The sequence below is a fragment of the Terrapene carolina genome, unplaced genomic scaffold (genome assembly GCF_002925995.2).
Source record: "Terrapene carolina triunguis isolate 2854851 unplaced genomic scaffold, T_m_triunguis-2.0 Scaffold131, whole genome shotgun sequence".
Lineage (NCBI taxonomy): Eukaryota > Metazoa > Chordata > Testudines > Emydidae > Terrapene > Terrapene triunguis.
The window spans coordinates 29,653,906-29,798,084 of record NW_020664482.1 but is presented as its reverse complement, the minus strand read 5'-3'; the positions used below and the strand labels follow the sequence as shown (position 1 = coordinate 29,798,084).

Genomic DNA, 144,179 nt, shown 5'->3' with positions numbered 1-144,179 from the left:
TGCTGGGGAACTGAAAGCCTGGAAAGTAGCAGCTTCCAGACTTGCAACTGTTTGACAGTCCAGACTCCCAGAGCTTCCAGGGTCTGTACCCCATTCCTAATCATGGGAAATTTGGGGGATCATTCTGAACCAGAATGAAACCAAATTTTGAAATATTAAAATGCTCTGGGAAATATAATGACTTTTCTCTTTCCTGCTTTAATTGTGACTTAACACTGTGCTGCATGCAGGCAGCCCAGATCAAGTATGCCCTTGTATGTAATGGATTTCCATTTAAATTTCCATGCATACAGAGCTCCATCCTCTTTTTAAGTAGGCACAAACCATTATATCCTCTAATGCACACCGCTTTATGCAAAGAAATTATAGCCAAGAGAGTAATTAAGTATGTATATCCATTTTACCTGCTGACATCCTATGTTAAAAAGTCATTCAAAAACTGGATATACCTTCAAGCTGATATTAACAGCAGACTTAGAATTTTGCCTTTCTGAACATATCGCATTTAATGTACAGTTTGTACTTCTTTGGTGATAGTTGTCCCTGTGGAAGGATTCACCCACAGGGACAACAGCAATCTTCTGCCTTCTGTTGGTGACACCACTGTGCAGAGCAACTTGAAAAGTCTAGCCTGGGTCCCAGAGCAGCTTTGCTGACAGACTGCTTGTAGGATGTACTGCATTTTTGATTTCCTCATGTTACCTGCCATCCTCCTTCCTGAACAGCAACACACCTATTTTTGGCATTATGCTAGTCACTTTGTCTTAATCTTCCATGTACAGATCGATGATTTCTCTCTCTTCACCCTTCATTCCCATTGTTGTCATGAGACTGCAGTATTTCCACATGCAGTCCCCAAGCACTCACAATTATCTGCCATTTGGCAGTGGAATTATAGGAAAGCTAAGTATAAAAGCCTGTCTTATTCCACATATTCAGCTGTCTTATTGAACTATCGTATTCCACATATAAATCTTCATCTCGATGCCAATCTCCTGGGTAAATAAGAGACACTGAGTAAGAGTCAAGGCCTGTTGTCTGAGTGTTTAAAAATAAATACAAAGGGTATGGAGGCAGAGTTGAGACTGACTGTGGAACCTTCCCTTTGAATTCTTAGACTTTCAAACAATATATTTTTAAGCATCCTTTTGACTTACAGCCAGATTCTGCTATGCTTACAAGGAGTAGTACTTCGTTCCACAAATAGCCCCATTGGGCCAGATCCTCACTGGTGTAAATTGATGTAGCTACCTTGCCTTTAAGACAGCTTGTTGCTATGCACCAGCTGAGGATCTGGCCCACTTATTGAAATGGGAGTATTCATGAAATAAATAAGGTAAGAGTGTTAAATATTTTCCCTTAGAATTTTCTGTTTTGTAAATGTTTATAATCTTCAGGTAAGGTTTTCATGCTCAAACAATTCTGTGTTTGTAACCTAAAATGAGTCTCAATGAAGATTTTTTGTTCCCTGGGAATATCTTAAAACAGGCCTGCTGTTCTGAGACTTAAAAGTGAATGTACGTATTTAAATAGTTTAAAGTGCATAACTTTATTTTATTTGTAAGATGGTCTGAAAAGCCGATTAAGAAAACTCTATAAAGCCTTCAGCTCAGGTCTTGGTAAATACAGTGAGCAGGGTGTGGAGGAGCACTGTGGCATGTGTTCAATTCACATTTAAGGTAGCATTTTCTTCCCTGTTTATTATCATTGAGACAAATAAAACATCTTCAGCCCTCTCTTCTCCTCACAATGCCATGATACAGGAGGGGATGCTCATACCCTTGTATCTTCAGATAGAGGGCAGTGGCAGGAAGGGGACAAAGGATTTCCCTCCTAATACTGCCACCCAGAGGAATCCGAGTTGGGGAAAGTCTTGTACATATAATATTACGCCATCATGAGAGAGCTGCCATCCCACAACACTGCACCCTCTGCCCTCCCTCGTTGATATAACACTTGAAGGGGTGTTGGAGAGTCATGGCCAAGAGAAGGGGACTGAGATAGTGCTACTTTGTCACAGGAATTCATACTAGCAGCAGAAAGAGCAGGGACTATACAAGTACTGTGATTGTCATCCTAGCCCAGGGGTAGGCAACCTCTGGCACGTGGCTCGCCAGGGAGAGACCCTGGCGGGCTGGGCCAGTTTGTTTACCTGCCACGTCCTCAGGTTCGGCCGATCGCGGCTCCCACTGGCCGAGGTTCATCGCTCAAGGCCAATGGAGGCTGTGGGAAGCTGCAGCCAGCACATCCCGCAGCCCGCGCTGCTTCCCGCAGCCCCCATTGGCCTGGGGCGGCAAACCACGGCCAGTGGGAGTCGCGATGAGCCAAACCTGCGGACGTGGCAGGTAAACAAATTGGCCTGGCCCGGCCTGCCAGAGTGCTTACCCTGGCGAGCCGCATGCCAGAGGTTGCCGACCCCTGTCCTAGCCAACTGGTGTAGGTATTAATTCCCCTGTTAACATGTCACCTGAAAAGCAGTTTAATTCAGAAAAGTGTAATAAAAAAAACCCCTCAAGACCAATTTAGATTCAAGTTAAGCAGACATGACCTTTGACAAGTCAGTTTTCAGCTATTGCAAGTCATTATAGGTAAATAAACACAGAAGGGAAAAGTCTTGCCTTCTCTGAAGTTCTCATTTGAGCATCTTGATACTGTGTCCTAACAAGTAATTAAGGTTTATAGATTTTTATTTTTAACTAACTAAATCCATCTCCCATTAGTCTTTTTTAGTAAATGACAGAAAACTTTATAGAATTAATATATAAGGATAATATTTTCTTTTTAGCAAGAGCCACATATTTTCTCGTTAGTTTTCTCAGCTGTGAATAAAGTTCCCTGCTATTAAATCCAAAATACATGTGAGATGCCATGTCTTCGATATTCCAATTACAAGACTTAACTGGCCTCCTAGAGCACACAGATGTTGATAATCAGCAATATGCAACACCATTACTGAGCACCATTTGAGTATTATTTACACTCATTTAAAACACTTCTCTGGACTTATTTTAAGGAGAGGTCAAATGTTTGATAAGATACAACCCTCAGTTTCTCATGCTGTTCAAATGCTGCAATTTTTTCCTCTTTCCCCTTATACTATCAAGCAGAGTGCTTGCTTGTTGTGGAGTTTTCTATGTCAAAATGCTTAAACATAAATCTCCCATATTGTAATCCTTCCCCCAAAAAGAAACAGAACTAACCCTCACCCAACGAATACTTTCAGGAAGAAAGCCTTAGTAAAAAGGCAGCATGCCCTCAAAGTCAACAAATTTGTGCTCTGTCAGATCATCTGAAGACGCAAACTCAAGCTAAGACCACTAATAAGACTCCTTATTTACAACCTCCATAAGAAAAGGAAGTGATGTCACCTCCATTGTTTCTTCTGATTGTCTCCTACATCTGTCCAGCATCACTATTGTCTTATATAAGTTGTCTTTTGTAAATAAGCCCTCATTTAAATCCTGATCTCACCCAGAATCGTCAACAAATGAGCAACCATACCATCAGAGAATCATGAAATGGAGGCATAGAGCTGTGTGTCATCAGCCTACTGATGTTACTGTACCCAGAGCCAACTGGGTTATTTGATTCAATTTCACTCCAAGCCACCTCCCAAACACTTTCTCCATCCCTGTTCAGGAATCCTTCTTTGACAGAGGTATGGCCCATCCTGGAGTGGAGTATGAAAGAACAAGTTCCACTGACATTTCAAGGAAAGGGGTTTTACTCCGGATATTTCTTGATTCTAAAGAAAAGTGGCAGCCTTTGACCTATTCTGGATCTCAGGAAGTTGAACTCCTTCATCTGAAGATTTAAATTCTGTATGTTTACCATGACCTTCATTATGCCTTCTCAAGCCCTTTAAGACTAGTTTGGGGCTGTTTTCAACCCCATTTGTTCTCACATCCGTATTAATCCCTCTGATTGAAAATACCTGAGATTTGCCATCAGTTGGCACACTATCTATATAAGTTCTTTCCTTTCAGACTTTCTGCAGTACCTTTAAGTCTTCATAAAGTGTCTGTCAGCTGTGCTAGCCCAACTGTGCAGAGAGGACATCGATGTCTATTCTTACTTAGGTGTGTGGTAGCTCAGAGCTTCATCCCAAAGAGTTCCAGCAGAAGCCATGCAAACACCCTGCAGTCTGTTTCCATAGTTGGGCTTCTCAGCAACTGAAAGAAATCTCTCACTATTCCCACCGAGGACATGACGTCATTCAGGCAGTCCTGGATTCGGTGCTGGGGAAAGTGTTTCTGCCAAAAGCAGACCTTATGACCTGCACAACTGTAGAGCCCTTACTGGAGGATTCACGTGAGTCCATGATATTCTTCTGTCTGGTGGATCTAGGTGGCCTCCATTAAGTGTGACTCCATTCGTGTGGCTGAGAATGAGACCTCTCCAGTGCTGGTTGGCAAGATACTATGTCCCCAACATAGATTACAGCATCTATGTTGTTGATGCTGCCCAGAGAAGAGCTTTACACTCTCTAAAGGGGCAATGGGTCTGATTTTTCATCCTTCAGCTTCTTGGGTAGCGATAGTTTCAGATACCGCCAATCACAGTTCGGATGTTCACTGTCAAGGCCACTGAAATATCTGAGAAGTGAGACTACATATCAGTGTATTAGAGCTCAGGGTAATCCATTGGGGGTCTGCTGTCCTTTCTTACATTCCTTCACCATTACCTTCATCTCCAGCCCAGCAATGGTATGATATTTCAAAAAATTTTCAACACACAATCAATGCAGAGACAAAATTTGAAATTATCAGTTCACATTAATGCAATCTAGAAATCAGATTCATCTTCCTTAGACCAATTTGTTTATAAATGGAGTTTTTCTTTTAACTGAGCATAGTACTATCTTACAGTTCTGGACTCTTGGTCTATAAAGAATGCTGGTGGTTTTCGACATCAAATGACAAATTCTACTTTCAGATTCAGGTGGCTTACATCTACAGTTACTTCAGTGGGAGCTAAACCCATGACAAAGGGCAGAATTTAATCATACATTCAAAGAATGTGTCTATTATAGGTTGGGTAGCCCCTGTGACTGAAGTAGATCCAGCTTATTTGTGCCAGAACAGGTATTCTTAACTGGGCCTGTTAAGGGGTGGGGTTGCACCTGGGGCTAACAGGGTCAGGAAGAGACCCAGTGAGTCAAAACTGGCTGAGAGAAAGGGAAGCGAGAGAGCTAAGATGCTGCAGGAAGCAGGACTGCCAGAGTCCCCTGGGATGGCAGGTAGTAAGAGCCTAAAATGTAAAGAGTAAGCTGAGGAACTTTGTAGAAGTTTAGACAACAAACTTGCCTAAAAGAGACTGTGGGTGTAGCAGTGAGCCCTTAGCAAGCTGGGGAGAAGCCCTGCCCTGTGGCAGTGTCTTAATAGAAAACTGAAAGAAACTCTTTGGATAAAGAATAACAGGGAAAAGCTCTGTCATAGCAGCTAATTAACAATTTCTAAAGATTTTTCAAGTGTATGTGCAGGTCAAAACTTCAGACTATAATTCAATGGAGGAAGAAGAATTTAAATAAAGTTATGAAAGAGAATTTGAGAGTCAGTATAAAAAATTCTGGGACAGTAATTGGAAAATGGAATCCTTACCAGCATTGACTGCAAAGGGAGTAAAATTTGGCATGCGTTAAATGAAATGTTACTATACAGGTAATTTATCACTCAACGTAAGTCTGTCTCAGTCCATTTAATTTTGCTTCATTAGTTCCTCCCCTTTCTCCTTTCATTCATCCTCATCTCACAGTCATATGCACAGTTATTTGCTTCTTCTGTCCTCCTCCTCCTCCTATAGAGATGAGTATCTTTTGGTGTTTAAAGAAAATAAGTCTGACATATCCCTTTTGCCTAAACCATGTGTGGCGTAGAGATTATCTAGAAGGACTTTGTAAATATATAAAAATCAACTATCTTGATTGTGGTATTACTTTATGGCAAATGGCAATAGAGGCATCATGTGAAGACTGATCAGTACTGTTCTATAGCTGTTACGGGTGCTTTGTCAAGTTTATTTTATTTCCTTTTGGTCATCGTGTCTCAGACTGTAGTTTTGTGTGCAGTCTAACTAACCTGTGGTTTTGCTGTCAGCCATGTTTTTTGCTTTCAATTCTTAATTACTAGCCCTTATGCTTACCCTTCCCCTCTATTCTTGTGGTTACATCTCAAAAATGTTTAGGTATGAAACCTCCTGGATACTAATGAGCCACAATGGCAGGAAGAGATTTAGGACTTTTAGTATATGTGAATAGTGCTAAAAAGCAGAACAACCTATGCATAGGAAAGTTTGATACACATCTGTATTATTCTACAGCTGAAACAACTAGAGCTGTCTCATTTTTTGTAGACCTGGCTTGATGTGAGTAATTGGACATGACTGAGATCTCCTTTTTTGGAAGATGAGATTAGGGAGGTAAATGAATCAGTATAGTAAAAATAATGTAATGTGTAGATCTATGTGAAGCAAGAGGTTTTCTGTGTAATTTTGGGTGTGTGGTATACACTGTACTGAGCCCCACATACTTATGCCTGATCAACTCAAGTGTAGTTTGACTGTATGCCAATAAATGAACCGGAGTGATGAGACTGGAGTCAACTGAGTTCTTGGGGAACTGAGTGGAAGACTTCTCGGGGGAATTCAAACAAAAGAAATTTTATGTACATGTACAAATAACTTCCAGCTCATTCCCAGACAAAAATTAGCTTTAATATGGAGTTAAGTTTGAGAGTACACATCAGTACATTAGAATATATTAGAGAAGTTATCCTCAAAACAAGCATTATGAATCCAAAAAATTTAGTCAATTTTAAACTTAAAAGAAATCCTGTGGAAATAACTCACTGTAACAACTCTTAAACTGTTATTTATATTAAAAGTTGTAGTTTGTATATATCACCAAGATTTATGGCCTGTCCAAGAAGAACAAGCAAAACCCTAAGTCTGCTTTAACAAATGTTTTCTAATTGGAAGAAAATTTAATGTAAAGGAAAGACATTTATAACAAATTGTTGACAGAATATTAAGATGATTAACAAATATTATATAATGTTTCTAGCATCATGCTATAATAATTGGAGTTGTGCATAGCATATGTTATTAGAATATGGGAAAATATAAATATTTCCATGTCCTTTCACTTCTACTCCTTACATTTTGCCAGGATCATAAAAATACTTCTGAATCAAAGATTGAATCCAAAATGTTGGAGTTATATTTACAGCCTTTCTCTTAAAAGTATTTGTGTGGGAAAATGCGACAGAGTCTGTTTGGGTAGCCAGTTGTACCTGTTCTATCCTATGGGCTGAGCTCTGGCTGGATGACATCTTCCATGATGCATCTGCAACCATGTGACTCTCATGATGCAATGCAGTCTCCCTGATGACTGAGTGGCATGGTGCATCATGGGAGATGTCATCCAGCCAGAGATCCTGGTCCATTGGTCACAGTAGAGCATCAGGAATCTGAACTGCGGCTCCTGTGAAGCAGTGTGCCACAATAGGAAGATGCAGTTCAAAGTTGGACTGATTAAAAAAAAATTGAGTTAGATCAAAAATCAAAGTGTTTTGATTTGGGTTGAACCAACGTGAAACTAAACATTTTGTAGAAAATCAATATTTTTGGGCAACATTTTCTTGTGGAAAATTTTGATTTTGTAGAAATGAAGTTTTCTAACAAAATATTACTATGGAAAATTCCCAATCAGTTTTAATTTACACTCTACCCCTAATACAAATTGTAAATTTTTCTGGTACATTTAGCGTTCCCACAGTCTTCTGCAGATATTGGGATACCATTGCTCTGCCCTACTCTGCCTTCAGGTTAGGGTTGCCAGCTGTCCAGGCTTTCCCAGGATCATCCCTTTCTGAGGTCATGTGCTTGGTGCTGTAAGGGTGCACAGTGCATGCTGCCAGCTATCCAGGTTTATGGACTCAGCACCTTCCTCGATGTCCTGAGGTGGCAGTCATGCTTCAGAGATGGCAGTCATGCTTCAGGTTCATTTAGGAGAGAGATTTTGGTGTCCTTTTCCCAAAAACCTCTCTACATACCCCCTAAAATCAATAGCATTTGATAAGACCTCAGTGATGCATTCATTCTATTTTCTTTGACTGTTACTAGGGGCAGTGATGCTTGAGAGTCATCCTCAAGTGGCAGTCGAGGAGTGCCATGTTAGGTATCCTGACACAAGGCATAACCACTTTTCTGATGCAGTCCTCACACACTAGAAAACAGGGAATGCTGACCTGGCTATAACAGTCTGACAAAATTTCCCTACAGACCTCAAAGAAACTATTCCCTTCTTGCAACCCTGTGGTGGCATGGCCCAGCATCTGAATTTCAGTGGCAAATAGATTTAATTAGTGTTACTTTCTGCAGAATTTAATTTGGATAAATCCAATTATATCCTGGTAATAAGACTACTAAATGTTAATGTCTTTAATGAGTGGTAAAATACACTCAAAAACAAACTGAACAACTCTCTCTGCCCCAAAGGTCTTTAGAGATTAATACAGTTAATTGGTTATTGCAAGAAATCAGACCAGATGCGCAAAAAACTATTGATTTTAATAGATTTTTCCTAAGCAGGCCCCAAGCAGGGTTTGGTAGCGTAGGTAAGGAGGAGGAGTGTCCTCCTTCAGCGTACAATGTCTTTCCTACAGCTGGCTGATGAGTGCAGAGCAGCAGAGTTAGTTACTCCTGGAGGAATTCTGCGGGACTGCACACCCACAGAAAACACACCTCACCGCAGAATTCCTGTGCTTCCCTGCTGAAAATGTCAGGGAAGCCACGCCGGTGGGGGGAGGTTTGAGGAGGACTATGACCATGAGCACAGTTTTGGGGGGGATTGTCAGAGACTGGGCATGGGGGGGCACATGGAGTTATGTGCCACTGCCTCCCCTCATTTCTGCAAGTGCAGAGCTGCCTAGCTTAAGGAGGCTGCATCTCTGATCTGCTGACTCTGCAGCTGAACACCGCCTCCTGGGTCCTAATGCCAGTTGACCTCCTCTTCTGTGTGCTTCCTGTTTTCTGTGCAACAGTGAGTTCCAGTGGTGGGGCTCGGTAATGAGGGGCTGGGGGAAATGAGGGAAGGGGGGGTGAAGCAGTTGGGGGAAGAAAGGGGTTGGAATAGGGCAGGAGGGAAATGTAGGAATGAGAGGAGGGGGATGGGGGATAGAGCAGTGAGGGAGGGGGATGAGATGGGGAAGAAAAGGGAATAGAGGAATCACGGGGGGAAGTAGGAGCCGGGGAAGCGGGAGCCTGACATGCGGCATCCCCTGGGCAGCAGCTGGGGCTCCCTTGTTAAGCAGGCCCATCAAACCCTCACCCTGACAAACCCTACAACACCCCCCTCACACAAGCCTCCCACACCAGACCCCCAAGCCCACTTAACCCCAACCAGCTGCACCTGGACCCCCACTCCATCAAGCCCCACTCCCCCAGCACCTGGACACCCCCCACTGAGCCCTCCACAACCAGACCCATCCCATCTCCCCACACCCAGCCCCCCCATTGAGCCCCAACCACCTTCACCTGGATACCCTTCCAAGTCCCATTGTCCCTGCATCCCCCAGCAAGTCCTTGTGCATCCAGATGTCCCACTGAGCCACCCACACCCAAATTGCTCCACGCAGAAGCTTCTCACCCCACACCTGGATCCCCCCACGCTAAGCTGCTCCACACTTGGCTCCTGCTGGACTGAGGCTGCCCACCCACACCTGGTGTGCCTGGTGCAGAGGGGCCGGGGCCAGGGTGTTTCTGGGGCAGACCCGGTGCTTGCACTGTGTCAGGGTTAGGTGCAGCCTCACTGCCAAGTCCCTGTACCGAGGGAGTTGGGGGCTTCAGGGTGATCTTCCACCTCAGTGCAACCAGTGGCCTGTGCTCCCCGCTGCCATGCTGGAGCCACATTTATTTATTGACAAATATAATTTGCAGAATTTAAAAATATTACGTGCATAATTTTTATTTTTTTGGTGCAGAATTCCCTCAGTAGTTAGTGCTGCCTGATAAAGATAAAGATAAATATTGATTAGAAATTGAGGAGCATGTGAAGTAACCACACAGAATCAAGAAATGGGTGCCTATAGGTTCAAACTTTGGCCAAGATCTGATGTTTGCTTTGGTTTCAGGAGTCCCTTTTCTCATTGCCAAATATGCTGGCTTGTGGTTAATAGTGAGGATTTTGTAGAGGGCACATTTCCTCCATCCCAGAAGAGGTTGTTTGTGAATTCCTTTGGATAAGGATACCAGGAATAAAAACAAATGAAGAAATGACAGTAGGAATCTTGCTAAGATTACCTGAGCTAGAGGAGAACACAGACATACTGTCTAGATCAACTCTCAAGTTACTGAGAGTTAGAAAGGCCAAGCCAGGAAAACTGCACGTACTCTGAATCTCAGAGTAGGGGACGATCATTTGAATCTCAAAATAGGGGAATAAATGAAGCCTCAGTTCCAACCGTTCTATATGATTTTTAGTTCTAGGATACATTAAAAATCAGAAGGGGAATGTTTTGTGGATGTATGTTTGGTGTGGCCCAAGATGTCAGAAATCTCATAAGGACAGCTGATCTCTTCACATTCCTCAGTAAAATGGCAGAAATTTTGTGAGTTCAAGTAATTATGTAGGACTTCAAGTATTTGAAAATGAAATTTTGTGACATTTCAGCACTAATCCAAACCCTGAACCCTAGACTATAAAATGTCCCGAGCTGTATACACTCTTTTCTGTCCATATCTACTTCACAACTTTGGAATGCAACACTCAGAGAACTTTATATATCCAGATCCCCTATGGGTAACAAATAGCGCTAAATGTGCATCAGCAAAGGTTCCTCATTTATGTAGAAGACAACTTTGTTCCAGAGTTTTTATAGGGAGGTAGGTAAGTGGCAATTTGGTGCAGAATTGATGTCTTGTTAAGTATACTGTTATTTATTCAGCCTATAAACCAAAGATTGACATTGTTAGAATGTTAATATAAGAAAAAATATTAGTGCTTAAAGGTCTCAGACGGTGTTTCTCCCACCCAGTTGGGGAGTTGTTATGCATTAGACTGAGGTGTAGGTATGGGATTTCAGAATTTCCTCCCTGTAAAGAGGAAAGTTGTCAGATCTTTCCTTCCTGTACCCCTTCCACAAATAATCCAAACAATTAAATTGCTGTTATTAGCTAGTGGTGAAATACTAATTCTAATGCAATTGTCCATACTGTAAAAAAGATTGGAGTAATTTGTTTTTGTTTTGTTCCATGGTCCCATTTATAGGCCAAATTGATTTTAAAAAATGGACAGTCACAACCTGAAAGCCTGATATAGCTGTTAGTAATTGAGCTTTTCAAAATGTGGTGGTTTTGCTTTTTATTTTCTTTGGTTTCAGTCTGAGACACCTCATATTAGGGTTTGTTTTCGTTTTTGTTAATTTTGTTTGGAGTTCATTTGATACTGAAACTAAATAATCAAAAGTGTCATGTTTTCCTAAATTCATGTGAAGCCTGGGCACAATGGCATAATTTGCATGTTTTCAATGTAAACCCACTTACAGAGTCAGTCTAGGTTTAGCTCACAGATTGAAGAACGCAGCCTGTGCTACATAAAGTTACAATACCTACTGTTTACATCTTGGCCTGGATTAAGCAATTAAGGAACTAATGGTTGAAAATATTAGACTACTTCTGCCAGTTACCTTATAAAGAGATGGGTAGCAATCCCTACCACTGCATAATCATTGTTCAGATTAATAGTTCCATTGAAACCACAGGACTACTTACACAAGTAAAAATTGCTGGTTTGGGCACTGTGGTAGTTGTGCTAAATGTCCAAAATCTGCCCTTGTGTGTGTCATGTTGTCTCCAAGTCTGTAGGGAAATTAGTACACTTGTGGCAGAACGTTGGCCTCAGCATCACATTAAGTCATGGTGCTATCACATCTAGTCATCCTCTAGATATTTTAGAGTCTGAATAATTGCACAGAAATGAAGTAAACTCACTTATGGTTTATTACTTAATTATAGCATAAAAATTGTGTGGACATATATTGTCTAGTTGTGGTGGACTCTTATTTGTAGGAAAAATGCATAATCTACATAATGGAATAGATGCCAGTCAGATGTTTTGTTTTAAAAAGCAGCTGTTATATGGAAGTGAGCTAATGGTTTTTATGAAATCTGGCAAATTAAAAAAAATATGATCTGTATAACAAGTGGGCAAAGTACAGCACTATACGACAAATTTCATCCCACAGGGAATTTTGTAGCTTGAATTTATAAATTGCTAAATAAAGTAATGGAAGTATTGACAAAAACTTAACTATAACCTTGAGAAAATAACAAATGTTAATACTGTAGACAGCAGGTATTTTTACAGATCTTCTAATTGTACTTTCTAATTAGCTCTTAAGACTCCCATCATGGACCTGACATCCTGGTAGCACATAGCAAGGCATTTTTTAAAAAAAATATCTTTCAGAAGGAGGCTTTTATCCTCTATTTTTGTCAAGCTGCATTTGGTACTTATTTCACATTGATGATATTGCATCTGATGCATCATATTCTATCTCTTCAGTCATATTCAAGTGCAGGGCTTGATGCAGCTGAAGTAATGTCCCCAAACCTGCACCTGGGGAATAGGAGTTTGAAAGAATTGAAATTGAAAGAATACAAGATTTTATTGTTGGCTGATTTTTTACTCTTAATTTATTCAGTAGTTTTCCGTGGAAACATTTTCGATAGCAACCCTGTAGGTTAGAATGACTTAGTTAGTAGTACTCTCAATGCCAAAAAATTGTGGTTTGTAGGCATTCATTGAAAGGGCTCAATTCTACAAGGAACTGAAAACCTGGCAGGATCATAGAAGTGTCTTCTTTCAAATGAGGAATGTAAACAGCCTATTAGTGCATTGATACATGAATAGGAAATAACAAGATTCCTGATCAACCTTCTCTCTTTCCATAAAATGATTCTCAAGCCCAAAGCTGGATGTGAGCAACTGCTGAGCATACAGTGGCTTCTCCAAATGCTTACATGTTCACATCAATATCATTTTGGTAAGTACTTTGGGATGTTCAGGACATAGAATTGGGTGCAATGAAAGAGAGGTGGGCTTGCCCACAAGTCATTTTGAGGGGAAAGTACTACATCAAAACAAGTGAACTATAAAGATATTTCAAGGACATATTCCCCAGGAAGCATAAAAGGTTCCGAATAAATCATGTGTGGATATAAACCTTTCAACATAGTGACTATTATCTAATCAAGTCCCCAACACCATTCTTGAAATAACTGTTGCACAAGTTTTCTTTCATCTCTAGGTACAATATGTTTATGACAAGCTGCCAGTGTATTAGAACTTGCATATCTGCTTCTTGAGGGATGAGCAAACCTGACAATCCTGGGAGAATTTTAAGTACTTTAGGATGGCAAGGTACTGGAGAAAAACAAAATTGGCTGTGAACAAAACACAACAAATACAATGAAGCTAGCAGATAAAGTATATGTAAAGTGCGGTTCTCAAAGGCTGAGCTTGATGTACAGAATTAAAAAAAAAAAGTAGCTATTCTTTTACAAAGAGTCAGGTAGGGCTCTTTGGGGTCTCAAATGCTGAAAGAAATATAAGATGCTGCTATAACTATAACTATCAATATTTGAATATAAAATTCAGTAACCTGCATATATGTCAGATTATTAGAATTACTATGACTTTTATTTCCTGGTTTGGAAGTAAAGTAGCTGTACTAGCAAAAAACCATGAGCTTGTGCTGTTTTTAGTGTGGAATATCATTTGTTTTAAAGGAAAAGGAATGTTTCTGAGTTGTCTCATATCGCTGTTGCTTTCGGCTTTCCTTCATGATTATCGTTCTTTGTTGGTGTAGTAAATAATCAAATAAGATTGTTTTTAATTTAACAGATGAAATGTATTTTGAAAGCCCCCCACAATTTCTTTTTGAGTCAATCTCTCTAGCTTCTTCTTTGTTCCTTCTCTTCACTTTTCTGGGTCAGTTCCTGACCCAACCTCTCCAATCTTTCCCTATTCTAACAAAACATTGTTAATGATGTATATACAGTGTAGCCTTAGGGAGAGGGAAGCCATGATTATTTACTTTTATTTTTTTTATATGTGTTTGGTTACACAACTGCTGCAGTGCACCCTCTTTCACAAAAGGAACTGGTTAATAAACATGATTGGACTGAGTTTTGCTTTATCTGGGGAAATTTTTTTCCAAGTCTGGATGTGAGTAGTACTACTTTTTATCAGCAATGCCTCAGGCAGTACATACCATTTCCAGTTACAATCAAGAGTTGTTCAGCAGCTAGATAAAAGTATTTTTTCTCATCTAGAAGATTTGATATAATCTATTTTGATATCTACTGGTGGAATTCTATTTTAAATGTCCAGAGCTTCTACTATTGCTGCTGGGACTGATTGTTGGCATCTCATCTTGCAAATTTTTACAGGAAAGGAATGCCAAACAGCAGCTGTAGGTATATTAAAAATTAGAAGTGGGAGGATGGGAGAGTCGGAGAGTCAGGGCATCTGGGTTTCGGAAGTTGGGACATGGCATTGGTTGAGTTAGAGGAACAAACCTTTGATGATTGCGGAGCCGATGATAGCTGGGGTAGTGTAGCCAGAGGTAGGGCAAATGGGGCTTTCATGTTTTGGAGAAAATTAGGGGAGAGGTCAAAGGAGGGACAGGTGGAGCTATCTCTTCATTGAGCAGTCTGATAAGGGACTCCCGGAGGAAGGAAGGAGTGGGCAGGAGAAATGATTACAAGTTTAATATACTCTTTAATATTTAAACTGTTGTGAAAGTTTATGTACAGAGAAAAGCCATGCTGTAGCTTTCATTCTGTTTGTTGTTTCTTCTGGGATCTAGGGAATTCTAGGTTCCCAGTGTCTCAGGATCTGGGATCTAGTCTCAGAAAAAGAGAATCTCACGTGAAGGGCTGCAACTGGGGAAAGAGCTTCTTTTCTCTCTCTCTCTCATTTATTTATTTAGTTTTTTTATTTTATTTATTATTTATAATACACTTTTCTTCCCACCTTAACAGTTCCCTTTTCACCTAGAAACATCAGCTGATTTTGCATGAATAAGCACTCTAGAAACAGAAGATATTGTACCATTTTCATTCAGTTTCTTAAAATGGTCCTTTTTTGAAAGATGTCTGTTTACATTATACTTTAATGAATGCAGTGGCTTCTTTTTCACTATCTGTAAAATGCTGTACATTTTAATTTCTTAAGTTATATTGAATATGATTGAAATATTGATTCTTTTGCTGTTGAATTAAAAGAGAAATCTTGTGTTTTCAAACAGATTTCCTTCAGAAATCAAGGGCTTGCAGTGATGCTTTAGCTTGCATGCCAGTTATGCTTGACCCAGGTGTGTGTTTTCAATATCTTCTGAAAATACAAATGTGGACTGTGCCATAGAAACCTGGTAGTGCATGGCAGGGCTCTTATATATTAGCTATGATTTTTAAACAGATCTAGGTAAAACATAGGTCACGTACTCCAAGCATAGAATTGTCTAAATTTCAAGCCTTGAAGGTAAGAACATAAGAATGGCCATACTGGGTCAGATCAATTATCCACCTAGCCCAATATCCTGTCTTCCAACAGTGGCCACTGCCAGATGATTCAGATGGAGTGAACAGAACAGGGCAGTTTATCAAGTGATCCATCCCATCGTCCAGTCCCAGCTTCTAGATTTCTTAATGTAAGTAAAGCCAATAATGCTGTCCTTGAATAATATTTGTTTGCATTATTAGTGTTGTATTAAGGCTAAATAAATATTTATATTCAGAGATAACCCTTCATGAAAAATAGTATAACTATTGTCATCACTGAAAAACTTTGATGTCCATTTGGCCTCTGCTTTTTATGTTAAAATACTTTCTGAACTTCATCAGCATTAGTGTTCAGTACTTGAATAGGCACTTATGTTGTTGTTAATGAATGCTGTGAAGATACCCTAAGTGTGCGTATGAGCAAATCCTGCTTCTGCGCACGTAGAGGTTACCTGATGTACCAGAGCCAATATGGTAGTTTCTGTAGGGGTGAGATGGCAGTATTGGGGAAGCCTATGCACAGCTATTCTGTAAGGGCTATCTTTGCTAATTTGCTGTTAAATTTCAAAGCTTATTGTCATCTTTTGTACTTGTAAAAGTCAAATTTAAAAAGCAGACTAAATGTAAGAAGTAAGACAGCTCAAGGAAAGACAAAGTTTTCTTTGCCTTGTTTTCAGAACTAGCCAAGTTACCCAGAACAACTTTCCCAACTTTCCTCCAGGCATGGTGGTCATTAGAGGGAAGAGCAAAGCATCCAAGTTGTCTGTTATGTTTTAGAGTAAACTGACCAGTAGATGTGAGCCTCTCTGGATGTCCTAAACAGTGAAACATAAGTAGTGATTGTGTTTTCTGTACAAATGGTGTTGTGGGATCTGGAAGAAATGGAGATAGAGGGCAAACAAATTAACATGGCAGTATGGGAGAAGTTCAGATAACAAGAAGAATAACTGAAACAAATATTCCATGAATCGGGCTCTGGGTTAATGGAAACTATTGGAGGATTGAAGACAAAAAGTTTCCATAATATAGACCTGATTAACTACTGAAAATTCCTCTCTTGTCTACACTTGTCTGTATATAATATGCTGAATGAATCATAAAATTTTTGGAAGTATTTGATTTAAATGAACAAATGAAATTTGTTCAACTATCAACCAACAGTTTGTGTACTTGGTATTCAGGATTGTTATACATTAGGTAGTTATCATCTTGTTCATTCTGACGATTTTTATTATGATTAGCCAAACTCCCCCCCCCTTTTTTTGGGAAGAGTTCTTTTTATCCTTTCAATTCACAATTTTATAGACTAGTAAAAGGAAAAACTCAAACACTAATTTGAGCTTGCTGAATGTATCATGAAATTTATATAGAATCATCCATGTTTACTGTCACATTAAGACAATCATGGGAAAATTAGGAGGCTAGTACGAACTTCAGCAGAGCCTGGCATTGTGTCCAAAGTTGTTTGTAAAAATTCAACAACATACCTATGCCAAATATAGAGAAATGGAGGAGATGGCTTTGACAAGAAGGCAGTAGACTGAGTATTATAAAATGGGGAAGATAGCTTGTCCATTTTATTCACACTTTAAAATAACTTATTACAATACTATATTTTCATGGTAAAATGAGATTTCATAAAAATCTTGTCACATAGCACCATCTTCTGAGCAAACTTCATATTGCAAAATGTATGATTAAGCTAAAGATCATATAGTTAATATATTCTTACAGACTTTTAAACTGCAAAGTTTGGATCGAATCCAAACATGACAAAGTTTCAAGATTTTAGTTTGGGCCTGTCCCTAATTTTTGTGACATATTGAGCTTAAATATCTGTTATTCAGAAAACCTCTAGAACTTTTATGTGAAAAGTAAGGTTTATTCTCCATTCATTTGCTTTGTGATCAATGCAGTACACCTCTACCCCAATATAACGCGACCCAATATAACATGAATTCGGATATAACGCGGTAAAGCAGCGCTCCGGGGGCGTGGGCTGCGCACTCCAGCAGATCAAAGCAAGTTCGATATAACGCGGTTTCACCTATAACACAGTAAGATTTTTTGATTCCTGAGGACAACGTTATATCAGGGTAGAGGTGTATATGAGCACATTCTGAGAGCAGTGCAGAATTGAATCTTGTCTCTTGTACCCTTCCTCCTTTTTTCCTTCATGGTAAGCAAACATTTTATTTTTTAAAAAGCATCCCCATTACAATTGTATAGAATGTTAGACTCATTGGCAGCCACTGGGACATTTTATGAAATTCTGTCCCTTTCTATTTTAACTCCCTGAGAAACATTCACATTAATATTAGGGACTAGAAATGGACTGAACTGCTGCAGAAAGTCTTATAGTCTGTTACCTGGCATTTCTTTAAAGTCCAAGCACAGGAAAGGGACCATGGTCAGTGAAAAAGCTTCTCAATTTGGTCAAACCCTCATTGGCTATCTGAAAATGGATACAAATCTTCTCAGGGAACTAACAACAGAGAGAGTGTAGAAGGAAAATAAATGGGATCTATTCTGAGCATATTTAGTAATCAGGCTGCAGGCTCAAAACAAGTAATCTGCTTATCCAATCCCATAGTCTTAAGTATGGGTTCATAGTGGGGTGAGAATATGACCACTGAGGGAGAAATATCCCACTATTATCTTGGAGAATGAGTCTCTGAGGCCAGGTCTACACTACCGCGGTAGTTCGACGGCTGGCAATCGAACTTCCAGGTTCGATTTATCGCGTCTGGTCTGGACGCGATAAGTCGAACCAGGAAGTGCTTGCCGTCGACTGCGGTACTCCACCTCAGCGAGAGGAGTACCGCGGAGTCGACGGGGGAGCCTGCCTGCCGCGTGTGGACCGCGTCTGAACCGCGGTAAATTCGAACTAAGGTATGTCGACTTCAGCTACGTTATTCACGTAGCTGAAGTTGCGTACCTTAGATCGAATTGGGGTGTTAGTGTAGACCAGGCCTCAGACACTTACAATTTCTCTTGATACCAACAGTATTTTAGAACAGAAAATAATATGACCAGAACAAAATGATTCTACCCATTCAGGTGTAACTAAACACCTACAAGCATGACAGTGGCAGCTAGCATTTTTAGATGCTGACAGCTAGCTACATGTGAGAACACAAAAGCAAAGCATTTTTTAACTCCTGTTAAAATCATTGCATGAGCTGAGTTCAAAGATAAACTAATGCTTTTAGGTCAACAAACAGGCCCTTACTTATTTGCTATTACTGGACAAATAGCAGAAAAATAGTTGTTGAATCAATTATTTGAATTGTGAAATGGTTAAATAATTTCTTCTACAAATACTGTTCACCCAAGAAGATTTGGCTGAACACCACAAAATTATTTGTTAAATAAAATACTTAATGAAAAGCAGGAAAGTTCACTGAAGTATAGTATTCAGCCAGGTCTGTTTATACTATTTAACTTTCATCCATGTATTGTCAGTTCCTGAGATTGGGAAACCTCCCACAAAACGTTTTACAGTTCTAACCTTTTATTTAATCCAATCTTCTAATTAATAGGTAATATTTGAATGCAAGTAATCTTTGCTCCTCTGGTATTGTTCAAGTAATCAAGCGCTGGAATTCCCCTTTATTTAAGTTAGTCTGGACAAAACTTGAGATGATACAGTTAAGTCTAGTCCATCTAGAATCTTATACCAAGCTCATCACTGTGCTGTGTATGCAGTATAGGAACTACTGATGTAGTAATGACCTAGGTCACACAAATGGTTAATTCAGTATCTAATTTCTGTAATTCTAAAATATTTGGTACTGTTTAACTGAGCCTTTGATTTAGAGGAGGTTCTTAAGCTACTGCTCCCTCTCTAGCCACATCACTGTTTTATTTTCACTCTTTAAAGTATAATTTAAAATCACTTCTCTTTTTGGATTATGAATGACTCTGTTAAACATTTTGTGGTGCTGCATATTAAGGACATTACATAAAATATCATGTGTTGTGTATTATATCTCATAGGAAGTAGAATTCCTAGACTGAGGGATGGGATATTCAAATACCAAACTTTGCATGCACTTGCAGTGTGAAAATCTGTGTAGCATCAAAAATTAGTGATCACATATGCACATTAGCCTCCATCTCTCCTGGACTTAGTTCCCTATCAGTAAAATATGGATATTCTTTCCCTTCTTCAGAGGGATGCTATTTTTTGTTTGGCACACAGTTATGGTGATGAAGGCCTAGAAAGGCCCATGAGAAATGTATAATTCTGTATTTAGTGCAGGGCTTGGATGATGAGCTATAAATAAAGTATGAGGCCCACGATTTGAAAGATGGGGATAAAAAACAATATTGAACCGATGCCTCACGTAGCATTGTCCATCATGAAACCTAGAGAGCCAGAGGTTATGTGGAAACAAAGTAGTTTGTGATCACATAATAAAAGTCTGCACCATAATGCAGTGAGAAGGGGGGAAGAATTTAGATTACATGAGCCCTTTATTGATTTCTTCTCCCCACCCAGTTCTAACCTATTAATAAATAACATTCACGCTACCTCTTTGCAGAAGCATCTTTGCCTATTTTGACAGGGCTGAAGTTAATGAGCATCTGGAACATTCTTCCTTTCTTAATGTTACACTGGACAAAGCCTCAGTGACTATAAATGTAGTTGCAGCCCCTCTAGCTGCTAACACTCTATGGCTTTAAGTCATGGTGAGTCTCAAGACACACTCCTATTAGGGCCCTAGACACCCTCTCTCTGCTACCCATTCTTCCCAACTTTCAGCAACTAATCATAAGGAGAAAAGAGAAGCGGCAGATAAACCATCTGTGCTCAGCCAATTCATCACATTCTGTAGGGAACTATCTGTTCTATTTAGGTTCCGTTGCCAAGCCCATAATGGATATCTAAACAACATAGAAACAATCTTATACAACATGGTAGGGAAGTGAACCAATTGAACCAATAGTTCTCTTACATCTCTAATTACTCTGATTCTGTGACCAGTGCTACTGCTGGTCTGCCAATGGAAGGCCTGACATAGAGGAGATACTCTCTTTTTGAGAAATGGTATATTACACATACTGTACACTAAATTTTATATAACATCCTTAATATGCATGATCACAAAATGCTTTTCAAAGAGGGTCACTCAAAATCCAAAGAGAAAAGGGAATTTTCAAGACAAGTCTTAGAGAGGAAAGAAACTCAGTGATTTGGACAAAGGAGAGGCAGCACAAGTAGCAGTCACTCCAGTGGCGAGATTCAGGATGAAGGGGGATAATGCAGTACTGGGTCAGAGAGGTAAGAGAAAATCACTTTCTCTAGAACCTTACTCCAGAAATAGAGTTTGCAGATGGAGTGGCAGGTATGAGGATTGTATGTGCTGCTGCCATATAGTAGTTTATAAATGATGAAAGCCATTCATCACTTCTGCCATCATTGTAGATTACATCCACTCGTGGTTTTTTTTAATGGGAAATCTGAAGTGATGAAACCTCATTGTAGGGGATACCTATGTTCTCCTCTCACTTTAGGATAGTTTATAGTCTTTTTCACGCTCCCCACTTTACATTTTTTTCATTTCCATCTTCCTTTTTCTGGATTTGGGGTCTCAGTACAACCTCTTTCCAATAGTCTCTCGAGCTTATGCTTTCCTTGATTATGGTCCTTCGTTTTCCAGCATTTATCAAATATTGTTAGTTACAAATATTGTAGAAGAACAGAAGACAAATATCTTCAGTCTGAGAGAAAATGGTGATTAGTGTTCAATCAGTTCTGTCTCTGTTATATATTTTTATAATTTTAATTATATTGTTTTAATATTGTAATCCAGGCTTGACCTCACTGCCCTTTTTGATTGTCAAGACTTCTAGATCTAGATTTACAGTAGACTCTTTCAGCCTATCACCCTAAAAATAAATTATCCTAAAAAATAAATCAGAATACAAGTGTAACCATGATTTCATTCTTAAACATTCATTTCAGTAGTCTCAATCCTTCTTGCTTTTAAAGAGGTTAACATTTTCTTTATCTTGAAGAGGCATTTTTAAAAATCCATTTTTATTGTTTACTGTCTGAGCATGCTAGAGATTTGAAGGAGTAGGCCCGGGGAAATCAGATTCTGTTTGATTACAGTACACGTCCATGCCAGTAATATGTGACTTGGGAAGAGGGCAAATTCATGTTTCCATTTTAAAATTTACCGGCAAGTGGTATTCATTTAGTTCCTCTGTAGTGCCTTCATGTTATCAAGAAACAGAGCATGTTATATGTAGAGGCACTTACGGCAACTCTCATAGTTAAGGTTGTGTTAAGATTTTCAGTTAGAACAGGAATTCTGCCACTTTGTTTTGGAAGAGGAACACAACATGTGCACTTGGAGTAGTATTAGACTGTTTTGAGGATTTTCAAGAATTAATAATGGGTCCTATTAATAAACTTGTCCTGGTGAGTCTCACCTTGTTTAGTATCCCTTTCGCAAAAAGACATTTTTCAAACTCAAATTTTAAAGATCTATTTTAAACAAGTTATTTCCCCTTACTTATCATATCAGGTTTCTTTCTAAATTGTGCTCTTTTTGTAAATGAATACAGACCAAATTTCCCCATCTCCTCCCACCCATCCTCACCCTTATGCTCTTTTCACTACAACCAGGCTCATCCTTAGTCCCCATGTTATGTTGTCCCAGTTCAAACTGAACTGGCAAGCAGGGCTTTCCTATGGATGGGCATGGGGAGAGCAGGTCTTGGAGACTGAATACCATCTGGAATGATATGTTACAGGACTTGAATAACCTTTGTGAAACTAAAATAATGCCCTAGTAGGACTATAGCAGTTGGCAACTAATGCAGCTGTAGAATTAGAAAAATCATAAAATCCATTATGGGGATTTTGGTCAATAGATACTGTTAGAATAAAATGGAACTTGCCAGAATCCACTAGCTGCATTTAGTATTGAGAATAAGAAATTAGAGTTTTTTCCTTTGGGAAAAATATACCTTTCCCTCTCTGTGTCTGCATTGAGAGTTTCTTTAGGAATACGCAGATATGCTAATTTTTCTGCACTGTAGGACACACCATTCTCTCTCTGTTCTTCTCCATCCTATCAAGTCCTTCCTTCACTTGAGAAAGATCTACAATTGGCACACTGCAGGTTATACTGCGTGTGTCAGATGTCCCCTCTTTCAACAGCATCTGGTCTAGTTCTCCTTCAAGAAGGCCATCTCATCAAACTCTTTCCCAGCTTCAAGTATATGTTTCGCGAGATCCATTTCAATAACTTTGGCTTACTGTAGTAGGTTGCCTTGGGGCTGTGAAATTGAAAGGCTTGATGTGAGTTGAACGCTACATTTTTCCTCACTCTTATTTATGCTGATTCAAAAACAAAGTCAACCACATGATACCATGTCTTTCGACAATGGTAAAGCACCACAAAAAGAGAGTTATTTTCTTCTAATGTTAAACTAGGAATTTCCTTAGAATAAGGAAAAATTGTTGTATCCCTAAAGCTTTGCTTCATGGAGAGCATCTGTCTAGTACCTTTTTCAACCCCCTCTTAACTGGCTTACTACAGTTAGTTTAATTAAAGCTATGTCCGTATCACAATACCATCACACTTTTTGTTTCTTCCTTTCTAAATATACGGTGTATTAATAGCTGGATCAATGGTATCTTGAAATGAAGAAGAATGAAAAAGAGTGCACTTCTCAATGGTTATGTAATTTCCTAACAAAACTGGGGGTTGGAGGAGGAGGGGAAAGAATATACAGAAAGACTGGGAAATTTCCCTTAGTAAATTCTTACTATTTTATTCCTGTACTCTTTAAATTCTCTCAATGGCTTCCCCCGTCTTCTACATTAAGCGTTCTTATTTCCCTTTTCTAAGGTCTTTATAATTATCTTCATCTTCACCTCTGCCTTCATTTCCAGAAAAAACATGGGTTTTGGTATTGACCCTATATTCCTGTATTCTTCCCCACTTCTCTCTAAGGACTTTTTTAGATCCTCCAATTTGCTGCTTTGTGCCTTCTTTCACCCCATTCTATATTCTTGGAACATCTTCCCCTTCCTTTTAGGAACCTTCCTCTCCCTCTGAGACCCATTTATTTTGCTAAAAGTAGTGACTTCATCAATGTCTCCTACCCTCCCTTCTTGCACCTGAGCCCTTGTTGTGTGTCCCACATTTGACTTACTTTTAAAGTGTGGAGAGAGTTTGTCCTTGGTTGTGTTTTTTTTTATAAAGCTACATAAATATACATGTAAAATAAATACTCCATGAATAGTAATAAAACATAAAATGTGGAAAAATACAGATTTCTCTTTTGTTGCTTGGATACTAGCCAGATGATTAAGTAATGAATAACTCCAAAGTGATTTGGATTTAGAAACCCAAAGACTTGAAGTCTATTCAAAACTGGTAATTAGTAAGTGAGATTCCATGTGCTTCATGGAGTGCACTATACAGTGGCCCCTCTAAGTAAACTTGTCAAATAGCAACCCTCGGCACTTTGCAAGTGAACCATCCGGGCTTTCTGTAGAAGGATTGGGAGCACTTGTAAGTCTTCCTGCATCCATAGAAAGGGGGTTCTCATGTGACTGCATTAGCATTGTAATAACCTTCTTAGAGGTCGCACAGAATAAAGGGGTAAGGATGCTAAAGGATTTGGACACAGGGGAGGGGGAAAGTAGATCTTGGGTTACTACCTGAACCTAATGCAGTACAGTTATGTCAAGAGAGTGAGATTATCTCAAGAGAAGAGCAGGATGAGCAGCACAGATCCCTGATGGAGAGCAGGGTCTAGTGTGCTGAGGGCTAGGTAAGATTTTCTAGCCTCTTAAAAATGTCATTTTTCAGCTACTTGAAGGAACACATGACCTATATTGATGCAGCATCACCAGGAAAGGAGAGAGACTTGCTACTATGACCAACACTGGGTCTTTTATATAAAAGTACTTTAGGAAGAAAATGTCTTTGTCACTAGTACTGTTGGAAATACATACAAGTTGGGAATCACACAACTGTTGAAATACTGTTTAAAATTGCATAGAGACTTTCTTAGCAGAGAAAGTAAAATTTATTTTAATTCAGCATGCCATACTATAAACATAATTTGTGTGAATTGATTTGTAAGTTTAAAAACATTTTATTTTTTTTATAAATAATTCCATGGTTGCTAAGTCTTAGAACTTTTCTACACAATATATATAGTATAAAGCCTGTTAAAATAGCATATTGCAGAGATCTGAAAATGCAACATTCCATCCCCAAAGTTGTCTACATATTCATAAAGCACATTTGTTACTATTTTACCCTGAATTTTTCTCATAAATGAAATGATGAGTTTTAAAGGCTAACATAGACACTACCCAAATATCATGTTTTACAGTATAGAACATTTTACATATATGATAACCTTCCCTACTGTATAATTCCAGCACACAAAATTATCAGAAATGTGGGGGGGGTAGGGAATCCTTCATATAAACTGGCACATGAAAGAGATGTTATGCATGCTGAATATTATGTGCTGTTTTTCAAGTGATCCTTTGATTCAGTGAAGTTTATCTTCATTCTTAGCATTCTAGATGGTTTCAGATAAAATGTAAACATGCTTATTTTAATGGTACATAATGTTACACAGTACCCATGTTCCTTGATTACAATATTTTATTCTGTACATATGAGGAAGCTGGCACTCTTCAGCTGAGGTCATAGATTGTCATATCAATATGATATACATTTTTCCATTATGTAAGCTATATTTGATGAATGTAATTACACTAACATTTTACCAGTGATAAGTCTAATGCATGCTGATTATTCCAAGAAAAGCCAAATTTCTTTAAAATATATTGACAGATGGTTAGTGGGCTGAGTGTGTGATCAGGATACTACTAGTCAGTGCATATCAATACATTATCAAATTACCAATTTTTAGATACTGCAAGTTACATTAGCTATCTTTTTTTATAAAAGAGATTTCATTTCAGTGGCAGAAACTTAATAAAAGAATGATTTCTTCAGACTCGTTGGGCAGATATTTTTAAATGTTAGAGAATTTAATCGGCTATATTGCTAAAAATGATTATTCTGTCATAGTGTTTAATAATGAAAAGTTAGACAGTATCACACTTATAATTAGTAACTAGGTTTTGTAATTTTGCATAGAATCAGTTCCACAATTTTCTGATATAATTTAATTCTATATACTTTTAAAAAATCCACTAAATATTCTCATTTGTGAAATTAGATGTCATTAAACGTAAACTTACTTTAAAGGAACTTTTATTGTGATTTTTTGTTGCCAATGTTAGTTCTCAAATTTCCTTTTGCATGGTTATCTATTGTTGAAGATTTATTTTATCCAGTGTCTGCTTTTCACTTACTTAAATACAAATTTCTTGTTTTCTAAACATATTAACATTGCTGCTGATATGGACAAGAAAATGTATATTAAGTCTTATTCAGTGACACACATCTATCACTTTAGCTGCTGTTATATATTATTAACAACAAGAAGTAAAGTTTTATAATAGACTTGAACCATTTAAACATATTATTGTATTACTGTGTATCAAGTGTAACAAATATTGATACTTCATATGATTCATGTTTTGCAAAAACCTGTCTGTGCAATGGCGATAAACTTCAGTTTTGTGCTCAAACCACATAATGGCTCAAATCTGAGTCTTCCTCCAGTAGAGAGCTGCGAGAATGTACCGTATATACTCGTTCATTAGCCCGTTCATTTATAAGCTGACCCCCGCCCCCCCCAAGATGGTTAGGTAAAAATAGCAAAAACTGTATGACCCTTTCATAAGCCGACCCTGTATTTCAGGGGTTGGCAAACTTTGGCTCCTGGCCCATTAGGGTAAGCCACTAGAGGGCCTAGATGTTTTGTTTACCTGGAGCGTCTGCAGGAACGGAGCCCCTCAGCTCCCAGTGTCCGCGGTTTGCCGTTCCCAGCCAATGGGAGCTGCGGGAAGTGGCTGGGAACGACAAACCACGGACACTGGGAGCTGAGGGGCTCCGTGCCTGCAGACGCTCCAAGAGGTCCATTGGTAGAAATGCATGAAGAGATCAAATTACACAGTAATGGACTGACACCAGTGCTATAGTACTATCATTCATTGTATTTTTCTGATTGGCTTGTAAGGCATAGCCTTTTGTGAAATGCATGGGTGAAATGTCATGCAGACCTGCAGCACTGCTCTTTTAGTATTCTTTTCAAGCCAATCTAGTCCACTAAACAAACTCTTTGCAACTTTAAAAGGCTGCAGTATTGACATCAATAAATGGATTGGCAAACTTTGGCTCCCGGCCTTTCAGGGTAAGCCACTGGCGGGATGTTTTGTTTACTTAGAGCGTCTGCAGGCATGGAGCCCCTCAGCTCCCTGTGGCCTGCAGACGCCCCAGGTAAACAAAACGACAATGTATTAGATATTCAATTCAGTGATTCCATAGAGTTTAAAATCATCAAATTTTGTGGTTTATAAGCCAACCCCCGCTCTTTGATGCGTCACTTTTTTACCAAAAATATTCGGATTATGAATGAGTATATACGGTATGTAGTTTGTATTATGTTCTGGAACTTGTTTCTTCTTCTCCTGTCACGTGGTTTTTATGGAACTGTACTCGGGGTTTATTTCACACCAGGGACATCCATCATGGCAATTTCACCACAACAACACAAGCTCCAGCTCTTCCAATATTGACAGGCACTTCCTAAAAGGAGGAAACACATTTCTTTGCTTAGTTAACTTCATGTAATCTGTCACTCAAAGGAAAGCAATTGTTTTTTCTAGTATATGTAAAATAATTAAATATGTTTAAACAGAACTATGCAAAAGAATGATTTTTTTTTTAAATGCAATATTTGCTGTTAGCAGAATTTTAATGAAAGCTGTCATAATTTCATGGCCATACAGGACTTTTTAGTTAGTGGAGAGCAAACTCAGTTTCTTGTGCACCAAAACATGGGACATGCTAGCTACAGGACAATCTCCGACAACTATAAATAATAGCAGGTGGTCTAGAACACTGGTTCTCAATCAGCTGTATGTGTACCCTTGGGGGTACATAGAGGTTTTCCAGGGGATACATCAACTCATCTAGATATTTGCCTAGTTTTACAACAGGCTACATAAATTCAGTACAAACTCAAACTTCATACAGATAATGACTTGTTTATACTGCTCTATATATTAAACACTGAAATGTAAGTATAATGTTTATATTCCAATTGATTTATTTCATAACTACATGGTAAAAATAAGATAGTAAGCAATTTTTCAATAATAGCATGCTGTGACACTTTTTTGTATTTTTATGTCTGATTTTTGTAAGCAAGTAGTTTAAGTGAGGTGAAACTAGGGGGTACACAAGACAAATCAGACTCCTGAAAGGGGTACAGTAGTCTGGAAAGTTTGAGAGCCATTGGTCTATAAGTCATAAAGTTGAGTAGATCTTAAAATACCTGCCAGTAGAGGGCAGTGGTGACAAACATTAGTCAAGGCAATACTAAATGTATGCAAATATCAGTATTTTGATCAACATGTAAAATTCCACCGAACGAGATGAATCTATGTGAAACTTAATTTTTAGGAAGAAAGAGAGAACTGAAAGAATAAGTAGGTTTATTATAAAGTGAAAGTATTTGCTTTCACCTTTCACTTCTACTTTCACTGTTGTTGATACATTATATTAGGAGCAAATAGTCTTCATTGATTAAAGCTGCCTTTGTATTCACATGTTATCAAATTTTTACCTTTTTCTTGTATGTTCCAAAATCTTGTAGATTATTACAGCACGTTAGAATTGTATAAATTTGCATAGCTACAGTACACAATATTTAGTTGTGCAATACAGCTAAATTGTAACTGCAATCAAACACTATACTATATACTTAAGGTGTTCTGCTTATCAGACTCTGAAAATGGCTGTGCATCCACTGGCTTGGGAAGGGGGGATTGTATTTAACATTTGATCAAATACATCTCAGTAATAGTCTTATGTTCAACAGAGCATAGCCTGTCCTTGGCCCCATTATAAGTGTGATCAGAACCCACTGTTGAGGAAATTTTAGAAAAGTATTGAAGCTTAAAAAAAGTGTGAACTTGTTTATACATTACAGAACATTTAAACAATCTCACTTGTCTTTAAAAATCAGCTTTATCTGATCTGGCTTTAGATAGATTAGATAAAATCAGCTTTATCTAATTTATCACAAATGCTAATAAACATTAATCATAATTGTATGCTCATTGCACAGCATCACTACAGAGCAACATCAAAGTTGTTTGAGTGTTTTGTTTGTGGACTACCAAACATTAACATGCTTGGATTTCTTTTAAGGTTAACATTATCTCTGAATTTCCTAGGTTCAGAATGCTTGCTTTTGAGATTATCATATCCCTATAGTGTGTTACTATAAATTATTAACGTATGCTCTCAGTGTTAATTCCATCTTAATATAGTTTTTGTTTGGGAATTAACTTAATGTCAGATATGAGGCACTACCAATATTTTATACATACGCAAAGTATTATCCTGATTTTCTATGTCCCAATGTACAGCATATGTAAATTATTATTTAGGTTTTTAATGTACTCACCTCTGTTGTCTCTGTAATAATTAGTGTCGTGTCAAGTTTTTAATATATTTATATGACATTACCTCTGTCCATTCATTATTTTGTGCATCATATGACTCCACAGTGTCCAGGTAACTGTGTCCATCATAGCCTCCTATTGCATATAATCTGTCCCCAAGAGGACAGACGCCAACAGCATCACGTGGTACACTTAAAGGTGCCACTGTTGTCCAGGTGTCAGTTTTAGGATCATATCTAGGATATTTTATGACAGTGATTAGAAAAAGAATTGGTCACAGGTAAGATAATGATTATTGCATTTTTAAATTATAAACAACTCGGATTAGATGAACTATAGTACGGAAGAAAATGAACCAATTCATGGACAATTACAGTTACCAGCAGAGAGAGACAAAAGTAAAATGGTTTAATATTTATTTAGCCACTAGAGGACTCTTCAAGCACACACACAAAAAATCTTTTCTCATTTTACAGGATATAGTCACAGCCTGTCTATTCTCCTATCGGCTTAGATACAATTATTTCATGCTGTATAATGTGAAGTGTGTAGCAATAATATTGTGACAGTAGCTTAATCAGATAAGTTGCTGCAGATTTCAATGTATTCTTCTTCCCCTTTGCTCATAAAGCATGCAGCCACTATTTCAAGCCAGAGTTAACATTTAAAGTAAACTTCATTGCAAACCTGAAACATTTCTCATGTAGGTAATATTTATTTTGATTAAAATATGTATCTTTATGAAAGTTGGCAACTCAAAATACATACAGTAAATTTAACATGAGTTTTCAGTTTGCTACTGCCTATACAATCACTTCAGGATACACTGGTATAAATCTCAATTCCCCTGGAGTTAAGTTATTCCAGATTTACACCACTATCACTGAAAGCAGAATTTAACCATTCTGTCTATCCCCACTGGTGTTTTTCATGTTCACCAGTGTTCCCCTGGCCTTTCTCAAAGCATCACACTGCAGGTGACTCCCAACAGTTCTCTTTGTACATACTGCCAATACTAAATTAAATGTCCAGAAAAGTCACTGTTTAAGCAGGGTATGAGCATACTCTTATCCTAATTCATATTGCGAACTGAGAAGGGGGGGGGAGGTTAGCACATAACATAACAATATTATTGTTCTTAAAAAGATGTGTCCAGTGTCTGCATTTTTCTGAGACTCTGTACATCTGCTGGTAGCACCTCATATGGAAATATGCTTAAATAAGGTTCATTTAAAAATCTTTGCATAAAAGGGTTAATCTGAAAGCTTTTCTTCAATAAATACATACAAACCCAGCAATTATTTTGTAATATCTTGTTGCTATTCATATTTAGCTCATGGCTTTGAGGGTTTAAGTGGGACTTAAATGATGCATAGGCCTCGTGTTGGGTATCTGAATAGGGATGAAGCTCATCTTTGAAGAACAGTAATTTAGGGAGGGAATATGCCAAATGTGATCAAGCTTAATGTGCTTCTGAAACAGCTTTGTAAAGGGATGAATGAGTCCTCCATTAGTCATGATAGTTTATACATGCAACCTAGGGGTTTGGTGAAAACATAATTCGTTCAATTGCCCTTCTAGAAGTAACACATCGGTAGGACTGATAAAACCTTGCAGGATTCTGCTCCTGCTGGGTACAGAAACCCAAACTTTTAGGTTCTGTTAATCTGTGTTCTATATGAACCTCAGCCTCCAAAAAAAATCTATTTAAATTCATCTATAGTGTTTGGTTCTGCTTACTAAATAAATGTAAGATCAAAATAACTCTGACCATTTCATTATACAGCTAAATATGTAAGCTATAGTCTGTAGCCATAGATTTTATAAAGCAACACCTACACCTAATAATGTGAATGCAGGGTAGAGCATTTTCCCTGGGTATGAATTTCCTTACTTCTGCCAGCTAAATCAGAACCTTAACATTTTTATAATTTTACTTTTGTAATATATTTTGCAAATGTAGTGTTCCAAGCTAACGGATTTCCTTTGTTGTACTGTAAGTAAGTTTGTTTCCAGAGATATAAAAAAATAAAATAAAAATCCTTACCTTTCCACACAATCAGAAAGTCTAGAACAGTGGTTGGAAGCTGGTGCGTCATGACCTCCCACTGCATATAAAAATCCATTGTATGTTGCAACACCAACACCGCCTCGCCTCTTAGACATTGCAGCACACATATTCCATTTGTTAGTATGAGGATCAAAGCATTCCATGGATTTTAAGCAGGAGCTGCCGTCTCGTCCACCAACAGCATATAATCTATAATAATCCACATGAGGATAAACCAGTGTTGAAAACATATGTTCTGTCTTCACTCATTCATTTGATCTTATTTGTTTAGCCTCACTTAAAATGCTTTAAAATAATCTCACAGACTGAAATTTGGAACTAACTATGCACCAGAGTTCTTTTTCCATACTGTTTTTTGGAGAATATGATTCTAATCTCAAAGGAAAAGAATGCTACCATATTTTTGCATGTCTCACTATTAAGTATTTTAAGTAGTATAGAAAAGAAAAATAAGATTACTGAGCCTTTTCACATATGAGCTATTCATTAAACATAATCTGAAGAGACAAAACAGGAAACAGGTAGTCTTAAAAATAATACTGTTTTCCTACAGATGCTACAAATGTTTATATTTGGATGGTTGACTTGTTAAAAAAGGCATTGTTAAACAATGTTGTTATTCCATTAATAATTTAAAACTTTAATAAACTGAATCTTATATCAGTTACATTATTAGACACATCATTTCCTGTGTCTGAAAGACCTCAAGGTAGATTTCAGCAGGGACCTGTTATATCCATCCTTTCTATTAAACTTGTGTGAAGCTATTGGAGGACATAGTGACGTAGTTTGCACTGTCTTGCCGTTAATATTGAGATGACATTTTCCTTTCAACAGTATGGTGTCTTTTGTTTTTTCTGGTGCCTGGCTAACATTAGGACCTGGATTAAAATGATCTGACTGAAGTTCAATCCAGGTAAAACACCAATGATGCTGACTGGTTGGGAGCAGAGAGAATATGGTGAGGATGGTGCTTGCTCCATGACTCCAGATATTTTTCAGCCTTTTTTCAATAACTTTTATAAACCTTGGGGCCCTTCTGGATTTCCTACTGTTTCTTGGGGGTTGCTCCCAGGCAGCTGCAGTGGCTTGATGGTGATTAGTGTGAGAATTTATTTCAGATATGAACCTTATCTGTTATTCATGCCGCTTTCGGTTCCAGATTAGACTTATACAGTTGCTACTTACAGATTGCTCAGACATTATATCTGGTGCAGAAGGGAGCAGTGTATTTAATGGTACCTAATGGGGAAAATTGAATGTGTGCTTGAAAGACTGAATAAGTGTCCTATTCACTTTTAGATGTAGTTCTTCAAGGTCACGTTGATCTTTCAAACCTGGCATGATGTTTATCCTACACACCAGAGAAATCATCATCTATCTCCATGAAAACCATCTTTACAGATGAAATCAGATGATATATTCTCACTAGAGCTGGTCAGGAAATGTTTGTTTAAACCAGACTTCTTACTCTCAGCACCTAAATTTTAACATTTGTATGCTCGTGGCAGTTTATTTGACTCTGGCACACTTTTCACTGGTTGGACCCTTCAAAGCTTGAGTTTTTGAATTCAGGCAATGGGTAAAGCTCACCTCCTTACACAGTTGTTTTGGCTGAGGAGGTATATACCCGAATGATATTTTTTCTTAATGTAAGAATATATGCAGGCACAATATGATGGGCATGTTTTAAAAATTAAATATAAGATGTACCTCTCCCTTTTTCTGAGGGGGAAAGACCAAATACCATTATAAACTTGTATTGTTCCTAGGTGTTTCCTTGGGCAAAACACATTGTGTGTACTGAAACTCCATTAAAATGTTTTCTGGTGTGGTTAATAATTGATGGTCAAATATTCTAATTTCAGTACCACTGCTTTAAAACAATAGATCCTGGGGAAACAAAGGAGATTAGTCTTTAAAAGTCTACATGGAAGCCTTTCACAAAGTTGGAGGGCATTAGTAGGAGCTAAATGAAACACAGTTGATCTCATCATATCCCCTGTTGTGCAGTAGATTACCTCACAAAACTAACAGACATAAATTAGGTCAGGTTGGAGCCAGGCAGCCTGTTGCAGGATTGCTTTAGGCCTGAGACATCATGGGGCTGGATTTCCTCTTTAGCAAAGGGGATTTCCTGCATATCAATGTAGAAGACACTAAGAGGAGTTTCTTGTAAAATTTATACTGAGGATGTCTGCAAGGTATTTCCTCTGTGATAAAATGGGCTTGAATAGCTAGTTCTGCTTCTCTAAATGTTCTGAGTAAACATATATATTAAACTCTTAAGGTCATTTGCCAGCTTCATTCTGCCATTGCATATTTTGGGTTATAATTTTGCTTGAATTTGAAAGCTATATAAATGGATTTGGCAACATGGGATGCAGAGGGGTGTGAACTAGGGGACCTTTTCATGCTCATCCATGCCCCACAAAACATCATACCTAGAGGCTTCCATAGAACGAAACCCCTCTCTCCAAAAGCAGCTGGTTTTCCAATTTGCTTCCTGACTGGTGTGTGGGGAATGGAGGATAAAATTGATCCTATTGTATACCGATTTAGGAATTGCTCCACCAATGCTGAAATGCTGCAGCCCCTTATTAAATTGGAAAATAGAAGAAAATAAAGTGTGGCTCACTACACAATACTGGGAGGAGGGGCAATTTTTAGCCCAAGATGCATGGATAGAATGTCTACTTTTGTGCAAAGTTCCTGGGGATCTGTAGTGTCTCTGAAACATACACAGAACATCCATTTTAAATTATCATCTGAAAGACCCAGGAACAATAAACCGCATGGAACTCAATTTGTCTAGATTAGATGGAAGAAAGGCTATATAAACACTGACAAGATTAAAAACGATGGCTCTGGGGAGATAAATTATTTCAAACCTGATGATTAAAACTTTTCCTTCCTTCTCTCTGTATTGAGTATTTTTTCCCTTTGTTTCTTGTTCTATTCTTATTTTGGACTTGCTAGTGAAGGGGGTGATGGGGGTTAGGTTTACAATGGTTATTTACTTTGTGGGCAAGTATTGCTTTCAGCTTGTGCCTCCTTCTAGACATTGTACCAGCACTCTATTGCTGATTTTAGAAGGTAGAAGTAAAATGAAAACATTTCTTAAAAAGCTAATAGAGCAAAAGACCAAAATCTAAAATTCTGAAATGACTGTGGTATCATTTCAAATTAGTGTAACTATGAATAGCTAAAATACTATAAAGATACAATTTATGAAGGGAAAATTTGAAAGGATATTTACCACAATAATTTTTTGAGGTTGTGTGGTCTGGGATGATATGTCTTTCTGCTATTATACAATCTTAAGTTCTCTTCAGAGAAGAAGTTATTAAATATTGGAAGTAAATTGTCACACCACATAGCTGAGCAAAAGTAAGTAAACAACCCTCCAACCCACCCCCAGTCCTTCAGCTTGTCTGTTTACATACTTGCTATTTAATGCTGCAACCCCCACTGTGCTTCTAGGAGTTGACATGCTAGCAACGTAATTCCATTGCCGTGCCTGGGGGTCCCATCTTTCTACTGTATTAAGATAACTCCATCCATCATGACCGCCAACAGCATACATTGGTCCTTCAAGCATTGCTACGCCTTTGAAAAATAGAATTAGAGACAAAATTAGATAAGTCTGACATCAGAACATTTCAGTAACTAATATTCATTGCCTGCTATAGTTATGGCTTTTCATTTCTCTAAAAATGTCTTTACAGAAAAATCACCTCATATAAAATCTACATGACACTGAGCAGAATGAAAGTCACATACACTTTATGCAAATATAGTTTTTCTGCTGGGAAAACACTGATTTTCACTCAAAGATAAACAGGGAAGCAGTTTTAACATGGACACTTCCCGCTTCAGGGTTTGGCCATTTCCATTTGTACTGAACCCTTCAGGTTAGTAGTAGCAGTAGTAGTATTTATTAATATGTTTAGAAGTTGCACATAAGCTTTGCATTTGATGCTGTGCATTTAGGTACAGGAACAAGTTCATTCAGCTTCTATGAAGCCTTTGAGTTTTCTCATTTCCTTTTCCTTCATATTGTTTAGAATGCTTTATAGTATGTTTAGTTTTTGTTTGTTTCATTTGAATCTGGATGCCTAAAGTTAGGCTTTTAAATCCATGTTTACAGACCTAAATATAAATGGCCTGATTTTCAAAGACACAAAATCTAACTGAAGCTAATAGGAGCTATAGGTTCAAGACAGCTTTGAAAATCAGGCTGATTTAGGAACCTAACTTTAAGCATTTGGTTTTTAACATTATAGTCTATGTATTGGGTGAATCCTGCCCAATTGAAGTCAATAGTAAAACTCCCATTGATTTAATTGTGGCTAGGATTTCACCTGTTTTATGTAATATATATATATAGCTCCTGCTTGTCTTATCAAAGCAAATAGTTGCGAAGTTGACAGACTTGAAAGAGCACTTTAAGCTGTGATGTCAGTACAGAGTACTTGGTGGAAAGGTAATACATGCCATGAAACCTGCTTGAATGGTTATGAATCTAACGTCATCAGTCATTTGACTTTTTAAATTATTATTCTTATTGTGTTTACTGTAATGATTATCTTCGTGAACAGCTCAAAGATTTTCATGAAATACATGTTTCTAGAATTGTGTCCCTCTCAATTCACATGCTACAATTTTCTACAAAGAAGGATTTTCTACCTTTTAAAATCCTGCTTATATTGCCCACCCAGCCTTAAAATTGTCCCTGTTTTTGTTATTCTGTAATGGGAATACACAATTGTATGATTACTGTTGATTTCACATAGTTATTAAAGATCTATAGAGGGATATAGTCCGAAGGCATATTAAGTTGTATAAGCTTTCTCTCAATGGGAGAAGGTAAAGTAGAAGAATATTTTTCTCAATAGAATTGAAAGGACAAATTCATTGGGTGCTGTAAAGTGTGTTGATTATAGGATGTAAGTGTTTGTAAATATATTAGTCTTTGCACACTTATATTTAATTAAATATATTTGCCAGTGTTATAGGTCCTTATTTTCAGACGTGCTGAGCACTCCCAATGCTAATTGAAGTCAATGGCATCTGCAAAGTCCATCGTGTATTGCAAATAGGTCCCTTAGATTGTCAATGGGATTTTAGATTTTCATACTAATTTGTTACTTTTACCTTTGTATATATTTTTGTAAATGTTCAGAGCAAAATTAGCATTGAAAGGCCAGTGCAAGTTTGTTAGGATAATAACAAGGAAGGATTTTATAGCAGTGGGAAAGTAGCTGGATTTGAAAAATATCCTGTATAAACCATTGCTTTGTATTGGTAAATATTTTAAAAAATTATGGCAACAGTTAGCATTTACATTTATCATCCTTAAAACCAGTAGTATTAATCTGTAAATGTGGTGCAATGTATATTGTACAGTAACTCTAACTCTTACCTAAGCCGTGTCTGTGAGTTGACATAGGAGGCATTATAGTCCAAACTTTGGTAGCTGGATTGAAACATTCAACTGTATTGGAGGTTTTCAGGCCATCTCTTCCTCCCACAATATAGAGCTTGTTGTCAATTACTGCTACTCCAAACTGCAATCGTCTACCATTCATGGTACCAATTTGTATCCAACTGTTTGTCCTAAGGTCATATTTCTCAATTGTAGTGGTACCTGTTAAAAGCATAATTATCAAAACTTTAAATAACAGATGGTCCTTAGTGTTTAACATTCAGTAGTTTCTATTCCAACACCCTCTCCACCCCCAACCCATCCCCCCCTCACAAATACCATTTCGAAATTTGAAGGCTTTGACAATGCTGTGCATTGACTCTAATTGAGATCTAGTTCTTAGGTTGAAAATTGTGGATTTACTGAGACAGCCGCATTAAATGCATTGGTATAGCTTTGTCAGGCATATAAAAGTAAATCAAGCACTAGAGACTTCAGGATTAGATGTAAACAAATGTTTTGGCTATCGTTAATTTTGCAAAGTTGTTAAATTGATGAGTTATTCAGGTATTATGAGGTTCTCTTCTTTTCATTTCCTTATGAGTATGATCTTTCAGGGCACTGTGGTGCCTAGCAATATTTGTACTTAAATTGTCACAACCATAAGAAAAATTGCAGATGCCATGTTTAAATATCTGCCCTTTAATATATTTACGAATGTATATGAATCCTGCATGTGCATCCAGAACATTTATGATGTACGTTTTACTTTATTAAAAACACACAAGGTAAAATTATGTGCTTGCACACTGCTAGTTACCACGAATTCCAACCACGTCATGGCCTTGAAATAATCCCAAATCTGCAATAATACATGATCTGTGTTTTCACTTTTTCTTTTTACATTGCTGTGTTTTTTGTAATGCTTTTAGTGAAAGATTCCTTTCTACCTCTATTATTAGGACCCTGACTCCATGCCAGTCAAAATTTACACTTTTCAAAGCAATGGCTCCTGACTGTCATTCAGTAGCTGCTGTTGCTTCCGTAAGTGCTGATTTAACACATCAGGGAGGCCACTGCCCAATAACTAAGGTAGGCAGGAGGCAATTGTTAATCATACCTATGAGTCCGAAGATCCCTTCTAGCATGATTGGGTGGATTCATTCACGTGGTCCTGAAGACAACCATATGGAAAAAGCAAATTGATTTTCTGCCTGTCCCCTAATGTGAATAAAATCTACTAATTTTGATAGAAGTGAAGGCAAGTACCACAGAGCTGTAATTAGCAATTAAAGTATGGTTTATGGCACCAACACAGCAGCAGGAAGAAACTGGAAAGAAGGTTTAGAATTTGCTGCATAGTACTCTCACAAATCCAGTCGGGAGTGACTCCACCACTGTGCTTGTTAAGTGTATTGAAATAACCAGAACAATATCTAATGTTCTCTTTTTATCTCCTTCTGGTGGCTGTTGCATGCTTTTCAAAATCCAGTGACTCTTGAAATTAATCTGACTAATCCCTACTGCTCTGACTAACACCATGGAAAGCATTGCTGCCTACCAGACCCTATCTGGAAATACTGATCCAAATACATTGGAGGAATAGTGGGGCAATGGAACTAACAAGATCAAGAAGTTTAAAATAACATTTTTAAATGGTTTGTCTTTTTATATTTTGGCTTCCCCCCTTCTTTCCCTTCTGATCTTTTCCACTTTCCTAGTTTTAAACATTCTTCATCTTCCCTAATCTCTCCTTTTATTCTGAATTTGTATATCCCTTTCACTACCTCTTTCACTGCTCTCTTCATTTTGTTTGCCTATTTACCACTCATTTCTTTGACCCCTACCTGTTTGTTCTGCTCTCCTAATGGGTGAGCTTTCCCAAAGTCCTCCAGTCTGATTATTTCAAAAGATTTAAAGAAACATTCAACCCACTAATTTTAAAAGTAGGTGAAATTACATTAACTATGTAAAGTGTATCTGTGCATACCAGCTGTAATTTTCAGAGGAGCCTACAGGAGTTAAGCACCCAACACCCATTCAAATTCAATGGGATTTGGGAACCTAGGTGCCTCTGAAAATTTCAGCAAATAAGCCTACTTTTGATCTTTCTTTAAGCTGTTTCATGATATCCTCTGATAAATATGAATAGTACTAGGTATGCCTGGTACCACAGATTTTTTTTATTTTTTTGGCGGGGGTGGGGGGTTGGGTTTTTTTGTTCTCCTAACAGAAGTGCATTATTGGTAGAGGTGACAATTTACTCCCATTCCCCATGTTGTTGTACTAGTGTACAGTAGTTAGGTGTTGATTTTATCTTACAAATCCAATGCAGGCTCAAGATGTGAGTCAGAGCTGTCATGGGAAAGTGGGGAAGTGAGGAAATACTGACTTCCTAACCATCAAAAGGGGAAAGTTCAAACAAATGGATTCTTTCCAAGATAATGAGTAAAAAGAGTCACTGATGGGAAGTACACATGTTCATTAAAAATGTCCTTTCTTTTTATAGTACTTGCTTGGAAAACAAATTGGAATTTTTTTTCTTTTGATGGGAGGGAAAAAAACTAGTTTATCTTTAAGCTTCCAGTTCTTGGTAGCAGATGATTTACACAGTTCATTAATGCTTAATATTGTTCACCAAAACACAGATATCAATTCAGACATTACAATATAATTTTGTTTGATGAAACTGACTTCAGGAAAGAGCCTCAGTTTCTTTCCTTTATCTAGTGATAGTTGCCATCATGTGTGTTTCACATTTAAAAGACTGTAGAGTTGCAATTATTTCAGACTCTTCAGGAAACACAAATCAATCATGCTAACCATTTTTCTTGCTCTTCATAACACTAGCTGTTATGGATATTTGATGTTTAGGAGGTGAGCTGTAATTGTAAAGGAACTCACTCAGTATATGTAATACTTTTTAAAACCTAAAAGTGGAATGGGCAACTGTCTTGAAATGCTATTAATAGTCATTACATGCAGCAAAATGTAATAAAGGAGCGAATCACTAGTCTTGAAACTAATTATAACATCCTATCGTGCTGCTTATTTTCTGAAGAGTGGGAGCTCTGTGACATAGCCCTATGACATTTTGGAATAATTGTATTTCCAGGCTCATGCACTGTAGATGTGAGGGTAAGGTTTTTGCAGAACATTAATTAGCATGTTCCCTAATGTATGAAGTATTCCATTTTTAAAGTGACATACATAAAAGTATTACAGTCCGCATAAACCTGAACTTCCGGCCTCTTTTTAGTAGTTTGAAAAGGCTTAGTCACAGAATGCTGTTGAATGACATTTCTATGTATAATTCATAGTAAATCATTAAAGAATAGGATGCAAACTGTGAAAAGAAACTGCTAAGTGATATTTCCTTGATTTTTTTTGGTTGTGTACATGCCATAGTGACTGAACATGACTTCAGGTGTGGGAACCCTGTATGCTTTGGGTTCTTGTCCGGCTGGTTGGAAGAAAAGGGTTCATTGCACCTTAAAGGGATCTAATGAAAGGTTCTCTTACTTTAAAGATGGGATTTGCTTTGTTTAGAAGCACTAATAAATGATACTTTTTAAATGGTCCAATAATATTGAGGATTTTTTTTTAATTTTCTATATTTTTCCCTCTCATCTTTCAGGATTTGGTTGAGACTGGAGCTCGAAGTTCCAGAACAATATACAAAAGATTGTTTCACAGTATTTCCAAACTGGCCACATGTAGGAAATAGTGTAATTTTCTTCTCATTGTTTTTTCAGAAAAATTGTGCTATAAACCTCTAAATTTTTGAGTGCTCATCTGAATTGAACCTGAAGTCTAAACTTTGAGATGTTAATCTATTACTTACAACTGTGGGTCTTCCTGCTAGAAGGCAGAGCACAGAGTGAGCGGATCTTTTATTCTTTCATCCCTAAATTTCTGTGTTTAGAAACTTTCTAATAACCCTATTACTGCTTTGTCACTTATTATCTGGGTGTTCCTAAAATAACTGAAAAAACTTCCAAACTTGCCTTTAGTAGCATCCATGCCTCCCACAGCATAAAGTGCACCCACTGTAGACTTCCTAGGTTTAGTTCGAGGGCTCTGCATCATGGACCTTCTTTCCGGTAGGAGATGATACTTCATAGCTTCCATAAGAAGTTTCTGACACTCAAGGTCATGCGTGAACATTGGGCTATTTTCAAGATCTGCCAGTAACTGAGAAATAAAACAGATTGATCTATACTCATTTAAATAATAAAAGATGGGATACAACTTAATATCTGAAACAAAATCACAGATCTAATTATCTTGGGTCCATCTTTCATTTGAGCTTTGTCATAGTCCAAATAAATTATCTGATGCAAAATAATGTAAATATAAGAATATATAATGTAAAAAATATAATGTATATACATAATATAAATATAAGAAAATAAAATCTTTAAAAGGTTTTTATTTACTCATATGAACACCACAATCTTGCTCCCATTGAAGTCAATGGCAAAACTCCTTTTGACATGACTAGAAGCAAAAGCTCATCCATTATAATAAAGGAGGCAACTTTACTAATAGAGAAACTAATTAAAAGTCTGTATGTCTTTTTAAAATGAAATATATGCAATATCGATATCCAGCCTGCAACTGTAGAACCTTATGCTCTTTGGGAACCTACATGCAGTGTTGGAATCTAGGTTTGATCAGCGCTTCATATTCTGACCTGCAGATCAGACTGACAAGGGTCCCCCTCATACCCTTTACAAAACTAGGAAGGAAAGAGGAACGGCCCCTGATTCTGACCAACTAGCATGGTTGAAATGAAGAGAGTAAAAATATTAGAGAATCAGAAAGCCATAAAATAATTATGAAGTGATATCCTGGCAATGCATATCATGTAATGCATTGCAACACATTTCATTGCATTTGATGTTGGGATGTATTGACAGTCTCATACCACAAACATCACAAAGCTGTAATAAGATGTCAGCTCACTACAGAATTGTACAGCTGTCTCTGTGACTCCCTTTGATAAAGTGTCCATTTCAATGTTAAAGGTTGAGTAATGATGCACGTAATGAAATGTATACGGCTGGTTTCTATATTGTGTGCTATGGTGCTAAAATTCAAGGACAATAAAAGTTTTGGGTGTTTTAAAAATTATTCAGTCTTCAAACTGGTTTGCGATTTTAAGATAGTGAGTTTGTAGGATATCCAAGTTTCTGTTACTAGATGAGAAAATACAACAAAGCACTCACTACATTTCAGGTAGATATGCAGTAGATTGGTATTTTAAAAATGGGCAGATTTTCAGCACGAATAACTACATTGGCCTTATGATATCCTTTTTATGTTTATTGGACCTTTGCAAATCAATAATATTTACTTGGCCGTTTACCAAAATATCAAATCTTTTTAGTATAGAAATATGCTATTTCCCAAAACTGTAAATAGTGTGTGTGTGTGTGTGACAGTGACAGAATATTCCCCTGTATTAACACTGACACACTATTGTAATCTTTGTACAAAGTATGTATTTTCAGGCATCATTTAAAAACTCATAATTTGCTGGTCAGTATAATCCTGATAAAATATTTGTGGCAACATTTTATGTAAAGTTATAAGATTTACCTGTATATTGTTATTAACACATGTTTCAAACACCACAGCCCAGCCCAAACAGAAATCAGCAAATAGGAATGTCCTAGACAAAGGAACGTGTGCTTGCCTTAATTTGCACTTAAGCAATAAACAGAGTCATCAAGCTGGGAGGGAAACAAAGAAGGCTCAATCAGATGAGAAAAAGCCAGCAGGGAACATCCTTCCACATAGACTCTTTGTCTCTTAGTGCCCAGCTGGAAATATTTTTCAAGAGGGGGACTGAATCTATAAAAAGGAGGGACAAACTTTTACTCCCCTGTCTATCACATTCACTGCACCTGAAGAGACTGCTGGACTCTGGGTGAGCGGTTCTGACCTCAGATTTTGGTCAATAATTTGCTGGAGCATGTGGTAAGAAACTTTGCTTGAATCTGATATAGTTGGGCATTAATAAATATCTCTCTTTTCTTGTAACCACTTCTGATTTTTATGCATCATTACTTATACTCAAATCAATTTCTTCATAGTTAATAAACTTTTTACTGCTTTATCTAATTGTGACGTTCCCTGGTGTTATCAGGACTGGTGATCTGCTAGATCACTCCAATCCTCGACTCTGGGAGCCAGACTTACCCTGCTCCGCTATGAGAACCCCCACTCCCAGGCTGTTCACGCACAGCCTCTGGCATGTAAGCTGCTCCCAGCTACGTGAGTGAGCACTTTTGGCCAGCGGTTGCTTGGATTGTGCAACTGAATGACACTAGCCAATATCTCCGTTCCCAGACACAACCCTAGGAACCTCCATCTTGCAGTGTCCAGTTATGCCCGCTGGATGCCGCAAGCTTATACAAGTTAGTCAATTTAACAAAGAAATTGATATGTACCAGGCTTGTTATCCCAAGGAGCGTCTCTGACACTCTTCAAACCAAATGCACTGCTTCAGGTAGAATAAACAAACACATTTATTAACCACAAAAGATAGATTTTAAGTGATTATAAGTCAAAGCTGATCTTAACACTTTCAGTGCCCTTGCAAACTTAAATGCTTCTCACCTAGGCTGGCTGGTTGCCCTACAGCCAGGCTCTCCCCTTTGATCAGCACTTCAGTCGCTTGGTGGTGGTGTCTGTAGATGGAGGTGGAAGAGAGACTGCAGGGCAAATGTCTCTCCCTTTTATCATGTTCTTTCTTCCCTCTTGGCTTTGCTGCCCCACCCCCCCCTTCAGAGTCAGGTGAGCATTACCTCATCGTAATCCCAAACTGACCAAGGGAAGGGGGGTGACTCACTCGAGAGTCCAACAGATCCTTTGTTGCTGCCTAGGCCAGTGTCCTTTGTTCCTGGGCTGGGCTGGTTTTGTCCCATACATGCCCTGATGAGGTGTGAACTGCCCCTCTGCTCCTGGAGAGTTTTGCCTGGGCTTGTTTTAAGCTATAAGGACACATTTTCAGCCTCATAACTATATACGTGAAATTACAACCTATAAGATTACTGAAACAACAATGCTCAGTGCATCATGAGCCTTCTGAAAACACCCGACATGACAAACTTTGCATTGGCTACCACACAATCATATTATAAGGATGAACATGGGGGTTCAGGGGGTTCCCCTAAGGTACAGAGCATCACAATAATCTGATGTGTTCAAATTGAAGAGTCTGAATAACTATTTGAGATAATAAACTGGGATTTTATTCCCTTAAAGGAATAACAGATTTAAAATATGTGTATTGTTCCGGAGAGGGCTGAGCAGGACATACATGTCTGTGGGAAAATCTGAGACTGGGGTGTGTGTTGGGGTCACTCTGCAGAATAACCAAAGGTGGTGAATGCCACAGTGTAAGGTGGCTGGCATACAGACCTTCAGGGTTTGGCTTGAATACTGAAAAGGCTGTTTCTGAGTGGCCCAGGTGGGAGCTATTTCAGCAAAGCATTGCAAGGCACCCAAGATTGTAAGGTGGGGTGACACAGCCCCCTACTGGTCTGGATTGTACCCTGGTACGTCACATCGAGGAAAGGTTTTGCGAGGGTAGTGATTTAAAGCTATTACCTGTTACTGTACAGTCATATACCTGTGGTGGGAGTAGTGGCAGTCTAATGTAAGAGAGGAGCATTCCTAAGTCTCGTTGCCTGCTTTGCAAATCATGTCTCACCCACATCATTAAAGCCTGGAATATGGCTTCTTCATCTGGTACATTGATGTCATCGCTAGACAGGAGTTTTGCTATTTCACTAGCAGGAAGCAAAAGAAATTCCTGATTCTGTATCACTTCTGTGAAATGTTCCTAGAAAGGAATAGATTTCAATGAACTCATGTTATTGACACCTTGATACAATATTTGAGCAGAGAATGCATTTTTGCATGGGTTGTATGCCTGCTCCCTAATAGAATCTAGACAATGTTCTACAGATTACTGAATCTAACATGGTTTCTTAAGTACAGCCAAAATTAATTTCTTTAAGAAGTTGTTTTTCATGCCTAAAAAGAAATAGATAACTTGAAATGTAGAATGCAATTGAGAACTACATAGAAAAGATCTAGAGGATTTGTACTAAGATTGTATGCTAACCTTTCACTTGTGAATTCCAGACAGTGACTTATGACTTAAGTGAGATATCAAAGTGAGTTTTGTGACTTTAGCCTTCTTTAAAGATAGTGTATGAACAGGATAGATCTAGAGGCTAGGGACTGTTTCAGAGCAAAGCACAATGAGCCCCCAATCCAAACTGGGCCTCCGGACACTGTTGTAATACATAAATAATAGGACACCAGTACTAACAAGATAGGTTAGAATTCCCCTGGATCTTACATCTTTGTTCTCTGAGACACTGGCATTTGGGTCTGAGCCATGTCTTCCATTCCAATTATCGCTGCCTCAGCTCCCTCTAGAATCTTCTGTCACTCAGTCCATTTATGGTTAGCAAAGGAGCTCCCCCACAAGAACTGTGGGCTGGATTTTTTTTTCCATGGCTACTCCAGTTCTTTTGAGGAAATTAACTATTTTTCGGCAGCTCCATCTCTCTCAAGCCATTGGTCACTCCCTCATCAGAGGCATGGAGGGCTGACATGCATGAGAGGTTTCAAACATCATCATAGTTGCCTTGGCATTTCAATACTAGGTAGAAGAAAAACTATGTTTTTTCCTGCCTTAGCACACTGGCACCTAGCAGGCTCAGTTGTTGTCCTGTGATACATCAGCAGTGGCAAGGAAAGGCAACCTGGTGAGTTGGCAATTTTAGGGGTGCTCCCTCAGGAGTGTATTTAAGGTTCTAGAGGGGGAAGAGGCAGACGTGGAAAGGAACCCAGGGGAGGAGCTCATACCCAACTGTCAGTGTCAACAATCTAATACCTTGGAGATCTCTGACCAGTCTGGCACTAGAAAGCTGAGGCCCCAGGACAAGAATCTTGGGTGGTGACATTTTCAAAGAAGCAGAATTACAGGGTAGTGATTTTTTTTATCGTTGTGCTATGTTGTGAACAAACTTTCCAAACACTTTGGCTTAGTTGTCACACTCTGCTCAAAGAGAGGCCCAGGGACAGAAGTGCAGTAGTGGTGAAGTTCATTAACAACGATTTAGAGAAGATTGTACGCCATATGCCTAAAGAGCACCCAGCTCCAGAGAGATATAAATTCTTCACTTTTGTGAGCATTAAACACTCAGATTGAATGATTCATTCTTAATTTATAGAGGGATTATTAAAGATTATTTTACTATTAATATGATCTTTCATCCAAGATTAGAAGTAAAACAATACTCTAGGTCTCTCATAACCCCTGCAAGTTACACCCATTTTACAGAGATCAATGACCTGAGTTTCAGCTGCATGAGAAGCATGGTTACGAAGTACTTCTGAAAATGAGTCTGTAAGTGATTTGTCCAAAGTTTACAGTGAGTCAGTGACAAAATCAGGAATAGAATCCAGGATTTTTGACTCCCTCTTATGCTCTGAATCAAAATGGAGTGATTTAAATCCAGATTATTTAAATCAGAGGTTCTCAAAGCCGGTCTGCCGCTTGTTCAGGGAAAGCCCCTGGCGGGCTGGGCCAGTTTGTTTACCTGCCGCATCTGCAGGTTTGGCCGATCGCGGCTCCCACTGGCCGCGGTTCGCTGCTCCAGGCCAATGGGGGCTGTGGGAAGCAGCACGTGTCGAGGGATGTGCTGGCCGCCCTTCCCGCAGCCCCCATTGGCCTGGAGCGTCAAACTGCGGCCAGTGGGAGCTGTGATCAGCCAAACCTGTGGATGCGGCAGGTAAACAAACCGGCCTGGCCCGCCAGGGGCTTTCCCTGAACAAGCGGTGGACTGGCTTTGAGAACCACTGATTTAAATGACTTATCTTTAAAAATCGTGTATGTGCTTTTCTATCTTGATTTAACTTGAGACTTTATCTCTCTGTAATCCATTAATCTGTATCTATTGTCAAGCACATGCAAAAGAAGAAGGAAATTACCCTACACCCAGTTTAGGAGGCTTGATGCTGCCCCAGTTTCAGAAGAGGAAGCAGTACTGGCTACCTCCCCCCCCCAGCCCCATTCCAGCATAGTGTCTACACAAAGACTATATGTTGTTCTAAAACAATTTAAGATTGAAAATCAGAGCTAAATTATACTGTTAAGCCTGGAATAGAATGCATACAATCAGTTTGAGTGTCCAATTTATTGCTGGTTAGAAACTGATGAATGCAAATTTCTTAAACACACCAAGTTCTTACCTCAGCATTCTTTTGCAGAAAACTGTGCCAAGTCTTGACCACATATTTGTACTACTAATGGCAGACAAGATAGCAAGAGAAAATAAAATTTATCTTTAACAATACCTTTTGTTAGACAGCTCATTTTGAGCTAACAGTAAACAGATTAAAAACCTATTCCCTGCTCAACCTATTTTGAGCATTGGTCTGCTAAACCCAGGTTATGAGTTCAATCCTTGAGGGGGCCATTTAGGGATCTGGGGCAAAAATCTGTCTGGGGATTGGTCCTGCTTTGGGCAGGGGGTTGGACTAGATGACCTCCTGAGGTCCCTTCCAACCCTGATATTCTATGAACAATGGAAATTCATTCAGTTCTGGTTACACATTTCTCCTACTAAAATCTAAAATACTTGGGGACCCAGGCCTGCAGTTCTTTCTCAGGTACAGTTCTCCATGGACTGCAGGATTTTGCCATGAATCTTGGTGTCCTAAAATCTTTCATTCAAAGCAATATTTTTATTTTCACAAAAAACACTACTTCGGGAAGTCTAATTACAAGTCAACAGTAAGGAAAATAAATTAAAGATATTCTTTGTTGTACACATGTAGCCAGGTATGTTTGCATTCAATGGATAAATTAATATCTATAATTACATAAAGTAATATATCATATTTGAAAATATAATGCAACCTGGAACAAGGAGATGAAGACATTTTCAAAGCTGAAAATATCATGCATTTTGTTTGTGGGAAGTAATATGTTATAGATTTTATTATAGTAATGTTAGAGACTTTATTACTATTAAACTTGAAAAGAGTTATTGTATTTAAAATAGATATAAAAATAGCAGTATTGGGGGTTTAAAGGAGGTGTTCACTTTGGTCCTTAATACACATCCTGCTCTAATGTTGTGATATCCAGGGAATAGGAACAGGAAGACAAATCCACTTTAAGTTACAAAAATAGTGCAAGCTGTTTATCAGAACAGGCTTCATCTGCTGGGAGAGATACCAGGCAGGAAATTGTTAATACTTTGCATCAATAACTAAAGTAATTGAACAGAAGTTCTCAGGTTTGCTTTTTTGTAGCTGATTTTTTAATCTGTTTACTGTTAGCTCATATTGCAAGCAATTTCTCTATTTGCAATAAGCCTTTATTAATTGCTCCCTTAATTTGGATATTTTTACGTTTCAACTGGCGATGGGCCAAAATCAGAACCTTTTATTCAGTCCTTTCCCCTGAAGTTCAGGGCGTGTGCAGTGTTACCCCCAAAATTTTTGTAAGACAGGTTCAATCTACTTTAAAACAAATTTTCTTTTAAATTTATTCCTAAACTAGTTCCAGAAGGTGCAGGTTTCCTTTCTTGCCTCTAAGCACTTAGGGACTGGGTGATATAGGGCTTGCAGCGTTTTTCTCTGCCCCACTTCGCCAGCACCATGCATTCATTTTGTAAACAAGAACAGGAGCCAGTTCTGGAGGCTGAGATTTGCTCCAGCTGGGTAGCAGGAAAAAGGGGGAGCGAGAGTAACATCTGTGCAGTGTGGTCAAATCTCCTGACTTTACCCTGAGTCTTGATATATTTTATATTCTTCTGAAAGCCTCAGCTCCCGGATACATGTGAGTATTTAAGAGGTTAAGGAGAACAATTTTTCTCAATCCTCCTTGTAACAAGCTTTTATGTACTTGGAAACTGTTATCATGTCCCTCCCTCAGTCTTCTCTGCTCCAGACTAAACAAACCTATTTTTTTCAATCTTCCCCCATAGGTCATGTTTTCTAGACCTTTAATCATTTTTGTTGCTCTTCTCTGGACTTTCTCCAATTTGTCCACATCTTTCCTGTAGTGGTGCCCAGAACTGGACACAATACTCCCTCTGAGGCCTAATGAGTGCAGAGTAGAGTGGAAGAATTATTTCTTGTGTCTTGCTTACAACACTCATGGTAATGCATCCCAGAATGATGTTTGCTTTTTGAGACAGTGTTACACTGACTCATAGCTTGTGATCCACTATGACCCCCAGATCCCTTTCTGCAGTACTTCTTCCTAGGCAGTCATTTCCCAGTTTGTATGTGTGCAACTGATTGTTCCTTCCTAAGTGGAGTATTTTGCATTTGTCCTTATTGAATTTCATCCTATTTACTTCAGACCATTTCTCCACTTTGTCCAGATCATTTTGAATTTTAATCCTATCCTTCACAGCACATTCACCCCCTCCCACCTTGGTATCATCCACAAACTCTATAAGTGTATATATGTGTTCTAGTAATATTATAGAAAGGGACACAAACAGTGCCATCAATCTGTTCATGCCAATCATGCACCTTAATGGGTGGAAAACTGGATGGGGCCAGCAGTGATTGGGAGATTCCAGTAGAAATGAGAAGGAGAACACACACTTGGGGAAGGAGTAGGGGATGCAGAGGTGGCCTCTCCCACTGCTTAGTCTCCAGCCACTCATTGGTCAGCTGGGAGAGGGAGGGTAGTGATTGGTCCCTAATGAATCCCTTTCATTAACTTAAACCCTAGCCAAGGCCATGTGGAGCCTCATTTTGACCCATTTCAGCAGACCCACTCTTCCCACATTGAACTGGTAGCTTCAGAGCTGTGTTATTGCAGATGGAGTGGGGTTGACCTGTTTTGGGGTCAGGAAGGATTTTTTTCTTACCATAGGGGCCAAATTGGCTAAGGTCTTGTGGGTATTTTGCCTTCCTCAGAGCATCCTGGAGGAGTTAAATAAGAATAGGATGTAGTGCTTGGTGCGGATGTAAGTTTGTCACAACTTGTAGCTAGTTTCCAATGTTAAAAGGAAAAAAGCAACAGTTCCCAGAAGTGTAAAAAATAAAAAAATAAAAAATAAAACCCTGACATTTTGCTGATGGGCCTTGTGCTTCTGGAATGGGCAGACCTTATGGTCTTTGGGGGCCAAGGTTCCCCCTTTAGTACCCTCTGTTCCCCTTGCAGAGAAACGGATGAAGTGGTAGGATTTCAAAGACTGATCTGACTCCTAGGGTTAGGCTGAGGAGAGTCTATGGGTTATATGGTAGGAGCCATGTAACCCTGCACTGGAACCACTTAAAATGCCTGGTATGTGAGAATATAGTTGGCAAGGAGGGTAATACCGCTTTAAATTTAATAAAGTTGTAACCCATGACTTAAAATTCATCCCAGATGTTTGTCCTCATTTGCCACCATGTCCAAATTAATTTACTTCCGCATGTAAAAGCATTCTATCTCTGAAATGGCTTTAGAATTGTGAAGCCTTTATGCTGCTACAAAATTTGTTGATATCTTGTGCTCATAGTTTGAGAATAAAATTGCTATTTGTTTCCTCTGAGTGTTTCCTCTTACGTTAATTTTGCTATAATAATTGCCACTTTTTTGTATTTTTTTTTCTAAATCTCATTCACTTGTTCTTTTTCACCTTTCTTATTGTTCTTATTGCTTGCCTAGACCTTGAAAGCAGTGTTGGACTTTTCTTTGCACTGCCGTTAGTCAGTAAAGATGAACTGTTGTCCTTCCTTGACATCCGCTAGACCAGAATACTGTTGACTTTTCAAAGGACACTGTATGCAAGCTGTATTGTATCTTCTTCAAATATAAAAAGTTCATACTTTTTCTTTTTAATAACAGCAAGTTATTAAATAACAAGTCAAAAATATAAACAGCAAAATCAAACGTTTCTTTCTAATGTTTATATCAGCTCCCAATTTTATCCCAGTAATTACACCTATTACATTTTCCTTTTGAGGATGGATTGTGGCACATATTTCTTGTTAGGCATTGTGCAGGATACTCCTGCACTGAGTTCCTGGATGCATGGTACCTTAGTAAGCCTCAGTGTCTCTGGATCTCAAGGGTGCAAATGGAGAGCACAGCTTCTACATCAGTCTGTGAAATTGCTGCACCCATATACCTCTGCACTCAGCTAGTTCTGCTGCAATAACCCCTGGCCATCTTTCCATCACCCCATTGATTTTGCAGATCCAATATAGTATTCATGCCTGCTCTTCATACTGTCATTTCAAAATGGTTGTATTATTAATCTTACCATAGTGTACAGATGCGCCACCTTCAAGAGTTCCATGCAACCCTGCGCATCTCCAAAGGATCGAATCCCTAAGCAGTTTGAAGGATGGAGCTGTTTCATGAGAAAGTTGCAACACACTTCAATGACTTGAGACAGCTGGAGGAGACAAGCTGCAGCCAGCAAGCTTTCTATAGTGTCTTCCTTTAACTCTAAAACACCTGTGTGGTTTAGATCAAGAAAATTTTGCATTAATTGGTTTGCCATTCACTTCCCTTGTACCTATGGCTACAACTACACTATGAGCAGTGGGCGTGATTCCCAGCTCCCATACGCATACTCGTGCTAGCTCTTATCTGAGCTAGCATTAGGGTGACCAGACAGCAAGTGTGAAAAATCAGGACGGGGGTGGGGGGCAATAGGAGCCTATATAAGAAAAAGCCCCAAATATCGGGACTGTCCCTATAAAATCGGGACATCTGGTCACCCTAGGTAGCATAGTAAAAATAGCATTGCCATGGTAGCACAGGCAGCAGCATGGGCTTGCCATCCAATGTATATACCCACAGGGTTCAGAAGGTTTTGTATTTGGGCCAGCTAGCCTGTACCGCCACAGCCACTGCCTGTGCTACCATGGCTACGCTACTATTTTTGGTGTGTTAGCTCAGATGAGAGCTAGCACAAGTATGTGTACACAAGCTGGGACTATGTGTACACAAGCCATAGCTTGTAGTGTAGATGTACCCCATGGGTCTATTTGCATTTTTTTCCCCATGAGTCTTTCCTCATTGGGAAAATCTGGGGGAAATTATGGTTGAATCACCACCCCTCCATAGCCACTGTTTTACTCTAGATTGCAACTGAGCCTGCTGTCGTCCTACAACCCTTCTGTGTGCATTTGTCAGCAACTGGCTCTTATCTAAGGGCTGGTCTACACTAGGGGAGGGGATCGATCCAAGATACGCAACTTCAGCTACGCGAATAGCGTAGCTGAAGTCGAAGTATCTTGGATCGAATTACCTGGGGTCCACACGGCGCGGGATCGACGGCCGCAGCTCCCCCGTCAACTGCGCTACTGCCGCTCGCTCTGGTGGAGTTCCGGAGTCGACGGTGAGTGCGTTCGGGGATCGATATATCGCGTCTTAACGAGACGTGATATATCGATCCCAGATAAATCGATTGCTACCCGCCGATACGGCGGGTAGTGAAGACGTACCCTAATTGTCACCAACCTACTTCCGATATACTACCCCATGCTAATTCTGAGTCAAGATACAGACATATGTTTGTTAATCATTCTGAGGTTGGGTCAGTACTGCTAACCAGGATATAAAGGGATATAAAGTGTATCTCTGTAAAGAGGAATCAAGGGATTGGGATGGAGGAGGACCTGCAGGGAAAATCTAGAAACAGCCAGAATGGGGAGAAATCTTAGCCTGAGATTCACAGCATCTTGTTTGAGTTACCCACTAACCCAAACCCCAGAAAACTGGTAATTTTGTAGTTGGTAGGGGGTTGGTAGACTCTGTTTAATGCAACATAGTATTGCAGGGGTCAACTAATATTAACAACATGGAAAGTTTATTTCATGCTTATATACTATGCATTTATTTTCAAATAAAATACTATGCCTGTAGATTAATTTAAATTCTGATGTTAGTTATGAATTTAAAGCTTTTCCTATATCTGACTTTTAAAAGACTTTTACATTTAATTTATATTAATCACATTTTTCTTTTAATTTTACCAAGTAAAATGTGTTAAACTTTTATAAAATAATTTCATTCATCCATTTCCTTGAATTACGCTTATGAATTTTGTTCAATTATATCATTGTTGTGAGATTTATTAGAATATTGGTGTAAAATCTGTAGTTTCTCTTTTGACAATCATCTCTTTACATAACACCAGATATTTCTACAGGTTCTAAGAAAATCAAAATGAAAACAGTCTTCTATATTTTTAGCACTTTAATGTAAATATCAAAACACAGTAAATAAAATGGGCACTTGGAAAACATTTTAAATGTCCCTTCTTACACAGTAACCTTTTTAAAATTTAATTTTACTTATATTGGCCATGAAATAATTTTTTACTCTCTTTGAAATGATTCATAGAAAGGTTGGACCCACTCAACAGGTATGAGCCACAGTTCTTCATGTCCCATTCTGGAGGCTCATGCTTGTAGAAAGTTGTCTCATCCAAAGCAAACCAATGAGAGAGTAAAAAGAACAGGAGTACTTGTGGCACCTTAGAGACTAACAAATTTATTAGAGCATAAGCTTTTGTGGGCTACAGCCCACTTCTTCGGATGCATATAGAGTGAAACATATATTGAGGAGATATATATACACACATACAGAGAGCATGAACAGGTGGGAGTTGTCTTACCAACTCTGAGAGGCCAATTAAGTAAGAGAAAAAAAACTTTTGAAGTGATAATCAAGGTAGCCCAGTACAGACAGTTTGATAAGAAGTGTGAGAATACTTACAAGGGGAGATAGATTCAATGTTTGTAATGGCTCAGCCATTCCCAGTCCTTATTCAATCCTGAGTTGATTGTGTCTAGTTTGCATATCAATTCCAGCTCAGCAGTCTCTCGTTGGAGTCTGTTTTTGAAGTTTTTCTGTTGTAAGATAGCCACCCGCAAGTCTGTCATTGAATGGCCAGACAGGTTAAAGTGTTCTCCCACTGGTTTTTGAGTATTATGCTCTAATAAATGTGTTAATCTCTAAGGTGCCACAAGTACTCCTGTTCTTTTTGCGGATACAGACTAACACGGCTGCTACTCTGAAACCAATGAGAGAGTGTATGTATAAGAAAGGGAGAATGGAATGAATGGTGGATCAGTGGGAGATAGTTTATCTCTGTACCATAGACTGTGCAAGGATGTTGTTCTGGTCATTTGTGTGCTGCTACATTCTGGAAGACTGTTTTTCCCCCTTCTCAAGATTCAGGCATGGGAGAAGGAACTCCTTGAGCATCTATGGCAGAGTGACCTTTCTTCTGAGTTGAATAACCTCCCAAAGAGCTAGTGTCTGCAGCCTTTCAATGCTTGCATAACTTTGAATGCTGTGTATATTTTTAATTGGATTGCACACTAGAGTAACAGAAATCTGTTTTACAACATTTTTTCTCCACAGATTACAGAACAGCAAGAAAAAGACAATTCACACTTCTCTGGTTTGGTCTTTTTGGCTATTAAGGTCTCAGAATCAAATTAGTAATTAATGTAAACATTGGGGTGCAATTGTACTGAAAAGAGGGGGGAGAGTAGACTAGAAAACCTGAAAATACTCTGCTACTAACATAAAATATCTTAGACCAATTTTTTTCAAGTAAACATCAGTAGTTAATTTTTCAAATTTGTGGCTACTTCATGACATTAAGGAGTATATCTTATTCCCCTTGCTATATTAGTCCAGTTCCAAGAATGGGCCAGTGCTTCTCTCCCTGAAGGAGATGAGTTGCTGAAGTTGAACCTGGCCATTTGTTGGGCCATCCAAAGCACAAAGATTCTTAGCATGCTCCTTCCATATAACTTCATGAGCAAAGCAACAGGTAGAATCTGACCTTTATTAATTTAAATTACTATTGCTCTTCTTTGTGTCTGAATTAAAAATAGCAGATGTTCTAATCAAGTTCAGAGTAACAGAATCTTTTTATATTTGTATATCTGTTGGAATACGCTACTTGCAGTGTTGATATAGCCATGTTGGTCCCAGGATGTTAGAGAGACACAGTGAGTGAGATAATTTTATTGGACCAGCTTCAGTTGGTGAAAGAGACAAGTTTTCAAGTTACACAGAGCTCTTCCTCAGCTTCAGAAACTTCTCTCTTTCATCAACAGACATTGGTCCAATAAAAGGATAAGCTATTCATGCAAGATACGGAGTGTGAGGGAGTTGTCTATTTTTATATATATCACATGCACTTCAGTTTACTTATTTGATATTATTCTGCCTGACTGCAAAAAGGTGAACCAAAGGAGGCTTTTTGGAGATGGGGGAGGAGAGAAACAGGAAACAAAACAATGGCAAAGAGAAGGTACAGTCTGAGAAAATACCACGGGGTCCCTTAAGGAAACAATGGGGGTAGTTAGTAATAGGGGAATACCCCCTCACCCTCTGCTTCACTCCAGTGAGGTTTATTCTCCACAGAGCCAAACCTAGGATCTAAGTAGATTCTGAAACCTTAAAGATGTTGGCACAGGTAAGAAGAGGGATTGAGTCAGTTGTCAGAAGCGTCCCGAGATGGAGATGCCAATGCAGACTCATGGAAAGAGGGAAAGAATGCAGCAAGACAGTCTGCTTCTCCCAGCTGAGATGGAAGTAACTGGACTGAATTGAATTTACCATGCAGAGGTCCAGTCCCAGAGGGGTTGAACCATCTCTTCAGAGAGATGAATGAAGTCAAAACTTTCACCTTAGGGGTTCACTCAGAGGACACAAAATCACAGCTTACCCTGTAACTATGACATATTCTTATTTTTCCTCACAATAAGAGCTAGCTAGGGTTGTTGTGGGTTATCTTCATTTTGTCATCATATTTGGTAAATAGCATACTTCACAAATATATTTTCCAGTATTGAGTATATATCTAAGACCTAACATAAAATGGATGAGGTGAAAAATGTTTGCATACTGGACAGTGTTCACCTTTCTTTACAGGATTGGAGAATTAGATTAGGAATTACCTGTATAGGCATAGTGCACCAAAGCTTTCAGTGCATCTGGGTCCACTCCTTCCATTTTGATCTCCTCTTCTTTCGCTTCACGCACATCATTAGTAAACATTGCAGCAAAATAATCAGACACGGCACTAAGAACCAATCTTGAAATAGAAATATTTTAGGGGGATTTAAATTAGTTCATAATCTCAGTGGGAAGCAAAAACTCAGCCAGTTATTATACAATTCATTTGTCTGTGTAGGAGAAACATATCTTCTCCCTAAGACTTTATCCTTACAGTGGTTAGCAGAGAAGTTAAAAGGGTAACTAAGTAATCTAATTTTCTTTCAGAGGGTATGTTTGTTCTGTTTGCTTCACTCATCTCTCTAAAGTTTGACTGTAGCAAAATAGAGAAACTGGTTCATATTTGAATTTTTCTATTTACAATAATGAATTTAAAGCTGTGATCATATCATTTAACTGTCTTCAGCTGATGTGTTAATTATTGTAACCATTCGTTCATAACTAATCAGGAACAAGGTGAGAACTCACATTATCTGAGCTCTTGGAACTGTCAGGCTATAAAGGCTTGTAAAAATAAGGAAAATTCCACCTGTGAGCTGGAATCTTGTGATTTCCAGCAATGAGAAGAACATCACACAGCTGCTTCTGCTGGAGATAGTTCTCCATCTTGCGGAATGTCTGCTCTGCATGATTTGTGGATTGGAAGTATTCGTCTGAGCCATTGGTGTTCATTCCAGTGGGTGAACAGCTAGTTATTGATAATCTGTTAAAGAAAGAGAAAATGCGGTTACTGTAGCACTATCAAACCTGAGAATGCTTTTTCACTTCAGCTTTAACTGAGCTGTGGAAATTGCAGTATAACAGGAAGTCTTTAAATATATTGATCTGATGAGAGTGGACTTAATGTGTCATTTTCCATTTATTTCTTTTAATTATACTTCAGACCTTTTGTAAACTATTTAAAAACTTATTGTAACTATAAGAAACATTTTCTAAGAGAGAAAAACAAAATAAAAAGAAAGGGTTCATATCTGGCAAATGTAAATAATTTTAAGGATATATTACACTATTTTAGTGAGTTCTATGAGGTCAGGTAGAGGATTCTAGATTTGAGTGTAGAAGATTATGAATCAGGGGTGGGTGGGGCTGGTTTTTTCCTCCAGATACTACTTCCTTCTCATTTACTAAGCTGATTCTATTAAATCATACAGCAAATATAATTTGGGTATTTCCAATTATTTTAAATTATTTTTACTCAGCAGATGTGTGCTTTAGGCAACTGTCATAAGTACGTCTACCAATTTATTAATATTAATGCAATACTGATAGTTAAAAAACTTGATTTTAGAATTATTTCCTGTGGGCCTGATCCTGCAAAGACAACTAAGTCCAGCAATTTCTACCAAGAGCAGTTCCATGGGCATCAATTAGAGATCTATTCATGCTAGTAAAGGTTTACATGGGTAGATAGAAGTGTCAGGGTCTAAAAGGTTCATGGCAAATCCCAGACTTCAATACAAAAATAACAGATTACATTATACTCCTAAAAACACATCAAAAAGACACTGGTTTTTGACCATCAAACATTTTATTGATAAATCATATTAATTCATCAGCAAGCATGTAAGTGTCAATAAATGTAATGTGAAAAGTCTCAATGAATTCATGATTGGACCGCTCTTCTTCTTGCTGAATACCATATTACCCTGTGCATGATTTTTTTTTTTTTTAACAAGTAGGTACCTAATCTGCTGGTCATTCCTATTCAGACTTTAACAGTCTGATATGCATATTATTTTCCCCAGCTCTTTTAATCATCTCTCCAAATGATGTTTTTTTTTTTTTTTTGTAAACTATTAATGGATGTTTACGCTTTCCTAACTCTTCTTGAGTTAAGATGAATCATTGCTTTGACCATTTATCGTGTTGATGAAATCTAGTTTGCTATATTTTTTCCTGCTACTTGGTATATTTAAACTGGCAAATTATCTTTACAGTTATATTTGGATTTACAGTGGGCCTGAAGCTGTCAAGAAGCATCAGCAAACCTGAGTTCTTTTGGGTTCATGCACTGTGCATGTGAAAACTCAAGTGAAAGAAACAAGCAATTTTCATGATGTTAAGGTCTTTCAGCAACATGTTCTGGTTTTGTAGAATCAAAGCTTCCATTTTAAAGAAATTTCTCACTTTTACTGTTTTCAAAGGTAGTCTTCATAATATAACACTTTGGTTCTGTAGGGTTGCTGCCATTGTGTGTCCAATTTGTCCACATCTTTCCTGAAGTGTGGCACCCAGAATTGGACACAGTACTCCAGCTGAGGCCTCACCAGTGCCACGTAGAGCAGGACAATTACCTCCCTTGTCTTACATACAACACCCTTGCTAATTCACCCCAGAATATTAGCCTTATTTGCAACTGCAACACATTGTTGATTCATAATCTGTTTGTGATACTCTATAACACCCAGATCTTTCCGCCAGTCATTCCCCATTTTGTACTTGTGCATTTGATTTTGTTATTCCTAAGTATAGCACTTGTCTTTATTAAATACATTTAATCTTCTTGATTACAGACCAATCCTCCAATTTCTCAAGGCCACTTTGCTTTCTAATCCTGTCCTTCAGAGTGCTTACAACCCTTCCAGCTTGGTGTCATCTGCAAATTTTATTAAGTATATTCTCCACTGCGTTATCCAAATCATTAATGAAAATATTGAATAGTACCAGACCCAGGACAGAGGTCTGAGGGACCCTACACAATCTGTTTGAGAGCAAACCATTGATAAACTGTACTAAAAGAGTAGTTAATTTTCATACATTTTACTTCCACCTTATAGTAATGTCTAGGATATATACCCTACATGGTGCTCTCTACACCCAAGCAGTGCATCCCATGTCTACAGTGTAGAGTCCCACTCCCTCCCTATTGCCAGAGTTTCTCCCTACCTCCGTGAAAGACTCCAGCAATAGAGAGATGCTCTGGCAACTCCCCGGTTCTGTAATCTTTCCCCGTTGCCTCCCCCTTGCCAGAGCCTTTTGCCACGGTGTGTAGCTACATGCTGCACTGTGGACGCAGTTTGCCTTTCACTACAGCATGTAGCTACATGTACCCTACACACCACCTCCAGTGTAAGTAAGGCCTGGGCTCTTCTTCTCTCATCTGGCAGAAATAATCAAAAATTTGTTCTGCTTGGCTATGATTAGGGGGAAATATTTCTGACTTGATTTGCCATTATAGGCACAAGTGTTCCAAGTGAAAAGCCCCAAAGTATTATGTGCCCAAAGGAGGGGGATAGCAAGGAGGCACCCTCAAATGTTGAGTTTTCACCCTCAAATGCTTAGCCTCTGAGCACCTGCCTGACACTAGTTTTGAAATAAAATTGAAAATAAATATTTCCTCTTTTTCTCCCAGATGTCCAGAAGTCATGATAAAAATGCATAGAAGTTATATTTGATCATTTTTTAAAATGTATTAATTATAGTTTCCCTGTCCTTCAGAGATCTGTACAGACTTGGACACAGTACAATAAAATCACACATCAGAGAGGGACAGAGCCAGATTAACCTTTTGTGGGCCTGGCGCCCAACATATTTGTGGGCCCCCCTGGGGGCAATGGAGCATGGTGCAGGGGGGCCAGTCCCTGGAGTGAGCAGCTGGCCAGGGGCATAGCATAGTGCCCAGTGTGAGGGCACTATTTACAAACCGGTAGTAGCCAGACGCACAGTGGCCTGCCCAGCCCTGTGCTGCCAGCATGCCCCTTCCCCTCGGGGGTGGACTCATGCCATGCTACAGAGCCCCCCTCACCCAACACTGGAACAGCCCTCCGATACCCTATGGCCAGAGCTCCCCTGGACCCACTATGCCCAGCGCTCCTCCCCTCCCCCCCTAGACCCTGCCACAAATACACAACGTCCTGCACAACACCACCCCTGCCCAGCGCCCCCTGCCGACAGCTCCACCACAACTGCACAGCACCCCACACAGAACCCCCACTCCCTAGTACCCCAGCATACACAGATCCCCCCTCACAGCCCAGCACCCCCACCCCAGGCCCTCCAGACACACCCTCCCCCATGCCCTGCCTCCCGGCAGCATTCACTGGTCCTGCTGGGAGGCGACTGTCTGCTGGGCTGAGCCGCCCGCCAGTGCAGGTCCTGAGGCAGGGAATCGCTCTGGCCCCTCGGGAGTAGTGCGATCAGCCAGGCCAGGGCCTGCCCCAGCCAGCCTCTCTCAGGACCCACTTGCCTGGAGGGGCCCAGTCAAGACCCCCACACTGTTCCCCCCAAGTGGCTGAGACTGGCCAGGATTCTGCACCAGTCCCAGACGGCTCAGCTCCAGGGAGACAGGTGGGGCCCCACAGGTGGTGGGAAGCAGAGACTGCCCAGAGACGGAGGTTCACTGGGGTCCGGCCAGGGAGCAGAGAGAAGCTGGTGGGTGGGGCCGGGGTGAAGAAGAGCCCTCGGCAGGCAGGGCAAGAGGAGCAAGAGATGGGCAGGGTTGGGGGAGCCAGCAGGCTGGTGGGGTCTTAGGGCACAGTGCAAGCAGAGCAGGCTGGGGCCCCTTCTGAGTATGGGCCCGGCTCCATGGCACCACTGGGGGAATCTGACATGGACAATAGGGTAATGCTAGTGCCTCACTGACGAGCAGAGAAGAAATCCAATGGAGAGGCTGCAGACAGAGTTGGCTGGCTGTTACACAAATTAAGTCTACGTTGAAGTGGCTCCAGTCTTATTCCCTCTTCCCGCCCCCCCCCCCCACCTCCAATACTAAACCATACTCCTTTATGCCATTACACTTTTACGTTATTCTGACCACTATTACTAAAGAACACTTCTGCTATTACTAAATAGCACTTCTGCTTTAACTAGAAGTAGTGATTCAAATGCCTTAATTGGTATTTAAGTTGTGTGATAAGTTCTTTTTTTAAACCCTTGTGTCTTTAATGTTTTAGCACCTGAGAATGCACATACAGTGATATTTCTCCACCGAATAAATTTCTACTAAAGCATTCCATTAACTTTTATGCTGACATAATAGTAATACTGCTGAAGGAATTTAGAAGTGTTTTCCATTTAGCCACTTGTTTTATCCTTTTACCTAAACAATAATCTGGCTATTCTGTCAAATAGCTATGTGAGCACAAAGATTTGTAAAGCATTACCGTGTTATCTTTCCTGCCATCTCTGAAGCTACAGTGAGCTCTCAGGAATTCATAATGTGTATTGTTTCTGGCTAAAGGAAAAATTAGCTAGTAGTGTTATATGTATGTACATATTATATAATATAAATGCAATCAGTAGGCCTAGTACATTTTAGATTAGGATGATATGGATCACAAATATCGTGAGTCTGTAGTCTAATTAGTTTAGTTAGAAAATGCATCCTAGCTTTAGAAGTAGCACACCATAAATAAGTTGGAAAGTTTTGTAAATGTTTTGAAGTAGCATAATTCTGGAGGATGAAAATCTTCATTTACAGAAACCCATTGTGTTGATGATCTTGAAATACACACACAAAAGTGCAAAATATAAATAAGGGGGAAGGTTACTGGGGCTTGAGAGGGTGGTTGCTGTTAGGTGTGTTCTCTTAGGAAAATGCAGAGGAGCTTTTTTATTCTTTCTTTATTCTTTTTAAAGTTGGTATGGAAAGTATTCCTTTCTTTTTGGTGTCTCATGCGCTCAAGCCAGCTCTACACTACAAAGTTTTGTCGGGATAGTGATATTGGTCAGAATGTGTGTGAAAAAGCTACACTCTTTGCCGATATAGCTATACTGGCAAAACACCCATAAGAGTGCTGCTGTCAACATAGTTAATATGGGTCAGGGAGGTGGTGTTATGATGCTGATAGAAAAACTCCTTCCATTATCATAAGCTGCATCTGCATTATGGGCACCGCTGGTATAGTTAGTGCTATAGCTATACCAGCAAAGCATTTGTAGTGTAGACATGCCCTCATTGTATGCCATTCTATATACATTTCTGGATTTATGTCATTTCATGATTTGTTGGGATTTTCTTTGAGAAAATCAGAGTAAATTTTGGCAAATAATCTATTTTTACAGACATTATAGTTACATTAGATGACAGTGATTGAAGACAAGTGAAACTTCTAGGTATGGTTATAACTATTTTATTTGACACACAAAGACAGAAATGGTGAAAAGTAGACAGGAGGAAAACAACATCAAAATTATTTGAATTTGCCCCACCCTTGATTATCTGGTATAGTTTCATAATCATATAGTAGAAAGCTAAACTGTTGCATAATTTCACATATGGTTGATTTTGGAATTGGATGCTATAAAATGTTTTTGTTTCATGCAGTAATCCATGTCTGCCTAGCAGCTTGTGCGACAATTTGCTTTTGTAAATTGGTATGCCACCTACTTCATGTGCCTCTCCCTCATTTTGCATTCTCATTCACCTGTGTAGTTAGAATACAATAAAAATTGTCTACTTATGTTTCCAAGAAAATCTTTAGCAAACATATTCTTGTGCATGAATGTCCACTTATCATTTCACTTGGTGGTTTTATGAGTATATATACATGTAGGTGTTTCCAGCAGACAGTGTAGACTGCAGAGCTACGTAAGTGCTTTAAAAACCCACATTGAAAAATCCAGTTTCTGAAGAGTTTAGTGGCTAAACTGCCTAATCTCTGCAAGACTAGAGTGTCTCTGGATCTGCATTTAAACCACACCTTGGAAAAAACACACTGTGACTGAGGAAAAAACTCAGAGCAATGTTTCCAAAGAAAGATTTCACGTCACTGTGAATTGCATACAATTTTCAACTTAATTAGGCCCCATCCCACAAAAGCTCCTCTACAAAAATTATATTTTCACACAGTAGAAGCTGTACATTTTTGAGACTCCATAATATGTGCAAAAAATGGCCACACTGCAACTTGGTTGGGGTTTTTTTCTTAGTTGTTTTTTTTGTTTTCTTTTGGTGTTTTGTTCATTACGGAATAATTTGGACCTCTTGGAATCTTGCTTAGACCATTAAGACCAACAATTTCAAAAGCGGCCAATAATTGTCTCTACTTTGTGGTGCAGAGTGGCCTGTGTGGAGTGGCCTGTGGATATAAATGCAACCATTACGCCTTGTGCTGTGATCCCTTTCAGTTCCCTCAAACTACTGTAACAAGATTCAGGTAATCAACAGTGAGATGCAAGACTGCCAAGTAACTGTCTCAAACATGCTTATAGCAAAACAATATTATAATTAGAGCTAGTCAAAAAAATTTCAGAATGCTGAGGAATAATGTAGGCAAATGCAAACAAAACATTTTTTCACAACTCTTTTCACATTTTAGACCAGCAGTACTAATGCTAAATTGTATTCTTACTAAGTGTTAGAGAATTCAATGAGTTCCAGTCTTGTGTCCTCTAACATTCTACTCATTACATAACAATCACACTGATGTTTTTTTTCTCTGACTTTTCAGAATAAGGTATAAATTATATACTGCTTTTGTGATTTGTTAAACCCGCTCCAAAGTGAGTCGCTCTCCTCCTAAGGTAACAAATCACAATGGAGGAGGGGAAAATGAGGGAGTTACACAAGTATCCTGCTTCAGTAATCAAAATACAGGTAATTCAAAATGGAGGAGTGAATCGCAGAATGTTTGAGGAAAATACAAAGTGTTGAATGTGAGTTATTTGGGCAGGGACCATGTCATCTTTGTGTTTGTACAGCACCCAGTAGGCTATGGGCCAGACTCTGCCACCTTTATTCATGTTAAGTAGTACACCTCTACCTCGATATAACGCTGTCCTCGGGAGCCAAAAAATCTTACCGCGTTATAGGTGAAACTGCGTTATATTGAACTTGCTTTGATCCACCGGAGTGCGCAGCCCCGCCCCCCCGAGCACTGCTTTACCGCGTTATATCCGAATTCGTGTTATATCAGGTCGTGTTATATCGAGGTAGCGGTGTATTTTATTCCTTGAGGAATTCCATTGAAATGAGTAAGGTACAACACACCATGAAGAAGGGTGGGAGAATCTGGCCATATGGGTGCCTCTGGAAACAAAAAATGTTACGTGTGCAGATTCAGGAAAATAGAATTCTCCTCCTCAGTTCAATAACAATGAATGATTACCTTATCAAATGTGCTGTCACAGACTTGACCCCATAGATCCACTGATATATTCTGATACACTGAGATAAAATATTTAATATCTCTATCTCATTTCTCATAAAATGTTTGTAATAAACAAAAGGAGAAATAAAACAGTCCAGCAGAATAACGCGAGAGTGACATTCAATGTCATGCTTAACAGAGATTAAGAAATGACTCACAAGAAAATATTCTGTCCTTTCCCATTCCTTTGTCCTTTAAACCAACCTATAGTACTAATCAGCGACATATTCAGCTTTCATCTGTCTTTTTTACTCTGTTCCTAATTATGCTTTAGACTTGCTTTTCAATCATGTTTTCAGTACAGCACATTAAACAAATGTTGTTGCGCTTTTGGATTTATTATTCAGCAGTGATGTGGCATACACATGTTGTATTGCTAATGGCACATAGAACTGGGTGCCCCTCTTCCATTGCTTGTGCCTCAAGCTTCACATTCAACTTCACCTCCAAATTCTAACTTTAAACATCATTTTAGCGTACACTCATCATTTATTCTCTTCTATGTATTTGGAATTGCTTCCATGCAGGGCTTCTAGAAGAAATTGCTCTTACAAAATTTAAATGACATTATCACCAAAGAAAATCATTACAAGAATGATTCATTAAAAAGCTAGTGTGTAATATTTTCTCCAAAAGCATGCTGTGCATTTAGTTAACAAACAGCTGAGGAAATAATTGCTTTATGGGGGAGGGGGAACATCTATAAGTTAGAAACCATCGTTTTGTTGTCAAATACTTTTTTAGTACAATGATCTCTTTTTACAATAATGATATGGATTTTCACTGATTGGCAATCAGCTCAGTGTCACTTGCATGTGTGTAATATTATAGGAAATTAAAGGAGGTAGTCTGTGTGTATTAGTATTGTAGATGGTTTATTACCATCAGTATCAGCTGTTCTCCTTTCTAGCCCTGGAGGAATATCTCACCCTGTTTTTTTTCCCCACTTCTCCCAATATAGAAAAAGTACCATATGTAGTACATGGCTTTATAATTTGTAATTTAATGTTGTCTTTATTTACAATGGTAATCTGTTTAAATAAAAAAAAATCAAATAGGTAAACATTTCTGTTAGCAAATCAACAGCTAATATGTGTTGTTTAATGCAGTGAGCAAGTTAAATTGCTTTACCAGTGCATCTAGAAATGTGCTAGGCAAACTGGAGTATGTGACACATTGAAATATGACCTGTAAAATACTTACAGATTGGATACAAGCATTAAATATTCCTTTTTACAACTAACATTGCTATATAAAAATTTAGGTAGCAGTGGATTTAGATTATGCTTGATGTGTCTTTCTACTGCAGATGATTTCAGTTTCTCTACATTTGTGTATCTAATTATCTCCCTGCAATGCTAACCACTGGAAACAATGTCACAGGAATGGTAACAAAACCCTGACCAAGGTCAGATGACTGGGTTTAGGAAATAAAGATCAATGCTCTAGCTGCCATCTTGTGTTTCAAATGTATTGTAATTCCCATTATAATTCTTGTTGAACCCTATGAGTTCAGTTTGGCAACTCCATCATGGACAGAGCTGTACAGATTTCATTTAGCTCTTGCAGTGTTGTAATTATTTTAAGTTATGTCTAGGACAGTTTTATTCAGAAAACCATACTGGAGAAGCAGATTTTATCAATTAATAATTATATCATTTCATTAATTATTTGTATTACCATAACTCCTAGGAGCCCTAATTATGGACCAAGTGTAAGGGGCTGCATGGAAGAAAGCACAAAGATGCTTGTTTAAAAATTTTAAAAAGTGGATGGTGGAGGTTGGCATCATGGAATGATTGGGGGCAGGAGTCGATGTTTGGATAATGAATGAGAGATGATAGTTAAGATGGGGATAGTCCATGAAGGGCCTTAAAAGTGAAGACAAGCAGCTTATGTCTGATGTGATAGAGAAAGGGAAGACAGCTGAGGGATACAAAGAGTAGAGTGACATGGTCAAAGTGATGGCCTGGGAGAGTAATCTTAGTAGCAGCATTCTGAATGGATATTAGTGGGGCAAGATTACATTTGTCAAGAGAAGAGAAAAGGAGGTTGCAGTAATTGGGCTGATGAGCATCTGGATGAGATTTTTAGCTATGTGTATGTATAGAATCATAGGAACATAGGACTGGAAGGGACCTCGAGAGGTCATCTAGTCCAGTCCCCTGCACTCATGGCAGTACTAAGTATTATCTAGACCATCCCTGAGAGGTGTTTGTCTAACCTGCTCTTAAAAATCTCCAGTGATGGAGATTCCACAGCCTCCCTAGGCAATTTATTCCAATGCTTAACCACCCTGACAGTTAGGAAGTTTTTCCTAATGTCCAACCTAAACCTCCCTTGCTGCAAATTAAGCCCATAGCTTTTGTCCTATCCTCAGAGGTTAAGAAGAACAATTTTTCTCCCTCCTCCTTGTAACAACCTTTTATGTATTTGGAAACTGTTACCATGTCCCCTCTCAGGCCTGGTCTACACTACGAGTTTAGGTCGACTTTAGCCGCGTTAAATCGAATTAAGCCTGGATACGTTCACACGACGAAGCTCTTTCTTTCGACTTAAAGGGCCCTTTAAACCGGTTTCTTTACTCCACCTCCGATGAGGGGATTAGCAATAATATCAGCCTTAGGGCGTCAGAATTGGGGTAGTGTGGATGGAATTCGACGTTATTGGCCTCCGGGAGCTATCCCACAGTGCTTCATTGTGACCGCTCTGGACAGCACTCTCAACTCAGATGCACTGGCCAGGTAGACAGGAAAAGCCCCGCAAACGTTTGAATTTCATTTCCTGTTTGCTCAGCGTGGAGAGCACAGGTGACCACACAGAGCTCATCAGCACAGGTAACCGTGTTGGAGTCCCAGGATCGCAAAAGAGCTCCAGCATGGACAGAACGGGAGGTACGGGATCTGCTCGCCATATGGGGAGATGAATCAGTGCTGGCCGAACTCCGAAGCAGTAAACGAAATGGCAAAATATTAGAGAAGGTCTCCAAGGCCATGAAGGAAAGAGGCCATAACAGGGACGCACAGCAGTGCCGCGTGAAAATTAAGGAGCTAAGGCAAGCCTACCACAAAGCCAGAGAAGCAAACGGAAGGTCCGGGGCTGAGCCGCAAACATGCCGCTTCTACGCGGAGCTGCATGCCATTCTAGGGGGTGCAGCCACTACTACCTCAACCGTGTGCTATGACTCCCTCACTGGAGAAACACACAGGGAAGAGGGTTCGGAAGAGGAGGATGGAGGAAATGTAGATAGCTCACAGCCACAAGGAGGCGGAGAAACCGGTTTCCCCAACAGCCAGGATATGTTTGTCACCCTGGACCTGGAACCAGTAACCCCCGAACTCACCGAAGACCCTGAGGGCACACAGGGGACCTCTGGTGAGTGTACCTTTGTAAATATTACACATGGTTTAAAAGCAAGCGTGTTTAATGATTAATGATTAATTTGCCCTGGCAATCGCGGCCAGTACAGCTACTGGAAAAGTCTGTTAACGTGTATGGGGATGGAGCGGAAATCCTCCAGGGACATCTCCAGAAAGCTCTCCTTCATGTACTCCCAAAGCCTTTGCAAAAGGTTTCTGGGGAGGGCTGCCTTATCCCGTCCGCCATGGTAGGACACTTTACCACGCCAGGCCAGTATCACGTAGTCTGGAATCATTGCACAACAAAGCATGGCAGCGTATGGTCCCGGTGTTTGCTGGCATGCAGACAACATCCATTCCTGATCGCTCTTTGTTATCCTCAGGAGAGTGATATCATTCACGTTCACCTGGTTGAAATGGGGCAGTTTTATTAAGGGGACATTCAGAGGTGCCCGTTCCTGCTCTGCTGAACAGAAATATTCCCCGCTGTTAGCCACGCGGTGGTGGGAGGGGTGAAGTGATCATCCCAGAGAATTGGGTGTGTGGGGGAGGGGAATTAGTTGGGTTTGTGCTGCATGTTAACCCGGAAACCGCAGCCCTTCCTTTTACATTGCAAACCCATTTTAAATGGCCAGCCCAACGGGTGCTTGGTATGGGAAATGAGAGCATTACTGTTTGAAACCATTCCCACATGTTAAGAAGGTTAAAAAAGCCAAAAGACTGTGTCTTACCATGGCTGCCTGCAAGCGGAAATCTGTGGCCTGGCACTGCGTGAGTGATCTCTCACACCAAACCGGCAGGCCCTCAATATAAGAGGAAAAATGCGACCTTGTAACGAAAGCACATGTGCTGTGTAATGTGAACAGCAAAATTTAACGTGAAAGAGTGTACCCATTGTTCTCTAAAATGTGTCTTTTTTAACCACCTCTCCCTTCTCCTCCACCAGCTGCAAATGTTTCTCCTTCACAGAGGCTAGTGAAGATTAGAAAGAGAAAGCGAAGGACGCGTGATGACATATTTACAGAACTACAGATGTCCTCCCACGCTGACAGAGCACAGCAGAATGTGTGGAGGTAGTCAATGACTGATTATAGAAAAGCCCAATATGAACGAGAGGAGAGGTGGCGTGCTGAATCGCGGGATGAACAGAGGAAGTTGCGGGCTGAAGATGATAGGTGGCGTCAGCTTGCACACAGAAGGCAAGAGTCGATGCTCCGGCTGCTGGAGCATCAAACTGATATGCTCCAGCGTATGGTTGAGCTGCAGGAAAGGCAGCAGGAGCAGAGACCGCCGCTACAGCCCCTGTGTAACCAACAGGCCTCCTCCCCAAGTTCCATAGCCTCCTCAACCAGACGCCCAAGAACACGGTGGGGGGGCCTCCGGCCACCCAGTCACTCCACCCCAGATGATTGCCCTAGCATCAGAAGGCTGGCCTTCAATAAGAGTTAAAGTTTTAAAGTTTTAAACTGCAGTGTGTCCTTTTCCTTCCCTCCTCTCCCACCCATCCCGGGCTACCTTTGCAATTATCCCCCTAGTTGTGTGATGAATTAATAAAGAATGCATGAATGTGAAGTAACAATGACTTTATTGCCTCTGCAAGTGGTGCTCGAAGGGGGGAGGGTAGGGGAGGGTGGGGTGGTTGGTTTACAGGGAAGTAGAGTTAACCGGGTGGGGGGGGAGGGGCGGAGGGTTCATCAAGGAGAAACAAACAGAAGTTTCACACTGTAGCCTGGCCAGTCACAAAACTCGTTTTCAAAGCTTCTCTGATGCGCACCGCGCCCTGCTGTGCTCCTCTAACCGCCCTGGTGTCTGGCTGCGCGTAATCAGCGGCCAGCCGATTTGCCTCAACCTCCCACCCCGCCATAAATGTCTCCCCCTTACTCTCACAGATATTGTGGAGCGCACAGCAAGCAGCAATAACAATGGGGATATTCTTTTCGCTAAGGTCTGAGCGAGTCAGTAAGCTGCGCCAGCGCGCTTTTAAACGCCCAAATGCACATTCCACCACCATTCGGCACTTGCTCAGCCTGTAGTTGAACAGGTTCTGACTCCTGTCCAGGCTGCCTGTGTACGGCTTCATGAGCCATGGCATTAAGGGGTAGGCTGGGTCCCCAAGGATCACGATAGACATTTCAACATCCCCAACGGTTATTTTCTGGTCCGGGAAGAAAGTCCCTTCCTCCAGCTTTCGAAACAGAGCAGAGTGCCTGAAGATGTGAGCATCATGTACCCTTCCCGGCCAGCCCACGTTGATGTTGGTGAAACATCCCTTGTGATCCACCAGGGCTTGCAGCAGCATTGAAAAGTACCCCTTGCGGTTTATGTACTCGGTGGGTTGGTGCTCCGGTGCCAAGATAGGGATATGGGTTCCGTCTATGGCCCCACCACAGTTTGGGAATCCCATTGCAGCAAAGCCATCCACTATGGCCTGCACGTTTCCCAGAGTCACTACCCTTGATATCACCAGGTCTTTCATTGCCCTGGCAACTTGGATCACAGCAGCCCCCACAGTAGATTTGCCCACTCCAAATTGATTCCCGACTGACCGGTAGCTGTCTGGCGTTGCAAGCTTCCACAGGGCTATCGCCACTCAAATGTGAGGGCTGCTCTCATCCTGGTATTCTGGCGCTTCAGGGCAGGGGAAAGCAAGTCACAAAATTCCATGAAAGTGCCCTTACGCATGCGAAAGTTTCGCAGCCACTGGGAATCGTCCCACACCTGCAGCATGATGCGGTCCCACGAGTCTGTGCTTGTTTCCTGGGCCCAGAATCGGCATTCCACGGCATGAACCTGCCCCAGGAACACCATGATTTCCACATTGCTGGGGCCTGTGCCTTCTGAGAGGTCTATGTCCATGTCAATTTCCCCATCACTCTCGTCACCGCGCTGCAATCGCCTCCTCGGCTGGTCCTGGTTTTGCTTTGGCATGTCCTGGCTCTGCATATACTCCAGGACAATGTGCGTGGTGTTCATAGTGCTCATAATTGCCGCGGTGATCTGAGCGGGCTCCATGATCCCAGTGCTAGCTATGGCATCTGGTCTGAAAAAAGGTGCGAAACTAATATCTGACGGACCAGGGGAAGGAGGGAGGGAGGGAGGGAGGGGCGAGTGATGACATGGCATACAGGTACAGGGAATTAAAATCAACAAAGGTAGCTGTGCATCAGGGAGAAACACAAACAACTGTCACACAGAATGGCCCCCCCCAAAGATTGAACTCAAAAGCCTGGGTTTAGCAGACCGTTGATTTGACGGAGGGAGGCGGGAAGCAAATGAATACAGAACAAATCTATTTTTTACATCTTAAGACGACGGTGCAGCATGACTGATAGCCCTCGGCATCTTCTGGGTGCTTGGCAGCAAATACTGGGCGCTTGGCAGTAGCCTTCAGGCCTATTGCACGATCTGCTGCTCAGGGAAGACTCTGCTAATGTGCGATGATCCAACAGGGCGCTTGGCAGAAAATGGCATACTACGACTGATAGCCATCATCATCATTGTGAAGGCAGCAGAATATGACTGGGGGGATGGGGGACTGGGGGACATACGGAGTTCCAGCCACTGCTGGACTGAGCATGTCTGCCCAGGTGCCCATGATCGACAGCCACTGCTGTACGACGAGGACGGTTACCAGTCGTAATAAACCATCTACTGCCAAAAGGCAAAAGGCAAGGGCTGGTGCAATGCAGCCCTACGGCTGCCAGCACCACGGCTGCCAGCACCCAGATCGCCGATGAAGGCTACCAGTCATGCTGCACCGTCTACCGCCAAAAGGCAGTTAGCTGCTGCTGCTGTGTAGCAATGCAGTCCCACGTCTGCCGGCACCCAGATGACATATGGTGACGGTGAGCTGAGCTGAGCGGGCTCCATGCTTGCCGTGGTATGTTGTCTGCACAGGTAACCCAGGTAAAAAGGCGTGAATCTATTGTCTGCCGTTGCTCTGACGGAGGGGGAGGGGCCTGACGACATGTACCCAGAACCCCCCGCGACACTGTTTTGCATCATTCGGGCATTGGGATCTCAACCGAGAATTCCAATAGGCGGCAGAGACTGCGGGAACTGTGGGATAGCTACCCATAGTGCAATGCTCCGGAAGTCGACGCTAGCCTCGGTACTGTGGACGCAGTCCACCGAATAGAGCACTTAGAGCATTTTATGTGGGGACACACACAATCGGCTGTATACAACCGATTTCTATAAAACCGGCTTCTATTAATTCGACCTAATTTCGTAGTGTAGACATACCCCCAGTCTTCTCTTTTCCAGACTAAACAAACCCAATTTTTTCAATTTTCCCTCATAGGTCACGTTTTCTAGACTTTTAATCATCTTTGTTGCTCTTCTCTGGACTTTCTCCAATTTGTCTACATCTTTCTTGAAATGTGGCACCCAGAACTGGACACAATACTCCAGTTGAGGCCTAAAGAATGCAGAGTAGAGCGGAAGAATTACTTCTCATGTCTTGCTTACAATGCTCCTGCTAATACATCCCAGAATGATGTTCGCTTTTTTTGAAACTGTGTTACACTGTTGACCCATATTTAGCTTGTGTCCACTATGACCCCTAGATCGTTTTCCGCAGTACTCCTTCCTAGGCAGGTTTCAGAGTAGCAGCCGTGTTAGTCTGTATCCGCAAAAAGAACAGGAGTACTTGTGGCACCTTAGAGACTAACACATTTATTTGAGCATAAGCTTTCGTGGGCTACAGCCCACTTCTTCGGATGTGGGCTGTAGCCCACAAAAGCTTATGCTCAAATAAATTTGTTAGTCTCTAAGGTGCCACAAGTACTCCTGTTCCTTCCTAGGCAGTCATTTCCCATTTTGTATGTGCATTTCCCATTTTGTATGTGTGTTCCTTTCTAATTGGAGTACTTTGCATTTGTCCTTATTGAATTTCATCCTATTTACTTCAGACCATTTCTCCAGTTTGTCCAGATCATTTTGAATTATAATCCTATCCTCCAAAGCATTTGCACCCTCTCCCAGCTTCGTATCATCTGCAAATTTTATAAGTGTACAAAAGGCCATATCATAAAGATGCTATGCAGAAAGAATCTGCAAGATTTGGACATAACCTGGGTATGAGGACATAGAGAGGTATCTGAGTCTAAGATAACATGCAGGTTATGGGCTTAAGTGACAGGCAGGGTGGTGATTGTGTCTGCAGTGATCAAGAATTGATGGAGAGTTTAGGGGGAAGGTTTAGATTTAGAATAGCAATTGATTAGAACTTGTTGAGCTTGAGCAGATGGCTATATATTCATGAGGAGGTGTCAGAGAGACAGTCTGAGATTTTAATTTGGACAGAAAGAGTCAGGTCAGGAATAGAGAAGCAGATCTGAGTCATCAGCATAAAGATATGGTTGAATTTGTGTTTGTGGATGAGATTACCCAGAGATAAAGTATAGAGGAAGAAGGTATTAGTACCAAGGAGACAGCCCTGTGGAACCTCCACAGAAAGCTTGGGGGAGGGGGGGAATGAAAAGCATCCGCCACGGAAAATTCTGAATGAGCAACTGGAGGTAAGAGGACAACTAGGAGAAGACAGAGTCATAGAAGCCAAGGGAAGAAAAGATTTCAAAAAGAGCAGCATGGATGAGTGTCAAAGACAGCTAACAGGTCAAGAAGGAGGAGGATGGAAAACCAGTTCTGAGATTTTGCTAGGAAGAGGTTTTTAGAGACTTTTTGGTGAGAGTGGTTTTATCTAAATGCAATGGGGAGAAGCTGGATTAGAGAGAGTCTGGTATGGAATTGGAGGAGAGCTCCAGACAGCAATTGTAGACCGCTCATTCATTGAGCTTTAGATGTATGGGAGAAAGGAGATGGGGCAGTACTTGGAGAAGCAGGTGGTGAGTTTTAAGATGGGAGAGAATAAAGCTTGTTTATATCATGAGGGGAAGAGCCAGAGGAGAGTGAGAGGTTAAGGAGAAAAGTAAGAGAATTGATGAGCAGGTGAGCAGATGTGGTAGGATCATGGGGGTAAGTGAAGGAGTTAGAGGGGGAGAGCAGATACGAAAATTCTGTCTCTCTGACAATGAAAGGAGGAGGGAGAGTGCTATAGAAGGGAAAGCAAAGGCTGAGGCAAGAGGAAATTTGACAAAATGCTACATGACTTTCTATTAGAAGAAATCAAGAAAATTCTATGCATGCAGAAAAGTGGTGGTAGGAACGCGGGAGTGTTTGAGGAGTGAGTCAAAGGTGGTGAAAAGGCAGCGGGGATTGTAGAGTGAAATTCAGTTAAGTTGAAGAAATAGAGTTGTTCAGATAGGAAGGCAGAACCAAAGGAGGAAAAAATGAATTTGTAGTGGAGAAAGTCATTCTGTCATGGAATTTCTGGCAGTTATGTACTGCAGAGTAAAAGCAGAAGTGGATGTTGGGAGGTGAGCCAGGGCTAGGAGTTGACGGAGATGACCTTGCAATGGGGGAGAGGGGCAAAGGAGTTAAAATTGGAGGAGAGTGAAGCATGGAGAGAAACAGCCATATCAATAGAAGAAAGGAAAGAGAGGCTAGGAAGTGGCCAGGAAGGAGAGGGATGAATGTTGAATTAGTAACCAAACTAGAAAAATTAAATTTGAGTTGGATATTTGTCTATATTTGAGGTAATTTTTCATCTCTTGTTTATTCTTATTGACAGAATACAAGTTTTCTTTGTTTGATTTTAATGTTTTGTTTATTTTTTTCCTTTTCATTGGCAAACAGAATAATAAGGTTGATAATATGTTAGAAAACCTATTTACAAGAAAATTAAGATGGTCTCTTTGCATTAGTATTGTGGTGACATGCCTGCTGGTTATATAAAAGGCACATCTGTGCTCAGATCTTTTGTACGTTATATCAAATGCCTATTATACACAGAGGAACTGGAGAGCAAATGCTATAAATACATTGTTAGCAGAGGTTAGGGAAATTATATTGTGGGAAATCTTTGCAGTTTGCCATCTCATCTTGTCTGCACCTGTCAACTATACACACCAGCTGACCACTTCCCTTTTCTAATAGAGAAGAAAAAGAATATGACTATTAGAAGTGGTGGTCTCTGCCCAATATAATAAGAGAAGCATGGATTAAATGTAATATGTTTAATCTGGAAAATATTTTGGGTATGTTATTGATTGCCTGTTGTGATCAGCTCCAATCTATTATGAGGTTGAGTTTACTGTGCTAATTCTGCTTGCATCAGTGCCCTTACACATCTGTTTAAACCAAGCCGTTGTTTATATTTATGAAGAAGCAGCTTGAGAAAAATCAATGTGGGGGCCTAAGTGCAGCAAATCTTTAACAGAACAAAGTGGTTCCCCATGTACAGTACACTGAATACAACAAAGATCCAGGGACAAAAACATTTCTTGTTTAATTACCAAAAAAAACCCACCTTTAAAACTTTACTTGTACCATAAAATCCATAAACATGCAGTCCTTAAGCATTCAATATTCTTTTCTGTTTGTTTTCTAATTAAATCACCAATAATGGTTTGATTGTCTGAACAAGCCCATTGGATGTAGGAAATACAGAATAAATATTTTAATTGGAAATTTATTTAACAGAAATCCTCCATGCAATATACAGGAATGGCAGAGCTGATTTATCTACACTGATTACCTGTTGGCCTAATTATACTGGATTCTGTAATTGTTCAGCCAACTACCTTATAATAATTATTTACTATTTGTGAACATAAGAGCATAAATTTAAAATTTGATTACAGTACACTGGACTCAGGAATGTGACTTATCAATAGATATAATATATAATGAAATGGATCCAGCCACCTTAAAATCTCTGTGAGAAGTCTACTGAGAATAATAATTATAAAAACCTCCCATTTCTAACACACTTCACTGTATCACTTCCTTTTGGCATCAGAAAGAGCCTGCTAGTGATGGTGGCATATATTTTTCTGGTGCTACACATTATTTACTTTTTTAACTGATTTTATATTGAATTACTGTGCTGCAGTTAATAAAATACAGTAATTGCAACTATTAATAGCCTCATGATTGAAAGAATGCTCTTCAGTAACTTGGTGATTGCTCAGAAATTGGATGTTACTGATAAATAGTACAAACAATTCCATAGTCCGAGCCCTGTGAGCCTGAGTCAGTTGGCATGGGCCAGCTGCGGGTTTTTCTTTGCTGTGTAGACATACCCATAGACATTAAGGCCAGAAGGGACCATCATAATCATCTAGTCTGACCTCCTGCAGATTGCAGGCCACAGAACCTTGCCCAGCCACTCCTGTATTAGACCCATAACCTCTGGCTGAGTTACTGAAGTCCTCAAATCATGGTTTCAATTTACAGAGAATCTGTCATTTACTCTAATTTAAGCCTGCAAGTGACCCAGACCCCACACTGCGGAGGAAGGCAAAAAACCCTTGGGCTTAGGTCCCAGTCCTGCAAAGTCTTTACAGGATTAGGCATAGGTGTTAACTTACTCAGATACTGGGGGGTACTCGACTCCCACTCTGCCTCAGACCTCGCCCTCACTCCAGCCCTTTCCCCAAGCCCCCAACTCCGCCCTGCCCCTTCAGGCCCTGCCCTATTCCACTCCCACCTCTTCCTGCCCCCGCTCCTCCCCCACTCCAACCAGCGCCTCCTGCATGCCACTGAACAGTGGATCCACGGTGAGGGAGAGGCACTGGGAGGGAGAGGGAGGAGCTGATCTGCGGGGCTGCTGGTAGGCAGGAGGAGCTGGGGGAGAGTGGGGCCTAAGTGAGTAATGTGTAATAGGAACTATAATACTCTTATGGAAAATGACATTGGTTTTTGAAAGTTTCCCAAAACCTTAAGTACAGACACTAAAACTAAAGAATTACAACAGGGGTTATGGATCGGAGATGATATGACAGATATGTATATTTTTGTGCAAAAAACGCTGGGCCAAATACTTCTGTTGCATTTGTACAAGCCCAATGAACTTAGTGTGAATGCACATATGCCACACAGCAAATGGGTTCACAGAGGTTTGGCATGTATGTTTAATTCTGTCTTTGTATTTAATTGGGACCATTCCTTTTAAGTTTAAAAAGCACTGCATGTTTCTTACCTTTTAAAAAATGTACCCTTCTGGAACTTGAGGATTCTAATGCTCTTTGATTCTAAAAGTAGGAATGCATATCCTTGTTCCTCTAGAAAGTCTGATGTGCTGCAGACTGCTAAGTCATTCTGGGGGAGATTAGTGAGAGGAGGAGCAAAAATACAATGAGCTTCTCTTTGACAGGAGTTGTCATGATGTGTCAATATTTTTTCATTTCTCTATGAGATTGTTGTCTTAATTCCTTAACCATGCATATAGTGATTGGAGAAGGTGCAGAGAGGAAATTAAAGCTTACAGGTTGCTTATTGTTGACGTGGTATTCTGTCTTCTTTTTAAGCTATGGAATGTGCTGCTTCTGTGGTACCATCTACAAACTCACTTGTAGTCCAGTTTTTAGGTATAGGTAAACAGTGTTGATTGGTGATCCTCAAAAGTTCTAGAGGTTCTGTTAAAAAAAGTGCTTTCAAATGTTGCTGGTTATCCCCAGTCAGAACAATAAGATGTCATGGCATGAAGCAGAATGTGCTCTACGAGGGATGATATAAGTAGGGAAAAGTGATTCTGAAGTGACAGGTAGAAGTTTAGAAACACCCAAGAAATCGGCTGGCCTCCCTGCTACCTAGCTACTTTTGTCTGCCTTTTTTGATCTTCTAATACCCAATACAGTAACTCCTTGCTTAACATTGTAGTTTTAGTCCTGAAAAATGCTACTGTAAGCGAAACGACGTTAAGCGAATGCAATTTCCCCATAAGAATTAATGTAAATAGAGAGGTTTAGGTTTCAGGGAAATTTTTTTTGCCAGACAAAAGACTATATTGTGTGTGTATATATATATATACACACATATACACAGTATAAGTTTTAAACAAACAATTTAATACTGTACACAGCAATGATGATTGTGAAGCTTGGTTGAGGTGTTGAAGTCAGAGGGTGGAAGAGGGTAGGATATTTCCCAGGGAATGCCTTGCTGCTAAATGATGAACTAGCACTCAGCTGAGCCCTCAAGGGTTAACACATTGTTGTTAATGTAGCCCCACACTCTACAAGGCAGCACAAATGGAGGGAGGGGAGACAGCATGGCAGAGAGAGACAGAGACATACATCTTGTATGTGAGAGAAAGACACACATTGCCCCTTTAAGTACGCTGACCCACTCTAAGTACACTGCCCTTTTAAGTAGATCCGCAAGTTGAGACAGTAGCTCAGGGGTCGGCAACGTTTGGCACGCGGCTCGCCAGGGTAAGCACCCTGGTGGGCCGGGCCAGTTTATTTACCTGCTGACACGGCAGGTTCGGCCGATCACGGCCCCCACTGGCCGCGGTTCGCTGTCCCAGGCCAATGGGGGCGGCAGGAAGCCGCGGCCAGCACATCACTCGCCCGTGCTGCTTCTCGCCGCCCCCATTGGCCCGGGACAGCGAACCGCAGTGAGTGGGGGCCGCGATCAGCCGAACCTGCCATGTCAGCAGGTAAATAAACTGGCCCGGCCTGCCAGGGTGCTTACCCTGGCGAGCCGCGTGCCAAACGTTGCCGACCCCTGCAGTAGCTGCTGCCAGCAAACTCCCTCCCTCCTGAGCCCTGTCGCATCCCCCCCTGCTCTATGGAGATGGGGTAAGCGGGGGGGGCAGGGGTACACCCTGACATTAGCACCCTTCTTCCCCTCTCTCCCTCCACACGGCAACAGCAAGCAGGAGGCTCCCAGGAGCAGCTCCAAGGCAGAAGGCAGGAGCAGCACATGGCAGTGGGAGGAGGGACAGCTGAACTGCCTGCAATTGATAGCTTGCTGGGCGGCTACTGCACAAGGAACTTAGGGGAGTGGGGGGCTGACGGGGGCTGACGGTCCACCCTGGTTCCAAGCCCCCACCAGCTAGCTCTTTCTGCAAGCAGTGGACAAAGCAGGTGGCTGCCAAACAATGTTATATGGGAGCATAGAGCAACTTTAAAAGAGCATGTTCTCTAATTGATCAGCAATATATAGAAATAATAACTAAAAATTCACCAAAATGCACACACAGGTAAGTAAGGGTCTCGGACTCTCACCTTACATGAAAATATGTCCCTTGAAAGTTTTATTTTTAGAAACTGATAACTGAATAAACATTTGATTTCATTGTCAATCTCTATTTTTCACCACCACAGGCTCTGAAACTCCTTTTGAATGTTCAGGGTTGGAGCCTGGTGCCCCAGGATGGGATTGGCCTATGTCCAGATCATGGCCTGGAATCTTCCTTGAATAAAACATGGGACCCTGGGAAGCCCTCTACTGTACCCAGGCTAGCACAAACCTCTGGTGTGAACTATTCTCTTATGGGGAAAAAAGCTGCTCAGAAGAGGTCTCACATAAGTTGAGACCCCTCTAATCACCCTCCCACCCTCCAAAAAAGTACTAATCGAAGAGAAGAAAAGCCCATTGATTCCCTTTGTCTTCTGAAGATTCTTGTCTAGGAGATTTCTGTTTCCCTCAAGCCACATCAGGGCAGATACTCCTCAGCACTTTTCCCCCTACTCCCCTTCAGAGTGTGCAGCATGAGGGAAAATCATCCCCACCAGCTTCCCATGGTCACCCCCACAGAGTGCAGCATAGCAAATCAATGCAGAAAACACCAGGCCATAGTGTTGTATTGATTCCTCTAGGTATGCATATGCTCTTCTCAACAAAGGGAATTCTTCCTCCTTGGGAAAGGAAGGCCAGCATTCCAGATCAGATAAAGACTCAAAAAGTAAACAAAAACAAAAAAAAACTCCTCTCCCACCTCAAAAAACCAAAACTACAGAGAATAGACTCTTTCAGGCAAAAATGCACTGAATATTGTAAATGATGTTTGGGTGGTCTTCAGCTGTCCTAGAGAAACTATGGTATGTATTCCTTGTCATGTACCCTGGGAGGTTTAATAGTGGGTTAGGGATTGTGATGTTGCACCCCATAATGCTTTATAGAAATATGCTTATGCATGTAAATATGACATAACTGGAATATGTTTTATGCTAGATATGCCATGTAACATATCTTTGCAAAGGTTATGTTCTACTGAATGTATTCATCATATTCATATGCATGTATCATTTTTATATCTGAAGTTATGAGTGTTGGCTCTATGCTTGTATTTAAAGTGTTTGCTGTAGGAAGCACCTAAGTCAGATTTGGTAAGCATAGTGTGAAGGGGTTATTCATGTAATTGGGAGTACTTAGCTAACAATGGACCTTGATAGACACCAGTCCACATCTGAGCTTTCCTGGGAACATTCGGGTGAACATGTGGGCAATGGCGTCGGCCTCTAAAGAACTGAGTCATGCATGGACATGTGACTTTCCTATGTGACTCCAAAACTCCATCTTGTAGCTGTGATTCTACTCAGGGGGGAGAGAGGTTTCCACCCCCAAGAGAGAGACTATATAAGCCCATGGAAACTCCTCCATTTTGTCTTGAGGTGGCACAAAAGATAGCCTCTCCACCCCAAGGAGATGCTTGAAAGAAACTGGAACAAAGGACAGTAACTACAGGGGTCTGAGTGATAGCTGGACCCAGACTAGGAGGAAGTCTAGTCTGTAAAAGAAGCTTATTGGAACATCTCTAAGGGTGAGATTTACCTGCATTTAGTTTCTTACTGTATTAGGCTTAGACTTGCATGTTTTATTGTATTTTGCTTGGTAACTTACTTTGTTCTGTCTGTTTTTACTTGGAACCACTTAAAGCCTATTTTTTATATTTAATAAAATCACTTTTTACTTATCAACTATTAATTCCTGGGGGAGCAAACAGCTGTGCATATCTCTTTATCAGTGTTATAGAGGGCAAACAATTTGAGTTTATCCTATAAGCTTTATACAGAGTAAAATGGATTTCTTTGGGATTTGGATCCCATTGGGAACTGGGTATCTGTGTGTTGGAGACAGGAGCACTTCTTAAGCTGTTTTCAGTTAAGCCTGCAGCTTTTGGGGGACGTGGTTCAGACCTGGGTCTGTGTTTGTAGCAGGCTAATGAGTCTGGCACAACCAGGCAAGGTACTGATGTCCCAAGCTGCCAGGGAAAATGGGCTCAGAGGTAGTCCCAGCACATCAGGTGGCAGTTCACAAGGGGGTTTCTGTGACCCAACCCATCACAGGGATCTCCTGCCACACCTGAGATTGGAAATTATTGGTTTGTCTTCCCCAGCAGCTGCTGTGGATCACTATGTCCTAACTTTTGGGCTGTCATTTCCAGTTGGCACTGTGGGTCACCAGGCCCTCATGTTCAGGTTATTGCTCCTACCTCCTGTTTCAGTTTGCTTGCCTCATGACCACCTTGATGATGAATCCCTATCTACAATTACATTTAGAGACCTGTCAGGCAGTTTTAATCTGTTTCAGGTGTGCTATGTTTATTTTGTATGGTTGTGGGTTTTTTGACCAAAATGTCATGTGGTGCTATGTCAAATGTCTTACAGAAGTCTAAATATATTACATCAACATTTTATTGGTCAAACTTATAATCTCATCAAAAAAAAAATCAAGTTAGTTTGACAGGATCTGTTTTCCATAAATCTACGTTTTTCAGAGGTAGGTCTACCCTTCACTGCCACTGATTGACAAGGTCGGTCATCTTCCATGGCTGCAGAAAGCAGAGACCCAGTGTCTGTGAAACTTATTACTCCAAGAAAGGAAACTTAAGGTAAGGCACAGATAAATTTTACTATTAATTGGTAGTGAAACATTGTGGAAATGTATTGATTTTGATTAAATTTCATATTAAGAAATGGAACTGAATATTAAGATCAAAATGTTGCATTTCAACCATATTCAAATGAAACATTTTGATTTTCTATTTCTAAATAATTTAGTTTTAAAATTTTATATAGCATAATAAAAACATTTTAAAAATCAAAATTAGACCAAAATGTTTCAATTTAATTGAAACATAACATTTTAATTGATCCAAAATAATTTTTCCCCAGAACTTTGTTTAATGGTAAATTTCAGTTGTTTTGGTTTTGTTCCATTTTGGAATGGAATTTTTTTTAAAGTTGTGGAATTTCCCATTAAACAGAAAATCTAGTTCCTGCCAAGCTCTAGTCACAAGATCATTTTTGTTTTATGAATGAAACACCAATAGAAGCTGGTAATTTGTTTGCATTTTGTCATGTTAAACTGCACTGATAGATTTTTATTCTGTCATGTTAGTCCCAGCTCCTTTTCCTGGTCCTTATACTGAATATTTTTTTCCATTTAGCAAATATTAGTTTGTGTCCTTCCTCCCAAACTGATTATTTTATGTTAATTAACTAAAGTAAACATTGCAGGCGATAGAATTGTATTAGAAACATAGTAATTCTCTTAGGCCCTAATCCTGCAAGTTTCCTCATGTAAGCATAAGAGTCTGGTGTCATCTAGCTTATTATAGCATCAGGGCCCTAAATTTCTATTATGATAAGAATGATAGATGTCTATTTCCTGGAAGGAATACAATAACTGTAGTACATTCAGTAGTTGTTACTTTTGATCATAATTATATGTGTGATTCTCTTGCCTTGTTGAGTGATTGCTGAAATGCAGCATATCTAGAGCAAACTTTAAACTGGTAATTTTACAATGCTGTAGTACATGGTACGTGCTCTAGCTGCCTGCTTATAGTAATGTTTTTGACTCACTAATGACATAATCTTGTCACTTCTCAGTGTTGGAAATGGTTAAAATAAGTTATCTCCTGTATTACAAGTACAAATGTACTCATTGGCATTTATACAGAAATGTTCAAAGTGTGACATTCACAATGTATATATTAAGAAAAAGTACTGCAGTTGTATTTCCTCTCCCTCCTCCCCCAAGCACAATGATGTATAAAGAAATGCCACTATAATTTGCACCAGACACAATTTGGGAAAATCTGGAGTTAGTCTACTGACAAACAAAGAAGCTGGAAACACTGGCAGGATACAAAAACATTTAGAGCTGCCATAAACTGATAAACAGTCCAAACAATAAACTTACTATTCATTCTATGAATTATTCAGGAAAATACAAAAAGATATAACTTTACCTGAAACACTCTCAGGAAGTTGTCCCCAAATTCTTATACTGATATTAGGTTAATTGTATGGTTAATTGTAAAATTTAATGTTCAGGACGATTGCAATGTAGATTATTAATGATTGTGGGTATTCCCATTGTTCAGGTTTTTTAATTAAATATGGTAGATTATCTGAAGCACTTTATCTAAGCCAGCACGTTGTGATTTTTTTTGTATTGACATCCTGTGCCTGCCTTACAGTTTTATACCAACAGTTTGCTTTCTAGGGTATATTATATAACTAGGAGGCTTTAATGTAAAATTGTCACTAGTATCTTATTGAGCAAAATGAAAAAAACATGGTTCAGTTCTCCTTTGGCTATGACCGCTACGAATCTCTAATAATTATTAGATAATAATAATAATAATAATAATTATTATTATTATAAAGTATCAGTGAAATAAACTATTTGTTGAAGTGTCAACATGCACAGTAGTGATTTTTCTGCTGCTGTTTGAGGGTTGTCGTGAAAGTTGCTGATAACTGTCCCTGATACATCAAAGAACCTCACTATTGACATAATCTTGTCACTTCTCAGTGTTGGAATTGGTTAAAATAAGTTATCTCCTTTATTAAGGATATGAGTAGTGTGTTGTCTTAAACAACTTGTGGTTCTGATCCAAAGCCTACTGAAGTCCATGGAAAGTCTCTCGTTGACTTCAGTGGGCTTTGCATCAGACCTCATGAGTTTAAAGTTAGTCACATTCTTAAGCAGTTTGCTGGATCAGAGACAGAGTGCTCTGTCCCTTGCAGTTTATAAATAAAAATCTGGATTCACACCTACCAGTATATTGTAAGGACCATATGTTCACTTCCTATGGAAGAAGAGAATTTATATTTAAAGATCAATGGCATAAGGATATGAGACACTGTGTTGTATTATCCAAGTTCTGTGCACCAAGCTTCTGGTCACATGCGGCAGAGGACGAGATCTGAACTACTTCAATAAGCCAAAAAGACACTGGTAACAACACCAGAGATTCTGTGAATTTCCATTTTAACATTTGCATTTTCTTGTGATTCCATAGAACGCTGTCGTCATGCTTCTCCTTGATAGCATGCTGCGTTGCCATTAGTTCCCTGCCAAATGCTGTGTGCATTTGACCCCTTTGATGTAAGTTTTAAAGCCTTGTCAAACAAATTATTTTTCATTTTGTCAATATTAGCTTAAACTAATGACCTCCAGAGTTTTGAAGGAGGACCACACTGCAGTCATTGGCAGTGTAGGATTTATCACAGAACAATTCATTTAAGATATTTTCATTTAAACCAGACTCTTGTTTAACTAGAGCCTTAGAGAAGGCTCCTGAAATCAGCACAGACCTCAGCATGCTCCTTGCCTCTGTAAAGTTACTATTACACCTAAAGTATGGTGGCCTGAGAAGTGGTAACTTCCTACATGTAGCTGACTGCCCTCCCATCTCCACTACCGTTTGACATTTCTATAGAACTACAGAATATGTGATCTCCTTCTAGGCAGATGGAGTGTGTCTACTGTTCTATGTAGGAACTTTCATCCTGTACGGGTGTTTTTTATTTGTTTTTGTTTAGATTATTTTGCACCACATTCCCTAGCTCACTGGTGCAAGAACAACCAGAACATGTGATGCAAAATTCAAAAAGAAAATCTCCTTTATATTATCTTGGGAGGAGAAGTGTCCATGCACTTAGAGAAACCATTTTTGTTCATCTCAGTAGACCAACAAATGCACAGCAGAAAGAAGAAAATAACATGCCTGGATCATGCAATTAGCATTTTCATTTCACTTTTATGGGGGCACCTCGATTATTTGTGGGTGATATTTCTATACAAGCCTGATTCTGTGCCGAACATGAAATACTTGGAACTTAGTAAATATGTAAGGAATCACATTACTTCTTCCCGGAGCAGCATAAACATATTTGGATAGAATGGGATGCTAAAGGAATTGAAGATGCTGACATCAGTAATTTCCCTCTTTCATTTGACATTTGCATCCCTTCCCATTAGTATTGGACTACATAGCAAGTTATACAATCATTCAGAAAAATATCCCCAGTAAAATAATGTTAAAGCAGTAAGACAGATACATTATTGTCCTATTTACCAGGCATCTTCTGTATTATCCCAAATGTCTTTGCCAAAACATGTGTGTGGGGGGGGAAGGGTTACTCACTTCAATTAGCTAGATAGATATAGATATCTTTACTTCAGTTCTGCTTTGTTTTTTTTCTTTTTCCCATAATCGTATCAGTTAGTTTTACTAATTATTAAGTCTTTTCATTTTACTATTTGATTATTGTTTTTATAGCAATTTTATGTAGTTTATTTTTGAATTTTTTTTTAAATCAGAAATTGAATTTAGTTGAAAATAATTTCAAAATTTGTTAATGTAAATCTTCATATAAAATCTGTCTAATCTAATCTATCTATACAAGATAGACAGATACCTGGGTGGGTTCAGGAAATAAACTAATCTAGGTGCTGATTGATTGATGAACTATAGTTACATATCAAAGGGGTAGCCATGTTAGTCTGGATCTTTAAAAGCAGCAAAGAGTCCTGTGGCACCTTATAGACTAACAGACGTATTGGAGCATGAGCTTTCGTGGGTGAATACCCACTTCTTCATCAGAACTAACTGAAACATTTGATGACAAAGGACCACATTAAACCCTGATGTAAGCAGGAGCAATTCCACCAAAGTCAATGCAGTTTGGGCTTGCATTATGCCGCTGATGATTCTACTACATACACCTCTACTCCGATATAACGCTGTCCTCGGGAGCCAAAAAATCTTACCGCGTTATAGGTGAAACTGCGTTATATCGAACTTGCTTTGATCCGCTGAAGCATGCAGCCCCGCCCCCCCGGAGCGCTGCTTTTCCGCATTATATCCAAATTCGTGTTATATCGGGTCACGTTATATCGGGGTAGAGATATAGTTATTACTTACTGTAACGAGCAAAGGCAGATTCTTTTCTCTGAAACAGCTACTTTGCACTATTTAAGGACTGTACTCAGCTGGCATAAATTCCAGCAGTCCCATGAGTATTCTAACTCAGTGGTTCTCAACCAGAGGTCTGGGGCCCCCTGGGGGTGTACAAGCAGGTTTCAGGGGGTCCTCCAAACATGACCGGCATTAGACTCGCTAGGGCCCAGGACAGAAAGCCAAAGCCCCACCATGCAAGACTGCAGCCCGGGGCCCTGAGCCCCATCACCCAGGGCTGAAACCGAAGCCTGGGCAATTTAGCTTCACGGGGTCTCCTGTGGTGTAAGGCCTCAGACAATTGCCCTGCTTGCTACCCCCTAATTCTGGCCCTGGCTTTTATATGGAGAAAAACAATTGTGGCACAGCTGGGCCATGGAGTTTTTATAGAATGTTGCGGGGGCCTCAGGAAGAAAAAGGTTGAGAACCTCTGTTCTAACTCATGCTGTGGCTACAGAGAACAGGGACCATGGCTACAGAGAGTAGGGACCAGTTACTAGCTACTAACACCTCGCAACCCCAGTCTCTTGCAGATCTTGGTGCAAGATAGAATTTGCCTCACAGCATATGTTAGAAAATACATCTTGCACAGTGAATTTGAATTTGTGATTATTTTTGCACATTCTTTTTTGGTACAGACAGACTCTAATGATTGTGCAAGGAGAACTATGCAGTCACTACTTGCAATGCATGATTTATAATCCAGTTTAACCTTTTATATTACATGACTATATTGTGAGAAATTAAGTCTCTCAAGGAGAAATTCAGTGTAGTTTTCTTCTTGTCCTCCTCAATGATTTTCATTAAGCTGGTGATCATACTGTTAAATAGTTCAATAACCTCTTTCTAGAGAGCACAATAAATTAAAATGACTAGAAGGCATAAGATAAGACGTGTCAAGCTGTCAAAGAATGTTGAAAACAAAAAGTAATTACTCTAGATGCTGGACAGTGATGGAAGGTTGTGGTTTGTTTCTTTGGGTGGGAATGTAAACAAAGTATTTTGAGGGACAAAACTTAAACATGTGAATCCTTCCTAGGAAGGAAGGGGTATTAGAGGGCAGAGGAATCATTGAATAGGGGGTGAGGGGTTTGTGGCTGCAGCAAGGGAAAAGGGAGTTATGAGGAGGGGAGATGAATGAGGATAGATAGTAGGGGTGATGAGAGGTTGGGGGGGGCTCAGGTGAGGAAGGCATGACACCCCCTGCTCTACCAGGGCACCCCAACCTGCCTGAACCCTAACCTGCCTGCACCCCACAACTCTGCCAGGGCACCCTAACCCCATGCACCCCACAGCTCTGTTAGTGTACCCCAACACTGCATGAAAGCAATAAGTGTTGGAAGAACATAAACCAAGAAATTGGCAGGTTGATGGCTAAATGTATACTGTATGGTATAGAGACATTATAAGCTCTGACACCTCACTGTTTCCCAGAGATAGGGGACATCTATTGTACAGGAGTCAGGGAATCTTTCTCTCAAACACAAAACTGTCAGTATTTTGGAAGAGAAACCATGCCTGTAATTTCTCTCACCAGCCCTGTCATGAAACACAACCAGGAACCTATTCCACTCTAATATAGTTGTCCTTCGCTCCAGCACTCTGTGTAAGTTGGGTTATAGTAAACACCAATTGGGAAAGTAACACCAGTAGAAACATTTGTATATGAGGGAGTGAAGGCTGTAAGAAGAGGCATTCCCTGCTTGCTATGGGGAGGTCTGGTTACAGAAGTGGGGTGGGGCCAGTTTAGAGGGAGACACATGGATTGGGTCAGGGGCATGGCTGGGGAGGTGTGCCAAAGCAGGGCTGGTGGGGCACAACTGATTTGCAGGACAGGAAATGCTGGGGGGGCGGAGGACTGGCTCAATATGCTACAACTGCCTAAGTGACTATTAACTCCTAACAACAATATAGCTATTCCTGTTTTAAAAAAAAACCTAGGTAATTCAATGGCAAAAAAACTATGTTAATGCCCATGCAACCTTAACTGCCCTCTTTCAGCAATGCCCCAGTACATCCCATTAATGCACTACCTTTGCTGTGCCAACAGTCTTAAGATTCTGATGACCTATGCCCCTGATGTACCTTCAAGATCTGTAGATGGAGGGTAGCTTCTATATGTGGATCTCCCCCTTTTTATCATAGACCTGGTCCAGTAGATAGGACACAGGACTGGGACTGAGGGGACCTGGGTTCTCTCCCTGGCTCTGCCATTGACTTGGGCAAGCCTCTTCACCTCTCTGTGCTTCTTGTTTCCCCTCTGTCACCTCTAGCTGCTTTGTCTACTTACAGTTTAAATTGTTTGGAGCAGAGACCATCATGTACAGCATTTAAAACAATGGTGTGCCAATCTTGGTGAGATTCTTGGACAGTCAGCTAGAATTTTATAATAATCTGCTGTCCATACACGTTTTTGACCCCAAATTCTCACTCATTCACTTACAGTACTGCTCACCATGTTTCAAGGATGCACCGCATCAGATGATGTGCGATGGCAGAGGATTAGAATGCTAGTGGTGCATCATCATCTCTGATTTCAATAGGAAAGAGCAAAACCTGTTTTATTCCTTTTTAGCTGTGAAGGAAGCCAAAATCATCTTTTCTCCATCCAGCTGGATCTAAATCAGCATAACTACACTACACAGAAAACCACTTACATCAGTACAGCCTGTGCTCATCCCCGTAGCTGAGTACCTCCCACCATGAGGAGCTGGCTGCCTATTTCACTGAAAAGATAAACAAATCTGAAATGGGTTAGCTAGTCTCAAAAAGAACAAAGAAAGACAGAGGGTGGGTTTCATTTAGCCTTTTTTTTGTTTTTGACTGAGTTTGGCTCAGTCACGCAGGCCATAAAGACACTGAGAAACTTATTGTCCTACATATATCAGACAAACTCCACCTCTTCCAAACTAGTGAAAGACACTGCAGAACCCTGGATCTACAATGGACTGAAATTAAAGCTTGTTTCAGAGAGAGTTACCTTCCACACTATAAAATGTGTGATAATAGAGCTAGTCCTCATTTGACACCAATGGCCATGGCAGTACTGTCTGTCTCGAGTGGCGATCATCCCCCTCCAAACCCAACGGGATTTAAACATAATGAGCCTATCTCCAGTATTTTATGTACTGCCCCTCTCTTTCTCTAGTCCCTGGCAATGCCAACCTCTTAGCTTTTCTGTTGGCTCTCCAATAAGCAGCATCCTGTGCTGGATGGGCTGGCAGGATAGTTTCACTCTCTGCTTTCTGTAGGTGTACTGACACCAGTTACTGCCTTCCCCCTTCCTAAATGTGTGATTATGCTGTCTCCTTCAAACTGTTGGGAGCTTTCCACACTTCTCTAGCCAAAATGGCCTTATGTGGCCACATCCACAGACATCCTGCCTACTTGCAGTGACTCAATGGGATGATGCCATGGAGATTCTGTAGCTTTAAGATAAGTGTTTTCCAGCTGATTATTAACTACATGTTAGAGGGCATGTTTTAGCCCTGAGTCTCTAGCTCAGGGGTCGGCAGCCTTTCAGAAGTGGTGTGCCGAGTCTTCATTTATTCACTCTAATTTAAGGTTTCGCCTGCCAGTAATACATTTTAACGTTTTCAGAAGGTCTCTTTCTATAAATCTATAATATATAACTAAACTATTGTTGTATGTAAAGTAAATAAGGTTTTTAAAATGTTTAAGAAACTTCATTTAAAATTAAATTAAAATGCAGAGCCCCCCGGACCGGTAGCAAGGACCCGGGCAGTGTGAGTACCACTGAAAATCAGCTCCCGTGCTGCCTTCGGCACGTGTGCCACAGGTTGCCTACCCCTGCTCTAGCTAAAGGAACGAGAATGAGAATGAACACAGCAGGACAAATTCAGACCTGGTATAAGAAGGTGCAACTACACTGAAGCCAATGAAATTACACCAGCTTACGCCCTGACTGAATTGGCTGTGCGTATGCTAGAAAGAACTATAAGATGTCAATAAATATGTCTATAACCCTAAATTATTTAAAATACTATTTTGCTTTACAGCTTGCTTTTTCTTCTTCTAGCCATCTTCTTTATATTTGTCTTAGTTTCTGGAAGACTATGCAAATATTTTGTTTTCTGCTACTGTCCTGTTATAAGGTCAGATGTTAACTTGCGCTGCATATTATTTATTCACGCTCTCAGAAAAGGCAGTTGATGCATTTCTTTTAGCTTTTGTTTATGTAGTTTGCTTTACAAGTGCAATAAAATCCTTTTCCTATTTCTTTGACATATGTACTCATTATTCAGAAAATCATTTTTGTCTTTTTTATGAATTAGGTTTTTAGCCTCTGAGTGTAAGGTAATGAAATAATTATATTAAATCATCTTTAGAATTTGAGATTACATTATATGGGGCTGTCTTTATCTGAGAACATCAAGTATTTAATACTATATTTTAAATAGTCTGACTTACAGAAGCATACCATTCTTGGTGTTAAAGTTGATGGACATTTTTTTTGTATATCTAGAAAGAATGCAGTGGTAATATCCTGTCAGCTATTTTAATGGTTCTTTGTCAAATGTGCTTTTAAGACTTCATTTAACTGAATTTGGACAATGAAAAATATAAAATAAATCAAATAAAATCTGAAGCGCTAATATGATGTTGTTATGAATGACAGAAAACTTTACTTAAAGCATCACTGCTACTGAGATATCTAATTTCAGTTGTGGCTCCTTAATAAAATATTTACATAAAACACTAACAATTAATATGGGAACCAGAACAATGTGAATTATGTAGGAGAAGCTTCAGTTAATCCATATGGTAGGGAAGAGATAATATTGCCCCAACTTCCCTTTCCCCCAAAGTGATGTATATAGAAGGTTGGGATGGCTATGGTAACTGCAAACCTTTGGTTCCATAGAAACAGGGGCATCAGGACATAACTTGTGATGTTGATGTGTGTAACCACCACATTCCTATTGTGCCATGATGACATAGAAGATTATAGTCAGCACCAAAGGAGGTAGTTTAGAAGTAAGTGGTGAAAGTAAGAGGAAAAGCGAAAGAAAAAATGGATAGGTATGGATGAAGGTAGGGGGAGAACAACATAAAATACAGTGTATTAAAAGCTTTGTTCTTTAGTCCTGCCGTTGAAAATGGTTTGGATTGTAAAATTTTAATGGAGCAATGAAATCAAGGTAATTTCATAAAAATACATATTGAATTGTAAGCTGTGATAGAGAGAGTGAGACTATCAAAGGCCCTTTGTGATGATGAAAATTCCCCCTGCTGTGGAAAGGTAAACACCATTTTAATTGCTGGCAATGCTAGCACTATCGTCTGATGTGGTGAAGGTGAAGTGGTCCGTTATTCACGGACTTAATAGCAAGACTGCATTTATGGCTTATTACAACAATCTGTAACCCACTAACAATCACATCCCCAGCTGCTTCCCTCCCCCCTTACTTTCCTCCTTATGACTGGAGGGGTGTTAACCGGCCACTTCACGTTGATTGGTCCCTTGGAATATGTGTTAACTATTTATGCTAAACAATCTGTTCTACCTTGTATTTAGTAGTGACACTCTGGGTTAGCTTCCCAAACCTGAAGAAGAGTTCTGTGTAAGAGCTTGTCTACACTGGCAAGTTTCTGCACAGTAAAGCACCTTTTTGCGCTCAAACTGCAGACATGTACACACTGCCAAGCCACTTTGTGCGCAGAAACTCTTGAGTTGCAGTGCGGCAAAAAAACCACATTGACGAGAGTCATAAGGCTATTTGTGCAGAGGCTCCAGCACTCTATTGCCAGTGTGGACACTTGATTGCTTTCTGTGCTGTAATTGGCCTTCAGAGCTGTCCCATAATGCCTCAAGTGACTGCTCTGCTCACTGTTTTGAACTCGGCTGCCCTGGAGACATGAGCCCCTCCCCTTTCAAAGCACGGTTTCTGACAGCCCTTGCATGCTGTGGTGTGTGTGTGTGAGAGAGAGAGAGAGAGAGAGAGATTGCTGTGCAGAGAGCCCAGGGAGGGAGGTGGGGGCTGATGTTGGGGTTTCCCCTTCCCCCTGCCTTAGCACTGGTTGCTTCCTGATGCTGTCTGAACTTACAAGACAGCATGCTGACACACTGTCCCCCAAAAGGCACTGTTTCTCCCCCCTCCATAAACACACACACTCCCACCCCCCCCACACACTTCAGTGGAAAAGCAGCTGGCAATGTAATAGGATGCCCATGGAACAATAAAAAGAACGAGGAGTACTTGTGGCACATTAGAGACTAACAAATTTATTTGAGCATAAGCTTTCGTGGGCTAAAGCCTACTTCATCAGCTGCATGCAGTGGAAAATACATTAGGAAGATATATATATATAGATATAGATATCTATATATATATATATCTTCATATATATATAGATAGATATAGATATCTATATCTATATATATATATCTTCCTACTGTATTTTATATATACATATATATATATATATACAGAGAACATGAAAAAATGGGTGTTGCCATACCAACTCTAATGAGACTAATTGATTAAGGTGGGCTATTATCAGCAGGAGAAAAAAAACGTTTGTAGTGATAATCAGGATGGCCCATTTCAAACAGTTGACAAGATGTCTGATTTGAGTCCATTTCTACGCTAAAGAATAAATGGACACAAATCAGATGTCAAGAATTATAACATTCAAAAACCAGTCAGAGAACACTTCAACCTCCCCCTGGTCATTCAATTACAGACCTAAAAGTCGCAATTATTCAACAAAAAAACGTCAACAACTTCAAAAACAGACTCCAATGAGAAACTGCAGAACTAGAATTAATTTGCAAACTGGACACCATTAAATTGAATAAAGACTGGGGGTGGATGAGTCATTACACAAACTAAAAACTATTTCCCCATGTTAATTTCCCCCCTACTGTTACTCACACCTTCTTGTCAACTGTTTGAAATGGGCCATCCTGATTATCACTGATGAATATAGCCCTTTTTCCTATTGTGAATAGGTCCCAATTTCTATAAATACATAGGTTATTTGCAAGTATTTGACAAGTAACTTACATGAACAATTCTCATAGTATGGTTGATAGTGAAATGTTGACTTTACCTATTCGTAATTCTTTATTTATGGTGTGTGATTGGTCATCTAGGTCACATCATATTGATTCTGCTCCCTAAGCAGATGATTGAAACTTCTAAAATATGAGAATAATGAATGGATAATTATGAGTAATACTTTATGGGTAGGAATTTTCTAAAATAATCTTTCTTAGTTCAATTTTTAAAACTGAAGATTTGCAACATCTTTATTATTAAACTGATCGTCAACAGATTATTCATAAATATGATCCTATGAATAGGGTCAGAGTGATTTCATTAGATTTATTCAAGAAAATATTTATGGATCTCTTCTTTTACTATTTGACCAGCTCAAGTTGAGGTTATAGTATCATCATAAGAGAGATTTGCCAAAAGTAGGATATGTTGTTGTATGATGACTGCACCACAACTATTGGGGGGGGGGGGCAGAAGTTGTCTGGGCTTACCCAAAGAAGGGCAGCTCTGCTTTGTGGTTGGGGGCGGGGGAAGAGGAAGAAAGTCAGAAACTGCTGCAAAAGGTTCTAGGTGGTCAACTTTGCAGCAATGACTTCCCCTCTCTCCCCCCTCCTCCCCCCCCCCAGAGTGTGCATAAAGGTACGAAACCTGGGTGGGGCAAGTCTCTACATGAAAGCAGCAAGGAAGCCAGCACCCACCCTCCCTCCCCTAGTGGAGGCAAATGGCAGGCTGGGTTAGGACCTGCTGTGGGCATTACGCTAGTCGCCCCCTTTTAAAGGGGGGCTGGGAAGGAATTTTTCCCACAACACCAGAATTGGCTTCAGTGGAGTGTGATTTTTTTGCCTTCCTCACAGCAGGTGTGAGGATGGACCTTTTCTGGTGAATAGAAAAGGTGGTAGGCTATATGTTGCAACTTATTTTGTAATATTGGGTGGATGTTCAGTGCTTGTACTCCATAGGAAGGGCTGGTGGAAGCCCCGGAGAATTGATTTGGATAAGCATGGATTTGCCTGCACTGTACACTTTATCTGCCGGGTAGTCCCAGACATCTATATAATAAAGTTGCGGCCGGATTAAAACCCATAACAAGTCTCCTGTTCTCCTTGCAGTATACCGAGACAATGGTAACTAAGCTTATAGTAAAGAAGAAAAATCATTAGTTGAAAGGAAAAATAACTTTTATTCAGAACCAAAAATGAGTTTGAAAATATTATTTAGTCTTTATTTAAATACAAATCTGCCATCTAACTTTTTTCTAGACAACATTTATGTATTTGATGGAAAAATAGTAGGGCTGTCAAGAGATTAAAAAAATTAACCAAGTGATTAAAAAAGTTAACCACAACGTTAAACAATAATAGAATACCATTTATTTAAATATTTTTGGATGTTTTCTACATTTTCAAATATATTGATTTCAATTACAACACAGAATACAAAGTGTACAGTGCTCACTTTATATTTATTTTTATTACAAATATTTGCACTGTAAAAAGACAAAAGAAATAGTATTTTTCAATTCACCTAATACAAGTGCTGTAGTGTAATCTCTTTATCATGAAAGTTGAACTTACAAATATAGAATTATGTACAAAAAAACAACATGCAAATAAAACAATGTAAAATTTTAGAGCCTGCAAGTCCACTCAGTCCTACTTCATGTTCAGCCAGTCACTCAGAACAAACAAGTTTGTTTACATTTGCAGGAGATAATGCTGCCCACTTCTTACATTGTCACCTGAAAGTGAGAACAGGCGTTCTCATGGCACTGTTGTAGTCGGCATCGCAAGATATTTATGTGCCAGATGCACTAAAGATTCATATGCCTCATCATGCTTCAACCACCATTCCAAGGGACATGCGTCCATGCTGATGACGGGTTCTGTGCAATAACAATCCAAAGCAGTGCGGTCCGACGCATGTTCATATTCATTATCTGAGTCAGATGCCTCTGGCAGAAGGTTGATTTTCTTTTTTGGTGGTTCGTGTTCTGTAGTTTCCGCATCGGAGTGTTGCTCTTTTAAGACTTCTGAAGCATGCTTCACACCTCGTCCCTCTCAGATTTTGGAAGGCACTTCAGATTCTTAAACCTTGGGTCGAGTGCTGTAGCTATCTTTAGAAATCTCACATTGGTACCTTCTTTGCGTTTTGTCAAATCTGCAGTGAAAGTGTTCTTAAAACGAACATGTGCTGGGTCATCATCTGAGACTGCTATAACATGAAATATATGGCAGAATGCAGGTAAAACAAGAGCAGGGGACATACAATACTCCCCCGAGGAGTTCAATCACACATTTAATTAACCCATTATTTTTTTAATGAGCGTCATCAGCATGGAAGCATGTCCTCTGGAATGGTGGCCAAAGCATGAAGGGGCATACGAATGTTTAGCATATCTGGCATGCAAATACCTTGCAATGCCATCTACAAAAGTGCCATGCAAATGCCTGTTCTCACTTTCTGGTGACACTGTAAATAAGAAGAGGGCAGCAGCATCTCCTGTAAATGTAAACAAACTTGTTTGTCTGAGTGATTGGCTGAACAAGAAGTAGAACTGAGTGGACTTGTAGGGTCTGAAGTTTTACATTATTTTGTTTTTGAGTGCAGCTTTGTAACAAAAAAAAATCTACACTTGTACGTTGCACTTTCACAACAAGGAGATTGCACTACACTACTTGTATGACGTGAATTGAAAAATACGATTTCTTTTGTTTTTCATTTTTACAGAGCAAATATTTGTAATAAAAAATAATATACACTTTAATTTCAATTACAACACAAAATACAATATATATGAAAATGTAGAAAAACATCCAAAATATTTAATATATTTCAATTGGTATTCTATTGTTTAACAGTGTGATTAAAACTGCAATTAATCACGATTAATTTTTTTAATCATGATCAATTTTTTTGAGTTAATCGCGTGAGATTCAAATGTTCTCAAAGTTTGGGATTGCAGCTTTTGCATTTTGATTTGGGGGCCCATCTCTTCTTAATACTGGGATTTTCTCCTAAATAGAACTCTGAGTATTGACAAACCAAACAGAAATGAATAAGCCCTGCAGAAATTCTACATGTGTTAGCTAAAACTATTCCAGGATATCTGACTTTTGCCAGAAGTCCTCAGTTTTTGTACAAAAATCCCTCAAAAGGTTTACTTTGGCAGGTTAAGTTGCGGTTCTGTCAGAGATTGAGGTGCTAGAAATAGTAGTGCTGGAACCAAGTAGTAAATTGAAGATCAACTGGTTGTTGGGGCTGGCTGGTTATTAATCAAAGAGTTCTAAAGAACTTAATTTTTAAGTGGCTGAACTGCTAACAGAAACCTGCAATATTTCATTAGTATCAACTTCCATAACAAAGGACCGAAGAGTAGCAAATATTGTACCTAGTTTTAAAAAAGAAACCAGAATGAAACTGAAATTATAAATCAGTGAGTCTTCCTTCAGTAATAAATAAATTGAATGACGTTATAATTTAAAAGTAGAATTATAAAACACCCAATGAAGATAACTGGAACAAACCAGCAGAACTTCTGCAAAAGAAAACAAGTGCCTCTTTAGTAGATTTTATTTGAGCATTTCAACAATAAAAATAGTGATTCAAAGACAACCTGCTGAAGTTGCTAATGTGGTGCCCAGGGCTGTGGTATAAAGGCCATGCTCTAGCTCTCTGTAGGCAGATTACTCCTTAATTTTGCACGCAAGTTTTCTTTCACCTTCCTCTGAAACATCTGGTACTGGTCTGAACCTGTATGCCAATGTCTATGTTCCTACTGGTTGTTAGTGTAGGCCAGTTGTTCTCAACCTATTTACCATTGTGGGCTGCATATGCAGCTTTCTGTGTGTTATGTGGGCCACATTCAGGACCGGCTCCAGGCACCAGCCAAGGAAGCAGGTGCTTGGGGTGGCCAACGGGAAGGGGTGACACGTCCGGGTCTTCGGCGGCAATTCGGCGGTGGGTCCCTCAGTCCCTCTCAGAGGGAAGGACCCCCCGCCGAATTATGCCTGAAGCAGTGAGGCAGAGCTGCCGCCGAACTGCCGCCGAAGTTCGCAACTTTATCTTTTTTTTTTCTTTCTTAATTTTGCTTCACCGCTTGGGGCGGCAAAGAAGCTGGAGCCGGCCCTGGCCACATTAACACAATATATGTACTACCTACATGGCTCTGGGGATGTCAGATGGGCCATAGCTGTGTGCTGATTGGGCTGCAGGTTGAGAACCACTGGTGTACGCCATATTAAGTAACTGTACTCCCAACTTTTACCAAAACATTGTTATTCCAAAACTGATGTAACTTTTTTAGGGTAGGTCCACCATTTCCTATACACTATCCCCTGTTTAAACGCAGACATGCTTTTGAACATAGTCTACTGGAGAAAATTCAACGTAAAGTGCTGATGTAAGAAATGGACAGGCAAAGTTGAAACAATATTTATATTTTATTGGGTCAGGACCTTTTTTTCCTGTTGCTTTCCTTTTTATCTTGTGAGTTTTCTACAGACCACTGAAAGCTATGGCAATCCTTTCCTGCTTTGTACCAGCAATACTTACATTGAAAAGTTAGCTTTAAGTATATCATAACACTCAGGACAGGAGTATTTTATTTTAAGGATCTGCTTATGCAGGACAACACAAAAAATCCTGATAAATGTGATGGGCTGATTACAAAAGAAACAAGTAACAAACAATACAAATATTTTGCCATTCATACTTGTAGCACTTTTAACCTCTTTTAAATACATGATATGACTTCCATATTAAAAGATGACACACAGGAAAATCAGATCAATGATCACCATCAATTTGGTTTATGAAATGTCACAGTAGTAACCAGCAGGAATGAAATAATGGCTTTTTCCTCTAATTGTCTCACATGTGGCACATAACAGAGGATATTTTATTAACCATACAGAACTATGTTTGATTCAAGAGATCATCCTGTATATATGTACAGATGAAGCATCAATGTGGTGTTTTGCCAAAAAAAAAAAAAAAAACCTGGGAGAGATGTCAACATGGTTTCTGTAAAGGGAAATCATGTCTTACTAATCTATTACAGTTTTTTTGAAGGGGTCTGTACTTAGATTTCCAGAAAGCCTTTGACAAGGTCCCTCACCAAAGGCTCTTATGTAAATTAAGTTGTCATGGGATAAGAGGAAAGATTCCTTCATTGATTGAAAACTGGTTAAAAGACAGGGAACAAAGGGTAGGAATAAATGGTAAATTTTCAGAATGGAGAGGGGTAACTAGTGGTGTTCCCCAAGGGTCAGTCCTAGGACCAATCCTATTCAACTTATTCATAAATGGTCTGGAGAAAGGGGTAAAAAGTGAGGTGGCAAAGTTTGCAGACAATACGAAACTGCTCAAGGTAGTTAAGACCAAAGCAGACTGTGAAGAATTTCAAAAAGATCTCACAAAACTAAGTGATTGGGCAACAAAATGGCAAATGAAATTTAATGTGGATAAATGTAAAGTAATGCACATTGGAAAAAATAACCCCAACTATACATACAATATGATGGGGGCTAATTTAGCTACAACTAATCAGGAAAGAGATCTTGGAGTCATTGTGGATAGTTCTCTGAAGACGTCTATGCAGTGTGCAGCGGCAGTCAAAGAAAGCAAACAGGATGTTAGGAATCATTAAAAAAGGGATAGAGAATAAGATGGAGAATATCTTATTGCCCTTATATAAATCCATGGTATGCCCACACCTTGAATACTGTGTACAGATGTGGTCTCCTCATCTCAAAAAAGATATACTGGCATTAGAAAAGGTTCAGAGAAGGGCAACTAAAATGATTAGGGGGTTGGAACAGGTCCCATAGGAGGAGAGATTAAAGAGACTAGGACTTTTCAGTTTGGAAAAGAGGCGACTAAGGGGGGGGATATGATAGAGATATATAAAATCATGAGTGGTGTGGAGAAAGGGAATAAGGAAAATTATTTACTTGTTCCCATAATATAAGAACTAGGGGCAACCAAATGAAGTTAATGGGCAGCAGGTTTAAAACAAATAAAAGGAAGTTCTTCACACAGCGCACAGCAACCTGTGGAACTCCTTGCCTGAGGAGGTTGTGAAGGCTAGGACTATAACAGGGTTTAAAAGAGAACTAGATAAATTCATGGAGGTTAAGTCCATTAATGGCTATTAGCTAGGATGGGTAAGAAATGGTGTCCCTAGCCTCTGTTTGTCAGAGGGTGGAGATGGATGGCAGGAGAGAGATCACTTGATCATTACCTGTTAGGTTCACTCCCTCTGGGGCACCTGGCATTGGCCACTGTCGGCAGACAGGATACTGGGTTGGATGGACCTTTGGTCTGACCCAGTATGGCCGTTCTTATGTTATGTTCTTATACTTTGTGCAGTACAAATAGGAGCTTTATATCTGACAAATGAATACTCTTGAATTATTAAACAGGTTGCACAGTTGTTTCAGACCTTACTTCACGTTTGTTGCCGGTTGTGTTAAATTCAGTTTTGAATGCACTGTAACACTAACTAAAGCAGTGTAATGAAGCCTTAATTTAAACAAAGCTAACTAGTAACTGAACTAGATAGTGATTTGCTCATAAGGATAAATGGAGAGCATGTGCCTGAGCGCTATTGCTTAGAGGACTCACATGAAAGCTTCATACGGAGCATCTTTATTTGTATATTTTAACAGAAATGTGATCTAAAGCCATTAGTTTTCCTTCAAGATTCATGTAGGTATGGTTAAATGTATGAAAAAGAAAGAAAAAAGAAAAAAAACTCCCCGGCAGTCTTATGGTGGTTGTTTTGTTGTGTTTTTTCCCCCTGCCCTCCATAACCTTCCCTGTCTAGAGGGACTGTTATCACAAGCTGAGACTTTGCCTGGTCGAGCAACAATAACTGCCTGGGTTACTACAATAGGAAACTGGGGAAATTGCTATTGCCAAATGTAAGGATTTACTGTACAAAATACTGAAGTAGACATATGGCAGGATATTTTTTAGTAGAGTAGATAAAAAGATTGAATGTTTCTGACAAGGTACAACACAAAGCGGTGTGTGTTTGTGTGTCAGATTTAAAATTCTTCGTACTGCTTTGGTTTAATATTTACATCAGTTTTGAATTATAAGAAGGTGTCAGAGCTGAAGAGCAGGGAAACCAGCAGAAAATTCTCAATCTCAGAATTATTGGTGCACCGGAAAAGATAGAATCTGATGACTTGGGAATAATTTGTGTGGAATGGCTGATGTCTGCTTCATAACTAAATGGTGCCTTTCACTACAGCAACTAGATTGCCTCATAGCAAGAATCAATTTCCCCCTTCCTCCCCAATCCAGCCTCAAGCTGTTCTGGTAGTTCTGAGACTTTACAGCTGCACAACTATGCGTCTCTTTCTTTCTCCACCTGTTATCCAATGATATTTTAATGAACGGCATTGTCCACAAATAAACAACAATTTGTCCAGTTTCTACATTACATAGCACTACTTAAGTGAGTTTTGTTGTCATCATTATAAATTGTAGTTCCAATCTAATATATACATCATCACAATTTTTATTTTAGTGACACTCGTCTCATTTCATTTCTTTATCGGTAAAGAACTTTTTGTTATGTTATAGATTTAACTAACAAACAACAACTCTAGAGTTTATGAGCAATTTGTCAATGCAGGTAACTGCCCATCATGGAATTTATCAGATTATGGATTAACATGACAGTCTTAGATGCACTTTATTATATTATTATTGAAGGTAAAGATAGGAGCTTTTTTGTTGTCTCAGAACACAAATCATTTCTAGCTGTTCTCTGAACCCTGTCTATTCTTTCAACATCCATTATAATGTCTGGACACCAGAGGTGGATTTATTTCCACTGTACTGGACACTGTACAAACATGCAAAGATAAGATCACTACCCCCAATATTTTATAATCTAAAATGCAGAACCTGTATGGATCAGATTTTAAGAAACTCTGAGTGAACACTTTTGCTGTGAAAACTCAGAACTGCAGCCTGATATTTTAAAAAAATTGCATTTAAAGTTAAGCTTGTGTCCCAGAAGCAAGAAAATCACAATGAATGTGGCAAATGAGACAAAATACAAGAGAGATACCCTGCAAATACAGGACATGGGTAAAATATAATTAATCAGATACATATTCAAACAATAAATATTTAAGAATATATAATTCATATATAAATTCATATGAGAATCTCTCTCTCTCTCTCTCTCTCTCTCTCTCTCTCTCTCTCTCTATATATATATATATATATATATAATTCCTAATATTCCAGTGCAATCTAAAATGATAACATACACAGAGCCTGCTGAGCATCTGTGCTAAATTCATATTGTGTTTAAAAAAAAAAAAAGGTTTCCCTGGCAACACACACCATATGAAAGATCTGAGAATAGCTGTTCTTCCACACTTAAGATTTCTTACCTTTCAGTGGTTCACACATCAGTTTTCATTTACATCCAGGTATGTATTGCCCAATTCTGAAAGGTGCTGAATTTCCACACCTTTCATTAAAATCAACATGCATTGAAAATACTCAGCACTTTGCAAGATTGGCATCCTCTGCTCTTAACTTCTAACTTGTAAGGGGGACTGAAGCATAGCAAATGTTGACAGTCCGTGCCCTCTTTCTCTGATGAAAACACTCCAATTTTGCCACTGTCTGTTACATTTTCTCTTGCAATACAATGATCTAAACAGTAGTAACAGTAAAATAGTGTAGCTGAGATTTTTGTGCCAGATAATGTCATGGGAAAAATGAGCTTTGAAGCAAAGTGGTACATTGCATCAACATAATTTATTAATTAATATTATTAAAAATGCTTTGCTCCTGTATAGCATCTTTCATGCAAAAATCATGGGTTTTGCAAACACTGATTAAGCTTTACATTGTCCTTGAAAGGTAGGTAATTGATACTTACCTTTAACATGGGTAAACTGAGGCATGGATAACTTGGATTATTTGCTCAAGTTTATAGAGCAGGTCAACAAGAAAACTTGGAATAGACCATAACAGTTTTGATTTTAAGACCCAAATGCACATAGTCAAAAGGCATGGGATCCACAAAGGTACATACTCTCACTCTCTCTCATGCTTCTTTATGGCCTAAATATATATTTAAATACAAATGCCACAATTAGGAACTGACCAGTTTACCACACACCTCATTTGGAACCAGAAGTACAAATTAAGGCAGCAGCAGAGACAAAGGAAAAAAAGCTAATACAGTACAGTACTGTGTTAAATGTAAACTACACCTCTACCCCGATATAACGCGACCCGATATAACATGAATTCTGATATAACGCGGTAAAGCAGTGCTCCGGGGGTGAGGGGGAGGCTGCGCACTCCGGCAGATCAAAGCAAGTTCGATATAACGCAGTTTCACCTATAATGCGGTAAGATTTTTTGGCTCCCGAGGACAGCGTTATCTCGGGGTAGAGGTGTACTAAAAAAAATCAAGGGAAAGTAGCATTTTTCTTCTGCATAGTAAGGTTTCAAAGCTGTAAACTTTTGAAAGAACCATAAGGTTCAGAATTACGAACATTTCACAGTTATGAACAACCTCCATTTCCAAGGTGTTTGTAAATCTGAGGTTCTACTGTAGCTGTTGCGCCACAGAGAGCGATAAAGAGAAGGAAAGAATGACTGTGCAGTCCAATGGTTAGGGGACCCACCAGGGAGGTGGGAAAACCCAGGTCCAGTCTCTCTGCTCCAATCACTCATCTGTTAGTTATGCATTGTGGAGCAGCTGCAAGGGTAGAGACTGAAGAGCCCCCCAGCAGAATATCTCATGACTCAGGGGCTAGAGCACCTCTCCTGAGAGGTGGGAAACCCCTGTTTAAATCCTTTCTCTCGCTCTAGCAAGGCAGCCCTTCCATTCCCCCAATTCATTTCCTAAGTGTCTGGGTAGTCATAGCCAAGCACTTGAATGTGGGAATCAGGGTCCAGTTCCTTAAAGGAAAGTTAGGTGCCTAAATTGCTTGGAGGATATAGGCCTAGGTGTTGGTTAGTAATGAAAGGAAGCAAGAGGGAGCCTCAGTCACACCAACAGGAAACTATAACTAGGAGAAGAGAATCTTTAATAACTAACTAAATCCCACATAATTAAGGAGGGATCCATGAAGGGACTTAGGCATTGCAATGCCCAGCACCACAATGCCTAGAAAATCACAAGACCAACACTACAATTGACAAAAGCTGAGTTAGATTCCTAGGCTCTCTATACAATGAATAGGAGGGATAGGCACCTTAAATGCAATCCACAAAAGCCAGTATGCTAGGCGAGGAGCTGCCTAAGCTAACCAGTGGGAGATGTTGATGATGGGTATGTCCTAAACCCTGCCCCACTTGTGGAACTAGGCTCCTAAGTCCAGGCTGGAGGGAGGTGCCCACCTCTGCTAGCGATCCACAAACAGGAACCCATCTCCTAGACTCAGGTGGCTTAGGTGCCTAAGGCACATCTTGCGAGAATGAGTTAGGTGCCTGTCTCACTCCACACAAACAAGCCAGAGGAGGAGGAAGTGCTGGTGGGGCTCACCTTGTAACTTAGCCAAGTAGTTAGTATCAGGGGGTAGCCGTGTTAGTCTGTATCTACAAAAACTACAAGGAGTCTGGTGGCACCTTAAAGACTAACAGATTTATTTGGGCATAAGCTTTCGTGGGTAAAAACCTCACTTCTTCAGATGCAAGTAGTTAGAGCTCTCTCCAGACAGGTGGGGAGATGGCTGGTCAAATAATTTCTTCCCCTTTGGCAGAGAAGGGGGAATTGAGCCTGGGTCTCCCACATTCCAGGAGAGTGTGCTAACCACTGGGCTAAACTTTATAAGGTGACCACCACTTCTTCCAGCCAGATTTTGAATAGAATCTGATCTGGTAGGCAGCCTCTGAGTGTGCCTACTGAATCAGGCCCTGCACAAGAGGCAGCTGAATGCTTATCTTCCCCCAGTTCGTGAATCACTCTGGGGCTGAAGCAGGAGATAGGTGGAGCAAAGTTGGGACTCAGAGGCCTAAGTACCTTTGTGGATCTGAATCTTAGTATTTTCTGGTGATGCAGACTGCGTTAACAAGCTGAGGTATGTGTTTTGGTTGGCTGTCTATTTTTGGTGCTGGCCCATGTTTCCTAAGGTAAGAAATGGCAGATAATAAATTAGCTTTATTCTTTACATGATTCACCAGAGCACTTGTGTCAATACTTACAAGCTGCATCAGCCATTCAGGTCTGTTGACAATGTTACAAAGAAAAGTTAATGTAATATGGGACTTTATTAATTTTTCTGAAGGCTACCCCTTTAGAGAAAAATCATGGCCAGAAATTCACAGTTCCATTGGAGCTATGTTAGCAGAGGGCTGTGGAGGGCGAACCCCCTGCAGGGGCACAGGGCATTCTGGGAGTTCCTGGGATCCAGTAGGTTTGGAGTGACTTTTACACAGGAGTGAACCCCACCAGCTTGGCAGTATGTTACAGGAGAATCTTATCAAAGAAATCCCTTTCCATTGGTTGTCATGCAGGAGGGAATGATCTGCTTCTCATTTTCCAACATTACCCTTGGTTCTTGCCCTGCCTATCTAGCTACATTTGTTCCTGTTAAATTGTCTCTGCCTTAATTCTACCACTTTTGCCTCTCAGAAATTAAATTATGTAAAGGGGATTTTCCTTTGGTGCAGGGGCTGTAGGACAGTGTTACTCTTAACCTATGCTCAATGTTTGGTTAGCTGCTGCTTTTTACTAGCCTCATACTTAGTTCGCATCTCCACCCTATTCTCCTACTGTGACGTTATCTGATTAAAATATGACTATATAGATGATTGTTGCAACCCCTGTTACATATTTGCAACAAATCATGTACAAAATGTGGCATGTAAGATGTCTATGGAAAAGTTATGATTTGCTGAATATGATTATGCTATTTGTATGCATTATCATTTTTGTATTTGAAATCATGAGTATTGGCTCTATACCTATATTTCAAATGTTTGCTCCTGGGGTAATGCCCACAAGGTATTCAGCCTGCACATCTTGAAGGGACTATTCAAATTAATTGGCTCATCAAGGGACACTTAACTCACAATGGACCATGGGAGACACCTATCTACAGATAATGGACTTTCCTGCTATGACTAAGCGAAACTATGCAGGGACATGTGACTTGCCCATGTGACTCCAATCTCCCATCTTTTACCTGTAATTTTCCACTAGCTATGCTGAGGGCTTTGTTTGAAACAATGGGTTTCCCTCCACATAGCAGAAGCTATAAAAGGCCCTGGAAACACCTCCATTTTGCCTCTTTTCTGCTCCAGCCTCTATCCTCCTCTAGCCTCTGGACTATGAACTTATACTAATGGGAGCATTCTAACCAATGGACTGAGGACCTTCCACTGATTTGGAAGTAACTAGTGCCCTATTTAACCCCATGGGTTGCCCCAGGAAGTTATCTGGGCAACTACACAGACTTTGCTTGCTGCAATGCCAGACTTTGATCTCCGATCTCTGACTCCAGCCTGACTCTCACCCTGATTCCTGCCTCCTGATTCTAGCTTGGTAGTGCCTCTGACCAATAGTCTCTGATTCTAGCTTGATTCTAACTCTTGCCTCCTGATTCCAGCCTGGTGCTACCTCTTATCGACAACTCTGGCCTGACTCTGACCCTGATTCTTGCTTACAGGGTCTGGCTCTTGTGATTCTTCCTACCTCTGCTTAGCGACCTGGTATGCAGGCCTCAACCCAGCTGTGACCACTATGCCAGACTGCCTGCCTCCCAGACCTTTACATTCTACCACTACAGAAATAGAGGAGATAGAATTTGAGCCTTAGAACAAAATATAATTTAACTTTGTTGGTCAACATCCACACCTAGATGTGATTCACTAAGTGCCTAACCATATCTATGATTTCTGCCTCCATGAGGCAGAGCACTCAAGACTTGTATATTTCTTCTGTGCTCTTTGGAGATGCTCCAGAAAGACCCCTTCCCAACCCGACGGCTGACACACAACTCATATACTTTCAGTCAGCTCTGTCTCCTTCCTAGGGTGGAAGTGAAATGTAACACCTGGGGTTCTAGCAACATTAGGGAAGACTTCACCCCCAATAGTCTCTAACTCCTCCCCAATGAATTTTTTTTCTTTTCTTCTTTTGCTCACTCCACATTCCTAGTCTTTTCTCTCTCTTCCCAAGCAAGTTTAACTGGGTGTTGCTGAGCTTTGAAAGCTATAGCACAAGGAAGGGAAAGGGACAGGATCTGTAGAGGATTGCTCAAGTGGAGAGATAGGAAGAGTTTCCCTTCCATTCAAGTTGTTCATCAGATTCTGATCTCAAAACTTTAGGGCCCTATTCTGCACTTGGGCCAACCCTCATTAAGATTAGTCTGTTCAGTGTGGTCAATAGCTATATTGTCAGAAAGTGGGTACTGTGCCTCTTGCTGCCAAATAAGGCTAGGATTTGGCTCTATTTGGACAGTGGTTTTCCAATGTTAAAATTATTTTCTGTTTATATAATCTGAGATACTGTATAGAGAGGAAAAAATCACAAGAAACTGACATTTCCTTGAGTTCTGTCTGTGTGAGTATTCCTGCAAAGTGGAAAACCGCTCCTTGCAAATAACAGGTCATATGTTAAAAATGTACTTTCATCTCAGACTCACATGATGCACTTGTTTCATCAAAGTTTCTTGGGTTTTCCAGACCTTCGTTTGATAGCACTTAGTGGTTTTAGCAAAAAAAAGGCACATATTTCAGATGGCCTGGTTTTCTGTAGTGATTGCAAAGAATGGTTAGATATGTTAATACTTGTAGGTCAATGGTATTGTGCAAAATTACACAGGTTACCTTCTCATAACTTTTTTTAGAATTAGAGATTTTGGTCCCAGAGTTACTGATTTTGAGGAGGATATTTTAAAGTAATTGCAGACACATTCTGACAATTTTTTATAGTGATGCAAGTTAGCATGTCTATTTTAATGAAGTGGCAGCACATTACCTTGAGGTGTAGAACATCTGAATTCAAGAACAGATTTGAGTCTTATACTTGTTTTTGTATATGTATACTAATTGTTGCATTTATACACCCACTGGCAGTCAATACATAAGTAAAAAGCAACAGAGGGTCCTGTGGCACCTTTAAGACTAACAGAAGTATTGGAGCATAAGCTTTCGTGGGTGAATGCCCACTTCATCAGACGCAAGTCATAAGTACATAAGTAGTACACATCTTTCTTTGAAGTTTACCCATCTCATGGTATGAGTATTATGCTCCTAATGTCAATGGAATTATCAATCAGAAATAAAGACTGGTGGAGTCTCCTCCTTTATTTCCTTTTTCCTCTTCCTTGAGCAATTGAAAACATTCACTTAAAGGAATATATAAAATTCCAATTAAGGATTTCTAATACCAGCCTATTAAAACTAATCTGTTAATTAGTGAGCCATGTTCATGGGGTCATGTAAATTGTTCAGTGTACAAATTCTTTTGAGAGGCTTAGCCAATTGGAGGAGTATGACTGTCTTTGCTTGAACATCCTTTTGTATATGGTACATGGAGAATACTGAAGGCAGTTATGTGGCTAAAACACAGTGCATCACTCTGAAAGCGTACCCTGTTATGTATGACACAAGCACAACAACACTGGAGACTCAAGTGAACAGTCTATTTGTAGAGGCAAGCGTTGAAAACTTATAAGAAAAGGTAAATACTAATTCAAAAAAAGGAAGCTTGAAAATCGTGGTGTCAAATTTACCATAATAGTAGGTTTGTCATTCAGTGCTATAGATTTCCAGAAATCTCCAGAATAATTCTGACCACACACTTCTTCTAATACTTACTTTAATTTCATTTTTATTCTCAGTTTATAAAATTTCACCAATGCATTTTTCTTTACTTATTTATATTTGCACATAATTTTTAGCAAAAATATCTTATCTCGGTAAGGGAACTTAATATTAAGAACTTTTTCACAGTTCTCGGGGGGAGGGGGGGGAAGGGGAGAGAGAGAGAGAGAGAAAGGGCTAGATCATGGCCATTCATGTGTATCAAAGCAAGGGTTACTAGAGTGTATATGTAGGGCCCTACCAAATTCACGGCTGTGAAAAACGCATCATGGATCATGACATCTGGTCTCCCCCGTGGAATATGGTCTTTTTTGTACTTTTACCCTGACCAGCATTTCTCAAACTGGGGTCCTGACCCAAAAGGGGGTTGCGGGGGGGTGGGGAGAATCATGGTATTGCCACCATTATTTCAGAGCTGGGCAGCCAGAGGACGGCAGCTGCTGGCTGAGGGCCCAGCTCTGAAGGCAGCAGTGCAGAAGTAAGGGTGGCAATACCATACTATGCCATCCTTACTGCTGTTGGCACCAGCGCTGCCTTCAGAGCTGGGCTCCTGGCCAGCAGCTGCTGCTCTCCGGCCGCCCAAATTTGCAGGCAGCGCCGCTGCCAGCAGAAGGGTGGCAATACTGCAATCCCCCTACAATAACCTTATGACTCCCCCCCCCAACTCCCTTTTGGGTCAGGACCCCTACAGCTACAACACTGTGAAATTTTAGATTTATGCCAATGATCCGTACCATTGCTCTGAGATCAGGAAGGGAAGCTAGCTCTGCACAGTCCCTATTTCCCACCTCCCAATGCAGCTCCCTTCCACACTTGCAGAATGAAACATTTTGTCTTCTTGTTCTGAAATGACTTTGATTTTGTGAAAATGAAATGTTTTGACCCAAAATGATTTCCCCCCCGAATATTCCTTTACAGAGAATTTCTAAATTTGGGGGGTTGTTTGTTTGGAATGAAGCCACATTTTGAAATCTTAAAATCCTTTTTGAAAAGGAACTTCCATCTTCTGCAAACTCTATAATTTTTCTCCAATATAATAGTTAGACCTTTGGTATAGTTTAGAGTTTCCTTTTTCACTTAGAAATAATGAAAGCATTGTGTTCAGAATCTTAAGCCTTCCATTTTATTTATGCTGTTTTCCAAACCTCTTCCTCTGTCTTGAATGACTGTAACATGTAGCTTGCCTCACATCCAGTAAACGCTTTTAAAATCAGTTTTCAGCTCTTGATGAAGATCAGAGGCAAACTATTTCTTGTCCAGCCACATTTTTAGCATTCTTTATTACATTAGTGAGTATGTCAAATAGTGTTGAAAGGTTTCCTTTACAACACTAGAAGTTCAGAGAAAGCATGGGATAAAATAAAACAGCTAATGGCTTCATTTAAAAATAAAGGTTGCTGCTGGATGAGATTAGCAATAGTAGTTTCTAAACTTTGCCTGAAGCATCAGGAAATTGTCTTACAAGTCTGACTCTTTACTCTTGGCAGGGAACTAGTCTCCTGATGAAGCATATTGAACACAGTAGTTGTCCACCTGTACTAATAAATATATCATGGTCTATCCATGTTCTAGTTAAGGTTGGAAAGTGAGTGCCTTGTCATTTTTATTCTTCTCACATTCTGAATTGGGACAGTTACTGAGTAGCCTGCTCAAATAACTAAAATAATGACATTTTACAGAACAATACTGTCTTAATTCCTGAGTGCTGTATTCAATTAATTCATCAATTTTTCTTTTTATTTATTATCAAGCATTATTAACCAGTCTAGAAGTTTAAGTTGAATACTCAGAGTTGTATTCTCAGTAAAGAGGATTTTTTTGGCCTGAATATGCTCAGTTTAAAAAAATAAAATCATATGTTCTCTTTTCAAAGAAATTATCAACTCTCATCCTTTTTGATAGGAACTGATCTTTTGCTCCTGAGAAATTAAAATGACATCATGTGTCACTGAATGTGTGTTGCAAAATGTAGATGGCCATGATGAGTGTGTAGTGTGAAAGCATCCCCAAAAGGGTCCTTTATTAATAAGAAATGTGCCACTGGCAAATGCCACATTAACTAAGACAGAATGATATTACTCTGAACTGGCAATTAGGACCAGAGAACTCTCATTGATTCATTTTCCATTGTTTAATATTCTACACTCTCCCAACCTGTTGGGATATTGCAACAATCAAATGGATAATTCTTTCATGATGTTCCTACCTGAAAAATGTCAGCTGAGGCTTTTATCTGATAATATCAGATATTTACTCAAAAAAGAAAGAGAACTGTAGTGCTTGTCTACCATACTCACCTCCAGTGTGCCCCCTTGTGTCAGGGTGTGATTTTGCAGGTATTTTTGTCTCTGGTGCCCCCTGCAATTCATCTTTCTTTGTGCACCACTCAGTCCTCTAGCTGAGAAGTTGCTAAACTAACCCCCTTCTGGGGCAACAGATGTCCCAGTACAGTCTAAAGTCCTGAAGAGAATCAACCTCTCTTCTGGGTCTGGTGCTTAACCCCTTTCTTGGGGTTCCATTGCCTCTCTCCAGCTCTGGTATGAAGCTTCTTAGAACTTACAGCCTTCAACAGCCTCTGGCACTTCAGCCTTTCATAGGATCTTGTCTGCTCCCTGTGGCTTCTCTGATCAGAGAGAATTTTCGTGCCTTTTCTGGGGCCTCCGTGTCCACTAAGTTATCACCCAATACCTTCCAGTCCCACACCCTGTGGTTGAGATATAACTAATTAAGTAATCTATTGCATCCATTTCATAATTAACCTCTTTCCAGCCTGTGATTGTTTTTATCCCATCACACGTTACCTCCTCCTCCTCCTTTAAACAGTACCCATTGGGGGTACTCTTTGGAGGTTACTGTGCTGGTCCAAATTCCTGTTCTAGTTCTTCCTTTAGTTCATGCACCCACATAACCCATAGGTCTTTTTTTCTTGCAGACTCTTTTGATAGTATTCCTCCAGCTGTTCTTTGTCTTGTGACTTTTTGTATGGCCTGATCAGCAGTCAACAATCTGTGTACCCTGAGCTTTCCCCTCATCCTTTTCTGGTATCTCCCCAAGTTGAGAATCCGGTTTTGTGGCTAGTGCAGCCTCCTCTGTCTTCTCACTGAGGGCATACTTTTCCCAGAGGTCTACCCAATTTCCTTCTTTTTCAAGTCCACAGGTGCTTGTTCTTGGGTTGAAGGGTCCAAATTATTTTGCTACCCACAACATATCCAGCCCCTCTTTGAACAGTTGATATATGGTCCAGCTCCATCTTGGTTTGGATCAGTTCCTGTTCCTATTTCTCTTCTTCCATCATAACCTTCTGCCAGGAGGCCTTCGCTTCCTCCACCTCTCACCTCACCTCTTGTAATTGCATGGCCAGGCATTAAACATGCTTTAAAGCTTCCTGATTGTCCTTTCAACATCTCTTGCATAAGCTGTCTGGTCTATTAATTGCACCTCCAGGCTTTGGAGACAACTTAAAACCTCATCTTTGACTCTTTCAGCATCTGCCAAGCCTGTCTGGTGTGTCTGATTACTTCCAGCCTATTCAGCAAGATTAACCAGCCCTAAGCCTAGGTTCCTGGGCCAGCATTATCTTGTCATCTATCAGCTCAGTGATATCTTGTGTTGTATGAGGGTCATGAAACACCACTAGTTTTGGCCAATAATCACAGACCAGGAGAGGTTCCTTTCCACCCCAACCCTCAGCTGGCCCTGCTGATCTCATACTTCAATGTCCACCTCCACAATCAGGTACATGTGAATCTCAACATGCATACAGGAAATGTGTACCAGCAAGTGTCCACCTTTATTATTGTTGCCTTGGATTAACCAGCAGTCAGAGTCGTATTCCGTTAGTCTAGAGGATTTTATTACAGGTTCCCTAATCTAATGGCTTATGGTAGGGTTCAGCCCTATTATGGGAACCTCCCAGTCCACAAACAAGGCTATAATAGCATGCCAGGTAACTGCATTCCATATGAGGGCAGTTTCTTTTTATATAGCCATACTGGCTATTGCAAAAACAGACCATAGGATGTTCTTGATTGCTGCCTGATGGTCCGTAATGGGTTTATGGGAACTTCTGAGGTGTTGCTAGCTCCTCTTGTCCCTGGGACTTAGAACTGTCTAGAAATTTTTCTCCTCGTGTGTTGCCTTTGCCCTCTGGGGCTTGGGGTTCCCCTTCATCCCTCCTCTCTCGGCCTTTAGTTTTGCCCATCTCTTGGGCTGTTCAATGACCTCAGCGTCTAGATAGGCCTCTTTCATCTCTATAACCTCTCTGGTGGAGCAAGGCCAAAACCTTTGGACCCAACTTTGGGATCCAGCAGGCAAGACTCATTAAAACTGTTCTAAAATTATTCACTCAGATACTTTATCCAATGAGTTCCTATCAGGATGCAACCACCATGTCATCAAGTCAATAGGCATTGTCCTTTGGGAAAGGCTCTGCTCTCAAGTGGTCTAAGATAGCCTTCTTCACACATAACACAGCCAAGGTGTCCATGAAGTTATCACCTAATGAATCCTATCCCACACTCTGTGGCTGAGATGCATTTCAACAGGTACATCCATTGCACCTGTGCTATAATTAACTTTCCCTTTCCATTCTGTGATGGGGTTCACCCCCTCCTGAGTAGCTATGAGAGAGATACCCCCACTGTAATAGATAATATATAGTCTACTGCCCTACAGTATAGATAGATGTCTATCAGGGAGAGTGAAGAATAAGATTTGTAATAAAGTTTCTCTGTGTGGATGGCACACGTAGCTGACATTTAAATGAGTTTTCAGTCTTAAACAAGAAATCTACTACACATTTCTTATAAGATACTTCAGACTATCCTCTCAACATTTCCTCAAGTGGAATCTCAGAAACTTCAAAATCTTTCAAAATGAATTACCAGACATAACTGAAAATTGTAAATGGAAACTACAGAAAAAACATTGCCTCGATGGAGAAAGGAGTCCTACTGAATATATACTTCACCATACTATACACCAGTACTAAGACTTTCAAAACCACCTTACAATTTAGAGGGAAAATTCCTACTGAAATTAATGGGAGTTGTACATCTAAATTTCCAAGGCTGAGATTTTTCAAAAGCCCCATACCTGGACAGTGTTCACATTTACCCATAGGTAACACATAGTGATATCATAGACACCACAGTTCTCTCTCTTCTGAAAAATGGAAATAGCTGTGGTATCTTGCATACCACAGTTAATTCTAATTCTCATATACTGTACAATAACCTGGATGAACATAGTGTTAAACAATACACAGGTGGTGTTGTATTTCCTGGAATAATACATCTCTGCTTTTGTAGATACTGTATGCTTCCACAGATCCAGATACATAGTCACATCTATCAGGCATCAATTCCAGATTAATGTTTTCATAAAAAATATAGCTAACAGATATTTAATATCCAGGTTATATATTGGTTTGATGTGGGAAGTTGCCTACAAAATATTATCTGGAATTTATTTGTTTAGTCAATTTTTTGGTTTTCTACAGGGATCACTCTTCGATAGTCTATTTTGTTAATTTTAATCTATCTTCCAATTAGTGTGTAATCTAAGCAGCCTTTGCATTTTCCCTTCTCTAGTCACCCTTCTGGTGTACTGTTATGTATGTATGTATATTTTTCCCCTCAAAAACATGATTCTATAATGTAAGTAGCCTCCATTTATCAGACTTTCACTTCTGCATTTTATCTCTGTCCATATCTGACATTAGAACTACATCTCTGTTAAAATCTGTTAGTGCCCTTCCCCTTAATTTTGCCAAATTGAAATAAGACTGTCCATATAGGATCTGATGCCAGAATAGATCTTTATTTTTAAAGTGTAAGGAAAATTTTACCATGTATTTTAGAGATGCTAACCTTTTTAAAAATCAGGTATTATCTTCTCAGCTTTTTGGAAAGCTCCCTAGTGTTTTTGGCTTATAGTGTCTCAAAAACAGCTTGGCCTAAAAATACCAAGCATTTTATTGTATTTGTCTGCTTGAAGACAGGTGCCTCCATGTACTTTGAAAGAGTTTGCTTATTTCATAAATTAGGGTTCCTGAGGTTGAGAAATGCCAATTATCAGCTGTTGTAGATATATCTATATAGGTTTGGAAGTATATTTATCTACATGACACAAAGGTGTCTCTTCAGCCCAGAACATTCCAAAAAAGGGAATGGAAAAGAAATTCTGTATGTGTCCAAATGTTCCCTTGGGACTTCCTTTGATATCTCTGGCGTCACTGCCATCTCTCTCTCAGGGCTTGCCTGCCTCAAGGAATTGTGGTCTTTCTGAGGCCCAGGGCTGAAGTTTATTACTGTCTTCTGTAGGCACAGACCTTTACAGCTAGAAGACAGATGAGTCCTTAGGAAAAGATGAAAGCTTCAAACACCCTGGCCAGATCTTCAGGTTTGAGTCCATTTGTTTTTTGCAGGAAATTTTCACCTAGATTCCATAAGAGGTGGTTTCAGAAGTTTACGCAATAGTTACCAGAAGAATACCTCTGGTTCATGACAGTCTGCCAGCATGTCTGAGATAGCAGTAGTATTCACCAGGGCCTTAATTTAAAGCCCAGTGAAGTCCCTGGAAAGGCTTCCACTGACTTTCAATCAAGCTGCAAGTGCTTGGTGGTGTTTACAGTTTATCGGCATCATACCATCTTCCAGGTATATCTATATGATTGGCCACAATCCCCAATATTGCACTGGAGAAGTTCATACCTGTCACGGACTTGATTCCTCTTCAAAGAACTCTGTGAGTAAATACAAGATCTACCTTGGCACCAACTCAGGTTTTAACTAATATAAGAGCCACCCTAAATTCGAACCAAGTACAGATCTCATCCAGACAGTGGACACAATAGAAGGCCAGTGAGATTTTTATCTGTCATTGCTAGGCTTGATGGCTGACTGCACCTTTATTGTCCCTTCTACAAATTTGCAGATGCAACTCTAACAAGTATAATTGAAATCAGTATGCAAACCAAGTGTTGATAGCTTGGACATTATAGTGTTTCTCCGTTAGCAGATCAAAGACCCTCTACTAGGACACTGCCAGAAGATATCTTGAAGGGAATGTTCTCTGAGCTTGTTCCTCTGATAATGAAAGACACAAATGTTGCCAGTCCAGGTTGGAGACCACATCTTGGACCTTTTATTAATCATGGTCTTGGGAGAGCTAAGGAGTCCAGGCTCTAAATAAATTTGTTGGAATTGAGCCACTCGACTGGTTCTCAAATATGGACATGGCAGAATAGTTTCTTGGAGCTTTTTTGCTCTCTCCAGAAATGATCCATTGAGTTTTCTTCTGAGTCAGGAACTCTTGTTCCAGGAGAAAAACATAGAGATGCATCTGGATTTCAGGTACTTTCCTCTGATGACATGGCTGCTGGATTTCTAAAACAAGATGTCTTTTTTTTTTCTTAGACCAAGACAATCATATTAAAGTCTCAAAACCTATCCATTAGGAAGAGTTACACTGTCAAATGGAAGTGGTTTCAAAAGTCTGTTTATGGTAAAGGTTTTGACCTGGTTTCCTGTCCTTTCCCATTTATCATAGGGTTCTTACTGACTCTGGTATGGTCAAAGTAACCCTTAGAACTCCTCCCCTCTTCTTTAGAGTCAGAAGCCCTATTTGTAGCTGGAATCTAGAGAGGAGCAGAGGGATGGTTAGAGAAATCATGGTACTTACACTTTCTGTGTTTTGAATACTGGGATTGTGCATACCTCCTGATTGCTACCTACTATAGTGTAGTGATTCCATGGCTATAGTATAGTGATTCCAGGTGCACACTTAAAGAGTATGGCAGCAAGACACTTCTGTGGAGGCATTACACTCCTAGAACAGGAGATATGGTTGATAACGCCTTTTGTATGGATTCAGGCGCGGATGTGAAATTTAGAGTGTATGGCTGTGGTAATCTGCCATAGCTTTAACAGTGTAGTAAGATGTATTAAGCAGATCCAGAAAACTGAGTGGGACTGATATTTCAGAAGTCCTGAGCATTGGTGGTTCCCAGTGACTCCAGTTAAAATCATGGCTTCCTAACATCTCTGGGGAAAAATCAGGCCCTGTGTGGTTTAAGATGACTGCTTTCATAGGTAACTGAACAGCTAGAGCATTAAAGAGCAGAAAATGTATGTGTCAGTTTATGACAGCAAGAACGTCTATTGGTAACATAGTAAAGACTTTGTCTTTGTATTTGTTATGAACTGTAGTGCACCTAGTATTTAACGTCTACTCTTGCAATGACAATGTGAATTGGTGTGTGTGGTTTGTGTATAGTGTTGTATGGCATGGAAATAACATGCGGGGGGAGGGGGGTTTGATGATGGAAATTGAGATATGGGAGCTAAAGTAAGATTGCTTGTATGTATTAAAACTTCTGTTAAGTTATTCCTCCCCCCTTGAAGTTAGATTTTATATTTTCAAGTTTAACTGGCTTTTTAAAAATATAAAACAAAGCAGAATCTTTTCTTAATATTTCTGTGGAAAAAACAGTAGCTTGAATAGCTGTATTATTTCATAAGAGGCTTATATTTGTAAAAAATTGATAATCTCAGTATAAAATTTTTCCAAGAGACTGTAAAAGGAGAAGAGTCAAGAGAGATTTGTTTTCGCTGTGTGCACATACTAACATATGCTGTATGTTTATATATAGGGTTTTTTTAAAGAAAGAAGTAGACTTTAGTAGTTTTATAGATTCTTGAAATGACTCATTGGCTGAAATGTTAGGTCACAGAATTTTGTCACATTACGATAGAATGTTTATATACAAAAGGGTAAATATTGTGACTATATTGTTTTGAGAGACAGATCCTTAATAACTTCTCTAATTGAATTTGATCATTTGTTGTTTTTTTTCACTTCATAGGGACAGAATGTCAAAATGTATATTTTTTTGTAAATTTGATGGTCAGTAGTTTCACAAAAGTCAGTGGACACTTCTCTGATTCAATACATTTCTTGTTGGCAGTGTTTTCATTCGCACTTTCTCAGCAAATTTATACTTAGACTTAATTTTTAGGAAATTTTGACTGTTTTTTTTTCATAACAGTTCAAATATCTGGTATTATCTCAACAAGACATGTTCTGACCTTATATTTTAGATCTTTCATACCTCTTACAAATGATTGACCAAGTTAACCTGCATACACCTAATTTTATCTGATCTGATTGCATTTGAGAACTTCAGTGACTTGTTTATATACACTGTTCCCTATTTGATTTTGTTTTGTGATTAATTTGTATACTAAACACTGCCTGCTAGGATGCTACTTGAAATGAAGTTTCAAGCTAAGAAATTTCAGAATGCATCTTCTTTTGTACAGACCTATTTAAGGAATCACAGATGTCCTATATGCCAGATTTCACAATTTGAACAAATAACTGCTAAAAATACACAAACTGTCAACTGTGTCTTACTGCCAGAAACTGTCTATAAGTAAATTAGTTTTGCATTTTCGTTAGTGTAAAGATCCTCAATTTTCCTGGTAGAGTGATAGCAAACCCACAAAATACAACAAATAAATTGCCATGTTAAAATATACACTTGATTGGATCTAATTTTATGTGGTATTGTAAATAATGTTGGTATCAGCTTAGAAAAAATCAGCAAAAATAAAATAAGCATATTACATGTCACCCTCAGTCAAATGACTTGTATAAATATCTTAGCCCTCAATATTAACGTTTTAAAATAACTCATACCCTGAGCTTCCTGCATTAAGATCTCATAGCTGTAAGTAATATTTCATTACCTGAGCTTGCAGACAGTATTTAGTCTCTCACTGTAGCAAATTAGCTGTGAAGGTAATATGATTTGAAATGAACCTTTTCAAAGCCATGCCAAGTAGGTTCCTTTCCACATGGTTCAAGGTTAATTATATTTATCAAGAGGGCAGTAAAAAGGGGCAGTGAAGATGCTAACAGACTGGTGGCAACAACATAATGGGTGCGTCTCCAACATTTTACATTTCTCAAAGTTGCAGTTATTGATAAAATCAGAATGAGGACGGTGTTTTGTGATGGATCGTTTTTCATTGTTTTTATGCATAACAAATTAGGGCAACAAATCAACATGCTTTTTGGAGCTGCTATATGCAGTAACAAAGGAAACAGTGACAGATCTTATTCATTAGGAGCTAGATCTCAAAAATGAAAAATGCGAAGCATAAAATATATAAAAAATGCATGGCAAGGCTCAGGTTCATTTTGAACACTTTTTTGTTTATAAATATTCTTTATCAGTCACATCTGTATTTTACAGTGCAAGTTCAAGGAATGTAGAAGGCAACTCTAGTTAAAAACAAAGACATTATTTAGGAATAATTTGGATTGGAGTATAGCTTTCACAGGGCAGACATCTAAAACTCCTACCTCTCAGTGGATTCATCTGTATTTTCGTCTGTGATCATCTGCAACTCCTGTATATTTTTACTTGAATCTTCTTTGACACAATTTTCCTCTGTGCTTGCTTTGGGGATATCCTCATTTGCTCGCAGCTGTTCTATGAGGTTTTGTTGATGCCAGGTTTGAATAGATCGGTGGTGCACAGGGGTTGGACCTGGCACTGGTGCCAGTATATTGTGGTGAACAGGACTGTTGTTTTTCTTTAGCCCATTTCTGTCCCGAGAGTGGCTCTTCAACCTATTCTGAACCGGTGTCCCTCTATGCTCATATCCTTCCTGAAGGCAGCCTCCAGTGCCTGTGGAACCTTGAGAGGGGTGACTGAACCACCTCCAGCGTAGCCTTAGGATCTGTTTCACATCAAACTCTTTCTTTCCAGAAACTGACATTTTTGCAGGAAAAAAGAACAAAAGCCTATTCTTTTAGAAAGGAAATGGATTCTTTGTTATCTCTTGTGTTTCAGCACCTCTTCTTAAGAAAAGACAACAAAGGAACAAATACCAGTAGCCCTCTTTTTTTCTGACTAATATACTGCTAGCACTTCGAGCCGATGCTCAGCTGCTGTTAACTGTATAGGTGGGAATCCATACTGACAGGATGATGAGGTCAGACCTTAAACAAGTAAATCAGCTTAGCACAGGAAAGCAGCTACCATAACACTACCCAGCTGCTAAGCTTACATACAGCACTACAGCACAGAGCTCTCAGATATAACCTAGCCTCACATGATCCTAAGGGATCTTAGGCAGCAACTTAAGATGCAGAGAAGCACATACAAATAAAGTGGTAAGACCTTGTTTCCCATGAGGATTTGCATGAAGCCTGCTAATAAACAATACTGCATTTCACTACAAAATTATGAATGGTGAACTACTTATGTGGATTTTGCTAATGATTCACTGTGAAAGTATCCTGCAGCTCACATTTTCCTTAACAGGTTTACTACATTTATTGCAGTAGACCTCACTTTACTATGTGAAATATCTATAAATAACCTTAAGTGTTGAAGTGCTTACCTAAAAGAAAGTGAACTTTCTTATTTAAAAAACATTGTGCCATAGTGTATGAAATATTTTTTTAACTAGGGATAGCATTTCTGGTGTATCATTCTGACTAAGTGTGGGTACGAGAAAAGGAAGAGCTTATAAATATTGGAGGAGAAACCCTCCCTAAATGACCATATCTGTGAAAAACACGGTGCTTCCTGGCTAACTGCCTGTGTAAACACCCTCTTGCCCTTGTACAGACTCTGTAAAAGGGTGGGATTTTTTTTAAACCATTCTTTTGATAGTGTGCATCAAAACATGTTTTGAACAAAATTAATTCTATTTTAGAGATTCTTTATTAGACAAGGATTAAATGTTCAGAACTGTGTGAAATGTATTATAAATATTAGATAGTAACGTACACAACTTTGTGACACACAAAAACTAATAGTATTAAAAAAAGACACTCAGTTTGTCTTACTTGGCAATATATCATGTGTAGTTGTCTGTGTACCATTCTTTAAGTACTATTTAAATAACTGCTAGTGATAGTCAAACCTCAAAAGACTGCGGTTCAGCTTGGATAAGCCCTGAGAGGTGTGGGTACTGATCCAAACTTAATGCAGCACTTCCCCCATCCCCAATTTTTTTGCTCTCTCTCCTCCAACTTACCTATATTGTTCTCCATTTTCCTAACATTTCTCTTTTCTTGATCTCCAAAATTCCACTGTCCAACAACACTCAGATTCTGAAATCCACTTTCCCTTTCCCCTCCTGGCCATTAGAGTCAGGGATAGTTTAAATCCAAGGAGTATGGGGCGAGGACAAAGCAAAATGAATGAGGGATAGGATTGAAGAACCATCAGACTTTATTTATGTTGGGTCATGAGGTTTCATTCCCACTCCCAGCATCCATGTCAAATCTAGATAGCATCAGGGGTTGGAGCAGTGTGAAATTAATTGGGGGAGCGAGGGAAGAAAGAGTTTGAGGGAAGGGGGAGAAGTGAAATAATGAAGGAGGAGCACAAGAGTGATTTACATATATGAGGGAGGGGAAAGTAGTTATTTGCAGGTGTGGTGCTTCGGGGAATTTATCTGTACAACCTGTGAATTCTGGTTGGTATTGCAAAGTTGTTATGAAATTGCTTTATCGTGGAACGCCTCTCTGTCTGTATGTCCACCACTGCTGGCAAGGGTGTGTTACATCCTTTCCAGATAGGGGTCAATGGTATGTTGTTAGGACTCAAAGACCACCTATTCAGATGGAAACACCTGAATTACAGTGGGCTGGCTAGACCTGGGGACTTCCCCCAACTTGTCCACAAGGAGCACAGAAGTGCAAAATTCCCAAACCAGACTGAGACAGAGGACAAAGTCAGAGTTTTAAAAGGACTCTCAGAGTGGGAACTGAGAGCCACACATGAAGTTTTGGGCAGGAGAGGAGAAGGGAGTGGACTGGCCAGGTCAGAGAAGGTAAGCTGAGGAAAGAAAGTTCCTTGTTGTTCAAGTGATTGCATATTTCCATTAGACTAGGTGTGTGTGCCTCATGTACTCTGGTGCTGAAGTGATTTCCTTAGCAGTACCTCTAGGGGTGATGACATCTCTGCCTTGTTGCTTCCCCACCCCCCAGCCCCGGTACAAACTGAAGGTGTAAAAAGGCAGGGCCATCCTGCCTACCCTTCAGTTCCTGCTTACCACCCATGGTCAGTGGTCGTCATATACTGTCAATTGTTCCTCTGTGAATGTGCAGTTAGTGTTTTGCCTAGTTAATGGTACTCATTAGGGGGTCCTCAAATCCTCTTTTCTTTCTTTTCCTTCTTTTTCTTTTTCTTTACCTATTTCCTTCCACTGTTTATAAATTAGGCAACTCCAGACTCTGCCTGGTATGCAGGGAGCCTGTGCCTACATACCCTGGCTTCAAACCTTGCTCCAGAGAGGCTCGTGAGCAATGGTCTCATTCCCTGAAGTTCTTGAGTGAGGATCATATCAGGGACAGGTGTCTCATTTGCCAAGACTTCAAGACAAGAAACAAGAAGATGAGAGAAGAACCACTCAGGTACATTGTTATAGAGGCCTCCCTTCACCAGGCATTGTCTTGTTACCACCTCAACCGATTACAGGGAGTTCCTCTCTGCCCAGAAATGTTCCCCTGGCCTTACCAGAAGAAAGAGATAGGAGGAGATCTCCTTCACCAAGGCACTCTTCAAAGAGACATCATTGCTCAAAGCCCTCTCAGCCTCTGAAGCCAAAGAAAGGGCAGCTTCTGTGTTGTCAAAATCTTTGGTGTGGGAATCCTCAGCTGCAAAGGCTAGCTATTTTGGTATCAAAGGTAGAGCACACCCTTTAGCTTGGCGCTGTCCAGTACTGCTCCCTACTGGCTCCATCAAGGCAGAACCATTGACTGTCTGGTTCCTAAGTTGGTACCATCAAGGCTGGCTGTTTCCTTGTAGCCAGCACTGGAGCTGTTGCCCTTGATCACAATGGGCCAACCAGCCGAGAGGCCTACACAGCTGCAAAAGATCTCTTGAGCCCCTCAGTACCCCCACTGCTGATTAATCAGACCAATAGTGTCTTCTCAGAGCTGTTGCACATGATGCATATGTTGCCTTCCGTGTCAGCATCCATTATGACACCAGTCGCTTCAGGTCCAGTACCACATTCATCTATCATGATGTCAGCTCCAATACCAACAGTAACTACTCTGCCTCAGCATGCAGTACTGATAGCAAGGAAGTCCATTATGTTGCCGCTGGTATTGCAGTCCAGTCATAGATCTTGGTCCCGATCTCTGATGATGCCACCCAGTATCACACCTCCCTGGCCTGCGGAGTACTCATACTCCTCCTCAGAGTCTGAAATGGGTTTCTCAGTCTCCAACTACAGGGAATCTAGGGCATCCTCTAGAGCAGTGTTTCCCAAACTTGGGACACTGCTTGTTCACGGAAAGCCCCTGGCAGGCTGGGCCGGTTTGTTTACCTGCTGCATCCGCAGGTTCGGCCGATCGCGGCTCCCACTGGCCGCGGTTCGCTGCTCCAGGCCAATGGGAGCCGCTGGAAGCAGCGCGGGCCGAGGGACGTACTGGCTGCCATTTCCAGCAAGTCCCATTGGCCTGGAGCAGCGAACCGCAGCCACTGGGAGCTGCGATCAGCCGGACCTGCGGACGCGGCAGGTAAACAAACCAGCCCGGCCCGACAGGGGCGTTCCCTAAACAAGCGGCGTCCCAAGTTTGGGAAACACTGGTCTAGAGATGGTGACTGCTCTTGTAGGAGCCATCATGATAAGAGCAGATAGAGAGATTGGAGGGTCTGGTCTAGACATAGTTGGCCTCAAGTACTATACCAGCTCCATCACTGGCCCTCCACTGCACTGCAGAAACCAACCCCCAAGAAGGGAAGTCTCTCCACCTGGTACCAATAGATAGTTGGAAGTTGGTACCAGGCAACTGCTACACTACAGAAATATATCCCCTGGGGGCGAAGTGTCCCTGTGTGATAGTGATAGGTTCCTTGACCCTTCTGTGCAGCACCCAGGACTGGGACTGCCTATTGTTGGTTTCAGACAGCCTTCTATGTCAGCAGTTTTCAACCAGCCCCAGGAGGGTTCTAACCTGCCTTCTATGTATACATTGTCCTCATTGGGAGCAGGTTGTCACATTTCCTAATCTCATGGCAGTCCATCACCACCACCAAGTGGGTGCTAAGCACAGTGGAATCAGGATATATCCTGTGTTCCCCTCCTTACTCCCCAACTTCCCACTCCCTTTTCAGGGACCCATCTCACAAGTCAGTTCTGAGGGCAGACATGTTCTTTAGGAGCCATAGAATGAGGGCCTTCTCAGTATCTGGACAAGGGGTTCTACTCCCAATACTTCCTAATACACAAAGCAAAAGGAGTCTTAGGCCCATGCTGGACCTTCAGAACCTAAACAAATACATCAAGAAATTATAGTTCTCCATGATCTTTGCTACAACTATTATCCCTTCATTAGATCCTGGAGACAGGTGTGCTGCCCTTGACTTGAAGGATGTATATTTCCAAATCACTATTCACCCTGGCCACAGAAAACGTTTAAGGTTCATAGTAGGAGGAGATCACTTACAGTTTACAGTTCCATGGGTTAGCCTATCATCTGTACTGAGGGGTGTAAACAAATGCATGGCATACCTCTGCTGATGTCCAAGTATACCCCTACTAGGACAACTGGCTGCTGTGGGACTGCTCTTGTCAGTGGGTGGAGGAAAGTATCCATCAAATACTCCTCCTGTTTCGATGCCTAGGTCTGGAAGTGAGAAAGGAGAAATCAATGCTAGTACCCCTCCAGAGAACAGAATTTATCAAAGCAGTCCTTGATTTAACTGTAGTCAGGACGAGACACACTCACACCTAGTATAATTGGCATATGCATCACATCTTGAATAACAACAATTATGAAAGGTGAGTAACCATTCTTTTCAGAATACAAGTCATGCACTGCAACAGAAAGACCCTGACCTAAAGAATGCTCTGAAGTGGTATGGATATGCCTGTAGGATTTCTTATTGTTGTGTATATCTGTTTCTAATGCAATTAAATAAAGAGTAATGGTTTTAGAATCCTGTGCAAAGTCTGTCTCTCTATTATGCTCTTCTCATGCCCTTTGAAGAGGTAAACTGGGGGCCCAGATCATCCGCATGGCTGGAGTTCTCAGAACGTGTGTTTAAACTATGGAGGGAACCTGATGGAACCTGAGGGGTTGCCACTGGTTCCCAGCAGTGGGAAGTAGGCCATGTGATCGCAGCTCTGAGGACGGGAGTACTAAATAAATTATCTGTACCCCAAGAGTGTGCTTAGAGTCCCCAAAATACAGGGACAGTGCATGGACTCTGTTCAGACTCCAGAATCCCTGGGTGTTTAGTCAAGGTCACATTAAAAGTACTGGCAGTTCTTGGTTAAGCGGAGCACTCATCCATCCCATTCTGGATTGTCTAATCTGAGCTAGGGTCTGTGCCATATATTTTGTTTATCCACATAGTAACTATAGTCTTTTCTTTTCTCTTGTCAGCCATAGTGTATACTTACAGCAAAGTAGTGCTGTTAGGCATAATCTGGTAGTGCTGTTAGGCATGATCTTCCAAACTATTTTTCTTTGCATGGTATTAGAAGATGTTCAATCTTGGGAAGACATGCTATGCAGTGGTATCAGTTTTGTTATGTAAAGGGAGGGGGGGTCTCTGTTAGCCACTGGAGAGTTTACTCTCTTAATTTAGTTTCTGATTAGATTCATAGTACTCCATGGCAACCTAGCATTCTGAGACTCTTGAAAGAAGGAAGTGCATACTGTTTGTGACCACCTTTGTTCCAGGACTGGTGTATGGGGGTAAATTTAGTGTACACTTAGAATATACTTAATCACTCCTGGTTTGGGGAATATCATTAGTAACAATATGAAAGTTACTGGGGATGTTAATTTTATTTTATTTTTATGTATTTATTTTTCATTGTTACTGTTTTTAATAGGTTTTATTTAATGTTTACTAACCCTTGTACGAGAAAAAAACTATCCTAAACTCTGGATTTCAACCTTAATATCTATATTGTGATATTTTCCTATTACTTTCAAAGAAGCAACAGAGAACACATGAATATATGCCTTGCAACAATCTAACTACCAGTTTAGTAGAGATATTCTCTACATATTAAGAGGTTAATAAACTAATTTATGGTGGAATGTTGTTAAGATGGACAAGGACCATGGTATCTCACTATATCCTCTTAATCAGGTCATTGAGCTACAGCAGCAGCTCTGTCATTTCTGCTTAGCAGCAACTATGCTATATTTAACCCATATTTCTTCAATCTTTTCACAAAGCTTCAGCATTTCTGTTAGTATTTCCTTTACGCCTGATCATAAGCCATCCCCAATAGTAATTTAGTATATTTGAAGTGATCATGGCAGATTAAAAAGTACATTACTTGAATGTTGCTTAAGCATGCACTGTATGCATTCCAGTTTGTGAATTACAAACTACAGATTATTTTCTGCTAACTCAAACACATTTCCAGACAGAGATAAAGAGTGTCATGCTGGTATTAAAAAGTTAATAATGGACACGCTCTGAAAAGTCTTTTTTACTTGGAATGCTATCTTGAGGTGTGGAGCACACCTCAGATAGAGCATAAATGGATTATTCATCACACAGATAATGTGTAATATATTTTATTTGTGTTTATAGCTTCATATCACCATTCAAAATCTCAAGTGAAATCTCAAAGTATTTTACTAGTATGGTAAAAGTGAAATGATGTTCCAGGCCTTTTAGCATGGAACATCACCTCCATTTTACAGCAGTATGCCACACACTTGCTTCTAATTAATTAGACCTAAATCTTGATATTTGTGTTCTAAGATGAAGGGAATAGGAATTCTCACCTTAGAAGATGAGTTACAAAAATTTAGGCTGGGATTTTCAAAGGAGCCTAAGGAAGTTAGGCACTGAGGGCAAGATCCAAAAAGGTATTTAGGCACCTAGCTGCCTCTTTACATCCACTGTTTAGGCACCATTGACTATCTCAAAATCACCACTTACCTGCTACCTAATCTTGTAGGCACCTAGCTTTCTGCCAATAGCTATGTGCAAATCACTGCCCCGCACTTTAAGCAGGGAGGGGTTTGTCTGGCTGGCTGGGAGAAGAAGGCAATGCTTTCTGCCTTGGGGGAAGAGGAGAGACGTAAAACTGCTGGTAGAGCAGTCAATGTGGTGGATGACTCACCACCTAGGAATGAGGGGTTTAAAAAGGTCAGCCTGGGCCTGGCCCCTCCCCTCATCAGTCGGAACAGGCTGGGCAGCATCCACCCTCCCTCCCTAATTAGGTCACAAATATGTCGGGTGTTTAACTATATCTGCTGTGGATATTACGCTAGCCGCCCCACTAAGCGGGGCTGGGAAGGAATTTTTCCCTTACCACCATATTGGCCAAGTGCAGTGGGGGGAGGGGGGCGGGAAGGGGGAGGGTTCGCCTTCCTCGCAGCAGGTTCAGCTGGGCTCCGTTCATGCATAGCATGACGGGTGGTAGGTCATATGTCACAACTCTTTATTTAAGTGTATAGCGGATGTTCAGTGCAGGTACTCCATAAATTAAGGCACAAAAGAACAGGAAAATGGCTTGGAAAAGGAATTAAGGAGAAGTGCTTGGTAATTGAGCAAGCCAGGGGCAGTTGGAGACTCCTATGATTGGTACAGCAGGGAGCCAACCCCCGCATCATTATAGCCCAGCTTAACCCCTCATATGAGGCGGGGTGGTCGGTAAGGTCCTGGCAAGGGAATTGCTGGAGGGACCTGGATGAAAAGTGTGGGGGTGGAGCTGGTGAAATCTCCCCTGGAATTGGCTGGGATTGGTAAGGTCCCAGAAAGAGAATTGCTGGAGGGACCTGGATAAATAGCAGGGGAGCTGTGGAAGCCCCTCCCCCCCAAATGGCTGGAATTGGTAAGGTCCCATCAAGGGAATTGCTGGAGGGACCTGGATGAAAAGGGGGGAGCTGGTGGAAGCCTCCCCCCCCAAAAAAATTGGCTGAAAGTGGAGGGTCCCGGCAGTGAATCTGCTGGAGGGACATAAATTTTGCACCTGCACTGTACACATTTTATCCGCTGTGTTAGTCCCAGACATCTGTCTAATAATAAAGTTGCGGCCTGATAAAACCCATATCTAATGTCTCCTGTCCTTCTTTCCTCATAGCCAGACAATCTGCCTAAGCACATTCACTGCCCCACACCTAAAAAGTTGCTCTGAGCAGGGACTTGAAACCAGGTCTCCCACATCTCAGGTGAGTGCCCTAACCACAAAATATATCAAATTTTGATTCAATTTAAATAAGCATAAAAATTTCAAATGTTTGTTTTCACCTCTTTAGGCTGGAAATCTCAAAAGAATCGAATTTCCTGTGATATGCCCACTATTTATTTCAGGCAAAACCATGTTGTCTGTGTAAGAGTGTTAGAAAATTTCCTAATAGGTTTATTGAGGATTTCCAGCCTCCATTTGGTTCAAGCCTCAGGTTAAAGTTTTGAATGGTTTTAACTAGTTTTCTATTTTAGTTGAATTGGCTCATTCCTTCCTTTTGCGTGTTAGAAATAATTCTAGTTCTCAGAAGTAATATTCACAGTTGTACAAAATACAAATGTAGCATTCTGGAATTCTAACTTCTCAGTTTTGTATGCATATAATAATAAAAATCAAATAGATAATCACATTTTAGAAACTTCTGTCTATCCAGAATTCTCTAAATATGCCATTTTTCCACTCTTGCAACACCGCTATGTTTACCAGTTGTTTACCATAGGATTAAAACAAGGGATTTTTTTCCAGTTCCATCACGATAATTAGTGCTGGTTGGAAAAAACTTAGAAACAGTTTTTCATCAGAAAACGCAGTTTTGTCAAAATATAAATGCTTTGGGAAAGCTTATTGATTTTTGCTGAAATTTAATTTCACAGAAAAAAAGGGAGGGAGGAGTTCCAACACTGTAGCTAAGTAGCATTTTGGTATTTTTTAATCAAACATTTTGATTTTTTAGCTTTTGAAATGACTTGTTTTGAATATTATTTTATAGTATATCATAATATCATATAAATGTTAAGTAAATATTGAAAAGAAATTATTCAGTTTTGTGGAAACAAAACATTTCAGTTGATCTGAAACAAAAACAATCAGAATTTCCTTTCATGGAGAATTTGGAAATTTTCAGATTTTGTTCTGACTGAATTAGAACAAAAGCAAATTTTGAGATCTCGAAATCCTCCATGAAATAGAATTTCTGTGCTTGCCTAGCTCTAGTCATAACTTTGTATCAAAAGCATAAAGTGGTAGAAAGATGAGAAATTATATAGGGTATATCTACACTGCAATTAAACCTGTGGCTGACCAGCCCAACTGACTTGGGCTCAAGGGATTCAGACTACGGAGCTATTTAATTGTGTATAGATGTTCAAGATTGGGCTGGAGCCTGAGTTCTGGGACCCTCCCCCTCACAGAAGGAATGTCTACACAACCCCTTAGCTTGAGCCCAAACCTGCTGGCATGAGCCTGCCATATGTTTTTAATTGTGGTGTAGACATACCCATAGTGAGCATGAACCTCAAATTCACTGATAGTTTGAGTTGAAACAAATATTGAAAAATTCAGTTGTTAATCCATATCTGCTTTTCACTCCCACTATGCAAGTCATATAAATACCTTTAGTCCCAAAATGCCCTACTTCCCCCAACTTGTTGGAATATCTTCTTGTAGAGAGACCCTCTTCCAGTGTCATCTCCTAATGAGGTGACTGTGGCTGTTTCTCTCTTTTTCCAAAACCCATTTCTTAAGGTAACTGGCTGATAGGCCAATCTACTCCTCTTTTCTAACTTCTGGGGCCAACCAACTGATCTATGTCTCATGAAAGTTTTTAGAGGGCCCTCAAGCCCATTCCTCAAATCTACACTCTGGGGAAAACTGGCTATTTATTACAGCCAGTATACCATGATACGAGCCTTTCAGCACATCTGGTTCCAGCCAGAAACAGGAATTGGAAGATTGGGGGGAAATGTATCCGAATTTTTCAGAACCTTATAGTTTAATTGGACTTCTATAAATTCTATAAATGAAAAGGGACAGAGATAGTCTTTTTTGTTTCTCCAAATCAGTCTGTACAACCCCAGCTTTACGTGTACTGTAATAATAAGAGTTATGTTAAGATTTTTAGCAGAACTATGAAGGAATTGTAACACCATATCAGTTTTCTACCACTTCTCCAGGAAACTGCAAATATAAATGCTTTCATGTTAATAAATTGTAAGCTCTTTAGGCTGTGGACTGTCTTTTTGTTCTGTGTTTGTACAGTGCTGTCAAAGGGTGACTTGCCATTAAAGGGAAGATAGCCAGCCCCACCTGTAGCACACTTAATTCACCTTCTAGCCTCTTGACATCACTGCATAACTGATACCTTTCTTACAGGGCCTGCTGCCAGGCCACTCCAACACAGCCAATTCCTTCTAACATTTATTGGTTACTGCAACCAGGCTCTATATTGATTCCCTTTATCTCAGTACTTGTGCCTATAGTTTTAACACACTCTCATTAGATATTGCAGTGCTTTGGTCACTCTTTCTTGCAGCCAGTTCCGTCTGTTGTTTGGTGTCCTTTGCCCAAGCCTGCAACAGCTCTACTTTCCCTATGAGCTCTTACACTTACTTGCTTTAAACTTCCAAGTTAACAACTCAAGAGAACTTGAGCCAAGTTCTAGAACAAAAGAATATGGATAATATTTTCAGTTGCTTCGAAAGGCTTTCTTATTCAAAATTTGACCCATCTGTAAGCTCAAATGCAAAAAAAACCAAGCCATTAATTAATATTTTAAAAATAAAATGTTGATAGCTTTTTAAGAAAAAACTATTGTAGAAAAGTAAGAGCAAAGCAGATGTTGTGAAGAGCCACATAGTTATTTATTATCCCCCAAATTCCTGTTTATTCATCAATATTAGGGTTGTATCTTTAAGTGTTACAGTTGCAGCTTTCAAGAAATCCCATTACTGCCTGTCTGCACTTTCAAGTTGATATTTGACTTTGGGGGATACCTTGTTACCTGAATCTGTTGACAAGTAATTGGAAATTGGAGTTAGCAAGGCTGTGTGAATGAATGGTAGTAAATAAACTATGACTGAACTGAAACAGTTTTAGAAATTTGAAAAGGTCTGATAATTTTTTTAAACTTGTTTATAGTTTTACGTGTCTTTACTTCCTGATTCATCTAAGACAGGAAGCAGGAATATAAAATACTCTTTCTTCTTGCATTATGGCTATTTTTCACAGTATTTCTAACAGTCTAAAAACAAAAAGCACTGGAAAACTCAGAGGAGGACTTTTCTCATGAGATTTCCACCCCAGTTACTCTATGAAAGAGTTTTTGTATAAGCCTTTCAGACACTTATGTTAACTAAATCACTCCTCTAAACTTTTGCAAATTAACTGTCACTAGATAACATGTTGACAACTTTTAATAAAATTGTTTTGAAGACTAAAAGGTACATTACTTAAAAAATATAATTGTCTCCTGTTTCCAGAAACTGCAATTTTGCAGGCTTAAAAGGAAGGATCAGGCAGATACAACTCATAAGGAAAGTACATGTTCCCTTTAACTGCAGGAGCAAACTAATAAGGGGACTACATATTTTGCAACCAGGCACAAATAATGATAAATTAGATAAGTTTTTAAAAACTGAATCCGTTAATTAAATTTGGTTTTAAATAGGGGTAATTATTTCTTCTTCCTTCCCTATGCAGCTTTCCAGTAAACTAGCTGGAACTGTGCAGTTTGTTCTAGTACCAGTGATGGAGCCACCAAAAATGTTATAATGTTTGAAAAACAGTTACTGTAATTTATTTTCCAAGGGTAAAATCTGTTAATGTTCTCTGCCCTTGTGTACACTGGCAATCTTCTAACCTAAGCAGTCTGCAGCAGATAAATCACTACTTCAGCAATTTAAATATGATAGATATGAAAGTGAAGATGAAAAAAATTGGCATTGTCAAAAGTAGTGAAGAAATACTTGTTTGAATATTTTCTATAAAATGTAATCACTTAGTTGCTCTCATTTGTAAGATTTGTTACCCTCTTGATCTATTTGGCTTTAGTTGATCTATTTTAGTTTTGTACACTTTGTACGTTTCAGCATTTGAAAATTTGAATTCAGAAACCACAAGATGGTCGTAACATTTGACTCCAGCAGTTTAAACAACTTAACTGCAGGGAGAATCACAGACATAATAGATCAAGGAGTGCACCCAAGTCTACTGTTTGTAAATTATGTATGCAAATCAAGATGACTGTGCAATGAATAAAGCCAAACAAGAAGTACTAAAAAAATAGTCTCCAAAATAAATATATTTATTCATATAGCAAAAAACTCTGCTTGGTGCTTTACAGGCAGGTATGAAGATATGTACGCTGCTCTTAAAAAGCTTCCAATACAAGCCTCATGTCTTAATCCTGACATTAAGCTTGAGCAGAGCTCTGCAATCTGGATGACTTCTATACCCATGGAGCACTAACTGATTCTCAAAGGGTTAGTTCTTCCCCTCCCCCTACCCCCCACCAATCCCCAGTGGAGCCACAAAACTACTTACAGCTGCCCAGTCGGTGGGGGGAAATCTTACGTAATCATAGACTGTATCATAATATATATGCACAAGGGGTCTGAGACCTTATTTTTGGAATTTTCTAACTCTATTTTCTAACTCTTTCATAAATGTAATGTTTGTTTAACATAGTTGTCTTTTCTTTTAAAATAGAAAATTTAATTTAAAAACAACTGATAAAACAGAAAATCCATCATATGGCTCCATGAAGATTTTGTGCTTGGGTCATCAGCAAAGTTTGGACCTTTAAATCCATAGTATAGACCTTTACTGTTCGAACTGAGTAACTGCTAACAACAGTAAACTGTTATTCCCTATGTGAACCAACCAGTAGAGGGGAGGATGAGACTCACACACTTTGCTCTTGGGTTTCCCAGCTATCTGCTGACAGCAGAAGAATGTAGGTTTCAGAGTAGCAGCCGTGTTAGTCTGTATCCGCAAAAAGAACAGGAGTACTTGTGGCACCTTAGAGACTAACAAATTTATTAGAGTATAAGCTTTCGTGGGATGCATCCGAAGAAGTGGGCTGTAGCCCATGAAAGCTTATGCTCTAATAAATTTGTTAGTCTCTAAGGTGCCACAAGTACTCCTGTTCTTTTTGCAGAAGAATGTAGAGATTCAGGGTTCCTGGCTTCAATTCCAGGTTCTGGGGGGTTGTGTTCTCTAGTGGTTATAGACCCTTCTACCTCTGTCTCCAATCTGTCTCTGGTTCCTTTTGCTTCTATCCACCCCACGCTAACTCCTGTCTTGTCTCTCTGTCTTAATTTTCCCCCTTCCCAAACACTTGGCTCCTGTTCCCATTCCTCTTATCTTGTATACACCCCCATTCCAGTTCCTGCCCCTCTCCCCTTCTGTTCCTGTCCACCCCCACATCCCCTGGCTCTCTCAGGCTTCTCCCCACCCTCTGTCTACTTGCTACTATCCCCCATATCCACGCATCATCTCTTTGCATTCTACTCAGGCCACCTTCTGCTCCTTTAGCTGCCTGAACTCCAATAGCAGGAATATTGAAAGCACTGGGGAGACAGTATCTCTGCTCTCTGTTCACATATGCAGTGCCATAGCAGCCTCTGTCAGCATAATGAAACAATTACAGGGAAAGTTCTTCTCAGCTCCTGCAGCCCTGGGCTGGAGCATGCCTAATACAGACAGTCTTTTCAGAGAACTTAGCTGCAAATTCCAACAAGTCTTTACTGAACACGTGCAAACTGCAGTTTTTTCTGAGGCTTGTAACTTGGCCAAAATTTGTTGAATTTTCATGATGAAGGCAACAGGCATTTCTCTGACACCATGGTGATACCCCTTGCCAAATTTCAAGTCCCTGCTTCAAAATATGGAGGTACATATTTTTCTCTTCTCTTTACTCTTGGAAATGAATTTATTTATTTATTCCAAGATGGACAGTGTAGTAGTGTTCAAGTATATGATAATTATTTGAGATTTCTAATCCGAGCTCTGTGTATGACTTGCTGTTTATCACTGAACAAGTTACTTTAACTTTTATGTGCTTTCTGTAAAAATTAATTTGTGTACTTATACCTATCTCCTTCACTGGATTGCTATGTTGATCGATTTATCTTTTTTTTTTTACATTGCTTTAAAAATGTGTGAATATTATGACTATTTATTAACAGTGCTTGAGTTTAGTGGTAGGTAATTAGAGCCATGAGAAATAGAAGCAAGTGGGACAGGAATTGTATTTGCATGTACTAAGATGTGGTATGTTTAGCTATAAGTGCACCAGAGATTCTGTTCTACTCTTTGTCCTTATTAAAATCTAAGTATCTTTTTTTTTTACTACCATTTTAGCTAGGAACCTAGGGCCAGATTTTCAAAAGTCATTGGACATTTAACACACAACAGCTCACATTAGAATTATGTCCTTTTCTGAGTGAAAAAAAATACTAATATAATAAGCCCTATAGAAATGACTATAAATAAAATAAATTGGTAACATTCTGTGACTGCAAAAGGCCCTGGAACTAAAATATGATTATAGGTTTGCAATAACTTGTGAAAAGATATTTTTTTCTTCCTACCCCACAGCTGTATGGCATATCTCATTCATTCTAACTTTGGCAAAGCTCTGAAATATTTGTGTATACTACAGCATTATAAATAATGGAGTAGTGAATCCATTTTGAATGAGTAAGCACTCGCCTGAGCCTTCTCCCCCCTCCACAAAATGATTTTTAGGTTTGGGAGTAGTTTGGTTAAGTTTCACCACCAAGTCCTCCTCCTGCTATTTTTAATGGTTGGATCAAGCAGATATGTTACTGCTAATATTGCTTTGTGGCTTTCTTTGTTGTGATATCTCAGGCTATGTGTACACTACAGAGCCTATGCTGGCATAGCCATAGTGTGGGCACAGCATAGACCAGCAGAAGGAGTTTTCCAGCTGATGTTTTCCACCTCCCCAGAATCACTCTCCTTTCAGCATAGCTGCATCTACATTGGTTCTGTTGGCATAGCTATGTTGGTCAGAGATTTTTTTTTATAATACCCCGAACTGACATAGTTATGCCAGTATACGTTTTAAGTGTAGACTAAATCTGATGGGGGCATCCACCCCACCCAGGACTGGAAGGGGTTAAGGTGGCCAGGTAGGCCCATTAACTCCACAGGCTACACCTGGAGAGAGAGCCAGAGATCAGGGAATTAATTGCAATCAGGTTCAGCTGGGCAGGAACAGGCTGGGCCTATAAAGCCAGGAAGCTAGCAATACATAGGGGTTGCTTCTGGGATAGGGCAGCTACTCCCTGGGAAGAGGGTTTGGATCTGGTATACCCAGAGAAAGGAGGGGAACCAGAATTTGTAGGAAGCAGTCCAGGGAAGGAGCAGTGAGGGCTTGGAGAGGAAAACCCAGAACTGCTAAGTGCAGGATCTGTAGATTGGAACCTGCAGTATTGGGCAGGCCTGGGTTCCTCCACCAGTCACTGAAGAACTGGCACTTGAGGCAGCAAATGGAAAGACTGCCTGGGTCACTGTGGGAGTGGCAGAGAATTGAAGGACTGTACCCCGGAAGGGGGAACACTGAGGGCCGGACTTCACTACCAGGGAGATCGAGTCTGCTGCAATCGATGCAGTGGGTGTCGATTTAGTGGGTCTAGTGAAGACACTGGTACTCCAGCTCCCCAAGAAGAGTAAGGGAAGTTGACCGGAGAGCGTCTCCCTTTGAGACAACGCAGTGAAGACACCGGGGTAAGTCGACCTAAATGGTGTTGATTCCAGCTATGTTTCTCATGTAGCTGGAGTAGCGTAACTTAGGTTAACTTACCCTGGTAGTGAAGACAAGCCCTCAGTGACCTAGCTGGAGGGCTGAGTCATGAAGAGGATGCTGCAATTCCTGGGATGAGTGAGGAGCTGCAGATCAGAGTGAGAGACTGGGTGATAGTGTACAACCATGAAAAGGGGCATCGACCTTGCATAGCTAATCCCCAGAGTGACCAGGAGAAGGTGCCAAACAAGCAGTGAGTGGAGCACCCTGTGACACTAAGCCTCAGACTGCACTTAAGCAGCATTAAATTTTATGCTAACTGTATTTTCATGGTACTCTGGGGCATTAATAAAGAGGAAATCCTGGCGAGACCAAAATTCACATTTGGGGTCAGCATTGCTAAGCACCAGTACCTGCTGCTTGGGAGGCACGCATGTGGGTGTGGTTATGGGTATCTTCAGAACACCCCATCCCAAAGGGTCCCGACAGATGCTGGAAAAGACACTTCAGCCTGATCTAAAAAGTATCCATTAACCATATTGTTGAGAAAGCAAACGTAGAGATGTTGTCCCTGAAGATTCTTCATCTATTTAGGAGATTATGTTGGGTTTGGATATGGTGGAAGATAGGAAAAATAGGGAGGCTTCAGATGGGTTGGATAAGCAAATTGAATCTTTGAGAGAAATCTATTATTCAGATTATAAGTGCAGAAAAGAGTTTTAAGAAGATTATAACTGTAATTGGTTAGTATAGCTCTTGAATTAGGAGATGTACAAAATTGTTCTTAATATAAACTTCCTCACAACAAAAAGGAAGTGAGTGACTCTTCCTGTTCCCAAGCCATGTTTTAAGCATTTTTCCAAAAGAAATGTTTGTACAGTTTCTGGACATAGGTAATTAGCATTTTTTAAATAAAGAAATCTTTCCTGTCCATTTGTAACAAAAATATTTTCAAGAAGCTTGTTTGTTAATTCATTTTGGAACATGAATTTTCTCCGTCAGTTATTGATTGATATTTTCAAGAACAACAATGAGCACCTCTATATAGGGGTAGGGGTTGCTATTAGCAGTTGAAATACTTATGAAAAGATTCAAATTGCAACCCCACATTAATTTAAAACATATGACAGGACCAGAAGGTCTAAATCATGATGTACAGTTTATTTTGCCAAATTAATCAAAAAGTCTGCTGTTTTCCATGCATGTGTAAGCACAGTGACACATTTCTCCTGATATTTAGGGATGTAAGATGAGAATCTGGCAGTCAGTCTGGAAAAATAAGAAAGATTTCCAGAAAGCTGCAGGTTAATCAATTTAAAACTGCTGTCACATATTTACATGTTTTATATTGCCTTTCTCAGTGTTGCTGATTATCAAAATATTTTAGAATAAACAGGAGCTTTCCCCTTTCTAAGGAACCTGTACTTCTTTTCACGTCTTATTCGTCAAGTGATGCCAAAACCCAGGGTCTATATTATCATTATTGACCCCGTGGTGCTGAATTTTGATATCAGAAACAATGGTCATGGTCTCAGTGAGTCAGTTTGGCAGACGGAAGAGACTGAGAATGGAGGGGATAGTTTGATTTCTTGTTAAAAAAAATATTGGGAAGAAAACATAAGGAAAAAAGATAACCACATGTAGTGGAGGGGAAATAAATATGTCTTCTTAGGTTTCATGACTTTGCCTGAATGACAGTGGTTAAAGGTATAGTTAAATGGTGGAAAGTTATAGTTAAGTAATGATTGCTTATGATACCAATTGTAGTTCTGATTCAGTATCCTATTTTAAACTTCATTTTTCAGCTTTACATTTTTCTGCCCACATTAGTTTAAACCCTTATAATAGGCTAATATCAGGAAAGATTACTTGTTTCAGGTGTACAAATGTCACAGCTACAAAAATAAGGTTATCTAGATTTATTCTGGGTAGTGCCAGACATCACTTGATTAAACCTGTTCACTTTCATCTATGTAATGTGATTTTCTTGATAAATCAAAGTGCTCCACTCCAGAAAAATATACACAAAGCCTTTTGTTATGAATGATGTTTCATTACTTATTGATATAGAAGATCAAGCATTCAAAAAGTGGAAGGGAAAGAAAAACTTTACTAAGTTGCCTACCAGAGGATTTGCTTTAAAAAAAATGTTAGATATGCCTTTAAACAGTCACTGCAATTAAATTCACACATGGGAAGGAGACATGCCATTACTCACCTAAATTATACAGCAGATGTAACCTTGTTAAGTCTCCCCAACCTTTACCACCAAAACTACCACACACAAATTACCTGTGTAAAATATAGCTGCATATTGTAATAATGTTTCAAAAGAGAGAATACAATGATCCCTGAGAAAATAACTTTACTGGCATGAAATATATGCTGGTTCCAATTACATAGATGGAGCTGCAATATCCTAATATGTCCAGTGCTGATGCAGCAGCATGGAAGTTGCTTAGCAACACAATAGTTACATGCATGGAACTACTGCATTAAGTCCCTTGTAGCACCCATATTTCTGGTCCACATAACAATGTTAACTCAGTTCCTTAAACTGATAAGTACTTTAAGTCCACAAAACAGTGTTCATCATTTGGATTTCACACTCATGGGCCTATTGCCATTTCAGAAAGGGTGGTTAAATTCCAGTAGCTCTTAATAGTGACACAAATTTTGGTCTCCAGAGCCAAGATTTTCCAAAGTGACTTATGATTTTGGGTATCTAATCTGAGACACCTTGGAGACTGGTTTGCTATTGAGAGAAGAAGTTCAGCACTTTCTAATAATCATTAAGTTGTTCTGAGTTAGGTACCTAAAATACCGGTCATGCTTGAAAATACTTCCCCCTCCCTTAAAATTTCACACTTTTGCTACAATATTGCAAACTCCACCAGTGGTAGTGATAGTGGAAGTGTTAGTGTAGACAGGCAGCCAGGTTCGGGTGTTTTCCAGAATCCACTGACTTAATTCACAGGTAAGCCAGGGGGCTGCAATACATCCCATCTAGGGAGGTTGTTCCTATCTGCTGGAATAATGACCATTATGTGTGTAGGGGGGAGTGTACATTGGGATTTATGTAGGTGATCTCCCTTTCCTCATACTGGCCTAATCTAAACCAAATGAGAGTCCCCCTTGCACACATTCCTTTAGCCTCATACACACATGAGATTTAAGCTAAGAAGACTTGCACAGACCAGCTGCACGTAGGTGAATCCTGCCCAATATGCAAGTATCCTACTCCTTGTTGTTAAGAAGATTTGCACTATCCTGATAAATAAGTGATCCATTAAACTTGATGCTTTGCTATTGTGTATAAGGGAGAGGACAGATGGGTGCATTTTGGCTTAGTTATTTTTAACAAGCTACTGTCTTCTTAAAAGGATTTCACTACACACAAGACTTAAATTTCTTCTTATCTCTTTGTTGTTCCTTTTTTTTCCCACTGCTAGTTGAGATTTTCAGCCTGAACTTACTGACCCATTCCTGAGAGATTTAATGCCATGATTAGGAGTTGCTGTACGGGCTCAATGGGTAGTGATCAATGGCTCGATGTCTAGTTGGCAGCCAGTATCAAGCGAAGTGCCCCGGGGGTCGGTCCTGGGGCTGGTTTTGTTCAACATCTTCATTAATGATCTGGATGATGGGATGGATTTCACCCTCAGCAAGTTCTCAGATGAGACTAAGCTGGGGGGAAAGGTAGATACGCTGGAAGGTAGGGATAGGATCCAGAGTGACCTATACAAATTGGAGGATTGGGCCAAAAGAAATCTGATGAGGTTCAAAAAGGACAAGTGCAGAGTCCTGAACTTAGGACGGAAGAATCCCATGCACTGCTACTGGCTGGGAACCGACTGGCTAAGTGGCAGTTCTGCAGAAAAGGATCTGGGGATTACAGTGGACAAGAAGAAGCTGGATATGAGTCAACTGTGTGCCCTTGTTGCCAAGAAGGCTAATGGCATATTGGGCTGCATTATTAGGAGCATTGCCAGCAGTTTGAGGGAAGTGATTATTCTCCTCTATTTGGCACTGGTGAGGCCACATCTGCAGTATTGTGTCCAGTTTTGCTCCCCTCCACCCCCCCCACTACAGAAAGGACGTGGGCAAATTGGAGAGAGTCCAGTGGAGGGCAACGGAAATTATTAGGTGGCTGGAGCACATGACTTATGAGGAGAGGCTGAGGGAACTGAGCTTATTTAGTCTGCAGAAATGAAGAGTGAGGGGGGATTTGATAGCAGCCTTCAACTACCTGAAGAGGGGTTCCAAAGAGGATGGAGCTAGGCTGTTCTCAGTGGTGTAAGATGACAAAACAAGGAGCAATGGTCTCAAGTTACAGTGCGGGAGGTCTAGGTTGGATAGTAGGCAAAACTATTTCACTAGGAGGGTGGTGATGCACTGGAACAGGTTACCTAGGGAGGTGGTGGAATCTCCATCCTTGGAGGTTTTTAAGGCCCAGCTTGACAAAGCCCTGTCTGGGATTATTTAGTTGAGGACTGGTCCTGCTTTGAGCAGGAGGTTGGACTAGATGACCTCCTGAGGTCTCTTCCAACCCTAATCTTCTATGATTCTATACTCAGCATGTCTTAGAATCAGACTTTTTATTTTATGACTTCACAAAAATCTTCCTTTTACTTAGATGTAGTTCTTAATAATTAAGTATAAGCTCTGCCCTATACTTTGTAGAGACATTAGTCTGAATTTATTTACTGTTACAGTTACCCAATGTTTTTTCTCTACAATATTTTAATTGTATATTGTCAGATATTACCATTAAATTATTTTTTCCTGGCTATGAAATTGCTGGGGTTTATGTGGAAAGCAAATAATTTCTACAAGATATTTATGATCACCAAAGAGAAAAGCAGGCTGGAATGTGCAATATGTTTCAAGCTGGAACCAATGTTGTTAGCATGCTGCTTTATAAGAATAATCATTTTATTTTGGAAGCACCCTCTACAATATGTCAGAGTGCTGTACAACATATTGAAATGTGTTTAAATACAGTGAAAACTTTATTAAAATCATGTTCAAATAAAAGCCAATAGGTTCCAATGCAAAATATGGAGTCAATAATAAAATAATAAAACCAGATTTCTAACAGGAAAGTGTTAAGTTGAGGAGAAGAAATTTGTGATGGAAGAAGTTCTACATCCTACTGCCTACTACAAAAAAGGCATGTTCACAGGCCAACTTAGAATGTGATTGTGGGATACAGAATATGTGTCTGCTCAGCTACTGATCAATAGGGGGCTTGAATATATATATGGCTTACAATATTTAAGGTTTTAAAATAAACTGGATCAAACTAGTCAATTTGCCACTTTATAGACAGTCAACGTAAAGAACATAAATTAGGGCCAATGACTAAATATGTTGCTGTATTCTGAACAATCTGCAGGTAGAAGAGATGCCCTGCTAACAGAGAATCTCAATAATCAAACCTTGTAATCAGTAGTATGTAAGTATTGCAGGTCACCATGTGATAAATTTGGGTGCAGCTCACTAACCCATGACATGAAAAAATATTTTGTACCATGCGGTTTTTTAGGCAAAGGGAAAATTCTATTGTGACATTAAGATCTTTACCTCAACTCCTTGTAAACAAGTCCATTCAATAAGATAGAACATGAAGAAAATGAGAATATCTTCACAATGGCAACTTCCACTGCACTGCAAGATCTGTTTTCCCATGATGAGGATATGGAAGCTAAGATACATTTAGTTAGCGCTATTATCTAAATAATCCTCAGGAGAAAATTGCAATATTTATAGGACAAGACATATGACATCTTGATAATACTCCATCATGTGTTTACAAACTACCTTGCCAAGAGGCCTCAGATGTTTTGCACATAGTGGAAGATGGACAGATCCTTGAGATGCTACATACCAAACCCCCAGGTTGTGGTACAGAGATATCAATCAGTAATGGACTCTTACAATGTCTTCTAGTTATAACATGAACCACTGGACAGCAGTTCAGTCATGTTCCTTTGTCATCAAAACAGCACCCATGTTTTTTCGTATCAAGCATAATAGCTAACCAAAATGGCCTATTGACCTTCATTTAAAATCAGCAGAGCATTCTCAACTGCTAAGCAAAGCCAGAATCCTACTGGTGTCTGACTGCACCTGTAGTTGAATAGCCACAACATTCTTTATCACCTTCCCTAAAAAGGGCAAGACATTGAACAACTGGAGGACAATTCCAGAAACAGCAGCAATTTCTTTTGTGAGTGAAGCAAGAACACCCTAATCAAGAGATGTCTTCTCAAAAAACAAAACTTCTGTCCATTTGAGGATGGTTGGCATTCTCTTTTCTTGGCATAATACATTATTAATGTATGTTATAATGTGGCTATGATACTGTTACTTACTATAAGCAATCAAGGGGCAGAGTCTCAAGGAAGTTAGAGGACCATAAAAATCATCATCAGAAATCCAAGTTTAATTCAACTAGAGCACCACAGTGTATCAGAGTCAATGGCACTTTCAGTCAGAAGGTCCAGAAAGACCATTCTAGAACTAATCTGAGTTTATGGTTCAATAACATAACTATATCACACTCACATGAACTTTGTGCTGAACAAAATGGTATCAGTGGTCCTGTCTCTACATAGGCCAAAAAGGGGAGCGTTGGTTTTCAGTCAAGTTTCCTTAACTCAATTGAACCTGTCCCCTCACTTAACACCCACGCAAACATGGTTTAACACCTTAACAAACACAAACTGTCTTAATGTTGTAGCTTAGGTGGGAGCCTAAGGTATCTTAAATCTCTTGGGGGGGGGGGAACCCATATACACACACCACCTTTTTTACCAATAGGCAGACAGGGCTACTGAGTACCAGACTTGACTCATCTTTGTCAAAACGAGCCTGGTGGCATTGTTCAAGCAAGTGCCAATGTAACTTGCCAGATCTGAATAGTGAAAGAGACAAGGAACCATACTTTTATTTTCACTAGAACTACTCTATATTTTATAGCATATGTTTCCTGCAAGATGTAGAAAGTGCTTGGAAAACTAACATTGTCTTTCTTTTTATGAATGTAGGAAGTCTCTCTTTATCCCTGTTAACCTTGACAAGAATGGAAATGTGAAATCACCCAGTAATTAATGTGAATAAAGGTGAGTTTCCCTCTCAGATGAATTCATTGTTGATGAAGCAGTTTTTGCTTTGGCAAGTATGTTCCTAATGTGTCCTAAGAATTTCAAGTAATCCAGAACAAAATCACTGCTATCTCTTTTCAGGGGTCTGTAATTACGTTTTCATAAAGCTCTCTTGTATGTATTGTTTTAAATAATTTAAGCTACCTCTTTCTATTACAAAAAACAGTGTGCAAATCACTAGCATATAAACACAAAAATGCATCAAAGAATTAGTTTGTCATATATTGTAATAAGTTTGAATGCTAATTAGCCTGCTGTGGTCTGAATGTATTTTTCTGACGATGTTGGTAATATAAAAAGTCTTTGCTCTAGTTCTGAAAACAAATATAGTGACCAGATAACTTCAACAGGAGATGAATATCTGAGAAGTAATTGTTGCAAGTGGATTTTTTTTTTCAAAGTGTGTCTGTGTCCAATTTTTGTTGAGTGGTGACATTTTCCTTTTTGGTGGTTGTGTTTTCAGTCTACAAAAGCAGTTTTCAGGAAAGCAGATTGGAGCATTTGCAAACATACCCACACTGGTTGCTTGTTAAATGTGTCAGCAGTTGAATTGCATGGCCCCTGCTTTGAGATTGTTAGAGAAGCTGGGATATTACTTTTTATTTCATTGCTATTCTGAATCAAAGGGGAAAACAATTCCCCCGAGGCTGAGATTTTGAGAACTTGGCATTGTTAGCCATGGGGAAATTCAAATCAACACACTGTTTACAGTTTTATTTTTAACCTAACATACACTGTATCAAAATACAGTTGATACCATGTATTTGATCTTTACTGTCACTGGAACTGGTAAGTAATAAGATGGTCTGTTTAACTTTTAATTACACTAACAAATCACATGCAGTTAGTATATGATATATTATGCTTTGTTAGTAATGACAGTATATATTCCATAACTGACTTTGATTCATGAGAATGATAATAGATTGAGACATGCATTCTTATTTCCAAACTCCCCAGTATTGAGAGATGTGATTGTTTTTCAACAATTTCACTCAGTGTTCATTTGACTTGCTTTTTAATGTGTCTGCTAATTTAATTTAAAATATGACACTCCCTAAAGAATAAATAGGATGAGCCTGCTAAAAAGACGATTGTGTATTTTCCATTCTAAGAAAGGCCAGAGCTCATTAATGTCTATCACAACAAAAATGTATTTTTAGAAAGATAGAAAAAATCATTCTTCATGCATGAGTTCTACATATTTCTAAGCATCTTCATTACACCTGCAGTGCAATTTAACCTAGCAGCTGGTACATTGAGTTGGCATTTCAGAAAATTATACAACAAAATTAAAAGCCATAATCCCTTACACTGTCCTAGTTAAATGTATGTCCTTTTATATCTTTCAGAAGTTGTTTACTTTTTTCTTTGATCCTTGGCTATGTACTTTAATGTTCAGCAATTTTTATCCATCAATAGCACTGATAATTTAAAGGTAACAAGGTGTGCTTCTTTTGATGGTGTATAATGATTCAATGATTTGGAAGAAAAATATATAATCATTGCTGATAAAGTATGCAGATGGCAATTTGATGGAGTGGCAAATAATGAGAGGTCATTTCTATAGGGCAATCTGGATTTCATGATAAAATGGAGTCATTTGAACAACATACCTTTTAATACAATCAAATGCAAGCTCATATATCTAGGAACAAAGAATGTAGGTCAGACTTCAAGGATGACGATTGTATTCTGCAAAGTGTAATAGGTGATTCTGTGAGGATTTAGGGTTCATGGTGGATAAGCAACCAAACATGAGCTTCTGGTGTAGCAAAAAGGGTTAATGTAATTCTTGGGTGGATAAGCAAGGGAATATTGATTAGGAGTAAGAGGGTGGCATTACTCTGTTCAGAGTATAGGCAATGCTCTGTATAGAGCATTAGTGAAACCATTTCTGGAACACTGTGTCCCATTCTGGTGCGAACACTTCAAAAGGATGTTGACCAATTGAAAAGGATTAAATCCTGCAAGAATTTATTTGAGGTCTAGAATAAAAATCTTACAGTGAAAGATTTAGGAAGCTCAATCTGTTCATTTTATCCAGGGGAAGATTAAGAAGTGACTTGATCCTGGTCCATAAGTACCTATGTAGGTAGAAGTTTTCTGATAGAGGGAGCTCTTCAGTCTAGCAGGAGGAAGCACGATATGATCCAATAGCTGGAAGCTGAACCAACACCTGGAATACTACAGGCTAGATATGTGTAAATGTTTAACCATGGGAGTAATTAACCATTGGAACAATTTGCCTGGGAAAATGCTGGATTCTCAGTCTCTTAAAATCCTTAAAACAAGATTGAAGACTTAGGGAAAAAATGTCTCCTTATTCTGTTGGAGAAGTTATGGTCCTGATGCAGGAATCACTGGATAAAATTCTTTGCCCTGTGTTTATACAGGAGATCAGAAAAGATTATTATAATGGTCCCTTCTGGCCTTAAAATCTATGGATATCTTGGCTCTTGGAGGACAATGAAACATATATAGTGTACAAAGTTCCCCAAGAAAACATTCTGCTTTTATATGTTTTCTTTTCACCAGGACTGAGAGTCTCAGAAAGTTCCAGTCAAGCCTTGATTTCAGCCTACAGCCTGCAAGTAAGCATCGTCCCAGTATAAATTGAATTGATAAATGAAATGCTTACTTTTCCCCTTTTGCAATTCTTTTATAAAATTGCAGTTCTAACATTGCTGTTGTCCATAGATAAATTGATATAGTCAATAAAAATTGAACTGACACTCAGGATCTTAGAGGAGAGCTAAGCATCTTGCAGAATCAAGCTCCAGTAACTATCCAGTTTAATGCTATGACACATAGATGCAATAATCTAGAATTGGCATGAATCCACTACCTATCACATGCTCCAAGTCATAAGACACTTTTTCAGTATAACCTATGAGTAGGGACTAACGTCACGTCTTCACTTCTGGCTAAATCGGCACTGCTGTGTTCAATGCAGTGGTATTAATTTAGTGTGTCTGGTGAAAACAAGCTAAGTCGATGGGAGAGTGCTCTCTCATTGAAGTCTGTACTCACCTTCCGCCTCTCAGGAAGGTGAAGTCAGCAGGACAGCGACATAGCACAACATAGCGTGGTGTAGACATCGCTGCAAGTTGACTTAAGCTACATCGACTTACATAACTGAAGTAGCGTAACTTAGATCGACTTGCAGTGTTACTGTAGGCCAGCCCTAATTGTCTAAAGCAGAAGTTCT

The 144,179-nt window shown here is 39.8% G+C and overlaps 1 protein-coding gene across 1 annotated transcript; it reads right to left on the bottom strand.

Moving 5' to 3' along the window:
* Nucleotides 1–27,058: 27,058 nt before the first annotated feature.
* On the bottom strand, nt 27,059–117,893 carry KLHL4 (kelch like family member 4). The gene is made up of 11 exons (XM_024195109.2): nt 117,417–117,893; nt 56,229–56,402; nt 55,642–55,778; nt 50,970–51,166; nt 44,303–44,515; nt 40,668–40,854; nt 36,658–36,882; nt 34,679–34,841; nt 31,209–31,421; nt 29,226–29,397; nt 27,059–27,275 (listed from the first exon to the last, which is right to left on the bottom strand). The coding sequence occupies exons 1-11, from the start codon at nt 117,833–117,835 to the stop codon at nt 27,216–27,218; spliced, it is 2,160 nt and encodes a 719-aa protein (XP_024050877.2). The 5' UTR covers nt 117,836–117,893; the 3' UTR covers nt 27,059–27,215.
* Between the last annotated feature and the right edge of the window lie 26,286 nt (nt 117,894–144,179).

Bases quoted from the DNA above. Each gene is read 5' to 3' on its own strand.
- KLHL4 (XM_024195109.2), bottom strand. From the start codon at position 117,835: ATGTCAGTTTCTGGAAAGAAAGAGTTTGATGTGAAACAGATCCTAAGG. The intron at 56,403-117,416 runs GTAGGAGTTTTA...TTTCTTTAACAG, and splicing joins ACAGATGAATCCACTGAGAG to ATTATCAATAACTAGCTGTT. The intron at 36,883-40,667 runs GCAAGTTTGGAA...TGCTTTTAACAG, and splicing joins AGGCATGGATGCTACTAAAG to GTACCACTACAATTGAGAAA.